Source organism: Acomys minous (assembly GCF_964271855.1).
Source record: "Acomys minous genome assembly, chromosome: 8".
In the NCBI taxonomy this organism is placed as follows: Eukaryota; Metazoa; Chordata; class Mammalia; order Rodentia; family Muridae; genus Acomys; species Acomys minous.
The window spans coordinates 106,393,283-106,513,509 of NC_140489.1; the positions used below are offsets into that span (position 1 = coordinate 106,393,283).

Here is a 120,227-nt window from a genome sequence, read left to right on the forward strand (position 1 = left end):
TGCCAATGGACTCCTCACCCTCGTTGTTACAGCTTGAATGTTGGCATTTGTTCCATTATACGTTTCATCCGCACGCCTTGACAGAGGCTCCAAACAATAATGCTGCTCCGTCTTGTACTTGAACCTCCCAAATTGTTAATTAGAGAAACTGCCCCTGGGATTTCACCATAGTAGCCTGAAGTTGATCGAAACACAGGATATTATTTAGCTCCAGTGCAAATGCCACACTTCCATGGTAAGTTTTTCTTCCTCGGGATTTTCCACTCTCTCAGCTCCCGAGCATCTCCAGACATCGCCATAGCGGACCCAGACTTACTGCTGTAGCTGCATGGGCCATGATTCTCCTCGCGGATTCGGTGAGACTTGGAGCGATACGTGAAGTGGGCTCACCTTCATTTTCATTTCAGAGCACAGCAGAGCAGCTAGTGTATAGCCAGTGCTAAACTCTTGCTGGGAGGGTGGCTCACTACCTGGATGGATGGTTATTGCTTAATAAAACGAATCTCTATGGCTGTTAGAAATGGAAATGTGGACCTAGGGATAGTACAGATGTAGGAAGGAATAGCTAATTTGTAATGAATACTGACAGCATAGAGGGGAAAAATGGGGCAGAAAGACTCTGAGTGTTCTAAAGGTGCTTGGAATTTCAGTGCTTAGGTACCCGGTCCTAAAATGTAAATTGATATATAAAGCAAATAGAGCTACATGTCAGAGTAAAGGATTGTGAAACCAGACAGGTGGGGTAGATGGCCTCCTTGGTCCAGTCTCATCTGTGCCACTTAGCCGTGGGGAGCTGAGAGGCCGTCCTCTTCTCAGCCCACTGTACTGAGGAAGTCACAGCAGCTGGGATGTTATCATCCATCACGCTGTCGTGTATGTCACGTGATCATCCATCACTGTGATATGTACATCAAAGTGAAATGGTAGAAACTGGTCTCACCTGTTTCGAGGCCCGGGCTATCCATGCTCAACTGTTCCTCATTACCCCACACCTCCTGATGCTCAATAGTATGCCTCAGCAGCCATGAGCAGTCTGCTCCTACAGAGTGGAAGTGTGTTTGGTGGGTGTGGGGTTGGGGGTGAGGATGGGGTGGAGGTTGTGTTGGAGATTGAATCCAAGGTCATTCCTCACAACAGCCTAGTGATCTCAAGTTACTGTTTTACGTGTGATTCAGGTGATCAAATAAACTTGTCTGAGAGAGAAAAGAGGGAGAGGGGAAGGGCTTGGGCAGGCTATGGGTGTTTCTGACACCTGAAGAGCTAGTAGTCTTGGTGTCACTGTCCACAAGCTCAGTCTGGCGCAGGTGGAAATCAAGACAAAGAAGTGCCCACCAGGACATCGCCATCTAGGACGTGTGACCTAGTGGGAACACGGGAACATACACATAGGACAGCTCCACATTTGTTGATAGCTCATGCCTCAGGACCATCAGCCTATCAGGGCACCCAACCACGTGCCACTCAGACTCTCAGCGAGGCAGGTCAGATGCAGGAGCATGTCAGAACAAAAATATCTGTATCCCAAGATGAGAACCCTTGGCCTTGCTCCTGTTCACAGAATCCCCACCCCCCCCACCCCCCGGAGAGAAAGCACTTCTACTTCCTCCCATACTGAAAGGGGGATGGAATAGGAAAGAAAGATGTCAAGCTGCAATAGAGGACACAGGACAGTCCTCATGGGTCACACTGGAGCAAGTGGGCCTGCACAATGTCAGCTCCTTTTCTCCTTGCAGTGACACTAAACCCTCCATATGGTTATCCTGGGTGGACCTACTCTACCATGGCCAACTGGTACCCTTGCTGTGCCACTACAGGAGCACTCCTCACCCTGGCCTCATGTCACTGTCCTGATGCCTCCAGTGGACTTGACCACAACTGCCCAAGGAGATCATTTGGTATGGATCATCAAATGGTCTTCACGATTCTCCCTGTTTCCTCCCAGGTTGGAGAAATATCACACACACACACACACACACACACACACACACACACACACACACACACACACGTCTCTCCTTGTCAAGGACAATATACAGCCTCTGGCTTCAAAGGAAACCTCTGTCCAACCTCTCAGATGTTATTCTCAGCTGCTTTATTCCTCTGAGGTGAATGGTAAGCTACGGGAGGCAAATCACTTTCCCACGACTCCCTCCCACGAGACTTTTATGACAATTTGGCCCTTGCTTTTGGGACGAGATATGTCCCCCTTACTGACAGTGCCCAGCTTGGTCCTTCACCTCCTCCCTGAGCTGGCTAAACCAGCTTTCTGTCACCTACCAGCTCTCAGAGTGAAGGCTGAGGAAGGGGAAGCCCATCTGGCTAGCAGATTCATGGCCCTGTTGCAAAAACATGGTGGGCTTGGAGCTGAGAGGCTGTGTTGTAAAGCCTGGCTCTGCCACTGCATGGCTGTGGGGATCTGAACAAGCCAGTTTCCCCTCTGTGAACTCACTTTTTCATCTCAAAAGCAAATGAGTTAAATCAATGATCCCCAAGTTCCTCCCAGCTTTAGGATGCTAAATTGGTCTGGGGGATTATGCAAGGCCAAGACATTGGGAGCTCAAGGGCAGAGATGACATCAGAGTCCCTTTGGGCAGAGGCCTGTCATTTCCACCAGTGTCAATGGCTGTTTTGTTTCAGGTGACAAGATTGTCACAGGGTCTGCCTTCTGACTCAGGGACGTGTCCTGTCTTTTTCCACTTCAGGACAGAGAAGAAAACAAAAGGGCAACTTCCTGGGTCTGGGGGGCATTAGGCCGATCTCAGGCCTCAGCTATTGAAGGAAGCTGTAAGATATGATGAGCAGGCTCATCCGGGAATCCAAAACAGGCAGCATAGGGATCCTTTCCAAGTGCTCCCTCAGCTAAAGATAAAAATATCACGGGTTCGGGGATGTTCCCAGTCATAAGTCAATCAGCCAGAATTATTTCGGATCTAAATCTTTGCCCAGGGTTCCTCCTTACGTCTTCCATCCAGTCCTCTCCACTGTGCCCACTGACCACCTTGCCCCTGGAGTAGGATGAAGTTTACCAGCTTCCCTTACCACATGCTAATATGGGAGGCCTTACCCCACCTACTAGGGAGCAGCCAGGGATTCTGACACCCTCACTAGCCGCCCCCCCCCCCGCGTTCTACGCAGCAAGGGTCCATTCTGATAGGCAGATTGATCTCCCCAAAGCATCTCAGCCTTTGAGGCAGAGGAGCTAGCTGGGTTGTGGTGGGTTTTTGGAGCAAGCCATCGTGAGTAGGTCCCCCTACCCTGTACCCCTGGCACGGCAAGAGGAAGGCTCCTCATTCGTGTGCATACAGGGAGTAGAGTACCTACCCCTTAGGGCCACTTGGAGGATTAAATGATGCTCTGTAGATAAAGCATTAAATTTGGCACATGGCATGTTGCAGATGTTCAAAAAAATCAAGAATTGCCTTCCCCTGCTGGCCTCCCATCTGGCTCTCATCCTCCCACGGCTGACCCACGTCTTGAAAAAGCTCCTTTGAGAAGATTTTTGTCAGCCTGTCAGGTTCAAATCCACTCGGGGAGGCCCTTGAGGATAGCTGATCTACTCCAAGATCCTAAATCAGTATCCTAGTAATAACCACAGATGCCATGCTGCTGGGCCATCTGGAGACTCCTGCCTTATCCTCGGGCTTTTACCGCCCTCTAGAGGTCACAGCACCACACTGCAGGCAATGTTGGCTAGCCCAGAATGACGGAGGGACCAAATACACGCCACAGCAGGTAAAGCAAGAAATCTGATGAAGTCAGCACTTCAGAAGCATGGAGATTTCTAGTTCACAAACTACCTTCTGGGCGAGTTCCCATGAACACTGTCCTTGCCTCAACCTCAGCACACAAGGGAATTCCCAGTCATTCATTACTCATTCGGCGGAACTTTGTGGTAAATCTCAAGTCCTACCTCATAACAGTCCAGAAAATCATCTGAAACCAACCTGTATAGCCCAGTGTATATACAAGCTTGGTATTTAAAGTGTTGTCAACCTCACCTATGCTGTAAACAACAGCATTTCTACAATACACTGAAAGGTGTTTGGGGCATAGTAAAGTGATTACCTAACATTCACAAAGCCCCAGGTTCCATCCCAGCATTCCACAGCTGGGACAAAGTGGCAGGGGTTTGTAACCCTACCAGTTGGGAGGCTGAGGTTATGTTCAGCTACACAGGTTGAAACTAGCCTGGGACACACGAGAGCTTACCCCAAAAAGGGGGAGAGCGGAAGGGAAGAAGCAATATGAAAAGAGAACATGGTGTATGCGTGTGTGTGTGTGTGTGTGTGTGTGTGTGTGTGTGTGTGTGTGTGTGTGTGTGTGCGCGCACGCGCGCGCATGTGTAGATTCTTTCTGGGTGTTCTCTGTGTCTGTGTGCATTTTGTGTGTGTGTGTGCGTGTGTGTGTGTGTGTGTGTGTGATTCCATGTGTGTTCTCTCTCTGTGTGTGTGCATTCTGTGTGTGTGAATGTGTGTGCACACGCTCACACTCAAACCCACACACATTTTAGAAATAATGACTGGCTGCAGTATGGAAGGTGCTAGCATTTGATGTGAGAACCCATAAGCATTTCTCACATGCCAGTCAGTCGTAGTATCAAACATAACCAGTCTGCATTATTTCTGCCTATCCTTCCTCCATGGCTAGACAGGCTTGGGGGTGGGGGGGGGGGCTGTGGTTGAAAGACAGCACCTGACCCAGTCACACTGTCCACCCGGTACAGTGCTGTGCTGGAACCTCCTGCCAGGGCCATGAAAGGGGATGCCTGCCTTTCTCCTTACCAACTGCAAGCACACGGCAGGGGCGGGGGGGACGTGGTCCACACAGGGTTCATTAGGCCCAGACATTGCATAAGAGCAAAGGGGGCCAAGCCTTTGATAGCTGCAGCTCCCTTACGTAACTGGAGTTTTTTTGGGTCATGTATTTATAGACTTGGAGCAGGGGAAGATCTCAGTGATTATTGTGGTCTAACTCTTATTTCCCAATAAAATGAGGCACAGGAAGAAGGGCACACAGATGTCAAACTCAGGCTTTCCCCTTTGGCTCATATTGATTTCAGTGTCAGCATTTCTAGGTGAAAATTAAAGGAACTAAGGAAATTAGGAACTAGGGAATTAAGAAGTAAGGCACATTCTCAAACCAAATATTTTATATATACACAGACAGGGGCGGGGGAATAGGGGAAAGAAGACCCAGTACACTGTAGGCACTCAATAATAGGGACAGGAGTTTTGCATCAGAGGATAATCTTACTTTAATAGGTCAAGAATTTTGGAATTAACCTCAAATTCATTTCATTCTTTATTGTCTTCCATGACCCAAAAGTATTTGGAATTTCTCATCTCTCCCTCCGCTGTTTCTCTGAAAACTATGAGTGTGAGTCTTAGGTTACAGTGTGGTCGTCACTAATTTGGCAGATATAGGCTTTCTGAGGAAGACATGCAGATCTGGAGAACCTCTGGTTTAAGCTTCTGAGGGTGTGAGAGATTCCTGGCTACACTGGCCATTCCGTGAGTATCGACATGACACAAATACTTCCTAAACCCACTTCAAACACGTGATCAAAATGGACTCAAAATTAATTACCCAAGCTGCTTATTTGCCACAGCATTCATTTGCTTATCAATTTTGTTCGCAACTCTTATTTGGATCAAAACCATCTTGGTGCATTCCAATTTCTGGAAAATGCCAGCCCGCTGATTCACAGCTCTCCCCCCGCAGCATGTGGAAATCTGGATGCTACAGTTTGCACGTCCAGGTCCAGGGAAGCCTTGCCGCAGTACAAAACGCCGCTGGGACATGCTCTTCAGACCCTCACGGACCAGGGTTTACAGTTTTCCGATGTTCCCGTGACACACTAGGAAGAAGCCAGAGGATTTTCATTGCCATGCTTTTCCCCCCCATGATGCCCCACCCACTCTGTCCCATACATGCCACAACCAACACCAAGCTAAGACATTTTATAGTCTCAGCCATGGGGAGCACCCCCCCCCCCAGCACAGGGCCCTTTAAGTTGCTAGTGCTTTCTTTATTTCCACTGAGCACTTTCCACTGAGCACTTTCCACGTAGCAGCTAGTCCAGTGGGCTCAAGAGAGATGGTGATAAAGAACACAGCAGCGGTCCCTTTGTTCGTGGCATCCACAACTGACACGTGGAATCGGGTGTCCACGTGAGTCCACTGCAAGGGTTTATACTCACCGGGTTGCTGCATAGAGAAAAGAGTGTGCGTTCCAGACTGGAGGCCTCTGTGGACCTCTTTAAATGACTGGGTTTTGCAACCCGTTCCTTGCACAAAGAAGCTGCCTTTGCAACCGGCCCATAGGTACTACTCTTGTTAAAGATACAGGGCTCGGGTGACCGTCAGCCATGGGTACCATGGTGGAGTCCTGGCTTGCAGGAATGAAGCTGCACAGCAGTGGGAACCACACTGCCTAAGACCTCACGCATGCTCCGCAGCTCTCGCCTCTGAGCTAAAGCTGTCAGGAGACTCAAGAGTGGCTCTGTTTCCTTCACTTTCAGTGTAGAGGTCTGGGTGGCAGCTTTCCTCCCTTGAGGACTCTTCTACCCGTTCCTCGGGCCTAGAATATTTGGGAGCAATAAGTCCTCACTTTACCCACAAGCCCAAAGGCTGTGAAATGTCCAAACCCACCTGTCTGCTAATCCAACAGAGGCCCTGAGTACAGTTAGAGTTCTCTGTGTGTAGCTGCTGTATCCCCCAACTCAGGCTGGGCTGGCGCTGAGATCCCCATGGAGGAGGAAGTGCTCCTAGCATGTTCTGCTTTTGCCTGGCATCATCCACAGAAAGGGAAACAAAGGGACACTACCCAACATGATTGTGAGGGCCCTGAGCGCCTCTGCTGCGGGGGTTCTCAACCTGTGGGTCATGACCCTTTTAAGGGTCACACATCAGACTTCCTGCATGTCGGATATTTACATTGTGATGCATAGCGGTAGCAAAATCACAGGTATGAAGCAGCAACGAAAACCGTTTTATGGCTGGGGATCCCCACAACATAAGGAACTGTATTAAAGGGCCACAGCATCAGGAGAGTAGAGAACCGGTGGCCTACTGTATGCCCCTACAGGGTGGGCATCAGTCACCACATAATGCAGTCATTTGGTGTCCCCGAAGGCTGCGAATTCCTCGAGGGTACCTATGACCCCAGTATCAGGAAGGCAAATGGTAATATTGAAAGAAACGCCATTAGTGCCGTTATTTCCCTTCCCGTCATCTCTCTCCATGAAGGTCCACATGGTGTTTTTAACAGGAGCCCCCCGCCCCCAACCCTGCCAGCAGATAGTGATTAGCAGCAAAGACTGGGCTATTCTGCAGATTTATCCAATCCCTGGAGGCAGCTGGAAAGTGTGAGATCTGTGGAAAATGAATGGCTGTACACCACACATCCCGCCCCCACCGCAAGAAAGCCCCTGAGCAAGCTGCCACTCAAAAGGGGGTGTTCATTATTCTCCCTGCAAGCTCACCTCAGTAAAGGCAGTCCTTGACCCAAGGCTGCCCAGGAGAAGCAGAGCCTGGCATTTCTCCGCTCTGCAGAACTTCCCCCTCAGCCTTGCCCCCTTAGCTCCTCTCCTCCCCAGGGTGGAGTGGGAATTTGTTCAAGTCTCCTACCAGTGTGGTGAACTGGTCCACACAAGCATTTCGGATCTTCTCTGGGGTGGCAGGGCTGTCTAGCCGGAAGAGTTGTTTTGCATTATGACCTCCGTGCTGAGCTCGGGCTGCGCGGATGGCATCCTTGATGGCAAAGAAGATAGAAGAAGCCAGGAAAAGCGGCGGCTCCCCAACAGCCTGAGCGGACAGAACAACAGAACAGGGAGTCAGCCAGAGTGCCTCCAGGCTCCGCAGCATCACACAGACCCAGGAGGCAAGGCTGTGAGCCCTGCCCCATGATGGCCAGGGAAGCTCACAAACAATGCCACCCAGCACAAATGGGACCACACCAAATAAGGCAAAAAGAAGCAGCCAAAACTAATAAACACCTGAGAAACTATTTCTTATATGGCTGAACTTTATACACTTATTTTCAGCTCAAAGTGTGTAATGTTCTCTGATGATACTATAAAATGCACATGAAATAATTATATATTATGCCTTTGAAAGCTATATTAAATAATTATTTTTTATTACTGAGACAAGGCTTGTCTATGAAGCCCTGCCTGGCCTGGCACTCACCATGTAACCCCCAGTCTAAAATTACTGGGATAGAGGTGTGCACCGCCATGGCTGGCTACGGTGATATATATCAGAGCCTTCGTATGAGTTTTAGACATTTCCTCGGTTACCGGTCCAGGGGAATAGTCTATCCGCAGCTCTGACAGCGATGCTAAATATGCACTGTAATTACATGTACAGATCTGCTAGGACAACAGGCACCTCCTGATAGAGGGTGGCCTTTCTTCCCCATGAGGCACAGACAGGGCACTGCCTACATCAGAATCATCAAGGATGCTTATTAAAATGTATGTTTTGAGGCTTTGCTTCCTTGAACTACAGACCCAAAATTTCTGGGGCTATGATCCCCCAGAGATGCATTTTTTTTTCTCGTGAGTCATGGCTTCCCTTCCTTCAGAGACACAGGACTACACTGATGAGCTAAGTTGACTCTCAACCATGTTGTGTGCTTTTGGTGGACAGTACTCCAGGACGCTCTTTGTGCACTGTTCCCCGGGCTTGTTAGTATGGTTTTAAGGTTGGATCTCAACAACTAGAGCAGATGGCAGAATGTGCTGGAATGCCTCTGCAGTGCATTTGCATAATTCTCACAAGAACACAGAGATGCTTAATCTGCAAAATCATCCCTAAAGATCAAGGACCATGATGCATGGCCGAGACCTGAGTCTAGTTCAGGATTTGACCCATAGGATTTGCTTAAGGGATCTCTCGGTGGCTCCCAAAAGGAGCCATCTTCAGTGGATATGCCCAAGACCTGTCCACAGCACAGTCCCTTTGGTTCTCAAGCTTAGCTGCCTAACCATGGCCAGAGTCAATCCTCTTCCGTCTTTAGCAGGAATCCCTTGCAGACCCACCAGGCGGGTGACTGGAAGTCCTTATCACCCACTGTGGTCTCCCATCCTGCTGGTCATAAGGCGGCACATAGCCATGGTACCTTGGATGCATAGATGGCCCTCTTGTTGGGGCAGTCACGGAGCAGGGATACCCTGAACTGAATGGGGATGCTGCCAAATGCAGGGATCTTGTAGGTGCTGGGGCCAAGAGTATGCAGGCTCCCCTCAGGAGAGTAGTGCAGCTCCTCCATAGTGAAGAGACCAAGGCCCTGGACAAATGCCCCTTCTACCTGCAGGACAAAAAAGGTGACCATGGTTACCGCCTCCCATCCAGACCCCAGGACAGATACTGATATCTACAATGGATGCAAAACCTGACCTATAGTGGGGCCTGGAAGGAGGCTAACACAGCCTTCAACGGTCTGGCTGGCTCTTACCTAGGTACCAAGGCATCCCTGGTGGCCTGCCACTGAACTTGGTCTCAGGCAGAACAGGGGTTCAGAGTGTGTCAGCAGAGTGGCAGGTACTCCTTCTCACTAAAACCTGCCACTGTGCAGATGGGGGTGTTTCTGAGGCACCACTGGAAACAAGCTCATAGGAGGGATTTCTTGAGTAGTAAATTCTTTGAAATTTACCTCCAGCCTTGTTGGGCTCCCACTCGTGCTTGTCTTCTGGGACAAAGTGTCCCAGATCTAGGCTACCCTCTGTACTATGCCGGTCCCCACAGGGCACTGCCAATAATCTTTGCATCTATAGTACTTGATGCAATGGATGCCTACAGAGGGCATTCCCCAACCAGTCCAGTGTGTGTGTGTGTGTGTGTGTGTGTGTGTGTGTGTGTGTGTGTGTGTGTGTGTCTGTCTGTCTGTCTGTCTGTCTGTCTGTCTGTCTGGTCTTTGTCTCTCCTTCCCTCCGTCCCTCCCTCCTTCCCTCTCTCCCTCCCTTTCCTTCCTCCCTCCCCCTTTGCTCCCTGTGTCTCTGTGTGTCTATGTCACACATGAGCATCCAGCGCTTCCTCATGCACCACACTGCCCAATCCAAGTTAATCTATATTCACTTGTCTTCTGATTTGGGAGTTGGATGGATGACTCTTTTTCAGAATGAGGTCCTCTAAGTGCCATGCTCTGGCCTACTTAAAAAATGCCAACATGCTGTGTAGCTGCTGGCCTTTAATGAGCAGGGTGAGGGTGGGCACACACTGTCACCACCCTGGTCCCTCATAGACCTTACCTGTCCGATATCAATGGCAGGGTTCAAGCTGGAACCAACATCCATGACGATGTCTGTACGGAGATTCTGTGGATGGAAAGTAGTTTGGGAAGAAAGGAATGCCTGAAGTCCCAGGTGTGTCTTGATAACTCAGATTGTAAGTCCCAGCCCGAACAGCACTTTCTCAAGCACCGAGCCCTGAGCAGCATGCTGAGACAGGGGTTCCCACCACTATCAAAGCTGATGGTTAAGATCTTAGCCACTAAATAAGGGGTGGGCCAAAGCTGATCTTGCCACATATCCATTTATGAGTGGTGAGAAAAAGTTCCAGGGACTAGGGCACTGAACCTGAGTCTGGGCAGACCTCATAAGAAAGCAAGAAACAAATGACATTGTGGCTGAATCCAAATAATAATACATTATTAAATAGCTGAAGGGCTGGAGGTATAATTTAGTTGGTAGAGTTCTGACCTTGGCTTGGTCTATATTCACACACACACACATAAAAAAATTTAAATAAATAAATGATTGAAAAAAATATGTTCTACAATTTAAATGTCAGTGTCCACCAGAATTAGCCATTTATGGAGCACAGTCCTACCCCCTGTGGCTTTGACTAGGGCATTAGTCAAATGGGCGAGGCAGAGACTATGTGGCTCGTTGACTGAGGTATGCACTCTCTGGCCTTCATGGTGCAGTCACCTGCCTCTGAGGTAAGGCCTGTTTCCCAATCAGAGAGTATGCCTCGACCAGCAATTCAGATTGTTCAATTGTTTGGTTTTTGTTGTTTGTTTGTTTCTCTTCTCACTTAGGCTGAAGTATCGCAAATGTCTTACCTTATGATCCCCTGTCAAGCAGTCAATTTCTACTTCAGAGCAGGCCACCCCATAACTGAAATAGTGGAAAGGATTCCCAGAGTTTGTCTCAAAGCTGTAGCCAAGGTTGGGTGTCCTGGAAAAGAGAAAAGACTTATGATTGTGAGGCAAACCACCGCCCTCCAGACACGCGTCTTACCCGAGAAATCTGTACATCCTAAAGGTCTTATTTTTCCATTCAGCCAGCCTCCCCTCAATCCCATGCATTCCAAATACTCTGATCTTTAATGGAAACAAGATATTCTAAGGCATCCGGCTTGTGTTTCATTTCTCCAAAGCCTGTGTCATAAGCATTCTATACAAACTGGCAGCATTTAGCAGAAGCATGTTGGTTTCCACATGGTAGTAACAACAGTGGCAGATGTTCTCAGGCTCATGAAGGATGTGGAATCACTCCCTAAAACAGTGAGCTAGTGAGTGAGTGAGCGAGCGAGCAAGCGAACAAGCGAGAATACAAGGTCCTCAGCACTGTGGCTCTGCATGGGATGGTATTGGACTGTTCTCCCAAGTTCACTTGCTCACCTTTCTCCAGGTGAAAGGTCAGGGTTTCACAGCAACCTGGGTCCATCCCCAAACAGCCCAACCACCACCCCCTGCCATCTTCTGGCCCTTTGGAACATTAACAACTGATTTGAGGAAAATGTTATTAAGAGAAACAGGTGGTATGTTGTGTGTGTGTTTCCTTTTCAGAGTCTGAGTGACCTGTATGATTGTCATAATCTATGAAGCCTATAAATGTGTACTCATACCCCTAGAGGTTAAAGTATGCTGTCCCTATGTTTTGTATATACATATATATATATATATACATGTATATATATATATTATATACTATATAATGTATGTTTATGTGACTATATATAATGCATGCATTTAACACTTATGTACATATAAAATATGCTACAAAGAAATAATGTGAGCTGATATGACCAGAACTCACCCTTGAACCAAACCAAACACAGGGCTGAGGGACAAGACTCAACCCTAGAGAAACTTCACCGTCTTTGGCTTCTGACTTCACCTTGTTTATCTAGGTGCTTGTGTGTTTGAACTCTTGGCCACAGGTAGTGGCACTATTAGGAGGCGTGGCCTTGTTAAAGTGGGTGTGGCCTTGTTGGAAGAAGTGTGTCACTGTGGGGGCAGGCTTTGAGGTCTCCCATACCCAAGCTTTGCCTAGTGTGGAACTAGTCTCCTGCTCCCTGTGGATCAACATGTAGAGCTCTCAGAGCCTCCGGCACCATGTCTGCCTGCACACTGCCATGTTTCCCGTTATGACAATAATGGGCATACATAACCCAGCCCCAATTAAATGTTCTCCTTCATAAGAGTAGCTGTGGTCATGGTGTCTCTTCACAGCCATAAACCCCTAACTAAGATAGTGGGTCCTTCAGAAACCCAACCTGTACTCCCTGCATTTACCCCAACACAGAGGAAGCAGGAGGAAATCTGTATGAGTTTGTATTTGTGTAGGATTGCTCGGGTGACGATCTTCATCATCAACCACCTGACTAGATGCAGAGTTACCAGGGAAACAGAGAGGCTCACCTGAGGCAGAAAGCCCCTCCCTGAGTATGGCAGTGCTAGCCCATGGACTGGAATCCAGGACTAAATATAAAAGTGAGCCGAACACGAGTGTGCGGCTCTCTGCCTCTGGACTTGTCCTGTGATGTGACCAGCTGCCTTACACTCCTGCCATGAGCTTCCTTGCTGTGTAAATCAGACCGAGCCAAAATCAACCCTTCCTTCCTCAACTTGCCTTTTCTACAGCAAAGAGAAAAACAGCATGTGTGTAGTTCACATGCATACATTCATTCAACACATTTTAAAACAAACTTGGAAAGCTTTCCGTTACATTTCCCAGAAACTTACGATGGGCATTTGGTGGTTTTTTTTTCATCGTCAACTTGGTACAATGTGGAATCACCTGGATAAAGCCTCAGTGAGAGACTGTTTAGATCGGTCTAGCCTATGGACATATCAATGAGGGGCTTTCTTGGTTGGGTTCACTGAAGTGAATAAAACCCACTTTGAATGTGAGCATCATCGTGCTGGGCCCGTGCTTATATGAGGAAAGGAAGTAAGATGAGTGTAAGCAAGCATGCATGCACTTCTCTGCCCTTGACTGTGACCCAGTAGCTTGAGTTGCTGCGACTACAACAATGGAATAAACTAGAATTATGAGCTAAACCTTTTCTCCCATGCATTGCTTTCATCAGGGCCTTTTATAATAGCAATAGGACAGTAAATATTATGGTATCTTTTGGTAACTCCTAATTTGGATGGGAGGGGTCTCTAGCTAATCACACTGTGAGACAAGTTTAAGACTGTAGAATGTTTGTGTTCCCTTGTATGTGCCGCTGCACTAATAAAGCTCCACCTTACTCTCCTGTAAGGAGACCACAGACTCTAAATCCTCCTGTTCTCCTGAGGGAAAGTTACCGTGAAGAGACCCAGTGCCTGGCACAGGGAGACACACAGGTTGCCCAAACACCTGTCATGGCACAGCTGAGTGCCATGTCCTGCAGAATGCAGGACAGATTTGTCCTTCTTTTAGGAAACAGCGTGCTCCCCAAGGCCTGGACTGGGCCTGAAGTCTTCTGACACGGCAGTTTCTGCTTTTGTTCCTCCCTCATACATACTTGGTAACTGCACATAACGAAGTACCATTCCAAAACAGCGCGAGTTCCACTGACATGACAAGGGCTTTAGGGCCTGCTTCCTTCTGGCTCTGGGCTAGCCAGCATTCCAGCCTGTAAGTGCCCAGGAGTGAGCAGGAAGAGGATCATACTTACTTATAAAATCCAGCAGCAGACAAACTCACTGCACTCGTGTAGGCAGCCATGACCTGAGGAAGACAGTGGCCGTCAGGAAGGGACGCCTGTGCTTTCTAAAGACCTGACCCACCACTGAGCTTTCGTTGTCCCCGTATCTCAGATGAGAAAACCAAAGCTTAGAGAAAACAGTTTTTGGCCTAGGATTCATTCCAGGCATATAATATAATGCACAGACTGTGCGTTACTTATCAATTTTATCTGCTCATAATGGACACTGGACTATGTGGCCGGTAGCACAGGGCAAAGCCCAGAGCAGCAGGCTGAATGAAAGAAAATCATCATCAAGGCGGTTGTAAAAAATATTACAATGTCCTGACAAACCAATGTGCAAGCTACCAGAATTAAACTAGAAGCAAGCAGTCTTCATGCGTATGGTCCTTCGTTCAGTGAGTGTGGAAAGGCATGTTAAGCTCAGAGGGGCATGAAAAGGAAGTAGCTGTGACACAATAGCTAGTTTCCCCTGCATTTGGTGACATAAGGTCGTGCTATCATATGGTTCATATACAGTCTCATTTTGTTCCCTCCAGTGTGTGTGTGTGTGTGAGTGTGTGTGTGTGTGTCAGTGTGTGTGTGTGTGTGTGAGTGTGTGTGTGTGTGAGTGTGTGTGTGTGTGTGTGTGTGTGTGTGTGTGTTTCACTGCTACAGGTTGAACCTAGAGCCTTGCATATGCCAACTAAGTGTCCTCCCATCAAGTTACATCCACACCCCTTGACTTTTTAGACAGTATCTTCCTACATAGCTCAGGCTGGCCTCTAATCCACAATCCCCCTGCCTCTACCTAGGATTACAGGCAGGCAACACCTCTCAGAATTCTTTGCATGCAGACATCTAGTCTAGAATTCAGACCGCTCGGCTCATTCTTATTGACATTTTCTGCTCTGTCACTCCTAGCATTTGATGGGACACCTAGATCTCTCTCACACACACACAGATGGCATTTCAGTTGCCTCAGACTCAAAGGTTGGGTGAGAGGAGAAGCTGCCAGGGAGGCCCTCAGAGACGTGGAGCTTTAAGGAGACACACCTCATTGGGCCTGCTGAGCATATGTGTGAGCCAAGGCATCATGTGGCAGTGCTTAAGGCAGACACTCTATCCTTTCAGGCTTGGGGAGGCCAGAATCCTAATCTCTACCTACGTCAAGATTCTGGATCAAAAGCATTCCTCGAGTGACTTTTATCAAGAGGCTCAGCAAGCGTGAGCTTGTCCTGCCCTGTGTCTCTGCCACAGCTCCTCCTGCTTGTGTGTGACTAGGTCATCGTCTCCTACACGTGTTCGGTGGGGACAGAAGCCCTGCTGTAGTTGGCGTACTTCCTTTGCAAACAAACAAACAAACAAATGAACACAAACAAAACAAAACAAAAAACAGGTTGAATCATCTCAGACTTACCCAGTCCTCCCAGGAGCCTTCGGGTTTCGCTTTCTTGAAGGGTTCCAGCCTTTTCAGTATGGTCTGACAAGCTTCCTGAAGGAACATCACCAGGCATGTCAGTGTTCTGCCCTCTGTACCAGGTGACAGCAAGCCTCCTTTACAACCTAAGGGCCTGCGGTGCTACCTCCAAGCAACCCAGGTGACCCTGATAGTAGACAACTGTTGGCCCTTGACTGGAGAGCCCTCCTGAGGCCACGCCCAGGCTGACAGGGAGGGAACTTCTGAAGGACTCCCATCATGCTCCTTGTTTGAGCATAACCCTCACGTGAGAAAGAAGCAAATAGCTGGGATCCAGCTGACCCTATAGACAAATATCAATTTTAGCCCATTATCTTGTGGCCAGTTCCAAGCCTGGGTAGCATCCTTTCCCAGAAGCCACTGGTTTCCTTCCAGTCCCCTTCCCATTCTGTATCCAACTATCCCGGCTTTGAGGGAAATGGTTATGCTTGAGTTTCTCTATTAGCTGGGCACATGAAGACTAGCATCCTCCTGGGTAGCAGAGTGAGGTCATGACCACAGCCAAAGAGCTTATTCCAGAACATCAAGGAGCCCTCTAGAGACCCCCAAATGCAGAGTCCAAGCTCAGCTACTCAGGCTCCCCTAGGCTCCTCACTTACATAAACAGCCTGGCCGTTGATGTCAGCACTCGCAGAGGCAGCTGTGGGAGAGGTGTTGGGTACCGTGTTTGTGCTTGTCTCACTGATATAAATCTTGGAGGTGGGGATTTTCAGAGCTCGGCTGGCCACCTGCAACAAAGGAGACATCACCCTCTAGGAAAGAGGTTACCATGGAGCTTGGCTTCTTCCCAGGGCAAAGTTTAGTTCTACTGACAGAGGCAAGAACCAATCTTGTAAGGCCCACTCTATTGAGACTGGAATGTTGTCTCACCTGGCTGAGTTTGAAGGAGTACTTTTTAGTGAGGTCTGGTTGGCTAAGGCATCCATAAACCCATTTTAAGCAAATACTGGGTTCTTGTTGTTGTTTTTTTAAGTCTGGAAAGACCTCAAGATCCAAGCAGATGTCCTGACTGAAACCCAGCACCATTAGCCCAATTCTCCTGTGAGGTCTTGCAGAGTGCAGGAAATGAGCTGTTTGCATCCATAGAGCGAGCTCAGAGCCCAGGACAACAGTAATGGATGTGTCCTTGCATATCATTTAGCACAGATAAGGAAACAAACCAAGAGGGGAGCAGACTTGTCCAAGGTCGTGTGTAAGTGTGCTCTCAGGCCTGTTGCTTCTCCTGATGCACCACACTGCCCATCATCACCACACATCTTCCAGGACAGCAGACATCCCAGACACGGTCCCCAGGCTTCTCACCTGAACCATCTTGGTGTGGAGGCCTTGACCCATCTCTGTACCCCCGTGCGTCAGCAGCACCGAACCATCAGTGTATACATGGATGAGCGCACCTCCCTAAGGAAGGAGGAAAAGGCAGCCATGACATCCGGTAAATTCTGACTCAACTCAAGCTTTGAAAGGGAAGGTACAGAGCCCAAGAAGAAGAAAAGCCATGGCTGTGTTTTATATAAAAACCCAGGCAAAAATTGCACAATATAAACCTTGTTATTTAATTAAGTAGCCGTTCAGGAGTGTGAGGAATGTGTTCGTGTGTGTGTGTGTGTGTGTGTGTGTGTGTGTTTGTAGGTATGTCTTGTCCTAAGAAGGACATAGGTCATTTCTCTCCGTCCCTATGCTATACCTGAAGAAACAGAATGAAGAAGTCGAGTATCGAAGGGCAAGAACCAGAAGCTGCCCCCAGAGCCCCATCCCACTGCTCCCTCACATACTACACCAATAGGGACATGCAAATTTTATTTCACCAGTAGAGAGAGCCCTAGTCAGGCCTGCTGCCAGTGACGAGGGATTCCTCTTATCCAAAATAACCAAAAGCAGTGGAGTTAAGTCTCAGTCATACATGGCAAATCATAGAAAGCAATTACCTGGTTCAAAAAAGGAAGCGTGAAGCTGATTCCAAACTTCGTCGGGATTATGCACAGCCCTCTCTTTTTCCAACAGTTCTCCCTGGGGTACAAAGAACATCCAATGTCTCACCCTGTGGATCTGTTTGGCCTGGAGCTCACAGAGATCTGCCTGCCGTGGCCTCCCAAGTACTGGGATTAAAAGTGAGTGCTCCCAGGCCTGGGCTAAAAAGAGTCTTCTTATAGAATATGTACTTAATTCTAGTTGGTTATATTTCAGCTAACATCTTTGTATTAAATCAGAACAGGACATCCTTGGAGCCACTTACACAGTCACTGTCATACATGAATTTTGCCCCAGCAGGATAGACACAAATGAGAAAGATGGGGAATCTAGGTCCCTGGTCTTGTAGTGCAGGTGGCACAGACTTCAAAGTACTATCAAACTCCTGCCTAGGTGGGATTTGCATTTACACAGTGTGCTACAATGGCCTTCAACTCTCCTTGTCCTCAGGAGGAGGATAATGATGCTTTCTCTATTTGTTTAAAAAATAAATAATTCTGTGAAGAAGAAAGAGCCAATATAAGCACCCCACTCTACAGATGAATTAACTGACTTCAAACCCACTTCAGAGAAATGTAATGACTGCCAAGGTCAGCCGCATTTGCTGATTTCAAAGATAGGCACACAGCTGCGGTGTTTTTGGTTTCCAACCAACGCTCTCAATAATGCGGTACTCTCAGGAAGCATACACGTGGGTGCTGAGGAGCCTCTATTGATGGCCCCAATGTTGAGCGAAAGCTGGAGGTTCCTTGGTCCTGGCCTAAGATCATCACCAGATATTAAGTTGTCCATTAAACTATCAGCTCGTTATCTGGGGATCAGCAGAAAGGCTGGACCACAGCAAAGCGGCGGCGCGTGCTTACCGTGGACTCCCCACCCTGCGCTTACCTGTTGAACTTCTCCACTTCCATCTTGCGAGCGAGATACTGAGAGCTCGCTAGGCACTCATCCCAGCACCTGGGCAAGGTGAAGCCCTCCAGCTTCTGGTTGAAGTGAGTCAGGTCCCCTTCTTTGTACATGTTTTCCCTCCGTACCTTTCCAAGAAGAGAGATGTTAGATCTTGTCAGCTTCTGGGTCCCTGTGTAATGCCTGATTATACACCCTGCCCCAGAGATGCCCCAGGTAAGAGTCACTCTCCACCGCCCCCCCCCAACCCCAGACAAGCTCACCCACTGTTAGGCCAGCTCACCTCCTCTGCAGGCAGCCCACAGGTCACAGCGACCTCGCTCATCCAGTGCTCGGCAATCAGCATTCCCTGAGGACCCCCGAAGCCTCGGAAGGCTGTGTTGGAGGGCAGATTGGTTTTACAAATCCTCCCAGTGCCCCGAATGTTGGGGATCTTGTAGGCGTTGTCCATGTGGAACAGAGCTCGTTCCATTATCTGAGGCAGAGGAAACCAAAAACGCATAGGACAGGGAAATGCATTGATTCCCTTCGCAAGTCAGCACAGGAAGTGTAATCAATCCTGTCTTCCCTAGGGCAGCTGTGGACGTCTCTACTCCCGGCCTGTGCTATTTCTCCCCCAGGACAACTTACCCACATATGAAGGTCCCCAGCCCAGCTCCCCACATGAGAACCCGTCCCAGGATTCTCTAGGGAACTCCAGTTGAAACGGACTGTTTACCTCTTTTAAAAATAACAAGGTGATTTTTTTTCCTTTTTGGTCCTTTGTATATTTGTTTTCCTTTAAAGATATTTTTTGGTGTGTGTGTGTGTGTGTGTGTGTGTGTGTGTGTGTGTGTGTGTCTGTGTCTGTGTGTGTCTATGTGTAACAATATATTTTTAAAGAGGCTATGGATTTGAGAGATAGCGAGAGCGCAAGAGTTTATATGGGAAGGATTGGAGGAAACAAAGAGAAATGATGTATCTATATTTTAATTTTTTTAAAAATCCTGCTTTGTAAATTTACTAATTTCCTGCCATATTTTGAAAGCATTTTGCTTGTATGTTCTAGTACCCCAATACTAAAGAACAATAAACACTTTTCTTTTTTTTTTATTTTCTAAGACAGGGTCTCTCTGTGTTAGCCTTGGCTGTCCTGGACTCACTTTGTAGACCAGGCTGGCCTCGAACTCACAGAGATCCGCCTGCCTCTGCCTCCTGAGTGCTGGGATTAAAGGCGTGCGCCACCATCGCCCCAGCAACACTTTTCAATCTAAAAAGAGCTGTGTTTTCACCTTCCTAAAGACTCTAAAATTCAGTCTCCAGATTTCTAACTTTCAGGATGAGTCTATTTTCCTCTATCTTGCTTGCTCTGCGTGCTCTCTTTTAATCTCAGAATCTATGTCCATTGGCTTGGGTATTTATTTTTCACTTGTTTCTTGATTGCCTTTTTCACTGTTTATTCTTATTCTTTGTTTTCTGAAATGTCAATTACTTGGACCTCCTGGACTGGTCCTCAACTTTTCTTGTGTGTTTTTTTTTTTTTTTCTCCTCCCACAGTGTTTTCCATCAGGTTTCTTTCAACCTCTCTTATAGTTTTAATTCACCAGAGCTCATTCCATCCTGAGCTGTTCTGTGTTACGCATGCTGCTCTCTGTTTATAACATCCAGTCTTCCTGCAAAGGCAAATGCTCCTGCCTCCGTTGCTGTTGCTTGTTGGTTTCACTTTGGTTCAAGTTCCTTTCCCCAAGTGAAGTCCTGCTTTTTCGTAAATAAATTGCTTTTCATGTCCCTCTGTCTCAAGTTCATTTTTGCTCCATTTTACAATTCTATCAACTCCTTCCTTCCTTTATTTTTTCCTTCTTTCCTTCCTCCCTTCCTTCATTCTTCTCTTTCTCTGTTTCTCCTAACTGTTGTGTTTCTTCAGGGCAGAAACAATGCCATAGTCTCTTTGACACTGCCACTAGAGCTAGGTAGGTACTCAAAATATATTTATGGGATTGAATTACATGTTTTTACGACCTTTGGGGATAACTACTGCATGCTTGTCAACCTGATTTACTCCAAAACACCAAAGTATGTTGCACATGGTGAGAATGCTAGGAATGCTTCCTGTTTTGAGCAGTTGTAATAGTAGGTCCAGAATCTAAAGTTTTCTAACTTAACTAATTAGCTTCTAGCAGTGAGGGGGATCCAAAGCAGGAAACTGATTTTTCTGAAATGTTACCTTAAACATTAGGAATCTACACATATATAACTAATCTGGTCATAAAATGTGGATGACAACTTTAAAAAATGACTACCCTATAGCTAAACTGGATACGTCTCACAGATGATTTTTATTTCACCCTATGGCATCTATTCATTTTTTTCTTTTATTCTTTTTAAGTTACATTTGCTGGTTTACTTGAGTGGGTGTGTCACAGCGTGTGCAAACAGGTCAAAGGGCAACTTGGGAGAGTCTCCCCACCATGTGGGTTCCAGGATCAGACTTGAATCACCAGGCTTGGTACCAACCACCTTTGGTCACTGAACTATCTTTATGGCCCTACTAGTTTATTTTATTTTAACATTTAATTATTCTAAGCTCATGTGCCAAAGCTGTACAACAGCGAAGAGTGCACAATGCTGCTGCTGGTCTTATCCTATCCATTTATATGCTTGAAGGAGACTCAGCAGAAGCTAAGTACAAAAATACCCAAGGAGCATGATTGACATTACTCAGAGTTTTACTCTGGGAGACAGATACCCAGCATTGATATACAGTATAAGGACTTCTCCCATTCCAGCAAACTCCAATAAGATGACAGATAGATAGATCATAGATACATACATACATACATACATACATACATAATAAATAGATGATAGATGATAAATATAGATGGATTATAGATAGATGATGATAGAGATAGATAAATGATACATAGATAGATGATAGATAGATGGGTAGATAGATGATAGATTGGTAAATGATAAATATAGATAGATGATGACAGAGAGATAGATAAATGTTATATAGATAAGCAGTTGGGTAGATAGATATATGGTAGATAGAGAGATAGACATAGATAGATAGATGACAGACAGATGATAGATATGTTCTAAGTCAACAACAATACAAAGTATTCTGAAAGGGAACGGAAACTGGCAGGCACACTACAGTCCTCAGGAAGCATGAAATGGTATGGTGAGGAGTTCTAGGGTTTAGAGGTTTGGGGTTTTGTGTGTGTGTGTGTGTGTGTGTGTGTGTGTGTGTGTGTGTGTGTGTGTGTGTTTGTGCCTCCTAGACCTCAAATCTTTATCAAGATCAAGCAATCTAAAAATGTTAATAATTATAGAGACTACATGAGGCTATACAGTGCAGTGTCCCAGCACTCTTGTCAGGGTGGTATCCAAGAAAGCTAGTTCAAATGAAGAAAGAAGAACAGGGTTCGGTTCCCAGTACCTACAAGGCAGCTCACAGCCATCTCTAACTCCAGTTCCAGGAGACCTGAAACCCTCTTCTGGCCTCCACTGGCACCTACACACAGCTGGTACACATGCACTCATGCAAGCACACTTACATACACACACACACACACACACACACCATCATCATCATCATCATTATAATGAAATAGAAATAAACAACAGAGACTAACACAGTACATTTAAAAATATGACCTAACTACGTGTCTTTGAAAAATTCACCTCAAAGGATCTGGGCCTAGGGGGGTCTGCTCAAACTACTGCACTAACCAAGGACAATACAAGCAATAAATGTCGAACCCCTACTTTGATCCAATGGACAGGACATTCTCCACAGTTATGTGGAGAGCAGGGACTGACTCTGACATGAACTCTGGTGCCCCATATTTTACCACCTCCCCTTGGTGGTGAGGCCTGGTGGCACTCAAAGAAAGAATAAGCAGGCTACCAAGATGAGACTTGATAGCCTATGATCACATAATGGGGGAGGAGGTCCCCCTTGGCCTTAGACCTAGGGGAGGGGAATAGGGTGAAAGTGGGAGGGAGGGAGGAATGGGAGGATACAAGTGATGGGATAACAATTTAGATGTAATCTGAATAAATTAATAAAATAAATTTTTAAAATACCAAAAAATAGAAAAATTCACCTCAAAAATAATAATATAGGTGGGTTGAAAACAAAATTATATGTAAATATTAAATAAAAGGAACAAAAGATATTTTAGTAACATCAGAAAAAGGAGACTTTTGAGCAAAATGTTACAAAAAGAGAGATTATACAATGATAACGTGTCAGTTTTCCCCCCAAAGACTTAGAGCACTATTTGGTTTTCATATCAAACAACAGAGATGACAAACACAGGAAATAAAGACCAGTAAAGCTGGAGGAAGACGCAAGAAAAGCCTCACTTACAATAGGAGGATCCAATGCCCCCTTTTCAAAATCAACAGAGAAACTAGACGGAAAACCTGGGAGGAGGTGGAAGAACTCAGCACAGGGTGGCAGCAGCCACGGGACACCTACAGAACACGCTGCTCTCGAGAGAAAGCAAGCCAAGCGCCCCCCCCCCCAAAGATACATTCACCTCCGATTCACGGGGACTACCTTAAATGGCCTCAGGTCCCATAAAGTTAAGGACCCTGAGGGAAGTGGCTTATCCTGGATCATTGGGGTAGACTGGAAACACAATTACCTCTCTCTAAAAGAGAAGGCAGAGATGGGTGGGTACAGAAAGACAAAGATACAGAAGATGGGGCAGATATAGAAACTGGACAAGACAAGGCCCCGCCCACTGGAAAAGACAAACAAAGGATGCTCCCCAGAGCTCCCAGGAGGGTAACCCTACAAACACTTTGACTTTACACTTCTGGCCTCTACAAGTGTGAAAAGATAAATGCCTGCTGTGTGTATTATTAAATACAACTGAATTTTGTCAGAGGTTGCCTCTGTGCTGGAATATAACCCACAACCTAACTGGGTTCCCAAACTGGGTACACTTTACATTTGTAACAAATAGTGCCATGTCATCTAGCCGCTGTCACCACTTACAGGTAGGTAGCTAAGAAATCAAACTACACTCAAATGACGCAGACGCCAAGATGCAACATAGTTGCCATTTCAATACTATTCTTCCCTTTTCTGCCCCACAAATGCCTCCCCCCACCCACATCTCTGAGCCTCAGTTTTTGAGTGCTGACTGATTGGTGAAGTGTCCTTTGCTCATTTAAGGTCTCTGAATTTAATTTGTTCAAAGATTTTATTTTACAAACAAATATTACATGCATTTATCACACACGCACACGCACACATATAAAGATGTAAATATAACATGGCTGGCATGGCAAAGTATCTTGAACAAGAAGGATGGGCTTCTAATCATATATATATGTATATACATATATAACATATAATATATAATATAATATATTATAGATATTATGGTACATTATGTGTGTGTATGTATATACATATATAACATATAATATATAATATAATATATTATAGATCTTATGTTACACTCTGTGTGTGTGTGTGTGTGTGTGTGTGTGTGTGCGTGCGTGCGTGTGAAATATGACCACTCTCTGCTTAGAGATTACAAGGGTGGGACGCTGAAATAAGGAACAAGTAGTTAGGTGCCTATACAAAATGATGTGCAGAGAGGCCAACAGACTGCAGGGCATGCCCTCAGCCTCCCAGTCAACCCTAGCAGTAGGCTGATCCTACTTACACTTCGAGAGAGATCCTCAGTGTTGCCGCCATTGCTGAAATGAGTCACCTCCAGAGCCACTATTTTCCCCGTCTTCATGAAGCCAACCTGATAAAAGGAGGGTCATTCTCAATAGCACCCACACCTGTCCAGCTCTGACCCACCACCCAAGGGAACAAAAACGATCAAGAACCTTGTATTTAGCCAGGAAGGGATGTCTGCCACCAGTTATCAGCATGTCCTCATCACGGTCCAGCATGCAGCGTACAGGGCGGCCTGTCCTGGGGTGGCAGTGGGGGACCAAGAGGGTTAGAAACCTGTGAGCATTCCACAGTCTAGCCCTGTGAGTCTCAAGGGTGCAGTGAGGAGGACTTCCTTTCCGTCTGTGCACTAAGCTTTGCAGTGGAGGTGCTGTGCTGAACGACACATGGGGGATGCCAGGCTGCAAGCCCTCATCTTACTCCAAGGGAGCTTACAAACAGTTCAGGAAAATAAGGCATGGATACAACATGCAAAGAAAATAGTGAAGTTACCCTTGCCCTTATGTCCAAGGGTTTGAAACGCAGAAAACTGAGAAACCAAAGAAGGGACAATTACTTTCAACAGGGGGAGAAACTAGATGGCCTTCCTGATCTAGCTGGCACTATTCTGTCTCCACTGATCTCACTGTGGTAGGAGAGGGGGCCTCGGGACTCACTTGTATGCAGCCAAGGCCACCGCTGTGGACAGCACAGTGCTCCGCGTCTCCTTCCCGCCGAAGCCTCCTCCCATTCTCTTCACTCGGACTAGGATCCGGTTGTCTGGAACGCCCAACATTTTCGCTACAAAGCTCTATGCATAAGGGGGAAAAAAAGTTTTGCCTTGATGCACCCTCTGGTCTTTTTCCAGGCCTGACCTCAACCTGCCCAACATGCCTGAGCCTAAGCACTACTATGAATTCTGGAGTTTCTGGGATGAAGAGTCCCCTCGTTTCCCCATGCTGGCTGGTGCCAGGGTCCAGCAGTCACTGGTCACCACAGACTGAATTCAGGCAACTCAGAGACATGTTTTTAACCAGAAGGCCAAGATAGCAGCATACTTTCAGAAGGAAAAAAAAAAGTCATCTCATATGGCCAGGGCTTTTAGGTCAGAATGGCAGGAGCAGATATTCCTGACAACCAATACGGTGTTACAGGTAGTCGAGAAAAATCTCACTGTGGCTGCTGAGTTAGTGGTCTCTATAGCTATTATTTGGCCCCATGCTTAAAAGATGAAATATTTGGGTGGGATATGCCTTCATATGCTTTGGCCACGTAGCATCACAATGATTTTTAAAAAATGAAGGTTTAATAGATTATAGCACAAGTACTAAAATGCATCGAATTCATGCAATAACACTAGCAAGGAAGAGAAAATTGAAGCAGGAAAAGTTAAGTGACAAGTGCAATGCCACCCTGGTGGCAACAGGGTCTGGTTTCAAGGGTCACGTCCCTTTTAGGATCTGTAGCTCGTATCTACTTCTTCCTTTTTCCTGCCCTGCCCTCTTAACTCCTTCAGCCCTCTTGTCACTGCCACCACTGCTTTGAGCTGACCTGGGTTTTCATGGTGTTCTGCGTGCCCACATAGAGCTCCATCTCGCCTGCCTCTCCTTTTGGTACAGCGATGGTGCAGTTGGTCTCCAGGTAGAAGTGTTCCTGGCCGCCGATATACAGTTCTCCTGGGGAAGCAATGAGAGAGCCCCGATGAGCCCAGATCTGTAAGGGGATATGCCTACACACTGGTGGCTAATCTCGCTTGTCAGCCTGACCCATCTGGGAGGAGGGAACTTTAACCGAACAAATGTCTCCGTCAGATGGTCTTGTAGACGTGTCTGTGGGGCATTTTCCTCGTTGTTAATTGATGGAGGAAGGCCTACCCCTGTGAGCAGTGCCAAGCCTGGGCAGGCAGGCTCTGGGTTTTATAAAGAAGGTAGCTGAGCAAGCCAAAGAAAGCATGCCAGGTAGCAGCATTCCTCCTTGCTCAGTTCCTGCCTCCAAGTTCTCGCCTTGGCTTGGACTAGAGCCAGCAATCCAGATAATCCCTTTCCTCCCAAGATGCTTCTGATCCATGTTTTGTCACAGCAACTGGTGACCGATGGGATATGAAAAGGTCTTAAAGTCCTAGCACTCTGAGTTGCGTCTGCCCCTCCAATCCTCCTCCCATCAAAGAAGCCAGAATAGCGTTAAATACACCTGGCACAGTCTTCTCATTGCAGCCACTGAGCATCTGGGATTTCTAAAATGATCATTGTGAAGTTTTAGAAAAAGTGGAAAAGAAAAGAAAAGAAATTGTCCAACGTGATTGGAAACGTGAGTGCCTTTCAGAATGGAAGCAGTCCTGTTAGAGATTGATTTAGCCTACTAGTGACTTGGCACAGCCCAAGGGTCAACATAGAAAGCTATTCCCAGCGGGCCTGGGCTGGGAGCTGTGGACCTAGTTCATACAGTTAGAGTTCAGGCACAGAAGCTCACAGAAGCATCCTCTGGCATTTGGAGAGAGTGTAAAATTTGTCCCAAAGCTGGACAACATTTGTAGCCATTGTACTGTCTACACAGCCTTCCAAAGGCATAATGTAGGATCACCTAGTTATATCCGACCCAGAGATGGGAGAATGGAGATTAAAATGGGGGACGCCCCATCCCTGCTACTGCCTACAGCTTGATTCCAAACACCACCCTGTCAATCCCGTCCCTTCTCCAGGGCTCCACGTGTATCTCTAGAATGTAATTCACAGGCCCGTGTCCCCACCCCCTCTGCCACATGGTGACACTATACCTGAGACAACGTTGTCTGCTTCAGAAAAGCCTTTCTTGAGATCTCCTTTCTCGATTTTTATCTCAGGGCCATAAAAGGAGTTGTTCTTTATAGCATCCTGAGGGTCAAAAATAGAAGCTTCAGGAACATGGCTTTCCAGGGAGGAAGGTGACTCTGGCCAGGAAGAGAGGGGCTTTCTGAACTGCTGCCTTTCTCTCCTCACAAATGCACCTCTGGGTTCATTCATACCCTAATGGACACTCTACCAGAGCTTGGGGAACCGTACTCTGTTCACTCCCTTGTTGCTGAGACATGGACAGCTCTGAGTATTCCAGGAAAGTAAAGAACCCCAAACAGAACCAATGGCAGCTGAAATGTGGGAAGTGAAGAGCTCGGTTTGGCCACTAGTGGACTGAATCCAGGGTCATGAAAGGTAAAGGCTTTCCAGAGCACAGATTAAACTCTAGGGCTGACAGGAATCATAAAATCCACTTATAGATGCCCTAGAACATGCACAGAAACTTACAATAGGGCTACACTCCAATAAATCTATCATTAATGAAAATACCATTTACTAATGATTCAATGTACCTAACACACTGAGTGAACAGCATAGACTCAAGTAGCTAATCTTAAACTCGGGAAACCTGTATTAGCCTACAGTTGGGCAAAGTCATCGAGCACGAACCCTGTTTCTAAGTGTAATGTTGCATAGTGCATGTGACTTGAGTACGGCACTGAAAGTGAAAAGGCTGGGTGTCCGCAGGCTACGCTTGTGCTTATGCACAATTGTTAATCAAAGTCATTTAAGCAGAACCAAGGGAGGCTGGCTGTCAACAGTAGGCAAATCTCTGTGTGCTGCTCAAAAGGAAGAATGGCTTCTTTAGAGGCTTCTCCAAAGCCCTTGGGGGACAGGAGCTCCCACCTCCCCAGGAGTACCCCATTTCTCAGTTACCTCGATCGTGATGATGGCTGGAAGGTCTTCATAGGCAATCGTTATCTTTTTAGCAGCTCTCTCAGCATGTTCCGGGGTGTCGGCGACCACAGCACCAATGATGTGCCCCACACAAGTGACCTAGGAGTAGAGACCAGCTGCTCAAGACAGTACAGTTCCTCGGGAAGCAAATCTTTATGGACACTCTAAAAAGGACGAGGCAGTCCCCACTCTTTCATCAGGGCACATGTTAAGAAATCTTTCAGGCCTTTCATCTTCTGACCCTACTGAGGCCATGAGCCTCCTTGAGATGAATTTAGTCAGTATAGCAGGAAGAGGCTAGAGAGATCATGGGCACCAGGGTAGGAAGAGGTTTCAGCTCCATGCCCCGTTCTTATATTTTCAATCTGGTGGTCTATTGAGAAGCTGCACAGGGTAGAATGTGGACAAGGATTCTCCTCAGCTGCCCTGAGGCAAACAGGAGGCATGGCCCCAGCAACTGTTTGTCAGTGCCAGAATGTTCCAACACCCTAGGGTGCTGGAGAGATGGCTTAAAGTCCACACTCACGTCTTATAACTTCATCTAGGTCAGCGGTTCTCACCCTGTGAGTCAGTCGTAACCCCTTTGGGGGGCTGCATATCAGATACCCTGTACAGCAGATACTTACATTACAATTAATAACAGTAGCAAAAGTACAGGTATGAATCAAGAAATAATCTTATGGTTGGGACGGTGGGGGGGGGGGGGTTGGAGGGGGACGGTCACCACAACATGAGGAGCTGTATTAAAGGGCCACAGCATTAGGAAGGCTGAGAACCGCTGGTCTACACGCTCCAAAGCTGCAAATCACAAATGCTGGTTGAGATGTGATTACACCTGTTTTTCTATTTATAATGATTGTTGCTTCCTTTTAATAGCCCAGTCCCTTAAAACTGCTATATGTGCTTGTACATGTTCATGTGGATTTGTGTGCACATGCATGAGGAGGTCGGAGGTCGGAGGTCAGCGTCAGGTGTCTTCCTTGGTTGTTCTACACCTTATTTTTGAGACAGGCTCTCTCACTCACTCTGGAGCTGAGTGATTGGCTAAACTGACTGGCCAGTGAGCTTTAGGGATCTGCCTGGCTAGACTGCATATGTGTGCCATGCCGGCTCATAATTTACATGGGTGCTGGAGGTGTGCCGGGTCTTCATGTTTATGCAACAAGCACATCAAAGACTGAGCCATCTTCTATTGAACTCGTAAGGGGTCTCTTTCAGGGATAATTTTAATCGTATGCCCACCAGAAAATAAGTCAAAAATGATTGTACAGCTTATCATATTAAGATGCAAGGTTTCTATCAACACTAGCCAATAATCTGCACGAGAGCCTCTGGAAGTGCTCTCCAAAAGACCAATAAGTATTGACCTAACTGGTTCTGCAGTATTGATCTGCTTACACCTAGTTGACTCTCCCTAACTAATATGCTAGCAACACTCCTGGGGCTGTAGACATTGATAAGGTAATTTGTTCTTCTAGACATTCACAAGGTAATTTGTTCTTCTAATAAACCCTTTACAAATGTCCTCTGTAAATGCCTTTGGTGTCCTTGTGTTTGCAGGGTTTTGCTCTTTGCTTCCCCTTCACATTAATATTTAAAAAGGTGATTAGCCTTTGGCAACACCTACTCGACTCTAATTTGCAACCTTTAATCAGTACTGGAATTATAAAATGACCATCTGGAAACTATGCTGTGGGCGAAGCATAAGAAGTTTTGTGGCCAGCCGGGTGTGGTGGGGCACACCTGTAACCCCAGCACTCCACTCGGGAGGCAGAGGCAGGCGGATCTCTGTGAGTTTGAGGCCAGCCTGGTCTACAAAGTGAGGCCAGGATAGCCAAGGCTACATAGAGAAACCTTGTGCAAAAAAAAAAAAAAAAAAAAAAAAGGACAGTGGCGGGGGGGGGGGGGGGGGACAGTTTCATAGCAACTATCTTCAGGGCTTGGAGACTGTAATTGCAGAGTTTCATACAGTTGAAATCAGCAAATAAACTCTCATAAAAGTGGGCTGTCTACACCTAGGGGTGGGATTATGATCTCATTTCTAGTTAGCTTATTTAATATACTCTTTCCCTTTCAATAAAGGTGTGTAATGCTATATAAAGAGTCCTGGTTGTTAATGCACATACGATCACCAGCCTTTTTCTCCTGCCATTTTGGCGTGGAGTCTCCTAGTATGCAAAAACAGTGGCCATCAATTAAATAACCAAATAACACATTCTGTCCCTTTGTGAATTATACCAAATGCTGGCCAATTACATGATGGCCACATTCTATGCAGGATTAGGAATCTGGAGCAATGAGCACAAATTAAAACCATGATATTTATTCCAGTTATTTCTAATAATGGGTCCAAATATACCTTATCTTTCGCAAAGACCGTCTCATCATTGAAAAGGCCAGTTATGTTGCTGTTAGGAACATCCTCTGCGGTGAGGAAGCAAACAAACCCTGGCACCTTCTTGGCTTCTGAAGTGTCTATGGACCTGGAGAAGGAGCAGAGTGCGGGGCCAGGTCAGCAAGCTGGGTCAGGAGGCACATCGTTTGGCTTGGATAGCCTGGCTCACTTAATGAGACATCTCTATCTTCTTCACAGTTAGATTCTAACTCATTTCCATCCTGTTCCGAGAGTGGTGGTTAGATGCCTTCCACGGAGAAGCCATTGTGTCAAATGCTGCTGTCTCCATGGGTCAGATGCTGGTCCTGGTCTGTCCTCTGAGTACAGGGAGCCAGGTCCAATAACTCTGGGGGGCTCTGGTTAAAATAGATCTCACTGCAACCAGCACTTTAGGACCTTTGCTATGCCATGGATACAGTAGCCTGAACATCTGCTCATAGATCAATTCCTCTCCATACATTAGTAGTGCTGTGCCAATACAGCAGGGCATCCTAGACACAATTAGACAATCTGGACTTAGGAGGAGGATTCTGGAGTTGACCAAGCCTAGCTGACTACAGAGCAAGAGGCAGCTTGAGGAAAGCTCTAGAAAGTACCTTGAAAGAATCATCTTTCAAACAGTTAATCCTCACTTAAAACAAAACAAAACAAAACAAAAAAATGTAAACAATAAAACATAATTACCATTAGCCCAGTGTTACAGTTAAGGAGTCACGTAAGTCAACCAACCAGAAAGCAACATATCTGGGATTGGAGCCAAGGAAAGTGATGACGATCCCAGCCAGAGAAGCTGCCACCACCCTACCAGCCCACTCATTCACACACTGATGCGGAGGAGCTTGCTGGAATGCAGACAGTATGAGTCATGACACTGTTAACCTGGGCTCCAGGCAAGGACCAGGCAAAGATTCACCCCTGGTCCTAGCTAACTGAAACAAACACCTCCCCAGTCCCACTTCCCCCCCCCCCCCCACAAGGCCTAGAAAAGTTGATTACCTTATTAGGCATTTTGTATCTAGTTGGGAGGGGTTGGCGGGGAGACTATCAGGGATTGCCTGGATTAGCCCTGAGGCAGAGCCCTCAGAAAAAGTTATTCCTGGCTTTTTCTGCCCAGCCTCCAGCTCTGTGTCCAGTGCCACCAGAAGATGAAGCTCAGCCTCTGGCTTTAAACATCCAGAGGTGTCATGGCCCAGCTTCAAATGCTACCCTGCCTCAAACACAGTCCCTACCACCTGTCAATCATATCATCGGGGGCAAGCAGCGCCTCCTGCCTATGAGTTAGTTACTCTGCTGCACCTGTGTGTACAGTTGCTGCAAAGAATAAATGAATGAGGCAGCATATGGAAAGTGCGTGAAACTGGGTAGCCAGCACCGAGCACCGCGTTGAGTGTTAAGCACTATGCTCACCACTGCTGTTGCTATAGTGGTGACTCTTACTGTTCTGGCTCTTAGCATCTAACAGGGTGGCTGTTCTCTGCTAGGTGCTGTGTGGACACATTCAGGGACCCTCACGAACACCTAGTTATAGGTAGGGAAACCAAAACTTCAGGGCAGCTACGCCCACCCTGTCACTCTGCCAGGATCCAATGCCAGCTTTGTGGCATTGTCCAGCATTCTGCTGACGTTCTGCATACGCTCAGCTGTGAATGTAAGCCTTCCCTGATCCTGTTGGGAGCCTGCCACCTACACTCAACATTCCCTGCTCAACTTCCGTCCTCTTGCCCTCCTTCTCTCCCACCAAGAGAACTTCAGGCACCGTGCATGGAGCCCGAATCCTTCCTGCTGCTCTCTGATGCATCTGAGAGGACTTGCTGCCTCCACTCAAGGATGGGGAGTCCTTGAGGGACCTCGTTACTTGGCATCTCCAGCTCCTGAGATCATGCTTCTCACTGGCTCCCTGGGAAGCAACACTCACGTGATCTTAGCATGGGCCCGGGTGCTGGTGACCAGCCTGAGAGACAGCTCGTTCTCGTAGCGGGGGATGTCGTCGCAGTACACAGCCTCCCCCGATGCCTGCATGTCTGCAGCCAGGTGAGGCAGGGGCCGGCCCACCATGTCCTCCACAGACTGATCCTTGGGCACCTCCTGAAACAATATGGCCGCCAGTCAGGCTGAGCTTCTGAGGACAGTTCCTCTATAGGGTCAAGGGGCTACTGGGAACTAGGGAGAACCAGATAGCTCTAGGGTAAAGGACACAGAGGGCCACCTAAGAAGTCACTTAATCATAGTGCAAGTATATCAAGAAACAGCCAAAGACCTTAAATATGCATTAGCTTCAACTGTACTGTATTCATACAGTAGAATAGTGTGCAGCCACTAAAACATACTTTTGAAGAATTTAAAGGAGAAGAAAGAATGCTCATATTAAGCATAAAACACTCTATAAACGTGTATATTGACTAATTCTATAGAAAAATAGCAAATGCTACTAATGTCACATATTTATCTGAGATATATATATCCAAATAGAGAAAGTATAAATAAAACAAAAATGCAATGACTTTCTCTTGGAGGTTAGATTTTGGGCGATTTTCATTTTCCTGCTTATACTTTACTATATCTCCCAAAATGTTTTATTAATTCTAGATTCAATTTCTATTTTAGTTGTTTTTCAGAGTAGTAAAGTGTCTAGCAGTTACTAAGCATTTTCATGTGCAGCTGAATTTTATTTTTCAGCACTAGAGATGGACCCAAGGTCTTATACCCTTGCTGGTCCAGTGCTCTAGTTCTGAGTTGCATGCCAAGCAAACACACACTTCAATCCTCCCCCTGTTCTGTAAAACAAGTCCGTCTTTACTTACATGTGCAGGTAGGTCTCATTGACTTGCCCAAGAAGCACAGAGGTGGCTTGCCCAAGGTTACAAAGTAAAGAAAGGGCAAACTTTGGATTCCAATCAGGCAGCCATGGCCTAGGGCTAGCTCATCTGCAGGCTGCCAACTCAGGGCTCAGCACACTGCAGCCAGTGCTTGACTCTATAAACAGTTACTGAACTTAGCACATTTATTTATTTTGCATGTTTTATTTTGTTTTTAGAGACAGAGTCTCCTGTATCCTGGGTTGTATTCGGTTTTCTATGTGGCTGAAGATAGCCTCAAATGCCTCCTGACCCTCCTGTCTCTACCTCCCAAGTGCTGGGGTCACGGGCATGCCCCCTCCATAGCTGTTTTCTGTGTGCTGGGGCCTGAAACCAGGGCTTCGTGCATAAGCAAGCTCCACCAACAGAGCTATATCCCAGCCCTTCATTCAGCTATATGTTTACAGCTGTTTGTGCTACAGCGGCAGGACTTAGACACTGCAGTACACCATATGGTTCACAAAATCTGAAGTCTGGATGGGAAATGTGCCAATCTTTTCCCTAGTGCATCTGCAAAACTTGTGAGAATGATGTGTTTGTGTAATGCACTCATCCACACATGTTATCTTCAAGAAGACTTTTGGATTGACACATTAGGGGTCAGGAAAGACAAAATGGATTTTTTCTTTTCCCTAAGGAACAGATGCGTCTTAACATGCAATCATAAGAGAGTAACAGAGGCCATCAGAACAAGACAGCTGTACTGACGACCCTGTAGCCCTGGGGCTCCTCCTGTATATTTTTGCACAGGGTGAGGGACTTTAAGCATCTGCTTGTCATTCAAGTCAGTCATTTGCTAAAGCTCAGCTTTGAGTCATCACATGGGGCCGTGATACTAAGCATGCCACGTGTACTCACTTGGAAAAGCTGGACATTAGCTGGAGGGTCCTTCTGAAAGAGCAGAGTGGCACTGGCAAAGGTGGGGTCCAGTTTACCACTTACCTGTGGAAGTGAGAAACAGGAGGCTGGATCATGTCCATGTTGCTTTCCTCCTATCCGCAAGTAATAAAGGTAGTGAGTCTTCCCCATCCTCCCACTCCCTCGTCCCCCATTCCCCCATCTCCTATTCTCCCATCCCCTCATCCCCATGCCCTCATCCCTCATCCCCATCCTTTCATCCACCCATCTCCTCATCCACCTATCTGCTCATCCCCATCCCCTCATCCCCTCATCCCCTCATCCCCATCCCCTCATCCCCTCATCCCATCCCCTCATCCCTCATCCCCATCCCCTCATCCTCATCCCCTCATCCTCATCCCCTCATCCTCACCTTCCTTCATCCCCATCCCCTCATCCCCTCATCCCCTCATCCCCATCCCCTCATCCCCTCATCCCCCATCCCCTCATCCCCATCCCCATCATCCCCTCATCCCCATCCCTCATCCTCATCCCCTCATCCTCATCCCCTCATCCTCATCCCCTCATCCCCATCCCCTCATCCCTCATCCCCATCCCCTCATCCTCATCCCCTCATCCCCATCCCCTCATCCCCTCATCCCCTCATCCCCATCCCCTCATCCCCATCCCCTCATCCCCATCCCCTCATCCCCTCATCCCCATCCCTCATCCTCATCCCCTCATCCTCACCCCTCATCCTCATCCCCTCATCCCCATCCCCTCATCCCCTCATCCCTCATCCCCTCATCCTCATCCCCTCATCCCCATCCCCTCATCCCCATCCCTCATCCCCTCATCCCCATCCCCTCATCCCTTCATCCCCTCATCCCCATCCCCTCATCCCCTCATCCCCATCCCCTCATCCCTTCATCCCCATCCCCCTCAGTCCCCTCATCCCCTCATCCCCATCCCCTCATCCCTTCATCCCCATCCCCTCATCCCTCATCCCTTCATCCCCCATCCCTCATCCCCTCATCCCCTCATCCCCATCCCCTCATCCCTTCATCCCCCATCCCCTCATCCCCTCATCCCCTCATCCCCATCCCCTCATCCCTTCATCCCCCATCCCCTCATCCCCTCATCCCTCATCCCCATCCCCTCATCCCTTCATCCCCCATCCCCTCATCCCCTCATCCCTTCATCCCCATCCCCTCATCCCCTCATCCCCTCATCCCCATCCCCTCATCCCCTCATCCCCATCCCCTCATCCCTTCATCCCCCATCCCCTCATCCCCATCCCCTCATCCCCATCCCCTCATCCCCTCATCCCCTCATCCCCATCCCCTCATCCCCTCATCCCCCATCCCCTCATCCCCATCCCCTCATCCCCTCATCCCCATCCCCTCATCCTCATCCCCTCATCCTCATCCCCTCATCCTCATCCCCTCATCCCCATCCCCTCATCCCCTCATCCCCATCCCCTCATCCTCATCCCCTCATCCCCATCCCCTCATCCCCTCATCCCCTCATCCCCATCCCCTCATCCCCTCATCCCCTCATCCCCTCATCCCCTCATCCCCATCCCCTCATCCCCATCCCCTCATCCCCTCATCCCCATCCCCTCATCCTCATCCCCTCATCCTCATCCCCTCATCCTCATCCCTCATCCCCTCATCCCCATCCCCTCATCCTCATCCCCTCATCCCCATCCCCTCATCCCCATCCCCTCATCCCCTCATCCCCATCCCCTCATCCCTTCATCCCCTCATCCCCATCCCCTCATCCCCTCATCCCCATCCCCTCATCCCTTCATCCCCATCCCCTCATCCCCTCATCCCCTCATCCCCATCCCCTCATCCCTTCATCCCCATCCCCTCATCCCCTCATCCCTTCATCCCCCATCCCCTCATCCCCTCATCCCCTCATCCCCATCCCCTCATCCCTTCATCCCCCATCCCCTCATCCCCTCATCCCCTCATCCCCATCCCCTCATCCCCCATCCCCTCATCCCCTCATCCCTTCATCCCCATCCCCTCATCCCCTCATCCCCTCATCCCCATCCCCTCATCCCCTCATCCCCATCCCCTCATCCCTTCATCCCCATCCCCTCATCCCCTCATCCCCTCATCCCCATCCCCTCATCCCCTCATCCCCTCATCCCCATCCCCTCATCCCCTCATCCTCTCATCCCCATCCCCTCATCCATCCCCTCATCACCTCATCCCCATCCCCTCTTCCCCTCATCCCCATCCCCTCATCCCCTCATCCCCCATCCCCTTATCCCCTCACTCTCTCATCCCCTCATCCCCATCCCCTCATCCTCTCATCCCCTCATCCCCATCCCCTCATCCCCTCATCCCCATCCCCTCTTCCCCTCATCACCTCATCCCCATCCCCTCATCCTCTCATCCCCATCCCCTCATCCCCTCATCCCCCATCCCCTCATCCCCCATCCCCTTATCCCCTCACTCTCTCATCCCCTCATCCCCATCCCCTCATCCTCTCATCCCCTCATCCCCATCCCCTCATCCCCTCATCCCCATCCCCTCTTCCCCTCATCACCTCATCCCCATCCCCTCATCCTCTCATCCCCATCCCCTCATTCCCTCATCCCCCATCCCCTCATTCCCTCATGCCCCATCCCCTCATTCCCTCATCCCCATCCCCTCATCCCCTCATCCCCTCATCCCCATCCCCTCTTCCCCTCATCCCCTCATCCCCATCCCCTCTTCCCCTCATCCCCTCATCCCCATCCCCTCATCCTCTCATCCCCATCCCCTCATCCCCTCATCTCCCATCCCCTTATCCCCTCACTCTCTCGTCCCCTCATCCTAGAGTTTTGAGTGTGATGCTGGATCTGTTTCAAAATTCAGATGTGGGCTCTTCAGACTGGATATTCAATAACTACACCAACTGCATTTCCAGCCAATTTGATCCTACACCCTGAATGCTTATTCCTTTCTCTAACACCCATAGCTTTTCCATCCTTCCACATTATGCAAGCTGCTCTCTTTGTAGGAATACAACCATGCCCCAGCCTTTCTTACAGTCTTCCTTTACTCTGGAAATATTTAATGCTATGGAAGACAGTCACAATATAGCCTCAAGGAGAGCAAGCGGGGGTATAAACCACTTTATTCAGCATGACTCCAAATCTGCCTAGAAAGTGATGTGTACAAGCCCAAAGATGGACATTGATAAATGAAGTTTTGGCACCAACCCCAGGCTGTCCTGGCCCCTGCTCCTCCATTCTCAGATGTTGAGAGGGGGAGGGGCAACTTTGCCACCCAGAGCAGCCTCCTGAGTCCCCAGACATGGTGCTGAAGAGCTTCTGTGCCTGCCCCTGCCACACACTCACATCCCGAGAGTCTGCTTTGCCCAGCTTCTGAAGCACTGTCAGGTAGAACTTGAAGAAGAAGCTGAGGGTGAGGGTACGCCGGAACTCCACCATGCCACCAGGGGCATCGGGGGCCAGGTGCAGCTCCTCTGCCAGGGCAGCACACACATCCTGCAGCAACTCCTCATTCCAACTGCAGCAACTCCTCATTCCAAGGCCTGGAAGAAGGCAGAATGTGGGCTTGCTTCCCCCTACCCATCTCCAGTGCGGAGCATAACCCCCAAGGGCTCTGGCTAACAGGCCTGGGTTCAGGCTCTGGCTCACACACCATGAATCACACAACTGTAGGCAGGCTACTTAACCTGCTGGTGCCTTAGTCCCCCAGCTTTAAAAGCACACACCATGTTCTCTATACATCTATAGATAGATAGATAGATAGATAGATAGATAGATAGATAGATTAAATTTTTCTTTTACTTTTTAAATTTTGATATTATACTATAATTACATTTCTTCTTTTCTTTTCCTCTCCAAACCCTGTCAAAAAGCCCTCTCCAATGTCCTTTGAATTCATGACCCCGTTTTAAATTTAAATAATAGGATATATATATATATATATATATATATATATATATATATATATATATATATATATATATCCTATTTAGTTCATATAGCATTACTTGTATATATTTTTAAGTCCTAAAAATAATAGTAACTCTAGGTTCTTATAATGTACTAGGCAATGTCCTAATACCTTATATGAGTTGCTAGTTTTGTAGGGAGAAGTCTGATTCCCATTTTACCACTGAGGAATTTTGGAATAGAGAAACTAAGTAATATGGCTTCTATAACTCATATGGTTGGTGGTGGAGCCAAAAAGCAAAATTCCAAGCTCAGCTCTATCTCTTCTATGTGGTCATTGTAAGGATAACATAAGATAATGCCGTGAATCTCTTGGTACAACTGCTACCTTGTAGTAGTAGTAGTAGTAGTAGTAGTAGTAGTAGTAGTAGTAGTAGTAATAGTAGTAGTAGTAGTAATAGTAGTAGTCGTAGTAGTAATAGTAGTAGTAGTAGTAGTAGCAGGAGTAGTAGTAGTAATAGTAGTAGTAGTAGTAGTAGTAGCAGGAGTAGTAGTAGTAGCAGGAGTAGTAGTAGTAGTAGTAGTAGCAGCAGGAGTATGAATCCAGGCATGGTAGCACACGCCTTTAATCCCAGTACTCAGGGAGGCAGAGGCAGGCAGATCTCTGTGAGTTCAAGGCCAGCCTGGTCTACAAAGCCAGTCCAGGACAGTCAGTCTTACACAGAGAAATCCTGTCTCAAAATAATAGTAGTAGTAATAGTAATAATAGGAGTATGACTAGCAGCAGCAGTGGCAATACTAGTAGTAGTAATAGTAATAGTGGTAATAGAAGGAGTGGTGATACCAGCAGCAGCGGCAGCAGCAGCAGCAACAGACTATTAGTTGTAATACTTTTACATTACTATTCCATTAGTATGACTAAAAGTTGTAATGCTTTTACAATGATATTACAACTATTAGTAAGAGACACTGTGGTAGCCAAAGTCATGGTAACACCAGGCATGGAATCAGTAATAGTAGAAGCAATAGCACCAATAGGAATAACAGAAATACTGCTACTGGGTTGGTAGTAGCAGTAGCAGTAATGCTACTACCGCTAGTAACAGCAGCGGCAGTTGTGACAGCAGTGTGGTAAGAGTAACAGCGACGGCAGAAAGTAGACACAGTAACCATAGCAATATGCTGCTAGCAGCAAGCATCAACAGTGCTCATAGCTTGTGATGGTGCTATCTGCCCTAGGAGCAGTAAGGGGAGGAGCAACAGTAACTCTAATAAGATAAACCATACGAGTGGTGTTACCAGTGGCTGTGTTCCTAGTAACACAATAGCAGCAATAGCAGTAGACTCTACCACAGCAGAGATGCCAGCTGTACAGTGATATTACAATGAATAACAGCAGCTGTGAGACCAGAGGCAGAAGTAGTCATGGCGGCAGGATTAGCCGCATTGCTAGAAGCAGCAGCAGAAGCCGCTGCAGCAACAGTAACACCCCAGCGAAGGCAGCTTCCTGGTGCAGCAGCGCTTACCTGGACAGCTGTCTTGCCGTGGTCTTGAGGGCTGAGATGGTTCTGTTGGCCATCCCTCCATAGCAAAGGGACAGTTCCTGTACCTCAATGCTCCCCGGCTTGAAGAGGACTCTCATCCCGCTTGTCACCTTGGCGATGTCATCTTCTCTCCTGGAGGCTTGCTTGAAGGCTGAGAAAAACTCACCCTAAAAAAATAAAATAAAATAAAAAATAAAAAATAAAAAGTGTTCCCTACAGTTTGAAAGCGTAGCAAATGGCCAACATGAAACATAGGGGCTGTGACTAGAGGGGAGGGAAGGGAAGTGGGGAGAGTGTAACTGAGCCTTGAAAACCAGTGAGGAACTAATCTCAGGTAACAAAGACGAGGCATGTTCTTAGACGACATGTGACATGCTCAGAAGCTGCAGGTCCCACTCCCAGAAGCTGGGAAGGCTCAGGACTTCCCTGCCTGTCAGGTAATTTGGGGATGAGTGGTCTCTACAGAACCAACAGCTGGAAGGAGAAAGATGCCCCTACAAAACCTCCCAGGGACCCATCCTGGAGCCAGTATCAGAATCTGCCAGCCCTTCCAGGGACTGCAATAAAAACCCCTTGGCACGCTGCCTCTCCAGCTGGGACAGGGAGATGTGGTTACAGGCTGTGACAGCACCACACCCCAGATGTCTGTAATTCGTCCCTCCCACCAGTGTTCTGAGAATTGAGACATCCAGTTTCCTGTAAGCCTGTGTCCCGCTATGAGGCAACGGCTGCTTCGCAATAGAAGCACACTTCTCTCCTGGGCCTGAACCAGGTCTGTCTCTATGGAGAGGAAGATAACAATCACTTTCCAGGAAGAAATCATGTGACGTCTGCCCTCCACATTGTGCTGCCCCTCAGGTGTGTGGCTGCATATTTTTGTTAACATCAAAGGCCCTTTGTTCTGAAGGAGCCATGGCGACACTTCCAGGCTTCGTTCCTGGGCGCTGACTTGCTCGGAGCACCTTGCCCATAGCTTGAACTGTTCTAAAGCAGGCTGTGGTTCCAGGTGGTACTTCTAGGACCACACTGGTGCCACCAGCTGTCAGGGGGACAGTGTCCTTTTTTGATAAAACTGCCTGGTTCACAGCATAAAGCCTCCTTTCTTTTATCAAATGATAGTTTTTGGTAAAGGCCATATCTGAAAAAAAAAACAAAAGCTGGTTCGTATGAAGCCTGACTCTCTCCCCTTTCCCCACCTAATTAAAAAAAAATTAGTGATTTGTGAAATTCAAAATTCTGAGACTCATAGCTCAAAATAGTCTATAAACACAATCTGGAAAATCATTAGGAGGGCCACCTCAGGGGCATAATTGCTCAAAATGAATTAGCATTCTCATTATGGAGGTCAAAATCTGCAAGAGCAAACCCTTCTCACACTGCCTAAGCACTTCCTGTAGCTCTCCTGGCAGCTGCTTTGCTGACCTCGCCCAGAACATCTTTGTACTGTGTCTGCTGTGGCCATATTCTCAGTCGGTGACTGCTGAGAGCGGAGAAGTACACCAGGCCAAGCCACCCAGGGCACCCACCGCATCTGCCCAAACAAATCAGAAAAGGTCAGCGAGCCAACACTGACCAAGTCCAAGGTCGGCATGTGAGGGCCTCCTTCATGGCAGCTTCTTCACTCAGTGTGCAGGATCTATACACTTCACCTTGGGGGAATAATGATGCTGGCACGGGGTAGGAATAGCTGATAAACAGGGATGTTCTTGGGACTGTGCTGTGAACTGCTAGTTGATGACCACCACTGGCTTCTGTACGTCTACCAGGATCCTCATGAACTCTGTCCTTCAATCTTCCCTGTAGTCTGTATAGTAGGTAATACTGTGCCTACTTTACAGATAGGACACAGTGGGGGGGGGGGGGGTTGGGGACTCAGGAAGGTGAGACAAGCCTTTCTAGATCCCATGCCTAACTGCTGAGTGCCATGGCCCATGGCCTGTGACTTCTCCTCCGTGTCCAGAAATGATAGGGTTGGTTCATCAAAGGCAGAGTTAGTGTGAATGGACCCATGTTAAAGTTAGAAGATGCTAATATAGTCCTCAGGCCGTCTCTGGCCTTTTTCTTTGGAGTCCAACAGTGGTGTGGTTTGGACAGAGCCTGGAACAACTCCTGCTGTCTTACCTCCCTGCTGTAGGGGATCTCAATGGACAGAAGTATCTCCTCTGGGCTGAGCAGAGTCCTTCTGTAGCCAGGGAAGAAGGTGTGGTCCATTCGAACGGTTCTCCTGGTACCTGTGCAGAGACAAGATTATGGCAGCCACGTGCAGAGGAGGCTAGGCACACCGGGAGCAGAGGACAGTGCATCAGTGGACAAGTTCCCCTCCATGCTCTCTGATGCTGCTGTCAGAGGAAGCAGGTAGAAAAATTAGAACCAAGTTCCCTTCTGGGGTCCTTAAACAGCGTGAGCTGGTCAGTGTCTAATGGTTATCTATTAGGAGAGAAGAAAGACCTGGTCTGTAGTGTGTCATTTTATGGTATAAATACCATAGCCACCATAGCCAAGGTCAAGCAGCCATGCAAAGTCACTGAGTGTAGAGTCAGAGTAAGGGCAAGAAGTATTGTGTCTCTGCCCTGACCACTGTCTTCCGCCAGGACAGCTGACAAACATTGTCTTTGGCTAGCTGGCTGGCATCCAAGTTCAGAAGGATTCCTACCATTTGGTAGTGCAGCATATGTAACTAGCACCCAAGAAATCTTGGGTAGTAAACCTCTAACAAGCTTCTTTGGCAGGCAATATTTCTCTCATGTTGTCACAATTCATTGCTGGGGGAATTGTCATGTATTCTGGCCCCAGCACGTCCAGGTGGCCAGTCCAACTGTGACTCCCCTACAAAGGCTATGGAAATCTGTGTGGTGGTTTCAGAAAAATAAAACTGAAGCTACTATAAGACCAGTGAAGTCCCTTCTGGACAAATACCCAAAGGGACCTACCTCTGAAGACACCGTGTTTATTTCTGCTCTACTTATAACAGCAAGGAAATGGGCTCAGCCTAGATGCCCATCGGCAGTTGAATGGTTAACAAAAATGTGATACATGGAGAAAATGGGATTTAAATTGGCCAAAAAGAAAAATTAAATTATAAAATTTGCAAGAAAAGTGGGTAGAATTGGAAAATACCATATCAAATGAGGTAATCCAGGCTCAGAAGGACAAACACTGCAATGTCTCTCGCATCTGAAGTCCCTAAGCTTCTAGTGTTTTCTATATGTCCTTAGCAGGGGTGAGTGTGGGTATTGGCCAGGAAAGTAGGAAGGGACCCATGGTGGGGGTTAAAGGGCTGTAAGGGGCATGGGTAAAGAGAATCAAAGAAAATAAGTGATATAAAGATGAAGGGAAATACCGGGCTTGAAAGGGCACAGTAAGGACAGGTTAGGGAACAAAAAATAGCTCCAACCAAACCCAGTACATATGACAATGCTGTAAGGAAACTTGTTGGTTTGTACGCTAATTAAAGATCAAATTTTAAAAAAGAGAAAAGAAACAAAAAAAGAAAACCAGCTTTGTGGCACAGGCCTATAATTCCAGCACTCGAGGAGGTAGAGGCAGAGGTAGGTGGATCTCTGTGAGTTCAAGACCAGCCTGGTCTACAAAGTGAGTCCAGGGCAGACAAGGGTACACAGAGAAACCCTGTCTTGAAAAAAAAACTTTTTAAAATTAAAAACAAAAAGAAGAAGAAAAGGAAAAGAAACAAAAACAAAACAAACATAAAATAAAGAAAGAAGACAATGCTTAATTCTCTCAGCCCCCTGGAACTTCTATGAGTCCAAACCATAAAGCATTGGGGATCACTGAACTTGGGGCTTTGTTTCCCTAGAAAATGACCCATGCAGTAAGACTTTCCTCCTCCAAGTCTTCGTGTGGATCTCTGCCTCAGGCAACTTACCTCTAGACACGAGGGTCAGCTTGGCTCCACTGGCCATGAACACGGGGTTGAGGTCAGAGATGGGGCTCGCAGTGATGATGTTCCCTCCGATGGACTAGCAAGGACAAGCAGAGAATGAGTGAGAGCTGCTCAGACCCCTGCATGCAAGGCAGGAGGTGACTCAGCTGTGGCGGGAGGCACCCTGAGGACCGGACTCCCTGAGCAGCCCAGTGAGCCACAGCCATTAGGACTCATGCATGCAATCCTAAAATCAGAACACTTGGGTCAGGTTCTCAGCTCTGAAAGATACCTATATGTCAGTAAACTGAGGCAAGCTCTTTCAAATTGTTCTTCCTCCCCCAATTTTTTTTTGGAAGGGTTGAGGTGAGTTATCACAGAGGCTGTAACGAGTCAATACAAGGAAGCCCGAGATAAAGATCAAGGAAAAAGGACAACTCAGAGATGAATAGTTGGCTCTTTTTGGATCGGAACTTGCTGGCAATTTGACCAAAAAGTAAATGGAACAAGAAGAGATGGAGGTTCTTATTCCAGGAACCAAGGAGGAAAAGCAGTGTGACCTGAGACCAAAGCCTTCTCAGAAGCTCGCTTAGGAGAACTGGGGAACACAGCGGCTCTCTCTGCATTTGTGTTTCTTCGTCTGAAACCACTAGCAGCACGTCCTTGGACAGGGTAGGGGCTGGAAGTGTGCTCTTCTATTTAAACTTTGAAAGCAAAATTCAAAGAATAGCCTGGGAGGGATACACAGTTTCCCAATACGGTAAACCAGGTGAATTCAAATGGAGCAAGGAAGTAAGTATCGACAAACTAGAAATTTCAGGGCTGCTTTGAACACAACAGATTGGTCAACACATGGACCCTTCCCTCCTCTAGAGAGGACTCTGTGCTGTGGTTCTTCCCTGAACTCTAAAGGGACCCATCCCCTCCTGGATCTGGCTTCTCTCTAATCTATTTCTCATTCATTTGTGAGAACCTGGGCTAACTGGAGAAAGAGAGAGGCAGGGCACTGTCTCTCCAATCTTATGGGAGAACTGTGAGAGTGTCTCTGTAGCCCACACCTTCATTAAAAGTATCCGGGGACTTATTAAAAACTGGACCTCTGGGCTCTATTCCTCCATCCCTCCATCCCTCCATCCCTCCATCCCTCCATCCTTCTGTCCGTCCATCCCTCCATCCCTCCATCCCTCCATCCCTCCATCCCTCCATCCCTCCATCCCTCCATCCCTCTATCCTTCTGTCCGTCCATCCCTCCATCCCTCCATCCCTCTATCCTTCTGTCCGTCCATCCCTCCATCCCTCCATCCCTCCATCCCTCCATCCCTCCATCCCTCCATCCTTCCATCCCTCCATCCTTCCATCCCTCCATCCTTCCATCCCTCCATCCCTCCATCCCTCCATCCCTCCATCCTTCCATCCCTCCATCCCTCTATCCCTCAATCCCTCCATCCCTCCATCCCTCCATCCCAAGGACTCACCGCTACAGACTTGACCTGCTTGCCAGCAAACCAGCGCAGCTGCTCCAGCACGCCTCTGAACACCTCTGTCTTTTGTTCTGGAAGTTTAAGGACTGCATCCACCAGGACACTTTCCACCAAGCTAAGGGAGCAAGAGGCTCCAAAGGAGATTCCTGGGGGATACATATGCAGTGCCTGTGAACCCGGAGCCAGGCTGAAGCAAGGCTTCCATCTTTATGCATCCAGAGAAGCAACTTAACCAATGCCTCCTGAGCCAGGACTATGCCCACACCTCTGGATTCTATAATCAACACACTTTCCTATAATCCCATAATTCTCAACAAAAATCAAAACTTCCAGAGGAGAAGTTTTGGTGTAGGGGGTGGGGGCGGGGCACCAAACTCTATCATCCTCATCTCTCAAGTTCCATCTTCACATGATTCCAAGTATCATCCACACCAGAGACATCACCAACGTTCTCGCAGCCTCTTCCTAGCAGTGACCATGGACGCTCGGTGGGGGAAAGGCGATGAGGGCTACCTCCTTCCCGGCTCACCCCTGACTCTGTACTGCCTGGCTCCAGGGGAAGCAAGTAGTGACCTTACCCTCAGGTCCATGCTCCACTGAGTTTAGTTCAGGGATCCAGGCAGGGCAGACAATCAGAGGAAACAATTTGTTCTTAAACTTCATTTCGATGCCTTCAAGAAATATGAAACCTGCGTTAGAGACCTTAGCAGTTTCCCCCCCAATACCACACCCGGCAGGCATGGCATGTTTAGCATCATGATGGGCACCAGGAAGAGGCTCTGGGTTGGGAAACAGAACAGGTGAGGAAGAATTAGGCCAGTCAGAATCTCTGTCTTTATACTGAGTGGTGGCATCAGTGGCATTAGAAATCACGTGACATTAAGGAACGTCTGAAATTCTTCCAAACACTTTATATTTTAACTTACTTGATACTCCTGACAGGCCTGCAGGTGTCTGTTTATAGATGTGAAACCTGAGGTGTAGAAATGCCCAACTTTTAAAAAATGAGTATTTATGTGTATGTGTTCATGTGTGCAGTGCAAGCGTGTGATACTGTGATGTGCATGGAGGAATAAAAGGTCAACTTTCAGGAATTGGTCCTCTTCTTCCATCGTGGGTCCTGGGGATAGAACTCAGGTTATCCGACCAATGTAGCCAGCACCTTTCCCCCACTGAACAGCCTCACTAGCTTCAAATGTTTTGCTCAAATCCACAGCTTAGAACGAGCATGTTGCAGTCTTGGATGCATAGTTAGGGATAGGGTATAACAGCAAAAACATGACACCCTTCAATTCAAACAAAAGAAGAAAATGAGATATGAAACTTTAAATCTGCCCTCCAATCTCTGGCATCTCTGCCTGGGTTCCTCAAGGAGAATGGCTTTGAAGAGCTGCCTCTTTGCCCAGATTTTGTCTCCACCCCAACTAACCAAGTTAGAAGCCTCCACCGCCGATGCTGTGCCTCTGACCCTTGGGCCCAGATGATGCACTGTCTCTCTCAGTCTTGCCAGTTGGGTTGTAGATGGGGAAAGTTGAAAAAGAAACACCAGACTCTCAATCTTGGTGTATAAGGACTTCAAGGGTAACCCATCTCAGGAGTCCATCCCCAAGAGAAGACACAGACTGATGCAATTGAGTCCCATCTTAGTAAGGTTTTTTAATACTCCCCTCACACCCTGCACTGGCTGTAGACAGGTGTTTGCTTTGTGGAAAGTGTGTGCATAAGGAGGAAGGAGAGCAGGTGGATGCAATCTTGAGAAGTCATTTCTAATTATGTGTCTCAGAAGCTCTTATTATAACCCAGGACACTACCTGATTAATGGAGAGGGTCGAATCATCTCCAAAATTCCTTCTAGCTATGCTATCCTTGGTCCCTAAGGCTCTGGTTATATTGACAAAGAGCCTGAGAGCCACAGCCATGTGGACAACAAGAATACCAACCACCATGAATGTTACTGAGCCACAGACGTCAAATTCACACCACAGAGGTATGTCTCATATCCCGAACACAGTGTTTCACAAAGCTACAGATGGGGGGCCTCTGTACCACATTTGCAATTCTGAGGATAGGGCCAGGACTGTGTTCCATCACCGATACAAGCCAGATTCTTCTCTCTGGGCTGAGGGTTCACCCAGAACTTAAGGTACTGAGTTCCTTCAGAAACCAGAGCCAGACTCCAGCAGCTGTTTTGACTTCTCAAGCATGGTGTATCATCCACCTCTCAACACATAGACACCAAACAGAGGTCCTCTGAGCTACCCTTCACTGTGCTATGAGCTTCTTGCATCTCACTAGGCTTTGGATGCAGCAGAACAAATACCAGGCAAGCTACGTTTAGAAGTAGATAGAGATTAGCCAAGACTTGGGCCCTCTGCCCCTGATGCTATCTCATGGAACGCCAGAAATGAGAGTACACAACCTGAGCCTCTCTGGCTTGTTTAGCAATTGTGTGCCTCAGACCCAGATGGTGGCATGGTCCAGCCAACCTAGTCACCCTTGAAAACCTCTCCATTGCCCTATCACATCATGTGTAAGCATGAGTCTCTGGTTTCAAATCCCCAACACTCATGTAAAAGACTAGGGGTGCCTACACACATCCGTAATACTAATGCTGTGTGGGGCTTGCTGAGCTTAGCTCCAGCTTTTTTGAGGATCCAGTTTCAGGGGTGTATGGTAGCAAGTGAAAGAGAAGGACGTTCGCTCTCTTCATTTGACCACCACATAAATACGTGTGCAACACACACATCATCATCATCATCTATAGCTCTCTAGCAAGGGCTTAGGCACTTGGCCAGCATTTTCCCCATCTTTCTTTTTATCAGGAAAGCTGTGAGGGAAGGAACTTTTTCTCTTAGATCTTTGTATCCCCAGCTCCTCTCAGAGATGGGAAGGGTCACAATGGCCCTCTGTGGATGTTCATGAAGAAAATCAGCAAGTGTGAGGATTACACCTGATACCCAAGCAGCCCCATGAGAAGTTATATTACCCATACACAGAATGCGAAGACAAGGAAGGATTGGAGCCCGGTGTCACTGACTCCAAAGCCAATGTCTTGGGAGTCCATAAGCCTTGAGCTTCTCAGTGGGTCCCTGAGCATCCAATAAGGCAGTGAGTAGAGAACGGGCTTTGGGGGAGATGAAGGAGAGAGAAGAGGGTCAGAAAGAGGCCATCAATACCCAAAGGTCCCACGCAGCCTTACCTATCTCTGTGTTTCCCACCACCAGCTTGGCATCAGGGTGCTGAGCTTTGAGGTCGAGCAGTTCCCCCATGGTCGAAGCTTGGATCCAGGTCACACGCTCCCCTTCAAAGTGCAGCGTCTTCCGGGGAGTGTCTTTCAGCCTCTGGGAAGTGTAGTTAGCTTACTGTACTGTCTCCTTCCTACCTCCATCCCCACAAGGAATCACTATTAAGTCTGCAATGGGGTCAGCCTGTTTACTGACTCGTCTAATACCAAATTCAGAAGGAAAAGCTGCACAGGCCGAGGGCAAATGTGAGAGGAATGACATGCAGTGAGGTACCTATTCAGCACATCACAGCACTCTTGAGGAGAGCTTGAGGAGAGAGGCACTCTGAGCCTCACGATTACAGCTCGAGACCAAGGAGGTTATGGTGCCTGCCAAAAGTCACCTGCTATGAGGAGCCCAAAGCAGAAACCGCAAGTTTCTGACACTGCCCCACACTGTGTCCAGGAGACACAGAGGACAAGGAATGGGAAAGGGTTAGAGGTCAGGACAACAGGTGTGCAAATAGGATGCAGAAGAGGGCTGAATCCAGTAGATGAGGGTAACACTGGGGAAGGAAAGAACCCTAAGTATCACATTGGTGGTGTCTTCAAGGGTTCATAGTGCAGAGGAGGTTATGCTAGTGACTCTGACAATCCGTCCTCTGGCCTGTTGAACTTTTGAGGCAGTCTTCAGGAACCTACATCCCCAAGAAACATGAACCACAGAAACACCGGAGGAGGTTTGATTCTTTCTTTGCAATAAATATAAGTCAAAATGAGAAAGTAGGCATGAGGATATATCTCTAATATGAAACCTCAAGCCATGTATGTCCTTTGAATGCAGCTCTATTTTATGTTTCCTTTAAAGAAGTAAGCCACACATAGAGGGGAAAATAAACAGCTCCATGGCCTTACACATACAGAAAGCCAAGGGGGCTGCAAATTGATACAAAGTGCTATTGATACATAGTGTATTACTATAGAGACCAGTCTCTGTTCTTGTGGAACTTAAAGGCCATCAAGAAACATGGACATGGGGCTGCAGAGATGGCTCAGAGGTTAAGAGCACTGGCTAGTCTTCTAAAGGCCCTGAGTTCAATTCCCAGCAAGCACGTGGTGACTCTTAACCATCTATAATGTGATCTCATGCCCTCTTCTGGCCTGCAGGCAGAATACTGTATTTAAAAAAGACATGGAGTCTTTAATGGTTTGACACGTGTAAGGAGAAGCAAAGGATGCTATGGGAGCAAGGAATAGCTAGTCTTTACCTCCTAGAAATGGCATGAAAAGAAAGAGGAGCTAAGCTGAAATCTAAGACCAAACTGTACAATGTTCTCAGAAGCCATGTAGACAAAGTAGAACTCAGGGGTTCATGGAAGAGATACTTTGCTAGACTCCCCAGTATCCCTTACCAGCAACTCAGGAGGAAAGATGGGGTCTTGGGTGGGATCTAAGGGTTTGAAATCCTCTGGTTTGAATAAAGATGGTGAGGGAACAACCTGAGAAGAGAGAGAACAGTAAATATGAGATGCTTGGGCAGATTGACCTTCAGGTGAGCTCACCCCCAGGTAGAGGTAGACAGCTCCTGGGAGAAGAAACAAGGCGCTTTGCCAGAAAAGCCAGAAGTAATGGGCACCATTGCATCTTCTTCGTCTGAGCATCGCGACTTCTCATTGTTCCTTCTTCCAGCATCACTGCTAGGGATGAGGTGTAGTAATCCCCCACCCAAGATCTGAGAGTGACCCCCTAGGCTCCCAGGGAGCCCCATTACCATTTGTTCTTTCGTCTGGTTCATGCAGCAGTTTGGGTTGTTTCCGCCTCCTCCACAGCACCCACCATCCTGTGGAGTTGACACATACTCACGTAAGAATATTTCCAGTTTCACAGAACCTAAGGGAAGTCAATTATTCTTATCTACTGAAGCTTAGCTCTGTCAATCCCAGCCTGCATCAGTGAGAGGGGCGCTGCCTGTCCCATCCGGTCTGCCTCCACTCGGAGAGCCAGGGTCCCTGCTGGATGCTCACTTCAGTAACGGGAATTAAGGAAGTCCTTGGAGCAACAGGGAATTTTATTTTCAAGAAAATTTCTCCATAAAAGCTAGGCTCTACTTTATCAGAACGTATGTTTAGACCCATTTCCTTGTTCACTGTTGCTTCCTGGGGAGCCTCCTAAGAGAAACTTTCCTACAGCTTCTCACAAGACAGGAGAGGTGCTACGTTCAGACCAGCTGAGGTTTATGAAGCTAGGCTGGGAGTCTCTACAGCTGGGGTCTTTGTCAGACCCTGTCACAGATATGCTACATCAGCACCAATCTCAAAGACGCAGCCAGCCAGTGTGCCCAGTGGCCTCTCTTTCTTATTGTGCCTTTTTTCCAGAAAGCTAACTGCTCCACTCTTTGCTGTGACTGTGCTCTGGAGAAAGAGCATGGGTCACCCATTATTATGTGGAAGGGCTTGCTCAGACCTCTCAGGAGGACCGTGGCAGAGCACAGATACAGAAGAGATGGCTGTCTCCCACCACTGAGGTTGGTGACTGAATGTGTGTTTATCTGACAGATCCAACTCAAGAAGTCCAAAATCATGAAGTTAATGCTAACAAACAAACATGAGAGAACCTAGTTTTCTAGGGTACCTGGTCCTGAAAGGAGCAAGCTGGGGACAGACAGCCCTTCTTTGTGTGAGTCAGCAGAGACACCTTTCCATGCTGGCCTTTCTCCAAAGAGCCACAACCCTCTACCTCTGCCTGAAGAAGCTCCCAGAAGGCCTTGGCAGTTGGAGGTGTGGCCTTGGATAACATGTAAGCATGACCAACAGAAACTTTTGCTGGTCCACACCCTGTGTGCAGAGCGCTCTGGCATCTCAGCTGTGTCACTGCACACCAGGCCTGCTCTATTCCAAACACACAGACCTCTCCCATCCTGCCTTCTCTATGCTTAGGCAGGGAGGGTGATCCCTTAACATCTTTCGGCTTTCTTCTTGGACTTCCTGGAAGTGAGAGGAGTTTGCATATAGCAAAACATCACCTTGCTCACCCGGCCTTCTTGAGGAAGGGCATACATTATATGAGCAACTGTTTCCAAACGGTCAATGTATCAGCGTATTACCACTTAGACAGATTTACTTGATAATTCATTGGTATATTTGTGCTATAAATTATTGTGGTGTATAATAATGAGTCACTCAAGGTCTACCGGGGTGGAGGAAGTGACTTTTCTGTCCATACCTTCCCAGGCTCTCTGCTTTATAAGGTAACCAAGAAGAGAGATGGATAAAATAATAAAAACACCAAGAGAGAGAAATCCTACCAACTTAGAATTCTATACTCTCTGAAACTCGTATTTAAAAGTTAGATGCAAGAAGAGAGCACAGCTGCCCACATGTGTAATCTCAGTACTTAGGACACAGAGGCAAGAGAATCAATACAGTCAGAAGCCAAGGGGGAGGCCATAGGTACAACAGGCAAGTCAAGAAAGCAAAACAAAACACAATCTTTGATTTGGAAGTTGGTCATGGTGGCACATGCTTTCATCCTAGTACACAGACAGACAGAGGCAGACAGATCTCTGTGAGTTTAAGGGCAGTTCGGTCTACATAGTGAGTACCAGGACAGCCAGGGCTGCATAGAGAGATCCTGTCTCAAAAACCCATGCCCCAAAACAAAATTTTAAAAGCCTTCATGTGAATGCAGGCAACAGTAGGGCGTCCAAAAAAATCCAAGATAATTTTTAAATGTTTTAAACTGAACAAAATTAAACATAGAAAAGTGCAAGGGCAAATATTTTCAGTGAAGACTGCAATGCTATTCCATCAGAAATGGACAAATGCTGCCAAGATCTCAGATCTCAGAAGGGACGCCCCTGGACAGAGCAGCACCTTCCCATTGCATGTACTCTGAGAACTCTGAAACTGAGAGATAATGCTTGTGCAAAGGTAAGTCACTGCACTTCCTTGACAAGGACTAATCACAGGCTGCATGATTAGTGCATTATTTGTTCTAAAGAAATCGTTGTCCCCATTTAACAAGCATTTGTCTTACTGCCCTATGTACTGTTTGTCGGTAATCTGGAAATCAAACCTCAAATTCAGACTCATATCACAAAGGTTTTAAACCAGGCTGAAGTCTGAGTCAGAAAAGCCTGGAAGGCTACATCTGGTCGGGGGATTTTGTTGCTTTGGTTTGTTTTGTTTTGGGGGGGTGTGCATGCATCTGCATCAAGCATAATAATGAGAGCAGGTGCATTTCTGTCTTCTACTTCAGCAACAGGCAGGGCCAGAGCTATGGAGTAAAGACTACGAGAAAGTGTTGGAGCCAAGCTCATGATGTTAGGATCGCGAAGGCTAAAGGTGCCGTGAAAACGATACATAACGGTCTAACTGATGTGCAGCATTCCTCTTCTGGAGTTCCTAGAAGCATCCATGGCAGGAATGGTCTAGAGATTTTTTTCTAAGTCTCCTTTATTATCCATTCAGTGTTTATTATCCCATAGTCATTGCCTTTTTTTTTTCATTTTGATATGAGTAATCTGTATCATCATTCCTTGGATAGCTTGACTCAAAGCTTATTGCTTTCATTGATTTTTTTTTTAAGAACTAGATTTTGTTTTGTTCATTTTTCCCTGCAGAATTCCTGCATTCGATTTTGTCAACTTTATGCTCTAAATATTGTTTCTTTTCTTCTGCTTCTTTTGGATTTAATTTGCTTTTTTAAAATTTTCCTACGGTGGAAGCCTATTTTATCGATTTTTAGATCCTTTTTTCTCTCCTAGTATTTACATTCCCTGCTATAAATTTTCCCTTAGGCAATTTGGCAAAATATATTTTCAATTTTATTCAGTTCAAAACACGTTTAAATTTATTTGGGGATTTCTTCTTTGCCCCGTGTGTGATTTGGAAGTGTATTGTTTAATCTCACAGAAAGCATTTTTTAGAATTTTTCCAGCTCTCTACTTTCTGTTGTCAGTTTCTAGTTTAATCTGACTCTAGTCTCAAAACAGACACTGTGTAACTGCTATTATATTTTTATTTGTTCTATAGTCCAGAATGTGATCTATCTCTGCGAAGGCTCCGCGTGAGCATGAGAAAAGCGTTGTCTCCGTCATTACTGGTTGTGGTGATATAAAAAAAACTTCAAGTTACATGCAGCCAACTGATGGTGCTGTTGAATTCACCTATGCCCTGCTTGCTTTCTATTTGCAGGATATGGCCATTTCCAATGGAATAGTGATGAGCTACCCACTTAAAACATTAGAATCCTCTGTTTCTCAGTTCTCTAAATTTAAAGTTTATTCAGCTTAAGGAATTTCAAGATTTATCTTAGAATTTCTTTTTGCGGTGCTCTGCTCTTAGTTGCATACATGCTAGGAATCTCTGTGTCTTTGAAGCGTGCACTCGAGAACTCACAGCAGGAGTGGCCCAGATGTGACCCGCACTAGACTGGACCCAGCATCAGTCTCAAAGCCCCTGTTTCCCTGAGGAACTATAGGCAGCTAATGGCTGCTGGGCAAAGGGGAGCCATATTTCTCAGTGGTGCAGCCCTGGTAAGCTGTCTTTGCTTAGTGACCCCGTTCCAACTGATGCTTTTTTAAAAAATGTATGTCTTCTTAAAGCACCAGTCTTTCATTGATCCACTAATTAGAGTCACTATGTAGCCTGGCTTCAAACTTGGAGAGATCCTCCTGCCTCCTGAGCACTGAGATTACAGACGTGAGCCATCGTGCCTTGCTTTCTGCTTTAGTTTTGAAGAACATGTTCCCCCCAGACTCCGGGAGCTTTTTAGCATACCACTCCGTTCTCTTCTTGCTTGTGTGGCTCCTTACAAGGCAAACATGATCCTTAGCCATGTGTCTCTACAGATGAGGTGGTAATGCTGGACTCTTTAAAGGACTGCTTCTTTAATCTTCCTTTTCTGAAGCTTGACTTTAACACATCTTGGAGTGAGTGTTGTGGGGATCAGGTTGTTGCTGGTTTGGGTTGGTTCTTATTGGCTTATTTATCTTATTTTGTTTATCTTGTCAGACTCTTGTTTTTGGCACTGATCCACCTTGGTGTTCTCTGAGATTCCTGGTTCTGAGGTTTGGAGTCTAACATTCACTTGGGGAAATTCCCATCCACAGTTGCTGCTTTCTGCTTCTTCTAGTACCCCTCATATGCATGTTACACTTGTTTGGATCCTGAGCTTTTGGTCTTCTGGCTTTTTATTCCCCCTACTCTTTGTTCATTGGCTCCGGAAGTCTGCATTTGCATATCCTCAGTCTCCAAAATGCTTTCCTGAGCCACATCAGGTTCACAAATAAGCCCACCAAGGACATTCTGCATTTATTACAGGGGCTTTGACTAGTATTTCCCTACCATTCCTTTATGGATTTCCTATCACTCTGCTTACAGTATCTCCCTGTCACTGCACATCTATTTTTCCATTAAGATGTTCAGCATATTAATTATATCATTTTTTAAAACTCATGATTTGACCATTCCAACACTTATGTCATATTAATTCCAGTTCCGCCGTACGGTCAGTCTCTTCACACCACATTTGCCTTTGTTCCTGCCTTGTGATTTTTTTTTTCCGTTGGTAAGCAAGATATGTTGCAGTGAAAAGAAGGACCTCTTGCCAATATGTATTTCACAGTGTCTCGGTGTCAAGGAGAAGCGCCTTTTAGCCCTGGGATTAGTGACTCTGCCTCCACAAGGGCCTTTCTGCAGTCAAAGTGGCTGGAGGAGGCTGAGGTGGAGAAATGGTCATCTTCCTAGGAGCGTCGGCTCTGATATGACACGACCTCAGAAGGAGAGGCTCTGACACAACATTTATATGTTTCTCTTTCTTAAAATAATTTTTTGAGACTATGCTGTAACTATGACATTTTCCCCTTCCCTTTCATATGTTCCTTCTCAGGCCTGTGATTGCTCATCCTGTCCTCCTGTCTTTCCACTAACGTCCTTTCCGTTGTCCAGCTTTCCACAGAGTGAAACATTCTAGGCTCCTCACACACCAGAGAGGGAAGCAGAAATCCCACGTCTGCCTGTCCCAGTGGCCTGCCCCACTCCCTTCCTCTCTGCTAGATGGATGCCATCCTTCTCAATGTCAGCCATGTGCCCAGCTCAGGCAGACTCTGCCAGGGCTTCAGTAGTGATGTGCTGTGTGTGAGAAAATAGGAAAACCCAGCTCACTGCAGCCAGGCACAAAAGGAAACCAGCTCTAATTAAGAACCCTGGGGGCCTCCAGGGAGGAACAAGAAGGCACTTCTGCATGCTTGCTCGGTGTCAGGCTTAGAGCTCTCAGCTCAACCCTGCAAAAGCTGGCTTGAGACGGTAGAGTCCTCCATGGTGCAGTCGTGCACCACCTCAATGAGACCTGGGGAAGGGGAGAGCGGTTGACATCTTCTGACGCACTCTCAGGGCTAGTTAGAGTGTACATCTTTGAGCAGACTCCTAAGAGGGGTCTACGGAGACAAGACAAATAATCCTTGTTTCTCAGAGAAGCCTAGGCAATTAATGAAAACCATATGGCAGATAAGGGGACGAATTTGTCAGCGCTGTCACTTAAAGTACCACTTGTTGAATCCCTAAATTATACTAGGTATTGTCCTAAAAGCTCTGCAAGAGGTACTTAGGTTTTTAAATGTCTGATCATTTGTGTGCTCCTCTTAAAGACTTATTTTTGACCAGTCATTATAGACATAGAAGCTCTCAGCAAGGACAGGCGACCGCTCTCAGCAATCTGTTCCGCGTGTGTGTGTGTGTGCGTGCACGCACACGGGCCCATGCGTGTGTACATGCTTGCGTGCATGCCTGTGTGTGTATGTGTTTTGTTTGTTTGTTTGTTTTTAGTTTTCTTGCAAAACATTAGTATATTCTGCAGCCTCCTCATTTTGCTTAGTAGATTATTTTCTCTGCTCAATACATGGGCATTGTGTTGCAGGACACATGAAATAGCAAGTTGCTGAGTCCTGAGTACTTTGGTTCTGGGCTTCCTTCTTTGTTTAAAGACTATCTACTTGTCCAGGAATACCTCTCTCTCTCTCTCTCTCTCTCTCTCTCTCTCTCTCTCTCTCTCTCTCTCTCATATATACATGTGCACACATGTGCATGCATGCACACACACACACACACATACCCCACATACACAGAACCACAGAACCAAGTTGAGAACACCAGATTGCTATCCACAATGCATCCCTGAACTGTCTTGCACTTCCTCCCTTCAGGTCACTTTGCTCTATAACAAGAATTTCCTTACTCCACGGTAGATACCCTCTGGCAGGACTCAAGACACACCACCTCACAAGGAAGCCTTGTTTGTCATTCCCACCGTTGATCCCCACTGCACAACCCTTCCATTCTTCACCTGGAGCAGCAGCAGCAGCAGCAGCAGCAAGAAGTACTAATTTTGTAAAAATCCCAAGTACTTTTCAGTTTTTAAAAAGTGCTTAATTTTATAGAACACTAGGTGTTATAATTCCAGACTCTGAATCTGTCATCACTATCATTTCTAGTTAATTGCATACCTCTTACTTCATGATCAGTTTCAGTGTGGCGTCCCCTGTCTTTATGAGGCACCATCTCCACCTTCACTCAGCCTTCCCGAGTTAGGTAAACCCCAACGCTTTCTCCTGATGTGCCTGCCCTAAAGGTAAGGGAGTCTCTCCTGCATCTAACTCCCCTGTGGACCCACCATCAAACCATGATGAGAAGGTTTCAGTGAAGCCAGGATTCCCTTAACCCAGTTGAGGAGTCAAGTAAAAACTGGTGCGGATAAGCCAAGAGAAGAGAGGCAAGCACTCTATCCTTACCACACGCTAGGCGTGTGTCTGTGTTTACACCACCAGTGACCACACACCTCAGCTATGGTTTCAGACTAAAGGTTTATGAACTCCGCAGGGGATCACAAACTGTCTGGAGATCTAATTATCGGCTTCACGAGGCCAGCAGAGTGCCAACTGTGACAGCAGCTAAGAGAGAAGGAGGAGGGACAGGAGGCTGAGCCAGGCAGGGATGCTGTTAAAGACCACATCCAGCACCTGTGCAGGCGGAGCCTGCCAATCACCAGGGAAAGTGGCCAAAGCCTGGAGGCACGGTGGGAAGTAGCAGTTGGGTAGTGTGTACCTTCTCAGGAATCTGAGCTGCAAGCCTTCCCAGCAGGAAATCCCACACCAGGGATAAGAAGGCTGCTGCAGCATCTGCTTGCCCTAGCACGTGTCCCTAGTGGGAAGACTCACTCACTGGCATGCCTCACACTTTTCTTCCCTGTAGACCTGAGGCCCTTGGCATCCTTCCCAATTGTGCTCCCCCCAGGTTCCTGCTTTAAGGGCAGGCACTCCTGTTCCTGGGCCCCACTTACCTTGGCGAAGGTCCGGAATCCCTGGAGGATGGGTCTGTAGCCTGTGCAGCGGCAAAGGTTTCCTGCAGGCCAAGGGGAAAGTTGCAATGTCATCGCTCTCTCCCCAGGTGACAAGGAGCTTGTGTCCTTGCTGCATGTGGTTGACCTTTGGCATTCTGTGTCTGCCACCTAAAAGGTCCTGTCCCTGGTTATGGTTTTTGTCCTCAAAACGCCCATCCTGATGTCCTCCCAGAATGCCCAGACCAAGCATATCCAGGCCTTCCCAGGGTCTTGATAGCCTTCTCAGTGAGCTTCTCAATCTATATTACCAGTACCCTTCATCTTCAGAGTGGGGTTCCCTGCAGGAGGGGCCTCCCGTCTTTTATCCCTTATACTTCAGAAACTGCATAACATGGGACTCAAAAGAGGTTTGACGAGGTGACCAACAAAGGTGCTGAATGGATGGGGAACCTTCTGGATTCAGTCCCCTAGAGAATTCCGATCCAGTCACAGGAAGCCAACAACGGCTGTGGCTAAGCATCTAGTCAGCCTTCCTCCTGAGTGGCAATCACCCTGACAACGCCCATTCTGATGAGCACGTGAAAGAAAGTCTTAGGAGACGCTGCACCAGCGGCTGTCAACTGTGGATCGTGACCTCTTTTGAAAAGTCTGTCTCCAAGCATATTTACATTATGATTCATAATCATAACAAAATCACAGTTATGGAGTAGCTACAAAAATAACCTTATGTTGGGCGGGGAGGGGTGCCACTAACAACATGAAAAACTGTACTAAAGGGTTGCAATGTCAGGAAGGTTGAGAACCACTGCTCTAGGCAGTTTCCCAAACACCAGTGCTCCTCTATGCTAGTTGTCCCGGGACAAGGCTGCCCCATGAAGGGTAGGATGTGGACATCCCAGGATGCAGAGACCCACTCAGAAAACCAGGAGAAAAATAACTTCCCAGCAGTTCTTGGCCACAATGTTTCTGTAGCCAGAGCCTTTCCAAAGAGCCACACCCGGCATTCCCAGCCCATTCTTGACTGTCACGTGTTGACTTGTTCAGGACCCATGCACCATCCCACTCCCTGGGCGGTCCCTGAAGGTCCACACCTTGGAAGGCATTCTCAATCTCCTCGATGGTAGGCTCAGGCTGGTTTCGGAGCAGTGTGTACATGCTCATGACAATGCCAGGGGTACAGAACCCACACTGGGAACCATGGCTTCTGGCAATTCTTTCCTTTAAAAAAGACACATAACATATGCTCATGTTATCAGGGAACCGCCCCTCCCCCACTAGCTCCTTCACAATTCACTTAAAGCTGTGGGGTCACCAGTGGGCCAACAAGCCTATCTGAACGCAGGCCCCTCGTCTTCATGACTGGGACCATCCTGCTACTTATAGCTAAGGATTTAAAGAGGAAACTCCTATAAGACTCTTTCTATCTTTTTTTCTTTCTTTATTCCTCCATTTCTTTCTGTTTGTCTACTAGAGGTTGGTCTTGGGCCTTGAACATTTGAGACAGGGTCTCCATCTGCAGACCTTTCCCTAGGGTTTGTTTGTGACGGTGTCTCACTGTTCAGCGCAGGCAGGCCTTGAACTTGATTTCCTTTTACCCTAGCTTCCTAAGTAGCTTGGATTACAGGCACCTTAAACTCCTGACATTCTAGGTAGCGTTCTGTAGACATCTGTCAGTGTCAGCCACTCATGGACAAGTCCCTTCAGAGAACACGACTGTTCTACCTCAGGGAATTTAGGAATGTACCCAGGTTCACGTGTCTTACATAGAAGCACTGTGCTTGTTCCTTTAGCTATACGAGCCTGCAGTGAGCTTCAAGGACCACTCCTGAGGGGCTCCTGTTCCAACCCGCCACCACCACATTCCTGGGTTGTTAAGAGAAGGTACCCTCAAAGCACAGTGAGGGCATGAGAGCTGGGACAGGAGCTAAACTGAGTTTTACCCTATGCACAGGGTGTAACAAAAATCCCACACAAGGTCTCTTTCCTCATCCAAATTCTTTTTATGTGTCTTGGGAATCTCTCTTGGTGCCTAAGTAAAGCTGACAGGATATTAAACATCTTTATCAATGTTATATATTAACTTTGTGAACACAGACTAAGAGCCTAGTATGCACTAGGCATGGAAAGATCCTATAAGTAGAGAAGAGAGATGAGGAGAGATTTCATGAAGCCCACGCTGTCATGGGTGATACCAATAAAAAATGGAATAAGAACAATTCTATGTGGCGGCCAGTGCTGTGTAGAGCACTGGTACAAGATGAGATGCCCCAGAATGCCTGGCATCCGCTTAGCCTCCTCAGAAAAGGCCATTCTAGAAAAGATTTTTGAGTCTGGCTTCAACAGCACAGTTCAGATCAGGGAAAGAAAGCTGTCAGCAAGAAGGCTCAACACAGAGCGAGCTTGGTGTGCCAGAGAGGCTGAGAGAATACAGGCGGAACCTGCTGGTGCTAAACACCTTGGCTGGGAAAACAGCTCCTCACAAGCCAAGACAGGATACAGAACCGTCTCTGTGCACTGGACAGCCTTAGGAGAGTTCCACCAGCAGTGATGTCATTCATGGTGTATATATATTAATCACTCTGGACCACTGGATGGAAATTGCATTCTACAAGCAGAGACATGGGGCTTTGAGATATGGTACAGCCAGCCAAAGAGAGATAATGGCATGGACCAAAAGCAAAATCAGATGGGGGAGGTGTCGTAGAAGAGAGAATATATGAGAGATTCAAAGATTACTCCTACATTCTTATCGTGAAAACTAGATTGTTTTGCCATTGGCTCGGATAGAGCAAAGCCTGGTAGATGTTATGGGGAAAATAGTTTGTTTTAATAAGGTCGTGATTAGCCACTTATGCAGTGATATCAAGCAGGCAGTTCGGAATGAGTCTAACTTCTGAACGGAGACTGAAGCTGAAACGTGTGCACCACTTGCAGGTAATGAGTATTAAACGTACCTAGGCAGAGTGTGAGAACAGAGAAGGGTGGGGCCGAGGCCAAATCCTGGGTACTATAGCAGTCTGTGGCTGAGTCAGCACATGATGCCAGTGGGAGTAAGACAAGGAGAAAGGGGAAGCAAGAAAGCAAGAAAAAAAACAAAGTAGAATCTCTTGTTGCTTATATGAAGATAAAATAAGAACACCAAGGCTAAGAGTTTGTACTGTTGGAAGGAAGGGCACATACCCCTGTGTTCAAACTACTCATTTTTTGTTACACAACAAAGAAAATGGCAGGCTCAAAGTAAGCTCCTGCTTCTCGCAGGTTGGGCAGGTTTAGGGGTGTCCCCTTTTCCTGACTGAGAAATAAAGCTACAGAGATGAAGCAATGCTACCCTCACCCTGTTCTGATGTCACAGACTGGCTTACATGTTCCTTCTCCTATGGAACAAAGCCTGTTTGCTCATCGGGCGGCACCAGTGCCTGGTGTCAGGGAAGGAGACTAACCAAGGAAGGTGTGACCTCCTGAAAGACGTGTCTCCTCGAGTGGTCAACAGAGTAGTAATGCCTGGGTTTTTTTAACTGTCTCTGATTGCAATTTTCCAAAAATCCCTTGCCTCAGTTACCCCAATGGAAAAAAACTGCCACTATTTTCTCTTCCCACTTGTTTCTACATGGCCAAAGAGCATCCAAATTCTCTCTTCAAAACCTGGGGAAGCAGGCTATCTGGATGAGACCTGATAGGCTGTGGCCATACGGTGGGGGAGGAGGTCCCCTTCTGTCAGAGGTCTAGGCAAGGGGAATAGGGTAGAAGAGGGAGGGAGGGTGGGAAAGGGAAGACACAATTGAGGGGATAACATTCTGGATGTAATCTGAATAAATTATAATAAATTAATTTTTTAAAGTATTTGTACATGGTCTCCTCCACTATTCTTTCCTTCCACCCATTGTCAAGAGGTCCAGTTCCACAGGAAGAAAACTCCAGTGAGATATTTATAGCCCTGTATGCCTGTCCCTTAAAATTGCTGTAGCTGTGTATAACTTCTGATTCTCCTGCCTCCTTCCAAGGGCTAGGATTACAAGTGGGCAGAGGGCCATACCTACACCATATGGTGCTGAAGAACCAACCCACAGCTTCATGCATGCTAGGCAAGCACTCCGTCAACTGAGTCATATGCCCAGCCCTCTCTATTCTCTTATCCTTTACTCTCAAGAGGGTAAAGATCTGGCAGTCCATATTTGTGGTGATTAATATTGATTGTAGGTCAATAACGTTAAACTAGGAAACAATCCTCTGGGTGTATCCTGCGAGAAATTATCTAGATTAAGTTTTACTATGGGGGCTTATCTAGATTGTGTCAAGGTGGAGAAATGGCTGAATCCAGGACTGAATAAAAGGGGGAAACGTAGCTGGATGTGAGCACTCCACTGCTCTCTGCTTCCTAACTGTGGATGCAATATGCCTAGCTGCCTCAAGCGTCTATCACTATGACTTCCATACCATGGCAATGAGTCCCCTCAAACTGTGAACTAAAGTAAGTTCTTCCATTCTCGAGTTGCCTCTGTCCGGCATTTTGCAGCAGCTGTGTGAATTGACGAATCAACATTTGTGTTGTCCAAAGATGGGAGGTGAGTGGTGCAACTGGGATTACCCCTTCACACAACAGGAAGTACACAGGCTTATTGTTGGGAGTCATGGACATCTGGAATTGAGGAGACTGTAGATATACTAAAAAACAAGGCATTGTCCTTCTCTGTCTTCCCAGGTCTGGAGAGAGGACGGCCCTGGACACTAGAGTCAGGAGGCCTATGCTGTTGCTGTTCCCCTGGGGACCATGCTTGTCATCCTGGTCCCAATGGTAAGGAAGCTTTGGGTTTGGGTACCTGCTCTCTCTACCTTGAGCATCTAGAAGAGATTTGGGTCAGGGGTAGTGAAGTTTCTCCCAACAATCCAGAACAAAGCTGCGGCCTCGGCCCTGGGCCTCCCTGTAAAATGGTCCAGCTTAACATCCACCGCTCCACTCACCTGTACAGGATGCAGCTTCTTGCTGTTCCCTATGCCTTCCACAGTTGTCACGGCAACATGATGCAGGGAGCAGATGGGGGCCAAGCAGGCATTGACAGAAAAATGACTAGAACCACAGATTAAGGACATTTCATTGAGGCTGAGGCCACCAGAGCAGCACAGGGCTGCCGGATAGGACATTGAGGCTTTCTGGATGTCTCTTTGCTCTGAGCTATGTTTTTGTGTCTGCTACTGTCCTTAGGTGGAGATCTAAGACCCTGAGCCAGGAACAAAAGGGGGCTCTGTTGCACCTGAGACTGAGCCTCCTCTAAGTCTTGGTGGGCCAGCTGCCATTGCACCAGCCTCAAAATTGGAACGGAGGAAAATGGGCCACTTTAAGCTAGCTCTTATCCCAACTCTAGAGGGCATTGAAAAGAACTTTCTAGCAAGCTGCAGCCTTAAAGCAGCATGCTTCTCTATCTGCAGGGCCCTCCTTGCTCCTCAGCACCAGAAACTCTGATTACTTTTTCTTTCATGTGTTCACCCCCCCCCATTCCTCCAACTCCCTGGGATGAAGGCAAAGATGAGACTCTAGCCTCTTACCTGTATCTGTCACTTGATTACTGCTCTTTCATGAAAACAGACAATATAGGCTTCTTAATGCCATGAACATGCCAGCTCTCGTCCAAGGGCTGAAGAAGTCAGGGTGAATAAGATAAAACTCCCTACCTTGCAACAGCCTGTGGTCAGCATGGGAGAATGGAAGTGGGTGTAAAAATCTGACAGCAAGTGATTCAGGAGGCTGTGCAGAGGGCATTAAGAAACCTGCATAGGTAAGAGGGACATAACTCAACCTTGGCAGATCAAGGGCCACTCCTTAGGGGAGATGCAGTATTTCCAGGTAGAAAATTCCTGGGTGAGATAACATGCAGGGCAGACAACAGTTTAGAGCAAGATCAGGAAATGAGTAGGGCCTAAGCCATGAGGTCTTCATATTGTTCAGCTTGAGGAGTACCAGGCCCCTGATGGAAAAGGAAACTGGGGAGGAAGTCAGGGACGAGCTATGGAGAATTGTAGAATGATTTTATGGGCTGCTGTGTTGGCCTCGACTGTAGGATGGTCCATAGTTTTATCAGTAGTTCAGAGCTTGGTCTCCATTCATCAGCCAGGAAAGATCCCCCATAAGACATCATTCTACATTCCTTGCTCACGACTGGAGTCTGCTTATAAACGTACATGCTCACACACTTACTCACAAGATGACCCTGCATCCCTCCCATGGACCACCAAGCAGCAGGCAAAGGATACACGATCTTGTCCTGGAGACAGTCATACTTAGAGATCATCACGGTGCATGCTCCGCAGCCACCTTCTCCACAGCCAAGCTTGGTCCCGCATAGCCCCACTGAGCAGCCACTTGTTAAGGACACAGATCCAGAGAAAGGACTCTCTAGATGGATGGGAGTGCTGGGCAGAGCCTCCCAGGTACAGCTTACACACAGCCCAAGCCTTTGACCTAGGAGGCAGCTGACCTATGGTCTCCTCAAGCCACTGTACACTAGAGACGTGAGAAGAGATGACTTCCACTGCACAGATGAGCCAGCATCTAAGGAACACCATCCAGATACAAATTCCAGGGTCAGGATCTCCCAGGGACTGAGCAAGAGAATCTTGCATCTCAAAGGCTGAGTATACGGGGTGGCTAAGAAAACAGTGAAACTCTTCAGCCAGACAGTGATTATGCTTTAGGACTTGCCAAGCCTTGGAGTTTTTACCCTGAGATTTTCAGGCTTATAAAGTCCCAGAAACCAAAACTAAAGCTGGACCAGGCCTTTGAATATATCGCATTGTATATACAAATGAGAAATAAAAGTTTTAAGGACCAGGAACCAATAATGGACCCAGATCTTATATATACTATGGAAAGTTAATCTATTAACTTCCTAACTAGTAGCCTATTTCAAACCCACGGCAGTCACGTGACCACCTTCCTTGAGTCACATGGGCCTCCTTGCTGAGTTTCTGTCAGTCCCTAAGATCCCATATATCTCTTCTGAGGATGGGAGACACAGAGGATTATTAACAGAGGGCCAAGTCCTCCATTATCAAGATAAAGTCAACAAGAAACAACAGTACTGCATCTTACACTTAAAGCTCTTGATTTTTCATAGCAATTCACCTAGGGAAGAGCTACTGTTTCTCTACACATGAAAATGCAGACCAAAAAACAAGGCCTAAGCTGTGACATGAGCTGCAGAGTGTTGTCTTGTATGTTATACTCCTCTGACTCAGAAGTCTTCTGACTCCAGAGCTGTGTAGTCCACCTCCTCCTCCTGCCAAAGAGGTTTCCTTACATCCTAAAGTTCTTTTGTTTGCTTTTTTTTTGCTCTCATTAAGCGAGGTATATGGACAGAGATGGTATTGTCGCCTAGTCTTTATCTTCCAGCCTTGACATCTTTCTAGGAAGCCTGGAGTTGAACCAAGGCTCAGAACATTTCTCTGGTCCTCACAAATTAACTGCCAACCCAGACTGCAATAAGGAAGCAGACTTTGTACTTTCCATGGCAACTTTCAGTTTTAAATCCCTCTAAGCTTTGGTCTTTAAATCAGTCCACTGTGATATGGAGTTTCTGGGGCCCCTAGGCTTGCAGAACAAAAACTGAAACCAGTAAGGAGTTGAAATGAGCTGTTTTCAGAACACCGAACTTCATCTCAATAACCTCCTAGTGGGGTTGGGCTGGTAATGGTGTCCCCTTTTCCTACTCACTGGACTCTCTGCCACAGAAGATGTACCCGTACTAGGTCATCCTCCATGCTAGTAGGATGGGGGTGACCCAAAGTGAAGGCCAGGATTCCAGGCTCACTTCTGTGAGTAATGAAGAAAAAAAACGGGTCACTTCAAAGGAGCCACAGGCATACCTCAGGTGATGTGGGGAGGAGGACACCATAGATGTCAAAATGAGCATAGTCCTGACAGCAGGCCCCTGGAGAGTTCCCGCCTAGATGAGAAGGGACATTCATGGCTCCAGCTTCCGTCAAGGGTCCATCAGAACTTGCCCAGGATATACTTAGTGAAAAGCAGGTCACTTAAGCGGTGTCAGCCTCATTTCCTCCCAGAGGAATTTCTGTGACAATTATGTGAGATGAGCTCTACAGACTACTTTGAGCTCTGCCTGTTCATAATAAGTGTTCATTAACTGTCAGCACCTATATTTTCTGTTGTTTTTGATCCAGGGTCCCAGAATACTTTGATAACATGAAAGAGCAAATAGTGTGGAGGATTCTACAGAAGCCTTCCCCACAACGGATGAAGAGCATCGAGCAGCCCAGGACACTCTCAGGCAGTGCTTCTCACATCCTAATACTGTGACCCTTTAGTACAGTTCCTCATAGTGTGGTTCCTCATTGCTACTTCACAACTGTAATTTTGCTACAGTTATGAATCATGATGCAAATATTTGATATGTGACTCGCCCCCCCCCCCCCGTGAAAGCATCATCTGACAATCCCCCCTTAAAGGGGTTGCAACCCACAGGTTGAGAACCACTGCTCAAAGACGTCACCTGACTTTCATGTCTCTGAAGCCTACAACCAAGCAGTTGGTGCCTTACACAGTGCGACCCTTGTCTGGGAATGCTCAGTAATAGAAAGTTCACCGACTATATGGAAGGCCATAGGTTCAATGCCCAACAGTGCAAGAAAAAAAAAATAGAAACCCTTTCCCTGGTCTCTCAGGGCCTCTATGGAGACAGAGAGGCTCCTGGGTAGTCTATGTATTAAGCAAACTTCAACTAAGGAAAAGCCCACTACTCCCAAGGTGAACGACCAAGAACTCACAGGGGCTGGAAAGGAAGGGCTTTCATGGACACAAAACCAAATCCTGGAAGAACACCATGAACAGCCTCTCACTTGAGAACTGGGATTACCCATGCATGCTCTCCCAGCTCTTGATTACCACAGCTATCCAGATGCCTTCAAGGCCACCCCCTGGTCACTGGGAAATTCTGTAAGCTTCAGAGAATGGTCCCACAGTCTCCTCTCCCTCACTCCCATTGCAGAGTCAGGATACACTTTCTTCTCAGGTAGACCAGAAGTGTTGTTTCCGGGTCTGCATTTCTCTCCACCACCTACCAAGAAAATAAGACATCAAAGAATCGCCTATCCATTCTTTTACAGTTGATTTATTCCCTTTCATAGCTCATCCCAAAATCTGTAGCATTAATGGGTACATACTGAATAGACCATGGCAATCAAGGTATTTTTTCTCAACAGTCCCATAAAAATGAACATATGAGCTTTAAGGCACGATCAAACCCTCAAGTCCCAGAATTCCACTGGACACCACAGAAGTTCAGGTTCCATGCTGGTGAGAGCATGACGAAGTCTCCTCCAAGTCTGGCATATCACCTCATCCCTCTTGCCTCTTCCCAGCTGTAAATCCCAGAGGTGGAGCTGCCAGCATGCAAACCCTAACTCTATTTCCTTGAGCACGCCTGCGCAGACTCCGTGTGATGTGATGACAGAAAGCCAGCTGGGCATATAGTCCATGCTCACAGCAAAGTGTTGTGTGCCGCAAGCTGCCACAGTGGCAACATGAATGTGCTAGCATGGAGGAGCCATCTTAAGCCAAAAACCCATCCACTAGTTCAGTAAAGCAGGAAAAAACTTATCTATAATGTGAGACGCTCTCCCCGGATGTAAACCTTCAAAGGAGATCCGAGAGGGCCCATTCCCCCACTCCTCATACTTAACAGCTGTGAATTTATGATAAGGGACTCTTTAAGGGAACTGTGCTATAGGGCCTAGAGTTTCTTCAAGTGGAAGAAAGGAAGTATCTACCTCATACCTCAAACTAAGAGAAGGGACACATTATACATAAGTCTACCATTCCTCCATTGTAATATAGTGCCAGGAGTCAGACCAAACCAAGTCTTTCTCACAGGCCCTGATGAAAGAACAAAGGTAACTATACTTCTGTGTTCTTGTCTAGGAGTGGACTCCGCAAGGCTGGAGCCAGTATCCTCAGATGACTTATGATCGCAGCTTCTGGGGCCCTGACTCCTCCCTGTGGGCTGAGGTTATCAGCCTTAGCAGCTGTTTCTGCAGAATTCTGGGTTCTCTTCCCAGCATTTCTGACTTAGCTCTCTGCTGACTTTTGCCAGTTTCCCCCTCTACAAATAGAGCATGTGATAAATTCTTAATAAATTTGCCTCACATGAGTCATCAGCTTGTGCAAGAACTCCTTGTTTCTTGTTTTTCTCGGTTTCTTGTCCCCAGTCCTCCCACTTGATGAATCACCACTCAGGTTCGGGACAGCACATATACCACAACTAAATAATGTTGCTAACTAAAAACTGTGTCTTTAAACTCCTACTTAAGCTTAAATGGAAGAGGTGGCAGTACTGGTGCACATCCCGAGAATTCAGTAGGTCCGAGAATTTTTTTTAGCAGTGGACATACTACGGACCAACCATGGCATAGACTGAGCTGTCTGAGTGTACTTAAGTCACTCTCAGGAAAATTTCCTAGAGGAAGTGATGGGGCCTCTCATAGAAGGGCTCTTTGTACAGTGGAACCTTCTTGTTGGGGGCTGAGGAAAAGCAGATGGCCTAAGAAATGCACATCACTCATGTCATGAGATGCACGAGCAAAAGCTCCCTGCGATGCTCCCTGAAGAAGCCTTGAAGCCATCAAAAGAGTCAGCTCTGAACAGCTCAGAAGCCACCTTAAAACAGCCCTTTAAGTGAGATGGGGTTTGCTTTGGTTTAGTTTGGTTTTTTGTTTGCTTGTTTGTTTATTTTTAGCTGTCTCTTGACATCATTTTACATTGAGACTGAGGAAACTTTACCAGAAAATAAAATTATACATGTGCATGTGTGTGTTGTGTAGTGTGTGGTATATATATGTAGTTCATCTATGTGAGTGTGTGGGTGCATGTACAAAGAGAGAGAGAGAGAGAGAGAGAGAGAGAGAGAGAGAGAGAGAGAGAGAGAGAGAGAGAGAGAACAAAGCAGGACATCAGTTGTCTTCCTCCAGCTCTCTCGGTCTTACTATTTTCAGGCAGGGTCTCTCACTGATCCGGAAGCTTGCTATATAGGCAAGACTGCCTGGCACTTGAGCTCCTGGGGTCTGCCTATCTCCAACCACCAATGCTGACATGTGCAACCACTCCTGGCATTTCATATGGAAGCTGAGGATTCAGACTCAGGCTCTCATGTTTGGAGGGCCAGTGTACAGACACCTGCTGAGTTGTCCCCTCAGCCCCGATAAGAGTATTTTTATATTGACTCCAAATAATACATTTCTGAAACTTGCAGAATTTCCCCTTTAATAACATTTAAAGGAAAGTGGGGCGATACAAAGTATAATTCTTAGAGAAATAGTATATGTTTTCTCTCATTTGGGACCTATAGATTTTTATCTGTACATAGATATACATGTATATGACATGGGAGACACAGGAACTAAGAGGATGGAGGGGGAAGTGGAGGGTGGGCAGTAGATGAGTAATATGATTAACATACAATACATATATGTATAATTTTTTAATTAAAATTTTAAATTAATGGCTTTTCCTTTACGATAAGACCCCCCAGATTCCTGCTTGCTCAGCATCCTCGTTATTGAGTCCACGTATGGCGAAGCTTTTATTTCTCGAAGAAGAAATCATGAATGCAGATTTTAAAAAATGACCCCTAAATTACCTTTATCACCCTCCTGGTGGGTATCAGTGACCTTAGCATGCCGCTTCCCCCCCACGTTGCTCATTCCTCCTTTCTGCTGCATCACACTAGCCCCCCAACACCTGCTGTGGCCACCTACAAATTCAAGGTGAGGTCCTTAGTATCTCTCAAGACCCTTCTAAACAAATCCTTAGTCCTCAGCGTTAGCTGTCCTGCCTCCTACTTCCCTGGCAACCCAATCCGAATGAATTGAAACTCCATCATATCTTCTAGCCCCGTGCCTTGAGCATGTCTCCCTCTTTCTTGAGCATCTTGACAGCATATGCTCCCTTATTCAAGGCTTTTCTACATCATAGGAGCTGTAGCCCACTCTCCCTTGAGCATCTACAAGGAAAAGCCTCAGAGCTTGCCACAGTGTACCCTACAGAACGTTCCCTCAACAGGAAGTCCAGGGGGGGAACACTTGGTAGATGTCACAGTTTGAATCTTAACTATTCCCTACAAGCTCATGTGTGGAACATGTGTTACCCAGCTGATGGGGTGGTTGTGAAACCTTTAGGAGCTGGGATAACTAGTGAAAGTAGGTCATGGGATGGGAGAAGCTTTGGCTCTTCTCTCTCTTTGTCTTCTCATCTGTCCTGCTGTGGATAATGGTCCTCCTCACTCTTTCATTCCTGTGATGGTCTGCTCAAGTGTATAAGGCCCATTCATGGACTGAATTTTCTGAAACCATGAGCCAAAACAATCCTTCCTTCCTTCCTTCCTTCCTTCCTTCCTTCCTTCCTTCCTTAAATTGATTCTTGCAGGTACTGTGGTGATGGCAATACAAAAGTAACTTACACTGAGGGAAGCAGATTTATAAAACTTGGGTTGATGGGCCAGCAGCATGGCTCAGTGTGTAAAGGGGCTACCACCAAGCTTGCTAACCTGACCTGAGTTCCATTCATATCATGTCATATCCTCTCTCTCTCTCTCTCTCTCTCTCTCTCTCTCTCTCTCTCTCTCACATCACACACACACACACACACACACACACGTGCACATAGAGAATAAATACATAAAATATAGTAATGAAATTTTAAAGAAAAAAATGAATGAGTAGATTGCTATGAAAATTTGAACTTTAAAAGACATAGTGATTACTGAGTACAGCAGCGCATGCTTTTAATCACAGCACTCAAGGAACAGAAGGAGGCCAGTCTCTGTGAGTTTGAGGCCACCCTTGTCTTCTTAGTGAGTTCCAGGACAGCCAGAGCTACATAGTGAGACCCTGTCTGAAAGAAAAGAGAAAGAAGGAAGGAAGGAAGGAAGGAAGGAAGGAAGGAAGGAAGGATGAAAGGAAAGAAAAGTCCTAAGGGATGATAAAACACACTATATACAATTAAATCTATAACTAAAATTATGGCTAATCAGTGAATAAGTAAGTAGATGGGGAGAAAGACTGGCTGCCTCTGCCACTAATAAACGTGACTGGCCACCTGGTACCTGACACAATAATTGATCCATCTAATAAATCATGGTGCTGATTAGTGCACGAAAGCTAGATTAACAAGATAGTTACACAACCTCAATGCCCGCTCACAGATGATTAATTACGAAGGTAAAAAGAAGCCTTTGGGGGAAGAGAATTAATGGGCACTGCCTTAGTTCAGAGTTGAAAGTTCAGGTCACTCTGGCAAAGCTGATAGGACATATCCCTTGATAGAATACGCCACAGAGAAAGCCACACATAACTTGTGGGGTAGACTTTCCCAAGCAGCAGACTGGGAACCAAGTTTTAAGACAGCATGAGGAAAACTCAGAATTATTGTCACCCTAAGGAATTGTTGTCCTGTTCTCCTCAGAAATGCTAGTGTCACTAAAGACTAAGGAAACACTGGAGCTGCTGCAAGTTAAAGAAAATGAGATTTTAAAAAGCCATGACAACCATGGTCCAGCTCTGCTGATGGATGATAAATGGCATAAATGGGGGAAATTATAATAAATTCACATGAGATATGTAATGCTTTTATATCACAACTGTATTTTCTGAATTTCATAAAGGGATTGTCAATCTCTAAAAATTTCTTTATTTCTAGGATAAAACTTAAGAAACATGATGTTTGAAACTCTCAATAATCCAGAAAGAGTGTATGCTTTGTATATTTATAGATGGTTGTTAAATATATAAAAATTTTTGTAAACTTACATACATACATTGCATACATATATTCATCTGTGGTTTTATATATGTATAATAAGTATATTTATCCTGGAAGAAAGAGATTGAGGGGCCTAAAAGATGGCTCAGAGGGTCAAGGCACTTGCCACACAATTTGACAAGCTGAGTTTAATCCCAGGAGCCCACGGTGAAAGAAGCAACTGGCTCCTCCGTGTTGTTCTCTGCTTAATTCCTCTGTCTACCGTAACGTACAATCACACACACACACACACACACACACACACACACACACACACACACACACACCCCAGTACATACACAAAATTTAAGACTTTTTCAAAAAGAGAGAGAGAGCATATAAAACAAACATGACCAAATGTTAACAGTTAGCCAATGTGGGAAAATGATTTTTATTTAACATTTCCTTGTATTCTTGAAATTTTTTCCTTAAAATATAAAGTTTAAAAATATTATTTTAGTACAGAGTTTTTTTCAGATCTGTCTGTTTTCTTGGGGCTTTAATAACTACCCATCCACACTCCAGCCACATTAACTGTGCATTTACTATATACAAGAAGATGGTATCTCCTGCTGACAGACTTCCACAAACTCCATTTGGAACACATGACTTTGCCTTATCTTCACTCACTTGTCTACCTAGTCTGTGGATGGTCCAGATTTCCAAGGGAATTCTGATTCCTCCAGTGCTCACTCCAGAGCCTCTGGCAAGCTTGATACACGCTGATCACGAGTGCAGAGCAGCTGCAGTGAACATTCCATGCTGTCCGCCACTTCCTGTAAGGACTTCTCCTGTCTGACTCCAGCTACATCTTATCTGTCAAATCTTCCCAGAATCTTGCAGCAGCCACTAAACCATTTCAACTAAACAGAGTGACCACTCTGAGATTAGAAGAATCCCAACCCCTGAAAGGCACATCACCACAATGATGCTGAAATAAGTACTGGGCAGCTCTCTCCCTTTAAGACTGATTCCAGAAGATGACAAGCCGCCAAGGTTCACGCCACTCCCAGAAGACCCCACAGATGCTTGGTGCCTCATACCTGGACCCCTCTCTAACCCCTACTAGTGCAGACAGAGCCCTGTACAGTGTCACAAACAAGGCGAGCAAGTGGCTCCCAGATGAGACCGAGCCACCATCTTTCTACAGCTTCTTTGGTAATTTCTTTGCACAATATCTGTGGCCCAATGCCTAGAACATCTTGAAAAAGGAACTGACTCCAGAGTTACTCAATCTGCCTCTGCTCACACAGATTACCTCACTGGCTCATGATCATTACCACCCTGGGCCTGGTCCTTTACTCTCTCCCTGTCTCCTCATCCTTCCAGCCGTTTCCCAAGAGCCCACACCTTTCATTCATCATGAGAAGCCTACAGGATCAGAAGCATCCGGAGACAGAAGGGATTGCTATGACACTGCTCTCTAAAACTCAACAACAACAACAACAACAACAACAAAATCACTTCTCTGCAATGCAAATAAAATACAAGGAGAAGCAAGTCTAGCCAAGCTGGTTCACCTCAAAAGCACTCCTTTCTAGACACAGAGGCCATCAGCAAGCCATCCCTTCCGAAGAATGGTGGGTCACACACAAATCAACAGCGTAATACATAGTAAAACCTTAAAGTAAGGCATGACGTTAAGAATCCTTGGAGCCTGCTGCTAACTCACTGAAAAAAAAAAATCATTAATGAAAGCCCCAAAGATGATTTCTTTGTGTACACAGCATTTCTAGGAAGCAAATGTTATGGCTGTTTCTTACATCTCCATGATATAATTGCTGAGCACAAAAGAAGTTTAAAATATTGGGTGCAAAAGACTTATTACCACCAGCTTAGGCATTTCAACCGAGCTCCTGTCTTGGTACCAGTTGCTCAACTCAAAAAAAAAAAAAAAAAAAAGAACGAATCTCACAGAGAGGATCCTGGACCCACGGAAGGGATCACTCACACCGAACCCAACAGGCTTGCAGTCCTGGTGTTGAAATGGCTCCTGAAGTTTCTGTGATAGTTACCCAAACACATCCCAGCAGTTTAAGTGCTTAGGGGTTCTCTGAAGCACATGTTCCTTCTAGTAAATTCCCTCCAAAGTTACTCAGTTTCTTTAAGCAACACAGAAGTAATGAAACAAGTGAAATCTTTCTTCTTTGGGGATCCTTTGGCCTGGTCATGGTTTACACTGTCCATGTAGCCAGTTACAGTGGGGGGGAGTGAAGGCCCCCTCTCCTATGATCTTGTTTATTCAAGTGGGGAGCTGAAGTTCTGTTAATATCTTGAAGGGAGGCAAACAGCGTCAGAGACAGTACACGCCCCTTGCCCCCTTCTTTTCCTGCACTAAATTGAAATTGCAAAGATTCTCAGGCTATGAGGGATTTTTGAGCCCCATACCATCTTCATATACCAGTGACTTTTAAGAGGTTTGTAGTATTTATATATAGAGAGAACTCAGAGATGGTGGAAGGGGATTCCATAATAATAATAATAATAATAATAATAATAATAATAATAATAATAACAATAATAATAATAATAAATGGCTTGCCACAAGGTGTCAGTGTATGTCCCCACACAGTAAATCAGTTCTTGCTGTTAAATCTATGTACAGGATAGATCAGAATCAATGGCTATGTGTGTTTTATGTCCTGGCATTAGCATGAAAACACATTGCTGCTGCTGCTTCTCTTAGTAAAGAGAGCCATCAAACACTAGGCTAGATTTACTTAAACACAGAAATAGAGGAGTGCTGACAGCCCCCCAACTCACCTATGTTCTGTCCCATTTCTATCTCTGAGCCCGTGTGTCCACTCCCACGAAGTGAACATCCTTCTCCCTTCCCCCTCCTTTGTCCTTTGCCCTCTGAATGTCTTGCTCTAAAGTTACCAAACTACAGAAATACCTTTTAAGGGATAAAAATGAGAACCGGAGATCAGAGGGGCCACGTAAGAGAGATGACACAGGACCCTTCCCTCCCAGGCAGCTGCTCCTCCAAATCAAGTCAACTCCTGCTTACCTTTTTGCCATTCACAAAGAAAACCAACTCGTCGGCTGTCATCGCTGCCGCTGCCGGTGGAGTCACTGAGCTCCTGTGAGGCGCTCGCAGATATCACTGCCCTGCAGCTTGAAAGATAACACCTCCCAGCAAAAACGAAACACACTGGGCCAATGGGAAAGAATCAGCTCCAGGCATGGAAAGTTTTTGGCAGGAGTCACAGGCTTGCGCAATCCAGGAAGGACCAAACAAACACACAGCAAACCATACTCTCCACTCCTACCAAAGTACACAGAAGAAAAGTGCCCGCATACATTAGTGAGGCCTGCCTCTCGGCAGCCAATGACTGTGAATTCTGGGCACCTGCCCTTGTAGAACCTGCCCCCTCCTCCCTCCCACTTGCCATACCAGGAAGAGAGGGGGAAGGCACCTTTCGTCAGCCACTGCCAGCAGAGCTGATTCACTCTCTTCCGGTCCACACTTGTTACGCTACCAGCCCGGCTCCCACTAACACAGACTCACCACTGGCATGCTCACCTCGTTCTCTCAGGGCCTGGTAGCATATTCAGATCACAGATATGGAACCCACTGTCCAGACTCAAACCTTGACCTTTGACTATAGCTTATCACTTACCCGCCTGCAGAACTCACTCAGCTTGTTTCATCTCAGGAAGGGACACACACACAAAAAAATGATACCCAAATCAGAAAGCTGAGAAACAAATGGTTTCTTGGATATGCAGTATAAACTTGCAAAGAACAAAAATATTTATCACTTTTGAAGAAGTGTCCTCATCCTTGGAACAATCCTGATAACGTGTCATGTTTGAAACGCTCACAAAAGTTGTCTAGTTACCAGAGAAACACACACACACACACACACACACACACACACACACACACACACAGTTTTAAATATTAAATAAATGAAGCTTATACAACATAATCACAATCTATTAATAGAGCTGAAAACCTTTCCTCCGTCAAGGGCATTCACTGTGCCTATGCACAGTGTCCACCCAGGCAAACACCAATGGGCTCTCGCACCCTGCTCCACCCCTCCCACCACCCCATTCCACCCTACCTTAGCATCAGCCGCCACTCTGTCTGTCTCCAGCCCTGCAGTCACTCAGTCACTCGGCCAGCCTACAAGAGGACACTTCCAGTGCTCCTGGAAGACCACAGAAAAGGAGCCCAAGATCATGAGTCACATATGCCTGGTACAGTCCCATCTTAAAAAACAGGACTCCTAGGACAGTCACAACATCAGCACATTGCCACTCTGACAGCACAGCCCTGACAGAATCAAGAATGAATTCGTTTGTCAGTTGACCAATATCCCAGTTTGTCCCCAAACTATGTAGGGGCTTGTGTACCAAATGCCTGTAAGTTTCCCAGTCCAGGGCAAATGGGGAGGCCATCAGCCATAAAAAAAAATGGTGATTGTTAATTGGAGTGGGATTCTCTACAAAACGGGTCATTTGTCTGTCTGAGATCTTAGTGACATGACTGGTAGAGTTGTTGTTGTTGTTGTTGTTGTCGTCATCATTGGTCTTCGTCATCGTTGTTATTGTTACTTCTGCTGCTTCTCCTGAGACCAGGAAATGGGACTAAACATTCCAGGACAGTCCCTCACAGGAAAGACTTGCCCAGCCTAACATGTCAGTCAAGCAGAGAAATCCTGAACTGAAAGGAAAAGGGCGGGGAGAGGAATTAAGGCTGAGCCTTGGGTGTGTTTTGTAACTCTCCCTGTTCCTCACACTCCTATGATTGACTGCCTCTTCTATTCACTGACTCACCCGTCTTTACATCTCCCTGAGCTCGGCCTTTCCTCCTAGGCTGTGCCACCCCCCCCCAGCCCCCGCCCCCCCCCAGCCCCTGCCCCCCCCCCCCCACTCACAGTCCCAAGGAAAGTTACGTAGGCTGGATCTAGTATTAGCTCCATCACCTTTGCAAATGTTACTGTCTTAGGCTCAGTAGCTTCATTACAGACATGACCTACGATACCTACTCTGTAAAATCAACACTGCTGAAAATTAAAGAAAGAAGCCAATATGTCTGTGGAAGATGCTGGGGCAAGTGCTATATGAGGGGTACAGGAATGTGAAGTTGAGGGGTTTGTAATGCCCACAATCCCCCTGCCATAGTCTGAAGGAACAAGTAAGCTGATCAAGGTACTGCGGAAACAGAATAAACAGAAAGAAGAGAGGAGAGAGCAGCTTTAGCTGACCTCAACCCTTGGGAATTTACCTGCAAAGCACCCCAAAGCCACATCCCCAGAGGAAGGAAAAGGGGCTCTGAAGTTGAGATGTTCGCAGAAAACGTCACGCCAACCCCATGGCTGCTGGTGCCTTGTGGAGCAAGAGGCCCCTTGGAACTACAGGAAGTAAACAAGTAGTGTGGTGAATGGGGTGCAGCCTCAGGTTTCCTCACCCCGAGACACAGAGACTGTGGAGATAGCTGAAATGTGGTGAGGAAACCGGAAGCTGAGAAATTCTTAATGCTGCCTACCCTGGCCACAGCAGAGAGAACCTACATGGCTGACAGGAAGCTTGTGGTAGAGCTTGGTGCAATGCACCAATGGACCAGTAGATACAGGCTTGGGGCTTTCTCCTAAGCAGGAAGAAACATGAACTGAGAACATATTTACTTCAATTTATTGCTCATTTGTGTTCATATTTTTTATTTTTCATTTTTTATATATCTTATTCGGTTTTTAATTTTTTAATTTAATTTGTTTCTTTAAGTATGTATACTTTTGTATTTTTAAATATATATTTTATTAATTTATTCATATTACATCTCAATTGTTTTCACATCCCTTCTATCCTCCTACTCCTCAATCCCTCTCACTTTCCCCCTTACTCCCCTCCCCTATGACTGTGACTGAGGGGACCTCCTCTCCCTGTATATGCTCATAGGTTATCAAGTCTCTTCTTGGTAGCCTGCTATCCTTCCTCTGAGTGCCACCAGGCCTCTCCATCCAGGGGACATGGTCAAATATGAGGCACTAGAGTTTGTGTGAAAGTCAGTCCCCACTCTCCACTCAGTGGTGGAGAATGGCCTGTCCATTGGCTAGATCTGGGTGGAGGTTCAAAGTTTACTGCACATATTGTCCTTGGCTGGTGCCATAGTTTGAGCAGAACCCCTGGGCCCAGATCCGCCTGTCAAAATGTTCTTCTTGTAGGTTTTTAGGCCCTTTGGATCCTTCTATTTCCCCATTCTCCCTTGCTTCTCTCACCTAGATTCCCAACAGGAAGTCTTCCCCTCTGTCCCAATTTCCTGGTAAGTGAAGACTTTCATGGGACATGTCCCTTGGGCTAGTGTCCAGATATAAGTGAGTATATACCATTTGACTCTTCCTGCTTCTGGGTTAACTCACTCATTATGGTCATTTCTAGTTCAATTCATTTGTCCACAAATTTTGGAAATTCCTGGTTTTTAATAGGTAAGTAGTATTCCATAATGTAAAGGTACCACAGTTTCTTTATCTATTCTTCTACTGAGGGAAACTTAGGCTGTTTCCATGTTCTGGCTATTATGAATAAGGCTGCTATGAACATGGTAGAGCAAATATTCTTGTTGTGTCCTGGAGCATCTTCTGGGTATATTCCAAGGAGTGGAATCGCTGGTCTTGAGGAAGCCTTATTCCCTGTTTTCTGAGAAAGTGTCAGATAGATTTCCAAAGTGTTTGTACAAGTTTGCATTCCCACCAGCAATGAAGGAGTGTTCCTCTTTTTCCACATCCTCGCCAGCATGTGGTGTCTCTTGAGTTTTTGATCTTTGCCATTGTGATGGGTATAAAATGGAATCTCAGAGTTGTTTTGATTTGCATTTCCCTGATGACTAAGGATGTTGAGCATTTCTTTAAGTGTTTCCCAGCCATTCCATATTCCTCTGCTGAGAACTCTCTGTTTAGTTCTGAGCTCCATTTCTCAATTGGGTTATTTGGTTTGGTGGTGTTTAATTTCTTGAATTCTTTATATATTTTGGATATTAGACTTTTGTCAGATATAGGTTTGGTGAAGATCTTTTCCCAGTCTGTAGGCTGTCACTTTGTTCTGTTGACAGTGTCTCCTGCCTTACAGAAGCTTCTCAGCCTCATGAGGTCCCATTTATTAATTGTTGGGATTAAGGCCTGGGCTGTTGGTGTTCTGTTAAAGAAGTTGTCTCCTGTGCCAATGTGTTCCAGGCTCTTCTCCACTTTTTCTTTTAACCGATTTAGTGTCTCTGGTTTTATGTTGAGGTCTTTAATCCACTTGGACTTGAGTTTTGTGCATGATGACAAATATGGGTCTAATTACATTTTTTTACACAAAGAACTGGAAATTATCATACTGAGTGAGTTAACCCAGAAGCAGGAAGATTCAAATGGTATATACTCACCTATATCTGGACACTAGCCCAAGAGGCGTGTCCCATGAAAGTCTTCACTTACCAGGAATGTGGGACAGAGGGGAGGACATCCTATTGGGACTCTAGGTGAGAGAAGCATGGGAGAATGGGGAAATAGAAGGATTCAGAGGGTCCTAGAAACCTACAAGAAGAACATTATGACAGGCAGATCTGGGCCCTGAGACCCAAACTGGTCTTGGTGCGTGGTTCAGCCCCTGAGTCGCTAGCTGAGTTCAGTGCGCGATTTGGGTCCAGAGACCCTAACTGGACTCGGTGCGCAATTTGGCACCTGAGACCCTAGCTGAGCTCTGCGTGTGGTTTGAGCCCAGAGACACTTTTGTATTTTAAGTGTTCAGGTCATGTGATGTAACTTGAATCTTGCTGGGGAAATCTCTTATGTCTTTCCTTTTCTCTACTGCCTTTCATATACCTAACCTATATACTTGACTTAGTTCCTACTCTATCCCCTCTTACCCCACTCCCCATACCCCTTCACTTTACTACTTAAATATGTGCTATTCTTCCCCAGCAAGACACCTAGTACCCCTATCTTCAACCCTTATAGGAAATATCAGTCAAGAGCATAGGATTGTAGCAGCTAACATGGGACTTGGGTTGAATCAACACAGTTGTCATCACAGTCAACCTGGGTGATCATAAACCCAAGTGAAAACAAGCCACCAAAAAGAGTTACATAAAAGAAAGGAGACAGAAGCAGTAGGGAAGGAGGAAGAGCTGCAAATTAGAGAACACAGACTCCCCAAGATATGCACAAAGCATAACAAAGAAACATGAAAGACAGGAGACAATATTCCACTATGATAGCACACAGGCTGACATCGTCTTTTAAAAAAGATTGCAGTGGTTTTTGTTGGTTTGTCAGTTAGTTGGTTGGGTTTTGGTTTTCCATGTTTTGTTTTGTTTTGATTTTGTTTTGTTTTGAGACAGGTTTCATTATGTAGCCTTGGCTATTCTGGACTAGCTCTGTAGACCAGGCTGACCTCAAATTCAGCAATCCACCTGCCTCTGCCTCCCAGAGTGCTGGGATTACAGGTGTGCACCACTGCACCCGATGATTGCAGTTTTATCAAAAATTAAATTATTCAGAGGCCAAATAGAGAGCCCAAATAAACAGATAATGAATTGGCTTAAATTATAAAATTGATTCAAGACATAGAAAGAAAGTTGCCAATATGGCATAGCAGTAAGAACCAGTAACTTGGAGGGAAAAAATTCAAATGCTGCAAAAGGAACAAGCAGAATTCTGGAAATGAGAGAATCAATCAAGTAAATAAATAACACAGCAGAAAGCATCATCAACAAACAAGACCAAGCAGAAGAATAAATCTCATGAGTGGGTGATAAGGTTAAGACAATAACGCACACAGGCATATGGGAGGAAAATTGGCCTAGGGAGATTTCTCAGTGGCTAAGATACTTGTGTGAAGTGGAGACTTTGGATCTTCAGAGCCCAGGAAGTGGCAGGTGGTCTTGGAAGCCCGTCTGTAATTCTCACCTGAGGAAGTAGAGGCAGAAAATCTCCAGAGCAAGCTGTCTAGCAAGAGTAGCCGTACTTGAAAGTTCTGAGTCTTAATGAGAAACCAATGGACCTCACCACACATATACAAATACCCAAGAGAGCAATCCAAGACTGCATGGGGTAGAAGGAGAGGAGAGAAAATCAAATGCCTTATACTACCTAGTCAATGAAATTTTAGCCAAGAATTGCCTGCATCTAGAAAGACAGCCATCCAAATAGAGGAAGCCTTCAGAACCCCAAACAGTCATGAACAGAAAAGAATCTCTCCAGGGTGTACCATAGTCAAAGTATCAAAAATGCAAAATAAAGAAACCATAAGAGGAAAATGCCACATACAGAGGACTAGGCATTAGGATAACATCAGATCTGCTGTTAGCACCATAAAAGCCATAAAAACATGAAATGACGTATTTCCACCCTTAAAAGAAAAAATTATTAACCAAAATTCTGTACTCTGAAAATATTTATTAATGAAAAGATGAAAAATAATATTTCAAAACAATGCAGGCACATACATAACCCTAAATAAATCAATCAGATAATTAATAATAGCTAAGCCAACATTAAGAAGAAATTTAAGGGTTATTATACACAAAGGAAGAAGAAAGATACACGGAAGAACACAGGAGAGAATACATTCTATGAAAGCAACAGATAAACAAAGGAGAACTGGGAAAGAGCCAGTTATGTTCAACAACAGCAAATATCTCACACTGCCAGGAAAGAAAGAAAAGAGCTGTCCATCAGCCAGCCAGAACAACAAGCAACAAAACCACAAACAATAGCAAACCTTTCTCAACTACAGCCTTGAATGCAAATGGCCTTAAGACAATAAGTAAAATAAGTAATGGACTACATTTAAAAGCATGATCCAATTATCTGTGGTCTCCAAGAAACTCATACAGCTCATAGCAAAGAAACTGGGAGTCAAAGGTTGGAAAACAAACTATCAAGCAAATAGAAACCACAAACAAGCTGGGAGAGCAATTCCCATATCTGATTATGTATGTCTCAAACCAAAACTACTCAGAAGAGTTCATCAAAAGGATATAACTACCATGGATATTTATGTCCTGAATCTTGAGCCAGGCCCCCAATTTCATGAAACAAACACTACAAGGCATAGAAGGCCACAAAAGTCCAGCTACAATAATAATGGAGGCTTTAGCTCCCCATTGGTATACCAAGATAGGCTTTCCAAACTGATCAGTCAAGGGAGCTCAGAGCAAAACTACATCACAGATCAAATGGACCTAATAAATCCACAGTACATTCCACGTAATAAATCAACAGAACAGTCTTCTTTGCCACACTTGGAAGCATCTCTAAAATTGGCCACATTGTAGGTCACAACACAAGCCTTCATAAGCACAAAAAAAAAAAATCAAACCCCTCATCATATCAAATTACAGTGAAATAAAACTAGAAACCAATAACAAGACTAACCTCAGAAAATATACAAATATCTGGAGATCAAACAATGTTTTTGAGTAGAAAATTGGTCATTGAGGAAATCAGGAGAACTTAAAAAGTCCTAGAAACAAACAAAAATGGCAACAGAGATGACAGCAATCCCTTGGATACAAGCAAGTCAGTCCTGAGAGCTTAAACATTCACATTAAAAATTCAGAGCGTTCTCATTGTATGGAAGATGCTCCATCACACAGCAAGGACATTTGCTCAGCTATGTTCCTAGCAGCTTTATTCATAATAGCCAGAAACAGGAAAAAAATCTAGATGTCCCTCAATTGAAGAATGGATTTTTTAAAAAAAAAACTGTGGTACATTTGCATAGTGAACTACTACTCAGCAACTAAAAACAAGGAAATCGTGATATTTGCAGGCAAATGGATGGAACTAAAAATGATCATCCTGAGTGAGGTAACCCAGACCCAGAAAGACATTCATGGTATATACTGACTTATAATGGGATATTAGCCCAACATAGATGTCATCTGAGAGTCTCCACTCCGCAGCAGATCAGGACAGAAGCTAGGACTTGTGCTGGACTGCAGGTGAGAGTGGTATGGAAAAATGGAGGAATGGAAGGATCCAGAGGGTTCAGGAGCCACATAAGGAGACCATCAAGGCTGACGGATCTGGACCCAGGGGGGCCTACACAAACTGATGCACCAACCAAGGACAATACATACAGTAAACCTAGCCCTCCCTCCTTCAGCTATAGCCAATAGACAGCTCATTCTCCATGGTTGTGGGGAGAGTGGCTACTGCCTCTGACATGAACCCTGGCACCCCCAATTTAATCACTTCCTCCTTGGTGAGGAAGCCCTGCAACACACAGAGGAAGGGGAAGCAGGCTATCCACATGAGACCTGATAGGCTGTGGTCATATGGTGGAGGAGAAGGTCCCCTTCTGTCAGAGGTCTAGGGGAGGGGAATAGGGTGAAAGAGGGATGTAGGGGGTGAACGGGAAGATACAACTGAAGGGATAATAATCAGGATGCAATCTGAATAAATTATAATAAAATGGCTAAAAAGATCAGAGGGATATCAATTAAACAAGCCAACAGGACACTTCAGGACTCCTAGGAAGCAAGAAAAAGTGTATCCCAAATACAAGAGACAGAAAGCTATAATAAAGACAAGGGTATATATTTGTGAATTCAAGACTAAGAGTACAATACATAGAATTAATCAAAGAATTGCTTCTTTGACAGTATTTTAAAAATTGACCAACTTCTAGACAGACTAGCCAAAAGTCACAAATTAATAAAATTAAAGATGAAAAGAGCATTGTTACAAGACTAATGGAATTACGTCATGAAGGACTGCTTTGAAAAATTATATTCTGAAAACTCTAGAAGAAATGGGTAAATGTCTAAACTCATATGTCCTATCAAAATTAAAGCCAGAAGATATAAATAACCTAAACAGGACAATGACAAACAAGAAGAGTAAAGCAAAATTAAAAGGCTCTTCACAAAATCCCAGAGCTAGATCCATGTATTGCTGAATTCTACCTAACTTTCAAGGAAGATCTTATACCAACACTCCTCAAGCTATTCCATAAAATAAAAATAGAAGGAACACTACTACACACATTCTACAAGGGCAGTGTAACGCCAATACCAAGACCAAATAAAAACACAACAACAACAACAACAAAAAATAGAACAATCTCCCTGATGAATACAGATGCAAAAAATACTCAACTACAAAAAGAGAAATTTGAAGAACATCCATGTGTCTAGGGTGGCTGAGTCAATATTACGAAGATGGCTTTACTGCCTTAAGCAATCGACAGATTCCATAATAATCCTCATTAAAATCCCAATGACATTCTTGATATAGTTATAAAAGAAAAATCCTAAAATGAATATGGAAACATAAAGAGCATGATGACCAACGCAACTCTAAGGAGAAATAACATAACCAAAATTATCAAGTTGTTTGACTTCAAACTATAATACAGAGTCGTGGTGTCAAAAACAAAATGGTACTAACACAAAAGCAGATATGTAAACCAATGGAATGTGATAGAAGACCCAGAGGTAACCCCACTCAGCTGTTAACATCTACATTTTTATAAAGATGTAAAAAGGCATGCACTGGGGGAAAAAATAGCCTTTTCCATAAATGGTGTTGACAAAACTGGGTTTCCACTTGCAGAAAAAATAAATTATATCCATATCTTTCACCTTGCACAAAAACCACCTCAGACTGCATCAAATACTTTCATTTGAAAATATTAATCCTGAAATTAATAAGGGGGAAATATTTCAGGATATAGGCATAGATAAGACATTTCTGAACTGAGTCCCAATAGCAAAAGAAATCTCCTCAAGAATTGATAAATTAGATTATATGAGGTTGTAAAGCTTCTGCACAGCAAAAGAAACCGTTAGCAGAGCAAACAGTCTACAGAATTTAGAAAAGTCTTTGCCAACTATATTTCAGAAAAGGGATTAATAGCTAGAATATGCACAAAACTGAAAAAAGTAAACACAAGAACTGCAAATAAATAAATGGGCTGATGAACTGAACAAACAGTTCTCAATTGCCAATAAACATTGTTTTTCAAGTATTAAACATCCCTAACCATCTGGAAAATGCAAATTGAAACTATTTTTAAATAAAATCGAGAACAATAAAGAAAAAGTCAATTAATAGTCCATTTATATCACAAGAATAAACATCCTAGGTTTAATAGATATGATTCTATAGACATATAAGGTAAAGTAGTTAGACAAGGTCTTCAAAAACCTCAGAGACCTACAGAATATGGCATTTAAAGATGTTTTATTATTTCAAAGAATATTTGAAAATAAGACAGGTTAACTCCTGGCAACACTCAGCCTACCTCAAAGAAGATGATGAGCATCAATGAACCTCCTTATGGAGATGACTTCAAACGTGGCAAACAAGCCACTGGAAAAATGTCCATTTTTGCCACAGACAGAATTCTCCCAAAAAATTAGCAAGCTTGGCTGCAGGCAGAATTGACAGCCAAACTCTGCTAAGATAAGATAAGCAAGTCCTCAATAGTTCCTGCCTCACAAATATATCTGTTAGATATACTGAATTAGAAGGCTGAAGAGGATGCTCCAACATTATGGAGAGTTGTGGGTGACTATTCAGGCAGCAAACTGTCTCTGCCATCTTCTCATTTTGGAAGCTGCTAACCTGTACTTCCTGTCTACTCAGATAATTAATTTTATTCCTTCTCAAGCCTCTGATGGGGTTGAAAACCAGATAGTTGGGTTTTACAATTAAGCTTAGTTGTTTAGAGGTTAAGATATATGTAGGTGCAGATAGATGTTTTAAGTTGCTAAAGAGATATGATAGATACTTATTTACATTCAAAATTTTAGTCACCAAGATAGGAAAGATGTTTTCTTCAAGGCTGCCAAATATAAATACCCAAAACACTATGAATGTAACATTTATATAATTTCTGATTGTTTCATGGTTCTTCTTGCTGTAGGCAGTTTATTGTATATATGTTTAATAATACAAATGTATATGTAAAAAAAAGAAAATAATTTTTTTAAAAAGGAAGAAAAAAGAAAGAAATCCAGTGTAATCTCTGACATCCACATGCACAAAACACATATCCAAATACACCACACACATTTTTATATGATCTGTGTTTCTGTGTGCCTGTGTTGTGCATGTAGAGGTCAGAATACAACTGGGAGGAGGCAAGTCCCTCCTCCTACTGTGTTGGTTAAGAGGATAGAACTCAGGTTATTAGACTTAGTGGCAAGTACCTTTAACATCTCAATGACCCTTAAATTTTTAAATAATAAAATGACATGGAATTCCAGTCAGAAAAGCTACCATCACACAAATTACAGCAAATTCTGGGGAGAATGTGGGGTGAGAAGAATTCTCACCCACTGTTGCTGGGGTGCAAACTAGTGCAACCAACCCTATAAATCAGTATATATACTTCTCTAAAAAACTAAAAACAGATCTAACATATGACCCAGCTATCTCACTCTTGAGCAATTACCCAAATGACTCCACATCCTACCACAGGAACGTTTGTTCATCTGTGTATTGCAGGTCTTTTCACAATAATGGGGAAATGGAAAAGGATGTCCATCAATAGATTAATGAGTTGAAAATGCATTACACATTTGTATGTATAAACAATATAGACACAATTGAGTTTTATTCAGTCACAAAGAAAAGTTAACATGTAAAATTTTCAGGAAAATGGATGGGACTAGAAAACATATTAAGCCAGGTAACCTGGGCTCAGAAAGACAAACTGTAAGGAGCCAGCCACGATCGTGCCAGCCGCATCCAATAATGGCGCTGGTCTGTGTGCTGCTACCTGTAAACAATTGCCAGTACGCATGCGTTTGCTAGAGCTATCTCCAGTTGCCCCTCCCGTTAGGGAGACTATGCTAATTGTAACTGCGCTTGTGTAAGCTGTTGACCTATCTGCACTCATATGTTAATTAGGCATTCTGCCTGAACCTGTGAGGTATTAGCAGGCCGCTTTAGATGGTATTTAAGTTCAAGCTCTAGGGGAGTTTGGGGTCCTTCGCTTCAGTTTCAAGGGCGCTCCCAATAAAGCGTGTTTGGGAAGGATCCTGGTGTCGAGCGTCTTTCCTGCTGGCAGGAGGTCGCGTCAACAAACACTATGCGTCTCCTCTTATATTCAGACCTAAGCTTCCAGCTGTTAAATATATGTATCTAGATAGGAGCAAAAGTGGTGTCTTAGTTACTCATTTACTGCTGTGATGAAACCATGACTAAGGCAATTTGTAAAAGAAATCATTGTTTGGGGGGCTTGTTTATAGTTTCAGAGAGTTAGTCCATGACTATCATGACAGGAAACATGGTGGTAAGCAAGCAGGCATGGGGCTGGAGCCGTAGCTGAGAGAGAGAGAGAGAGAGAGAGAGAGAGAGAGAGAGAGAGAGAGAGAGAGAGAGAGAGAGAGAGAAGAAGAAGAAGAAGAAGAAGAAGAAGAAGGAGGAGGAGGAGGAGGAGGAGGAGGAGGAGGGGGAGGAGGAGGAGGAAGGCTGGGGAGAGAGGGAGAAGGAGGGAGGGAGGGAGAGGGAGAGGGAGAGACTGAGCCTAACACACTTCCTCCAACAAGGCCACAATTCCTCCTAATCCTTCCAAGACAGTTCCACTAACTGGCGCCCAAGCATTCAAACATATGAGCCCCCAGGGCCAGTCTCATTCAGACCACCACTATGACCAAAAAAGCAATATGAGACAGAAGAAAAATCACAGGAAAGAAAACAGAACATAAGCAGAATTAAAGTAGAAGGGAGTATACTTGGGGTGAAGGGGAACATTGGGAACAGGAAGAGACGGGAGAGAATAGGAGCAGAGTGGGAGAACCAAGCAAAATGAAGTACATATGAAAATGGTATGAGGGGCCATCTTACCAAAAGCAATTTACAGATTCAGTGCAATCCCTATCAAAATACCTACACGATATTTTAAAGACATTGAAAGATCAATTCTCACTTCATATGGAAAAATAAAAAAGCCCAGAATAGCTAAAACAATCCTAGACAATAAAAGAGCCTCTGGAGAAATCTCTATACCCGATCTCAAACTGTACTATAGAGCAACAATAATTAAAACTGCATTGGTACTGGCACAGCAATAGGCTGGTTGATCAATGAAATCTAATCAAAGACCCAGAAATGAATCCACACACATATTGTCTCTTGATTTTTTGACAAAGAAGACAAATCTATTCAATGGAAAAAATGATAGCATCTTCAACAAATGATGCTGGTCTAACTGGATGTCTACATGTAAAAAAAATGCAATTGGACACATATTTGTCATCATGCACAAAACTCAAGTCCAAGTGGATTAAAGACCTCAACATTAATCGGTTAGAAGAAAAAGTGGGGAAGAGCCTGGAACACATTGGCACAGGAGACACACTTAAAGAAATGCTCAACATCTTAAGTCATCAGAGAAATGCAAATCAAAACAACTCTGAGACTCCATCTTACACCCACCACAATGGCAAAGATAAAAAATTCAAGTGACACCAAAGGCTGGTGAGGATGTGGAGAAAGAGGAACACTCCTTCATTGCTGGTGGGAATGCAAACTAGTACAACCACTTTGGAAATCTATCTGGCACTATCTCAGAAAACTGGAAATAAGGCTTCCTCAAGACCCAGTTATTCCACTCCTTGGAATATACCCAGAAGATGCTCCAGCACACAACAAGGTCATATGCTCAACCATGTTCATAGCAGCCTTATTCATAATAGCCAAAATTTGTGGACAAATGGATTGAACTAGAAATGATCATAATGAGTGAGTTCACCCAGAAGCAGAAAGAGTCAAATGGTATATACTCACTTATATCTGGACACTAGCTCAAGGGGCATATCCCATGAAAGTTTTCACTTACCAGGAAAGTGGGACTGAGGGGAGGACATCCTATTGGGACTCTAGGTGAGAGAAGCATGGGAAAATGGGGAAATAGATGAATCCAGAGAGTCCTAGAAACCTACAAGAAGAACATTATGAAAGGTGGATCTGGGACCAAGGGTTCTGCTCAAACTATGGCACCAGCCAAGGACAATACGTGCAGTAAACTTTGCACCCCTACCCAGATCTAGCCAATGGACAGAACCTTCTCCTGTTGAGTGGAGAGTGGGGACTGACTTTCACACAAATTCTGGTGCCCCATATTTGACCGTGTCCCCTGGATGGGGAGGCCTGGTGGCATTCAGAGGAAGGATAGCAGGCTACCAAGAAGAGACTTGATACCCTAGGATCATTTACCGGGGGAGGAGGTCCCTCTCAGTCACAGTCAGGGTGGAAGCAGGAGGGAGGGAGGAATGGGCAGATACAAGGGATGGGATAACAATTGAGATGTAATATGAATGAATTAAAAAAGATAAGAAAATGTCATGAGGAAACCTGTTACTTTGTAAGCTGATTTAAATAGATTAATAAGTATTTTAAAGGAAAGTTAAGACATAGCTTAACATTATTTATAGTAGATGTTGAAAACAGACCCTTTCTCTGAGCTAGAAGCAAGACTCCACTGTGCACCTGTGGCATACTGAGAGTAAAAGGAAAGAATATTTTAACTATGGGCTTATATTGTCATTTAGAGAATTTATTTCCATAATTACTAGTTGGAAGCTCCAATACTAAAATTTGGCAAACACTTTGACTAATGTGACTAATTCACATTTGGCAAAATATTTGCAACCACTTTTTCTGCGACTTTTGAATTGTTTTAATTGACAAATAAAATTGCATATATATGTTTTGAAATGGGAGCATATTTTTTAATGGCTCACTTGAGCTGGCTAACAAATGCAATAACTCACTGCTAACATTTTTATGGTTTAAACACATCCTCTAATGATTTTCAAAATGCTATGTACTCTTATTAAATACTGTCACTGAATATCTTCCTCTGATCTAACTAAAAATATGGCTTTACAGTTTGGGGTTCTGTGTTTTAGTCTTTCATGTCTTTTCAGTTGATTTTTTAATATGATGTAATATAGAGGTAAAATTTCATTTAAACATGGCTACCAGTTTCTCCAACACCTTTCATTTAAAACTCTGTCATTTCCTCATTGTATAGTTTCAGAATCTTTGCTGCCAACCCTCCACCAAGATGAATTTTTTTTAATACATGTATGGGCTTCACTCTGTTCCAGAGAGCTAGGCAATTTGAGGGTTTTTTTGTTTTTGTTTTTGTTTCTGTTTTTTTGTTTGGGTTTTTTTTTGTTTTTTGTTTTTTGTTTTTTTTGGTTTTGTTGATTTTTTTTCCGGGCTTGTAAACTCTGATTCCCATAGTAGAACAATATACCCTCAAGTCAAGTAGTATGACGGCTCCAGCTTTATGAAGTCTTGTTTTTGCAATCGTTGGCGGCTTTCTTCAGCATTTCTCTGCCTATTTGGATTTCTTGTGATTGTGTGTAAATGTGTTTTTAAGTAATTTGAAAACTGGAGAAATGGCTCAGAGACTGAAAGTCCCTGTTGTTCTTCCAGAGGACCAAAGTTCAGATCCCAGTTGCCACAGTGGGCATCTAACAAGTGTCTATATATAACTCTACTTCTAGGGGTTCTGACACCTTCTTCTGGCCTCTGTGGGCATCTGCACACATATGTGTATATTCTACCTCCCCCCTTTCTCTCTCTCTCTCTCTCTCTCTCTCTCTCTCTCTCTCTCTCTCTCTCTCTCTCTCTCACACACACACACACACACACACACACACACACACACACACACACACACATATATACATAAATTAAAAAGTATTTAAACATGTACTGCCTCAATTTCTCTAGTTTTCACACGACGGTATTTCCCTCTCTAATATTTCTTAGTTTTAAAAAATATATACATAGAATGCATCCTAATCATATTTGGCCCCCATCCCCAATGTATATCCTTCCTGGCTTCAAGCCCTCTTGTTTGTTTGTTTGTTTGTTTTTGTTTGTTTATAACCTACTTAATGCTGCCCATATGCACAAAGCTATAGGGTCATTCACAGGGTTGTGGACAACCTGTCAGTGACCACCTTACCAAACAAAAAGGGACCCATTAACACCCAATATCTCTTCAACTGAAAGCCTGCCTGGCTCCATGCCGGAATTTTTCACTAGCTTGATTTATACAGACCTTATGCAGGTAATCACCATTGCTGTGTGTTCGTGCGTGCCACAGCCATGTCATGTCCAGAGGACATTCACAACTCTCCTCCACAATGCCTTTCTTTGTACTTCCCCTTCCGTGGTGCCCTTGAGACAAACGCCATTTAAATTAGTCCTTCGCATATGTCATTAATGCAAAACAGGCCTGCCACTCAGGAAAACAGCAGTCCCCAAGAGGCTGGTACTGAAACTGCCTGCCCTGTCCAGCAGCCCAGAAGAGCTGCTAACTCATAGGGTATTCTCAGCTGAGAAATGAAACTCCTTGAAATTATTTTAGGTGTAGGAGGCTTTAGATCTTCAAATTCCTGCACATTCTTGAATTAATAGTTAATAGTCCATTAAAAAGACAGACATTATACCTCACATTCATATATATTTTGCATTTGATTTCTGGGTTAATTAATGTTATTGTTTTTGTCAAATGTTTTCTTGTGCCCTTAAGCCACAAACTGAACTGTATCAAATGCTATAAAATCGTTGTATTTCAATCATGCCTGTGATTGCCTAATGTTTAATATAGAACTGCCCTCAAAAAGTCTGTCAAGACTATAAAGAAAAATAGGAAGTTTTTTTTACTGAAGTCCCACAATTCCCTGAAGTCTGGGTTTCTTTGTGAAGCTCTGAATTAACTCTGGCATCAAACTCACAGAGATCTGTCTGTCTCTCCCTCCCAAGTGCTAGAATTCAAGGCCTGTGCCACCACCACCAAGTTCACCTATATTTTTAAAGACTACATATGCATTAACATGTTTTTAGTGGCCAACACTTGCTATTTGCTCATTAATCTCCTTATGGCTCCTTCAGAAGAGCATTTGTCTGCCTTACTGAGTGCTGTTGGATGGATCTGGGGAGATAGCTCAGCGAGTAAGAATGCTTGCCAAGCTAGCATGAAGGCCGGAGTTCATGCCATACTAAATGATCTTTTAATGTAATATTAAATGTAAGAGATTTGGGGCAAGCTGTCTAGTGTTTGCTGTGAGTGAGCTTGCTGCTGATGTCTTTGAATCAGCAAGCTTGACACCTCGGCCAGAGGTGGGTGGGCCCGGTACCCAAGTCCATGGGATAGTGATGCTTATTTGATCAGAAGTGGTAATCTTGAAGGCTGAATCTGTGAGTGTGAGCCTGGGGCCTATTTCCACAAAGGCCAGCCTAAAGCTTGAGTCCACAGAGGCTGAGACAGCGTGAGAGTGTAGTCTGAAACCTTAGACTTCGGGGACTGGTCAAATATAGGGTGCAGCCTGGTACTGTAGGTTCCTCCCGTGGTTTTGACTGCGCCAAGAGGCTCACTCCACAAGTTACAGCCTTGGGGCTATGGAGGATTTCTTGGAAATGAATTTCCTTGACTATATCCAGTGTATAATTCAAGGAAAAGTCTATTGCTCACTTCCCTCTCCTTCTGCCAACTGTTGTCTCTCTCCACACTGAAAGCCTGATATTGGAGGAACTGGAGACAGATAATAAAACCAGCATCATGTGCTTTCCAGTGCCTCAGTCTGTGCTATGCTCAGCTACCGTGAACCTGCACTAGGCTCCCTTAGCTCTCGAGAAGCTCAAGTGACAGCGTATTGTTCACACTGATAATTTTGCAGGAGTATAAACATCAGAGGGTTCTATGCTGTCGACTTGTTAATGTCAGTCCCTCCCCGCCCCCCTCTGTGATTTCTCACAATTTAGAGGCAAACAACATAAACTGAGGACTTTCATCAAACTAGAGGATCTATATGTACTTCCAATGTTATAATGAATCCTGACATTTGAGGTGCATTAATGGAAACTGATGGTCTAAAAATAAGCCAGCTCTAACTTATAGTTCATTGCATTAACTTATCCCACCATCCGAAGTGACATCTTGGCTCATAATACACACCACATCAGCACAAACAGTCCCAAAGTCCACAAGAAACACAGACAAACCCCAACTCCTCCTTGAAACGGGCTCCTTCCCAATTGTAGCATCATTTTCAGGAAACCGAAAGTGATCCGAAATGTCACATGCTGCCAAGAGCACATTCTTGTTTCTGAAAGTGGGATTTCCCTCAAGGCCAAGCACTTCCTGCAGAAAGTTCATTTAGGCAGGACTTTAGACCTTGTCCCAAAATCCAGAGTCGAACCAACAGCAAAAGTTCCCCGTGTTGAGGCTGCAATTCAGGCATATTGGGAATGCTATGAATGCTGGGGTGAATCCTGCGTTGTTACCGAAGTCAAAGAGATGGCTTCTTTATTGCGAAGTTGGTGGCAGCTGTAGAAACTGGAGCTCTCCATTACAAGAGCTGCCAAGTCCATGTTGCTCACCTTCCTTTGCTTTGTCTAGAGAGGGCACATAATAATAAGTTCCCTGTTCACATCACAGGGCTATTAGAAGGATCAAATGAATTCAAGGGATGAGAAAAATGCTCTTCAGGTGTCAAGGACTATTACTAAGGCCAGCTTAATAATATAAATGTCTGGTACTGATGTCCTGAGAACACAGAAAGATTTTTTTTTTTGTCTGAGTGGAGCACATGTAAGAGTGCAATCAGTTTTAGTACAAGATAATTCACAACAATGGAACAGACTGAAAGAAAAGTTTTCTTTTCCTTGCAAGTAAAAATTGTATCAAACAAAGAAAATGAACATGGTTGTTATAGACAGAAAGTACATCAAGATACAGACTCAGAGTATACAGACCACAACAGAGGCTCACATTGCGTCTTGTACAGGGAGCTGGTGACACAGCAAGGACGTGAGCGGCCCAGGCACAAACTCAACACGGGGAACTTTTGCTGTGGGTTCGACTCTGGCTTTTGGGACAAGGTCTAAAGTCCTGCCTGAATGAACTTTCTGCAGGAAGTGCTTGGCCTTGAGGGAAATCACACTTTCAGAAACAAGAATGTGCTCTTGGCAGCATGTGACATTTCGGATCACTTTCGGTTTCCTGAAAATGATGCTACAATTGGGAAGGAGCCCGTTTCAAGGAGGAGTTGGGGTTTGTCTGTGTTTCTTGTGGACTTTGGGACTGTTTGTGCTGATGTGGTGTGTATTATGAGCCAAGATGTCACTTCGGATGGTGGGATAAGTTAATGCAATGAACTATAAGTTAGAGCTGGCTTATTTTTAGACCATCAGTTTCCATTAATGCACCTCAAATGTCAGGATTCATTATAACATTGGAAGTACATATAGATCCTCTAGTTTGATGAAAGTCCTCAGTTTATGTTGTTTGCCTCTAAATTGTGAGAAATCACAGAGGGGGGCGGGGAGGGACTGACATTAACAAGTCGACAGCATAGAACCCTCTGATGTTTATACTCCTGCAAAATTATCAGTGTGAACAATACGCTGTCACTTGAGCTTCTCGAGAGCTAAGGGAGCCTAGTGCAGGTTCACGGTAGCTGAGCATAGCACAGACTGAGGCACTGGAAAGCACATGATGCTGGTTTTATTATCTGTCTCCAGTTCCTCCAATATCAGGCTTTCAGTGTGGAGAGAGACAACAGTTGGCAGAAGGAGAGGGAAGTGAGCAATAGACTTTTCCTTGAATTATACACTGGATATAGTCAAGGAAATTCATTTCCAAGAAATCCTCCATAGCCCCAAGGCTGTAACTTGTGGAGTGAGCCTCTTGGCGCAGTCAAAACCACGGGAGGAACCTACAGTACCAGGCTGCACCCTATATTTGACCAGTCCCCGAAGTCTAAGGTTTCAGACTACACTCTCACGCTGTCTCAGCCTCTGTGGACTCAAGCTTTAGGCTGGCCTTTGTGGAAATAGGCCCCAGACTCACACTCACAGATTCAGCCTTCAAGATTACCACTTCTGATCAAATAAGCATCACTATCCCATGGACTTGGGTACCGGGCCCACCCACCTCTGGCCGAGGTGTCAAGCTTGCTGATTCAAAGACATCAGCAGCAAGCTCACTCACAGCAAACACTAGACAGCTTGCCCCAAATCTCTTACATTTAATATTACATTAAAAGATCATTTAGTATGGCATGAACTCCGGCCTTCATGCTAGCTTGGCAAGCATTCTTACTCGCTGAGCTATCTCCCCAGATCCATCCAACAGCACTCAGTAAGGCAGACAAATGCTCTTCTGAAGGAGCCATAAGGAGATTAATGAGCAAATAGCAAGTGTTGGCCACTAAAAACATGTTAATGCATATGTAGTCTTTAAAAATATAGGTGAACTTGGTGGTGGTGGCACAGGCCTTGAATTCTAGCACTTGGGAGGGAGAGACAGACAGATCTCTGTGAGTTTGATGCCAGAGTTAATTCAGAGCTTCACAAAGAAACCCAGACTTCAGGGAATTGTGGGACTTCAGTAAAAAAAACTTCCTATTTTTCTTTATAGTCTTGACAGACTTTTTGAGGGCAGTTCTATATTAAACATTAGGCAATCACAGGCATGATTGAAATACAACGATTTTATAGCATTTGATACAGTTCAGTTTGTGGCTTAAGGGCACAAGAAAACATTTGACAAAAACAATAACATTAATTAACCCAGAAATCAAATGCAAAATATATATGAATGTGAGGTATAATGTCTGTCTTTTTAATGGACTATTAACTATTAATTCAAGAATGTGCAGGAATTTGAAGATCTAAAGCCTCCTACACCTAAAATAATTTCAAGGAGTTTCATTTCTCAGCTGAGAATACCCTATGAGTTAGCAGCTCTTCTGGGCTGCTGGACAGGGCAGGCAGTTTCAGTACCAGCCTCTTGGGGACTGCTGTTTTCCTGAGTGGCAGGCCTGTTTTGCATTAATGACATATGCGAAGGACTAATTTAAATGGCGTTTGTCTCAAGGGCACCACGGAAGGGGAAGTACAAAGAAAGGCATTGTGGAGGAGAGTTGTGAATGTCCTCTGGACATGACATGGCTGTGGCACGCACGAACACACAGCAATGGTGATTACCTGCATAAGGTCTGTATAAATCAAGCTAGTGAAAAAGTCCAGCATGGAGCCAGGCAGGCTTTCAGTTGAAGAGATATTGGGTGTTAATGGGTTCCTTTTTGTTTGGTAAGGTGGTCACTGACAGGTTGTCCACAACCCTGTGAATGACCCTATAGCTTTGTGCATATGGGCAGCATTAAGTAGGTTATAAACAAACAAAAACAAACAAACAAACAAACAAACAAGAGGGCTTGAAGCCAGGAAGGATATACATTGGGGATGGGGGCCAAATATGATTAGGATGCATTCTATGTATATATTTTTTAAAACTAAGAAATATTAGAGAGGGAAATACCGTCGTGTGAAAACTAGAGAAATTGAGGCAGTACATGTTTAAATACTTTTTAATTTATGTATGTGTGTGTGTGAGAGAGAGAGAGAGAGAGAGAGAGAGAGAGAGAGAGAGAGAGGGAGGGAGGGAGAGAGAGAGAGAGAGAAAGAGAGAGAGAGAGAGAGAGAGAGAGAAAGACTTGATCCTTTGTCAGTCATTGTGTTGAGTAGTCATTAAATCTAGTGCTAAAGGGGCTTAGGAGTGTGTTGTTGTACCTTATTGCATGTTATTGTACCCATGGTGCTCTGGCCCACATGGCAGAAACTGAACACTGAGCTTGCTACCTGTCTTCTAAATATCACCATTCCCCCGGCAAAAATGCCAAGTGCAGATTTACATATTAATATATATAAAATGGCAGTTTCTGAGGGCTCAAAAGGCACTAAATGATCACCTGACATCCCCATTCTGAATGTCTTCATTCTAGACCTCTCCAAGGGAATGCACTGTTCCCAGAGCAAACTAGCCACTTCAGATTTATTAATTCAAGAACCTTCAGTCTTCACAGCACTCAAGAGATGGAGCAGAGCTTGGGCAGGCTTGCCCATCATCTTGTGTGCAGTGCACACACTGATGCTATTGCTCACGTTTAGCTCAACCTGTGTGGAGGCAGCAGGTTGTGGGGGAAGGAGAAATCAGAGTTTTCCTTGCATCCTGTATCACCATTTGAAAGGCATTAGCCCCTTTCGCCAGAGCCTTAAGGACCAACTAGTTGACACTTGGGGCTTGTAGGTTAGGATTTTAGCTATTCGTGAATAATCCTGAAGGTTTATTGGCCATTTTTCTGGAGTATAATTTTTTTCTCATGTGCTTCTGCGATGGATATACTTCTCAGCAATGAGAAGCTGTCGCCCTGGGGGTCCCAAGGGACTAGTTTGGGCTTCTAGCTTTGTTTTGAGCCATTAGGTAAGGCTTTAGACACTGGTACATTCATCTATCTCTTTTCCCGATTTACCAATATCCCCAAAGTATATATTTAGCAAGGTATATATAGCACTTATAACAAATACTATAGCTGAAGACCTCAAGCCCTGAGGTTTGTTTGTGGTCAAGGCAAATCATCTCCACAGTGAGAGGCATTTTAAAGAAGACAACATTTTATGAAGCAGCTAATGTGTATCCCATCCCAAGGTAGGCGTTCCTTGTGCATCTTACTTTTCTTCCCAAAACTCCCTAAGACAGAAATCTAACTTGTACAGATAATGATACTCAGAGGATTAAACTACCCCACAAGGGCATGTGGGTGGCAAGGTGGAGCTAAGACTTGAACCCAAGCCCTGCCCTTCTAGAATCTCCCAACAGCAATAGAGAACTGAGGCTAAGTTTTTCCAGCTAGACTATTGAAAGATGTCTTTTGGCCTTAGCAGGTGAAAAGGTTGAAGAAAGGCTACTCACTGGCAGAGCCACGTGATCACTGAGCTGAAACTAACAGCGAGGGCTTGACTTGGTAATAAAGATGAGGATGGTAGAGAGTAGAATAAAAACACACCAGCACGTATTGTGGTCCCTCAGGGCTATCCTAACAGAAGCATTGTTCATTTCTGTGTCTGCTCCTACAGTCGCTCTAAAGTGCTTTGTGGATGGGACTACCTGGTGATCAGAATTCTGAGAGTTAACTAAAACAACCTCAACAACTTTTGATTTCTGAAATTCTTGTAGAATGTGAGGAAGTTGTAAGGAAAGAAAACCCTTTAGCAGATATCAGTATGACCTTAGCTATCACTCATGTAACTCCTCAGCTCCTTGAGGATACTTAAGAAGAACCAAGATCCCTTGTTTGCTCTCCTGGGAGAAGCAGATGGAATAGAACTTGTGAGCTGCTACCACTTCCTCAGAGGTGCCACCCCCTCCCCCCCCAACAATATGCAAAGAGAACAGAAGAGAAGCATTCTTATGGCATCTGCCCAACACTTGGATTTGCTCCTCATTCTCTCATGAAGACAAGAGGTTCTAAAAAGTAGTTCTCACTGGGGACTTGGAAGTTTCCAGAAACATAAAGAGAACATGAACTTAGACAGGAAAGTTTTTTTTTAATTCTTGAGAATTTCATATGGATATACAATGTCATATGATCATATCTATTCCATTTTCCTCTCCTCCATATGCCTCCTAATACATCCCTTACCCAGCTTCGTGGTCCATTCTTTCTTCCTTTTTGGGATAGCCAACTAAGTCCAACTAGTGCTTCCTATTTGTGCATGGATGTGGGGTCATTCACTGGACCTTGGGAAACCTACCAGTGGCCACACTCTCTCCTCCATGGACAACACCCATGGGTCTGAGTATAGCGAATATTATAGACTTGGAAGTAGGCCTGTAAGAAAGAAGACAAGCAGTAGGGTAATCCCAGTACTCGGGGAGGCAGAGGCAGGGGGATCTCTGTGAGTTTGAGGCCTGCTTGGTATACAAAGCAAGTCTAGGGCAGCCAAGTCTACACAGAGAGACCCTCTCTTGAAAGAAAAAAAGAGAGGCAGACAAGGAGGGAGACTGGCATCCTACAGGAAGGAATGATGAAAGAGCAGTGGGTTTGGGAGATGGTGAGCACAGAATGGCAGCTATGGTTCCCTCAAGGACAGTCCATGGCCTCCTAAGCAAGTTGCCTACCCTAGGGACTCTTGGCTAGCTTCTTTCTCCTGTTGGGTAGCCAGACCTGATTGTTAACTGTCACTACCACTCTGCCAACTGTCATTTCCCAGTCCTGATTACTATCAATATTTTCTCTCTCTCTCTCTCTTAAAACGTCCCCATTCATCATCTCTATCTTTTTATCATCATTATTCTGAGAATCCCATGGTATTAACTGAAGTGATAAGAATCTGGGTGCTGGCTGCCTTGTGAATGTATCACATAGCCCAGCGGTCATATCTACGATTCCAAGGAAGAGGTGTATGTGTGTGTATGTGTGGGGGGGGGGGGGTGTGTGGGTGTGTGTGTAAAAGAATATTTCCACTTTTCCATGTCTTTGCCTGTATGGTGTTTCTCAACTTTCCAAATTCTGTGACCCTTTATTACAGTAGCTCCTCATGTTGTAGTGACCCCCAATAAAAAATTATTCGTTGCTATTTCATAATTAATTTTTTTCACTACTGTTATAGATCATAATGTAAGCATCTTATATGCAGGATATCTGATATATGACCCTCAAAGGAGTCATGACCCACAGGCTGAGAACCACTGGTCCATAACCTTCTCATACCCTCCTGTACATTTAAAATCATTTTCACATTATTTTATAATACTGATTATAATGTAAGTGCCACATGAGTAGCTACATGTCTTGCTAAAGAGATGGTGATAAGAAAAACTGTATTCGTTCAATACAGATTTTTTTCTAAATATTTTCTGTCCAGAGTTTATCGAATCCCCGAGTACAGAGGGCTGACAACTTGTGTTTGATGTGATGGTATGTTTTAATTGTCTGACTGACACAACTTGGAGTCACCCAGAAATAAGAGTCACAATGAAAAATTATCTGGGTTGGACTTTCAGCGTGTCTGGGGAAGGGGTTGTCTTAATGGCCTTAACTGATATGAGACGTCCCAGGCCCAAAATAGGCTATGTCAATCCTTGCTTTGGGGTGCTAGACTGCATAACACTAAGGAAAGCAGCTGAGCAAGGAACATGTATATATTTACTTCTCTTTTTGACTGTGGATATGACTAGCTGCTTCAGGTTCCTGCCTTGACGTTCACACAGTGGTAGATTATAACCTGAAATTGTAAGCAAAAAATAAACTTATCTTCCCTAAGTTGCTGTTTGTCAGCATGTTTTATCATGGAAGCATATTGCAACTGGGACAGAAATAAATACCAAGAATGAGACTGCTGCTGCAGTAGACCTGACATTGTTTTGCAAGGAGGAATGTGGAAGACTCTGGAATTTTGCTCTTGAAAAGCTTACAGCTTAATGGCCCCATTCTAATGGGAATTTGGAAGATAAAAATGCTGAGAGACATGCAGACAGTGGGGGCCCAGCGTGTGAGGTATCAGGAGGACAATGGGGAGCTAGCATGGGAGCCATTGGTGTGGTACTTTGGCCAAGAACCTGGATTTGTTCTGCCTGTGCCCTGAAAAATCTGAGTAATTCTATATTTAAAGATGATGAAACAATTTGCTTGGCAGAAAAAAAATCAGGATGGAAGAGCTTTCGGACTGGTACTAAAGTGAGAGCCATTAGTAAATTTTTTTAATCATCTTCCCCCTCCCACCCCCACTGTAGAGAAGCCTCCTTCTATTACTCGGGGTAATAGGGAAGTGTTTCCTCAGAGTCGGCACACAGAAAGCACTGTCTCTGTGGTCCAAGGAGGCTGGGATACCTCATGCTAACAGCAGAACTTAGCAATGTAAGAGTCATCTACTTAGTATTGGTTTTTATACTCATAAAATACAAAAGACTCAGGTGGTGGGGCAGGGCAGTGCCTGAAGAGCCGTTGAGGGCAAGGCCCCATGAGACAGGGTTGGACTCCCCGAGGAGAGAATGTCAGAAGCTACCGCATAAAACTGTGACTGTAAAGATTAAGCTACAATAAGACCCAGAATACTTGAGATGCCAGACTGTGGACTGTCCACCAAGGAGAACTACAGGTGTGGAGTGGAGCTGGCTTGATCCTCTAAAAGGAAAATTCCACCCAATTTGTAGGTCGAAGAGTTGTAAGGGTGGGGCTTCCCAGGCCCTTTGGATCCCAGAGATTTTGTTGTAAGAGCCCGAGGCTGATCACCAAAGCCCCAAGATTTCTTGTTCTCTCTATTGAATTCTGGTTTTGGTTTGGTGTGATTGCTCACTCTCTACCCCCTGCTCTTTTCTTCTAGGATAACAGTGTTTATTCTGTGCCATTATATGTTGAAAGTAATTAAACTACCTTTATTTGATAGTATTTTCAACAAGAGAACTTAAACTTTTAAAGCGTTAAAACTGTTAAAGACTATGGGAACATGCACTGTCGGGAGGCATTTTATGTTGTGAGATAAGCATGAGGCTTATGAACAGGGAATTAAAGGTTATGACTTAAAGTAATGTGTTTGTGTATCAAATTGGCAAGAGGCAGAGAGTCATGGTGGAGTTGTAATTGTCTATTTGACAATCAAAGGAAAAAATAAGTATTATTATTTCCCAGACTTCAGCCCCGGGCTTGATAGAACCCTATTTGTTTGAAAAGTCTAGTTTCTCTTTTAAAGTGTCTCTATGATGTCTATTCTTCCTCTTCTTCCTCTTCTTCATCTCTCTCTCTCTCTCTCTCTCTCTCTCTCTCTCTCTCTCTCTCTCTCTCTCTCTCTCTCATACAAAGAAATGGGCTTCACTGTGATATTTTCAAGCAAATTACATCATTATACTTTGTTCTTCTAACTGAGTGGCTCACAGAGACACTGGCAACAAACCAGCGCAGAGATCCAAGCAACACTGGATTTGAGCCAATAGGAAGCATTGAGGAAGAAACCCTCAGAGCTGCAAACACAAAGCAGCCACTGCCCACAACAAGAATCCAGGGACACGGAAGTGAGTTCCACTAAAAATAAACTCAGTCACCAGAAGTGCTGGTTTAAGGGAGCAGAGCTTTCCAGAAAGGGGTGGGCCCATGGGTGTTGGTCAGGGACCATGACTCCATCCTAGTGATGATTGGCGGAACATTCCTATAGGCGGTTGGAAATAAGCATCACTAAAAAAAAATGGGTGGGCTAGAAACAGGTGCATACAGTATGGACACAGATGAAAAAGAGACAAACAGAGAAACTGGTCCAGATAGATGGTGAGGAAGGCAACAGATAGGTCCTTGCCTACTTCTGTGGCCTCGTGGTCTCTCGTTGCCTGATGCTATTTTAAGTCTGGACCAATCCACGTGAGTCATTTATGGAAAGAAATGGTCATTGGGAATGATTTCGACCAAGGGCCTGTCTACCCATCTCCACTGAAAGCCCTAGAAAGTAGCGTAATACTTGTCACTTCCCTGCCTGGAGAAGCTGCTGCTCCTGTAACAGAGTGGTCCCTTCCCCCTCCCAAGACCCTCCTGTTTCCCTTTGTTCCTTTATGAAAACAAAAGCTCATTATTAATCCTCCTCAGACAGAGGGTATGAAATCTGTCACTGATTTTTACACTATGTGGGAAGCAGAATGCTCCCTTGGACATTTGTAGAATGAGTTAGTACATCCATGCTCAAGTCCTCCTGGTGAGTCCAGCTTTCCAGGGCCTAAGAACAAGGTAAGAGACTCAGCTATCACTGCCAAGAAGCAGTAACTGGCACATTATAATATAAAGCCTCGTGTTCGCCTGCATAGCACCTTCCCTCTCCTTCGCTCAGGGCCTGGAGCTCTATGTCCTTTAGCTAGCATCCACAGAAGTCAGAAATAGGAAGAGAAAGCAAAGGAAGAGGAGGGAAGGGAAGAGAGGGTTGTATATGGGACAGGAAGACTTTCTGATCTGTGTGTGGGTGCCAGTGAGTACCTTGGCATGCTCCCTAATTAGTATATTCCTGCTGACTTGAGAAAGCCACGATTAATTCTGGAAAGAGCTCTGGTGAGATGGGACTTTCAGCTTGTTTTGCCTCTTCTAAAGCACCCTAGAATTTAGACCAACATTAGGTGATGGCTATGGGTATCTGCGGAGACTCCCTAAGAGGAAGATCTCAGGCCAAGGCATCATCCCGGAATTCCTGCATCAGCCCAAGGCTTGGTCCTGTGGGCGTGGCTTGTAGCTTGGATGATGTATGTCTCTTGCAGCCATGTGTGTCTTGCTTGAGTCTCTCATGGTCACAAAGAAACTATTTTCAAGATCCTTGGGGTGGGGAGTGACCTCTTACTACCAGGCCAATAGGAAGAGCTAACAAGAAAAGGGTCTTAGGATTAGAGTTAGAAAGAAGAGTAATGCAATCTGAGAGGCATGAGCATCCTGTGTGGGGTGAGAAGGTAGAGAGAGGGGTGCAGAAAGCATGGAACTCAAGTGTTTGCAAATTCTACTTCCCACTTATGAACTCTGCTCCCAGAACTCTGTTCTCCATACTCATCCCTATCTGCACAATAGAAATGGTAATGTTTTCCTTAGCTGGAATTATAAGGTGATGTCCATCAGATGCCAGGAACAAGAGATGTTTCTCCAAGCAGAAGTGAAGCTTGGCAGTCATTATATTGTGTTTTTAGTCACTCTCCCAAGAACTCACTGGTTGTGCGCATCTAATGACAAACTAAGGATGTTCACCAGGCATTTCTCAGAAGAAAGTCTCCTCATCCCACGCTGAGACACCAGTGACCACCCAGCTGGGAAGGGGTGTGGGCTCTTCCTGCCAGGGTCTATCTGGGGCCACCCTGCTCAAGTTAGTTCATGGCGCCCATTTGTTTCGGTTGACGGGAAGCAAGCAGAGGTTGAACTAAGTGGCCTATAACAGCAGAGCGTCAGAACCCTTAGAGGGCGAGATGGGCAACCACACCCTTTCCACTGACTCAGAAATATCGAATGCTCTTAGCACTGCGCTGCTGGTTCTTAACTGGCCTGCTGCACCTGCACACAGGGGCACTGACTTCCGACACCCAGAGATACCTGCCTAGGTGAGATGCACATTTTCTTCTGGTAACATGTTGTAGGCCACCTGCAACTTCAACCATCATTTGCCCATAGGTTGGATTCTGCTGTAATTACCAGCCCTCAAAGGTCTTGGTTATTACCTGAAGCATGCCTGAGGGAAGCAGAGAAGCGAGACCATGGCTGACAGGGACTAGGGTAGCAAGGGTGGTAGGCAAATGTCTGAATGTTTGTTCGGTGGTCCCTTAGTGAGAGTAGAGATGGAAACAATAGAACAAAACACCTGTGAGGTAAAGATGAGACGGGATCCAGAGCATCACTGAGGACCTTGGCTTCATGGAGAGGGAGAGGGAACAACTCGTCCCAGAATGGGAGGGAAGGAGAGCTGGGTGGTGATGCCACCGGGTGTTTAGATTTGGTAGTGGGAAGACATGTTTCAATCTCATGCTGGGTCTGGGAGGGAATGCTGTATTTCGTTTGCAATGAATTCAGGGCAATGAAATTAGCTGAGAGGATTATGGGGTGGCGTGAATGAAGTCCAAGAAATGGAGATATGTGGCTGTTTCTTGAGAAGGGCAAAAAAGCTCACCTCAGCCGTGGGGGCAGCTGGCAGGGCCTACCTCCTGCTTAGCGTTGAGAGTCATGAGCCTAAAGTAAGAGCAGCTGTAGTAGAAAAGAAATGTCATTTGATCTCTCCAGCTGGGGAGACTGAACACCTCATCTGTGTGCCTAGGTTTACACAGGACTACATTGCAACAGGGGATGGAAGAAGAAAAGACACAAGAGGGTTGAAGCTGTTTGCAAGGGAGTGATAATAACACGGGAGACTCGTTGGATGATTTGGAGAGTGGAAAAAGAAAGAGGGGAAATAATGTAATTATGTTTTAATTAAAATACATTAAATAAAAATAATTGGCCATAAGCTCTAATCTCAATAAAAAAAAAGACATGAAGTCAAAATTGTTGATATATACAAAAAAAAAGTGAAGTGGTCATTAACATGGGCAGCTTCACACAAACAAGGAGAATGCCATTTGAAAACAAAAGACGTGAATTCAGGGTTAGGACTTGGGGCAATGGCAAATGGATACTCCAAACAGAGTTCTTTAATTTTTTTTAATTTATTAAAAAATTAAATAAATTTATTTATTTTAATTTAATTTATACTATTAAATTCATAAATTGAGTGTATTCTTCATAATTTTGGACAAATGCTTAAAGTACTTAAAAAAATACTTATTCTACCACCACAATTTATGTCATTCTCGAAAGTTCTCTAATGACTCTTTAATCAGTTGTCACTCCCTATCCCCCATAGTTATTGATTAATAACTACTGTTGTCTGAGGATTTCTGTCAACGTAATCAATCAGAATATCTTCTCTTGGATCTTTCACTCGGCTAACAAAATCCACCCATGCTGTTTCTGGCCCTTAGTCATTCATTCTTTTTGTTTTAGCTGTCCAACGGCATTTCATTGGGAAAACGCACGAATCGATTTATCTTTTCTATCATCTTTCTCCACATAATATCCTAGTATACGTTAGATGCAGTCTTAACTTCATAAGGAATGTCTAGGTTATCCTCCGAGATGAGCATCACCTTTTACACTCCAACTATGGATGCTGTGAGAGTCTTAGCTGCTCCGCATCCTGTCCAACATTTAACATTTTCAGCCTTGTTGGTTTTAGTAAGTTAACGGAGAACAACATCTTTGTGGTGTTTTGCACCTTTCATTTTGACCTCCAAGCTGCTGCTAACTTCTGCGGAATTGTCATATGGTCCTCTAGCAGTGCTTATATCGTGTTTCCGGAAGTCTCCATTTGACATGGAAATTCTTGTCTTCTTGACTGAGCTAAGGAGACCCTGCTTACTGGTGTTTGTGCATGGTGTGAGGCAGGGTGAGACCCATAGTCACTTGGCTGGTCCATTAAACCAACTTTCCCAGCTAGGATAGCACTGGCTTCTTTGGGTGACTTAGTTTAAAAGCCAATGGACTCTCCATGTGAGGATCTGTTTCTGGATTCTCCCATGCGTGTCTAGCCTTTTGACATTGTTAATGTCCTGGGTGGTTTTATGTCAGCTTGGCACAAGCTAAAGTCATCTGAGAGAAGGGAACCTCAATTGAGAAAATGCCTGCATAAGACAGGGCTGTAAGCAAGCCTGTAGGGCATTTTCTTAATTAGTGATTGATGAGAAGGTCTCGTCTCATGGTGGGTGGCGCCATCCCTGGGCTGGTGGTCCTGGGTTCTATAAGAAAACAGGCTGAGCAAGTCATGGGTAGCAAGCCAGTAAGCAGCACCACCCCATGGCCTCTGCGTTATCAGCTCCTGCCTCCAGGTTCCTGTCCTGCTTGAGTTCCTGTCCTGACTTTTTTCAATGATGAACAGTGATAAGGAAGTGTAAGCCAAATAAGCCCTGTCCTCTTCTCGTGTTGTGTCATCACAGCAGTGGTACCCTGAACTAGAACAGTCATGTTCTACACAGCTCATGTATGAGAACTACGCAACAGAGTAGCAAAAACAAAGAAACAACAACAAAGCACCTCGTAGTATTTTTTTTTTAAAAAGAGTTTGCAATGTTGTCCTGGGGTGCATGTGGCCAGTGGGCTGCAGGCTGGACACTCCTGATTCTACGTCTACTTGACAGCCTGTGTCCACGCACCGCTGTCTTAATCACTCTTCTTTCGTAAGGCCTATTGCTCAGAAGCAAATGTCTTCTAATATCGCCCTTTCCAAATTTGCTTCAGCTATTCTTGGTCTTTTGTAATATTGTCTGTGTTTAGAGTTCAGCTTATAAATGTCAGCGCAAGTGTCTTGAGATTTGTTTGAGAGTACATTTCTTTAGAACAGTTTAGGAAGGATTGACAGCTAAGCATTTTCTATTTTTGAAGTTAAAATTGACATTACTTTTATATTTTCATTTCCCAGTGCTTCATTGCTACTATAAGGAAATGTTTATGTTCTACAAACGAATTCCTATATATAAATTCTATATGCCAATGTTCTTTACCTTCCGTCTTAGAATAAGAGATGTTAGCTATCTATGTGTGATACTCTTGCCTTTATCTCTTTGTCAGTTTGCTTTATATTGCCTGAATAGATGACCTTGTCATGCCTCTCTTCTTGTTCATAGAAGGAATACACTTATTTTTAGGCCTTTCTTATTTCTCCCCTGAAATGTAAAAAAAAAAAAAAATTAAAAAAAACTTCTGAGTAGGAATCAAAACTTTCTCACAAATGTATTTGTCATTATCCTCAACACAGTAAAAGTCTGACATTTCGGAGACATTTGATAAATACTCGTTGATGTGTTTACTAGGTGAGCTGCAGACAGCAGAAATGCCTTGGGGCTGCTATTTTGATTCTTTGCCACATATCAGCTCTAAAAAATGAAGTGACAGCTCATAAACTGGCAGCCAGCCACTGATGAAAAAAATATCTTTAAAAATGTTAGTAGTTTCATATACTGAGTTTTATGTAAACATTGTGGTAGAATAACAAGGCGTATCCAGAAAGTTCTCTTTGATGTGGTCTGACAGAAGCCGCTTAAAGGAAAGAGGAAGGGCACTGTTCATCACTGTGGAGAAGACAGGGTGGCTGGAGCTTCATCTACCATGACAGAAGCTCGTGTGAACAGCCTGGTTCATTGGTGAATTAGAAAGCAGAGAGCTTGGGGCTGTGGTCACCAGCATCATCTTGCAAGTGCCTCTTCCCCTTTCCCCAGTGGCCTATGTAACCCAGCTATATTCCATATCCCAAAGGTTCCACAACCAAGCAAAACAGTGCCACCAGCTTGGAGGCAAGTGCTCAAACACACAAGCCATGAAGGATAGCACACATCCAAACTATAGCAGTGGCCATTGTGCGCAGGGTACGCAATAACACACAACACATTATTCTAAGTCTGAGTTTCTAGCACACAGAGAACCATTACAAGCAGTGACAGGACACAAGTTCACAGCAGTGAAGGCTAAATATGCAAGATTTTGAGGGGAAAAATAGATTCATCTATTTCCAATACTCATACACAATGTACAGTACTTAGCAATGATAATGTTATTAAGACAATCATGGAGTTCAGTAGCTGTCAATTTAAAGCGTTTTGCAAAATAACAGATAACAATAATCACTCCCAGTTACTGAGAATTTATGCTAACGGCCTCACCTATTGATGTTATATTACCTAGCAGCTGTTAGAGCTAGGCATTGTATCATGCTCTCTTGCTGGGCAGTTAAGGTTAAATTATTGGCCTGAGCCATGTTGCTCCGATGTGTCACAAGTTCAAACCATAAGCTTAAGCAAATGCCTTCAGATTTCATTCTGTGTTGAAGAAGTGTCTCAGTGATCTTCTCGGAGACAGACTAGGTGGTTCACACCTCCAGGGCCATATCTGTATGTCAGCCCTCTAACCGAAATCTACCACAAAACAGGCACTCAGCCAACCCTAAACAAGTAACATAATGGTCCTAATATTTGACTGTTTAAGCTTTCAACAATTAAAAACTGTTTTCATCAAATTTCCATCCTGAGAGTGGCTCTGTCCATTCATCCTAGTAATCCTAGACAGTTTCTTGGTCTTTACTTTCCGACCTTAGAAATATGTTCAAGCTTATTTCTACGGACTTCAACTTTTTAAATGTTGAATAATGACACCACTGCTACTAAAGATGCTTTCTACCATCTATTGTAACTGAATTTTGTATCATTGCCAGATTTCTTTGTGTATTTTATGACTTTCTATCCATTTTACTATTACCTAGCCTTGTCAGTCTTTAAGTTTTAGGCATATCTTTCTTTTTTTTTTTTTAAAAAGGCACATGACATAATTTTATGGTACCATTTTCAAAAGCATTCTATTTTAACTAGCATGTTTGCCCTGTTTGCATTTATTATTAAAATATTTGGGGTTTTCCTACCATTTTACTTTGTGCTTCATTTTTCTATGATCCCCTTTTCTCCTTTCTTTGTCATATTCAGTTCAATGATCTGTATACACTATGTGTTTCTGATTCTGTTTCTTTTTCTTGTCTGGTTTGAAGTTTTTGAACTGTATTCTTTTGTTTGCTTGTTTGTTTTCAAGACAGGGTCTCTCTGTGTAGCCCTGGCTGTCCTGGACTTGCTTTGTACACCAGGCTGGCCTTGAACTCACAGAGATCCACCTGCCTCTACCTCCCGAGTGCTGGGATTAAAGGCGTGTACCACCACCACCTAGCTGACCTGTATTCTTAATGCCTGTCTTTGGATGTTACTATTTACAAATTTTTTTCAAACTTTGCTTTGTTTCATCTTTAAATATTCTTCTCTCATTTAAATAAGCCAAAATGTTTAAACATTCATCTTTCCTAAGAACGATCTGTCAAATACTTGGCAACAAAGGTGACAAAAGAAAGAGAACTGCTCTAAAGCAAAGTGTTTGCAGGTAAGAGATATAAAGTGAATACAGACAGTAAATACTTATGAAATGGAAAATGTCTAGACTGCTAAATTTCATGGTGAAAACAGAAATTTTGATGAGCCAAGAAAAAGCAAAAATTGCTTTAACTTGAAAAAAATGTGATTTTTTAAGGCCAGAAGAAACTTCGTAACTTTTTTTAAAAATATAGTGTGTGTATACATGTGTGTGTATACATGCATGTATACGTGTATGTGTACATGCATGTATATGTGTGTACATGTATGTATATGTGTGTATATGCATGTGTATGTGTATGGGAGTGAAAGGCATGTATTGATGCAGGTATACGCATGCTGTGGTATATACTGGGATGTCAGAGAGTAACTTGAGGGAGTTGTTCTCTCCCAGAGACCCAACTTGAGTTGCCAGGCCTGGATGGGAAGAACTTTTGTGGTCCAACCTAAGTTTCTTGTTTCCAGAGAGAAGACATGATCTGCCCAAATATTGATCTGTGGGCATGAGACATACCATGAAAGAACCTTTTTCAGCAGCCATTCATAGATGGAGGCAGAGAGGAAACGTGAACATGAAATATGGCTGTGAGGGTAAGACAGCTCCTTACATAAGCTTCTTTCTCCAAGCAGAACCAATAGATTCCCTTACCTCAGACAAGGTGGAGGAAAACCTAATCATTCATACATACATACATACATACATACATACATACATACATACATACAATAAAAAGAAAACAGAAAAACCAATTACCTATTATGTAATTACAATTGCTGCCAATTGATTGACTTTCTTTTTTTAAACAAGTCACATGAGTTCAGGCATGCAAATCATGTGTAGGTAGCTAGTGCCTGGATAATAATGTGGTGCCTCCTTCATTTTTTGAAAAAACCCACCCAACCAGTTATTGAGTTGGTGGGTCAGCTCATTTAGAGCTTTTTAAATCTATGGTCTCTATATCAAAGTAGAAAAAATTGACTTTTCATAGTTAATCCAAAGTTCACTAAGAGTATCTACAAGCCTACAAGCAATGAGCATCTCAACCTCATGAAGAAAGCTACCCATTGCGTCACAGACGTCTACTGTATAGATGGCAGCATGGTGTAAAACGGTGCTTTCTAAACTGTTATTTTGCAGAAAGCCCATTCTAACAAGTATCACGTGGTCTCTGTGGGGTGGGGGAATAGTCCTAAGGTTAAATAGACACATGAAATTAAGGATTTTAAAAAATTATTGTGTTGAGGATTCCCTAACTGGTCCAAACAGTAGAGTATCTTCGATAACCCCAGCTTTCAGGATGGACACAGCAGATCCTGAGAGCACTGGCCAGCCAGCCTAGCCAAAATGGTGAGCTTCCGGCTCAGTGAAAGACCCTGTCTCAAGGCAAGAAGGTGGAGTGCAATAGGAGGACACCCAATGGCCTGTTCTGGCCTCTGCTTGTGCATACATAAGCATATACACCCACATATTTCCATGCACACATGTACAACACACATGTATAGCACACACACACACACACACACACACACACAGAGAGAGAGAGAGAGAAAGAGAGAGAGAGAGAGAGAGAGAACAAAATTTGCAGATAACACAATATCTCTCTCACTGCTTTTCGAATCTGTTAAGATACAAATGACATTTAAAAATCTACCATTTGAACCATTTTTTAATATACCATTTCTAGTGACCATAGCGTGTCCAGTCCCAGTTGGCACAACTACAATGCTACCCCTCCACCCAAGGCTCAGGGACCATTGTTGAAGAGAGTGTGAGGACCAGGATGCCTGCTGCTAGACGACAGGGATGCTGCATCCATGAAGTCCCCACATCAGGTAGGCTAAACAAGGCCAGTATGATGCAGCACACCAGTTGACAAGCTGAGGTAGACAGGGGAAACTTTATCAGGTCCCACCCCAGATCGGAGATCAATAGCTACTGGGAGAAGAAGAAGAAGCCTTGTTCAGGGACCAGTCTCCTGGCAGATGTTATCCAATCCCAAGTGGTCAGTGCTAGACACATATACATAAGATGAACGCTATATGGGCTCCATAGACTATATATACGTGTATATGAGTGTACATGTAACACTAGTAATTATAGGAGAGATTGTGAATTTGAGAGGGACTGGGAAGGACTTGGGAGAAGCAGGAAGCATATAAATTAGGTAACTACAGTACACATATGAAATTTTCAAAACTAAAAAAACGTAAATGTTAAGAAGTCCAGTTTAATAGCATTAAATGCATTCAAGGAGTTACACAACCATCATCGCCATCCGTCTCTAGGGTTCTTTACTCCTTAAAAATTGAAACTCCCCAGCCTTTAAATAACAGACTCCATTCCTCCCTTCCTCCGGGCCCTGCAGTCATCATCTGCCTTTCTGTCTCTAGGAAGCTGATGGCTCCAGGTAACTCAGAAGTGGACTCATACAGTATTTGTCATCTTTTACGCCTGGCTGGTTTCCCTTATCATAATGTCCTCCCAGTCCACCTGAAATGCAACTTGTATCCGAGTTCTTTTCCTACGGTAAAATTGTGTCTCTTACCCTATGTATCACATTGGGGCTGATCTGTTGGTGGGTACCTGGCCTTCTTCCACCTCTTGCCTGTTGTAAAAAGGGCTACTATGATTCACTATGCTTTATTTGCTATAAATTTCTATAAATATTTACTGTTTATAATAAATTTCTATTCACGACCCTGGGAAAAATTAGTCCAAAACTCCTTTTTTTCTTTCTTTCTTTCTTTCTTTTTCTTTTTCTCCCTGCCCCACAATATGCTTTCTACTGATTAAAATTTCCTGGTTCTGACTAAGGCACTCAAAAGCCTTATAAAGTCTTGTGTCAAAGTCTTTCACAAGCTATGTTTTTTACTCTTTCAAGCATCTGGCAGCCGCACAGAACCTTCTAGAGAACACTCATAGCTGTCTATTCCTCCTTTTTCACTCAGCTTGCCTGTCTATAATGAATTTCAAACATCCATACACATACACTCTTGGGAGGTGTCCATGGAGAAAACAGAGTGACAGAGTTTAAGGGTCTTTCTCCCCTCCCCAAAGGGGGGAGCTCCCCTCTTAAAGGGAAGCGATTTTCCTCAAGTGTTTAAAGTATTGTGATTGCAGCCTTTGCTGGGATGAAGTTTTATTGCTCTCCATCAAAATGCCTCCAAGATTTAAGAGCAAAGAGGAGGCACCTGGCTTTTACTTAGAGGCAGGGAAGCATGAATTGACATGACCTCAAGCTGTGTTCGTGTGAGGAGAGTAGGCAGATGCTTTTAGGAAGGAGAAATCACACCAGCCAGTCAAACCACAGGAGGTGAGAGGGAGCAGAAGAAAAGCCTCAGCCCCCACCACCGGAAAGGTGTTATTGACACCTTCAAGGAGGACAAGCTGAATACCGAGACAGTGAGACCTCGCTCTCTATAGGGCACATAAAGCTTGCATCCCATTCTCTGGCTCCAGACAGCTTCCTCTGCCTCGCTTAAGCCGACTTCTGACTGCATGGAATTTGCTTCTCCCAAGCCCTCTCCAGCCCACCACATTGCTTTGGCCTTCCAGAGTTAGATACAGGAAGACCTAACTGGATCCTTCGCCTTACAGGCATCTCTGGCTCCCTCAGCTCTAGTTTCTGGAGGATGAGGAACCTCTGTCCTTCCTGGGCATAGATGAATCCAAACCTCCCCGTTTCCCAGGATTCTTGTACGTGGAGCATCTTCACTTCCGAGTCTCATTTCCTCTCCGCTTCGCTTTAGTTTATACCTGGAGCCCAGTCACTTCCTTAAGCTCTCAGAGCATCACTCACTCAAACAAGTATGAAGGGTAGGTTTTACAAAGATCCCAGAATGCTAAACAAGAAGGTTCCAGGCCTGACAAGCTCTCCAAAACTGGATACAGAAGTTCTTACCTGCCTCCACTTCTCTGTTCTGTCTTGCTAGGTCATCTCTCAGACATATCTCTGGTTATGGAAGGAAGACAGAGAGGTAGAGAAGACTATTTCCCTTGGTCGCTCTGGAAGTACCCATCAAAACTGTGCTTTTATTATGCCTTCTCCAGTTGATGCCAGCCAACCCAAGAAATCCTCCAATGACCATTCTTTAATGTCAAAAACCAAATAGTACATTGAGATACTTCGCTGCCTCCCCTTCCCTAAGAGGCAGAAAAATCCTTACTCACCAAATCCAAACCCACTCTTTCTGCCCAGCTCTAACCTTCACTTGGGTGCTACACCCCTTTTTAAGGATTGTGAGAGTCAGCCACAAATCAAGGCAAAGTCCTTTGCAAGAATAAACTCGGCAAGATGAGCCTCTCATTGGCAGGACGCCTCCAAAGGGTGAGATCTAGGGCTATGTGACACTTCCTCCCCTGCCCTCCTGCTCTTCCGGTTTGGATCAGAAAGGAAGTTGGTCCACGGGCAACCATTGAGCTTGGAGAGTCAGAGACACTGTTGGAGAGTTCATCCAAGTGCTCTTCAGGAAAAATGACAACCTGGAACCCTTCATTAGTTCCATGGCCCTTCCTTTGTTTCCTGTGGCCCACTCCCTGAACAGCCATGAAAAATGTGAGTTCTGTGATAGACCACAAATAGAGACGTGCTGGTCAGGCTGGTACTCGCATTTGGTCATCTTGGCAGTGCGTCCCTCACTGTAAATTATTAACCTAGCATTTTAGTTTCATAAATTCTTTTCTTAAAAGGCTTATTAGTATGAGTCAGCACTTCAGCTGCACCAGCCTTAATCCAGGGTCTAAACAAGGCCTGGGGCAGTCACCAAAGTAAACGCCACACGGCATTGAGGCTCTTTTGTGACTAGTCAGCTAGTCCTTTACAGACAACTCCCCTCCTCCAGTTCCCCCAAGTCCTATTGTTCAGGCCAAGGAAATAGAAAATATCTTTAAAAACTCAAGCAGGAAGGGATCTAATTCCAAGAATTGGATCTTTTGAAGTTCATCAAAAGGGCTTAAGGATCAGGTTCCAAATTGGCCATTCTGAAAAATCCCTAGAGAAATAAACTGGGTCCCTTGTGAGAACCACTCCCCTAGACCATAACAATATATGGTCTTGAAGCAGAAATCCACCACCCTGTCAACTGCCGCCCACACCTAGAGAACCAGAGAGCAGACACTGCAGTCTGTAAATAAGATTCAAAGTTAGAGCAAGAAGCTGGTGGCAGCGTCAATTCTTCTCTGCTTCCAGGAAAATGGAGATGAGCTCTGAAACTATCTGTAGGATTCTCACGTGTTTCAACAACCATTTTTTTTTTTTCAGGGAGATAGGATGGAGGAATGGCCTTCAATTTACTTCTAACTTTAAATACACACACACACACACACACACACACACACACACACACGACTGTCAAAGCCAAATTACATCCTCAACTCGGGCTATGGGGAGCCTGAGAAATGTAGTTTGTATTCCAATCTCCCCAATGAGAAGGAAGCTGAGATGAAATTGGGGTGACCTTCTCAGAGGATCCAGCAGAGATTCTGTCACCCCTACTTTACAGACAAATGCTTCAGGACTCAGAGGACAGGTAAGCCATACCTTGAAAAGGAGAGGGCCTTTGAAAGCACATCCCGCTCATACATGGTTTATTCTGTTGTTCTGAGATTTGTGAGTGAGTTGTTTTCACACAAAGCCTTATTCCTTGGAACTGAGGTAACTGCTGCAGCTCAGTTACAGCCTTCTGTGGAGTCTCGCTTCTTCCTATGCCACTACACGTGTGTGGGATTCAAAAATATTTTTTAAAAAATGAGAAATGGATTTGGCTCCAAGCATGCTGAGCCTCTTCCATGGACCCACTCATATGTGCTTAATCCAACAGGTATATTATCTTTGATTTCTCTACTTGGTTTCTACTCTGTCTCCCTTTTTGTGTCTCATCCCCTAGAACAGAGGTTCTCAACCTTCCTAATGCCATGACCTAATACACTTCCTCATGCTCTGGTGACACCCCCCCCCCAGCCACAAAATTATTTTCATTGCTACTTCATAACTGTAATTTTGCTGCTGTTATGAATCATCACGTAAGTATCTGTGTTTTCCAGTGGTCTTAGGCAACCCCTGTTAATGGATAGTTCAACACCCCCCTCAGAGGGTTCATGACCCACAGGTTGAAACCACTGCCTTAGAAAGTGTCCTCAGGCATGGCATCCCCTACTTGGCCCTTCTGGCTTTCATGGAACTTACAAGCTAATTTCAGCCTAAGCCTCTGCACCTGTGTTAATCACGTCCACCTTGGAATTAGTGACCTCCCATCCTTGTAAGAACATACTTGACCCCTGTTCATCCCCAACTGAAGGCCACCTTAAATACTACTTGGATATCTGAAAATTAAGGTCAGAAAGAGGAAAGGGTCAGATCTACTGGTCCTGGAGAATCTGGTGTGGAGTTTGCATTTTATTCTAAATGTGACAGACAAATCATTAGAATATATGTTAATCACACAGCATCTCACATGTTAAAAGATCATTCTGGCTGCTGTGTGGGATAAACCACAGGACTTTACATACATGTGTGCATGCATGCATGCATGCATGTATTTGTTTAAGGGGATAGAAAAAGAGAAACATGAAGATCTGCTAAGAAATTCTTCTGGTGAGAAATTTGGATGTTAGGTTGAAAGATAGCTGCCTCCAAATGATATGTCTCTATCATAACTCTAAGAACCTATAAATATAAAGTGTTTGAAACGGGGGTCTTTAAAGATGCAATTAGGCTGACGATACCAAGACAATATCACACTGGGTCACCAAAATGCCTGGTGAGAGGGCACAGCTTCCGGCACTGGGGCCTTGTGCGGCTAAACTGGATCCTACACTCTTGTTTTGTTTGTTTTAGACAGTGTATCTAAATGTGTCCCATGCTGGCCTTGAGTTTGTTATGTAGCCAAGGATATCCTTGAATTGTGATTCTCCGGCCTTCACCTCCCATGTGTTAGCATTGTAGGCATTTGCCACCATGCACGGGGGGTATACATGCCCAGTTTATATAGTGCCAGGGCTCAATCCCAGCACTTTCTACATGCAAACAAACACTCAACCAAGCTGCAAACACTACATAGAGCCAAGGCACTTGACCTCGAGGTGACCCCTGAGATGAGGCTATGCTCCTATCCCTATTTACCATGCAATCAGCATAGCAGTGGGGCCAAAGGTCAAAGGTCTCCCCCTGCCTCCTGTTCAGTGCTTATTCCAGGAAACTCCTTGGACTCACTAATCTACTGGGGAAGGCTGAGCTAAGCTATCAAGACATCACTGCAGCCAAACAGCAAATAGCTCAGCAGCCACTGGCAAGCTCAGAGTTGCTCATGACCCCCAACCCCATCAAACCCACAGCCACTGACAAGAGCTCTGCCATGTGCTTTGGTTGCCATTGAGTTCCCATGGTCAAGATCCCTCTATTCATTCTCCTAAGACAATGTTGCTTGTCTTTTTCCAAACACCATGTGCAGGGATGTTGCAACATGGGGAAGACAGAAATAATCTTGCCTTTTCTGGAGTCTCTGTTATGAAAGATATGGGTTAAAGAACTCACCTTATAAGTACTTTAATCACACTGTTAAGAAAACAATAAAGGTACAAAGTACAAAGCACCCATCTAGGTTGGATCCTGACCAGAGGGACATTTAATCTGAGACTTGTTTTTTGTTTTTGTTTTTGTTTTTTAATTTTTTTATTTAATTTATTCAGATTACAACTCAATTGTTATCCTATCACTTGTATCCTCCCGTTCCTCCCTTCCTCCCGCTTTCACCCTATTTGCCTCCCCTAGGTCTATGACCAAGGGGGACCTCCTCCCCCACTATATGGTCATAGGCTATCAAGTCTTATCTTGGTAGCCTGCTTATTCTTTCTCTGAGTGCCACCAGGCCTCCCCATCAAGGGGGGGTGGTAAAATATGGGGCATCAGAGTTCATGTCAGAGTCGTCCCCACTCTCCACATAACTGTGGAGAATGTCTTGTCCATTGGGTAGATCAGAGTAGGGGTTCAATGCTTACTACTTGTATGGTCCTTGGTTAGTGCAATAGTTTGAGCAGACCCCCCTGGGCCCCAATCAATGCATCATGATGTTCTTCTTGTAGGTTTCTAGGACCCTTTGGATCCTTCTATTTCCCCATCTCCTATATTTCTCTTACCTAGAGTCCCAGTAGGATGTCCTCACATCTATCCCAATTTCCTGGTAAGTGAAGACTTTTATGGGACATTTGTGAGACACATTGAAAGCGGTGCTAAAAGGAAAATTCATAGCACTAAGTGCCTTTATAAAGAAATTGGAAACACCCCACATAAGCCACTTAATGACACATCTGGAACCCCTAGGGAAAAAAAAGAAGCAGAAACACCCTAGAGGAGTAGACATCTGGAAATAATCAAAGTCAGGGCTGAAATAAATAAATTAGAAACAAAGAGAACAATTCAAAGAATCAACAAAACCAGAAGCTGGTTCTATAAGAAAATCAACAAGATAGACAAACTGTTAGCCAAACTAACTAAAAGGCAGAAAGACACTATCCAAATCAACAAAATCAGAAATGAAAAGGGAGACATAACAACAGACACTGAAGAAATACAAAGAATCATAAGATCCTACTTTAAAGGCATATATACCACAAAATTTGAAAATCGAAGGGAAATGGACAATTTTCTTGATTGAGTCCACTTGCCAAAATTGAATCAAGATCAGATAAACAAATTAAATAATCCTATTTCTCCTATAGAAATAGAACCAATCATTGATAGTCTTCCAACCAAAAAAAAAGCCCAGGGCCAGATGTTTTCAGCACAGAATTCTACCAGACCTTCAAAGAAGAGCTAATACTCTTGAAGCTACTCCAAAAGATAGAAATGGATGGAGCATTACCAAATTCATTCTTTGAGGCCACAGTCACATTGATACCTAAACCCCACAAAGATCCAACAAAAAAAAGAGAATTTTCAACCAATTTCTCTTACGAACATTGACACAAAAATACTCAATAAAATACTTGGAAAATGAATACAAGAACATATCAAAGATATCATTCACCATGACCAGGTAGCTTCATTCCAGGCATGCAGTGATGGTTTAATGTATGGAAATCCATCAATGTAATCCATCATATAAACAAACTGAAGGAAAAAAAACCCACATGATCATCTCCTTAGATGCAGAAAAAGCATTTGATAAAATCCAACACCCATTCATGTTTAAAGTTTTGGAGAGATCAGGGATACAAGGCACTTTCCTCAACATAATAAAGGCTATATACAGCAAGCCAATAGCCAACATCAACTTAAATGGAGAGATACTCAAGGAAATTCCTCTAAAATCAGAGACCAGACAAGGCGGCCCGCTTCCTCCATATCTCTTCAATATAGTTCTTGAAGTTCTAGCCAGAACAATAAGACAACAAAGGGAGATCAAGGGGATCCAAATGGAAAAGGAGGAAGTCAAATTATCCCTATTTGCAGATGATATGATAGTGTATATAAGTGACCCCCCAAAATTCCACCAGAGAAATCCTACAGCTGATAAATACCTTTAGCAAATTGGCTAGATACAAAATTAATTCAAAAAGTCAGTAGCCTTCCTATATACAAATGGCAATCATGCAGAGGAAGAAATTATGAAAACTACACCCTTCACAATAACCACAAGCAATATAAGATCTAGGAGTACCTCTGACCAAGCAAGTGAAGGACTTGTTTGAAAAAAACTTCAAATCTCTGAAGAAAGAAATTGAAGATGACATCAGAAGATGGAAGGATCTCCCTTGTTCATGGATCAGGAGAATTAACATAGTAAAAATGGCCAACTTACCAAAAGCAATTTACAGATTCAATGCAATTCCTATCAAAATACCTACACAATTTTTTAAAGATATTGAAAGATCAATTCTCAACTTCATATGGAAAAACAAAAAACCCAGAATAGCTAAAACAATCCTATACAATAAAAGATCCTCTGGAGGAATCTCCATACCCGATCTCAAGCTGTACTATAGAGCAATAGTAATTAAAACAGCATGGTACTGAGACTTGTTTTAGCAAAGAGGAAATTGGAGAGAATTCTAGAGAATGGAATGGCGTGTCAAAAGACTCGGGGATAGATGGAAACTTCATATGTGTGAAACTGTGAAGAGACCAACAGGACAGGAGCATAATAAAAAAGCCACAGATGGTAAAGTGAAGCTGCGGGCGATGGGGGTGCTTTTTCTTACAGCATTTAGGTGGATGTGAAAGGGATTTATGTATTTCCTGGGCAGCGGATGGTTTCAGTAGGATACTAATAAATCCCATGCTCTCTTCAAGGAACCCAAAGGCTCACAAAAAAAAAAAATGAATGCACCCCACACTCCCTCAGCTCAGGACCTTGAGCATGGTAGCCATGCTCTACCAACTGAGCCACATCCCAGCCTAGGGTATCAAATGTTAGCACAGAAGAATTCTGTGGGAAGAGAAGGTGCAGATGCTATGAGGACTTCAATGTGCACTCACTTGTGTAGCCACACCCTTATCTTATTGACTCATTTCCATTATTCATATTCCTCACAATAATGGGCTCTAAGCACCAAGCACTGATGGACTTCTTCCTTCGTCAATACAGCCCCGTTAAGGCAAGCAAGTACAGTCTGTTACCAGAAAGAGATTGAAGCAGCTAAGCACATATTTAGAGTCCCACTTAGTCAACTCAGCTTTCCTCCTCCTCCTCCTCCTCCTCCTCCTCCTCTTCTTCTCCTCCTCTTCCTTCTCCTCCTCCTCCTCCTCCCCCTTCTCCTCCTCCTCTTCTTCTTCCTTCATCCTGACCTCCATATCTTTATTTTGTCTGAGAATTTAATGGGCTGGGGCATTGTGTATTGCTACTATGCCCTTAACAAAAACACTAACAAATTAGATATTTAAATTTAATTTCTTAACCAAGATGTTCTGTGCTCTGGACTTTGGCAAACCTCTGGTGGGAATGGCAAGTGGGTGTTGTTATAGAAACACAAGACCACATGCTTGGAATGTAGACATCAGGCTCTTGATTGCAGAACCAGGAAAGGAGTGGGTGGCCTTGTGTTGGCCATTGACCACATTCTTCACATATAAACATTTCTGTTGTGTAGAAACAGAAAACAAGAATGCTCTCAATTTTTCCTTGAAGTCATTAAAGTGCAGAGTCCCTGATGGGACATGGGACCGCAGAGTGATAATGGGATTGGACTTTGTCATCAGATATTAGATATGTTCCAAATTACCGATTAGAAATGGGTGCTGAGAGCATATATTCAAAAGAGGCCACAACCTACTGCTAAGTCTGCAAGGTTCCCCAACATAGATGACTCTGGTTAAACTAAATGGATCACAGACTTAAGCCAATGTCATGAATCTGGGAAAGGAAATGGTAAAAATGGGGGTGTCAAGGGTTTGGTAGGGATAGGAGAGAGGTAAGAGATGGTAAGGGGCGAGAGTTGTCACTGTGCCTTATATACAGTGTATGAAATTGTCAGATAGAACACATTTTTGCCCAGCCTTATTAAAGATACATAAATTCAAGTCTTATTCAAGGGGATATTATGTTCAATGACCATAAAAGTGCTAACTCCTTTTATTCCAAGAAAGTAAAAAAATTATATATAAGAGTAAATGCAAGAACCTCTTTCTTGGTTGATATTGTAGCTTGTAGAACTGACTAGAAGTAACCTGGACAAATGTAAGACAATGCTGTACTATGCCACACGTAAGTATGTTACTCAGACTCATTGAGCAAGAAGCCCAGAAAGATGGCAAGTGTACAAACTAAGGGTAAGACAAGACTACAATTAGCCCAATTAGTGAAAATGGCTCAACCACTTGGGCCTTATAATTTAGAAGATCCAGCAACGTTCCTGTGTCTGTGGCAGATAATGACACTAATAGTGTATTTAGCAAATAGTGGGAGTCTAGACATCACCCCCACGCAAAGCCACGTCCTCCTCTCCAAATAACTATTCTCCTTTGAGACAACCTTTGATGTATTGTTGAGCCCTAAAGGGGGCTGAATATATGGCCATGAGAATTGGGCACAGCCTTTGTT

General features: G+C 44.8%; 1 protein-coding gene across 2 annotated transcripts; it reads right to left on the reverse strand.

Moving 5' to 3' along the window:
- Window positions 1–5,229: 5,229 nt before the first annotated feature.
- Window positions 5,230–75,088, reverse strand: XDH (xanthine dehydrogenase). 2 transcript variants are annotated; one of them, XM_084793634.1, is made up of 37 exons: window positions 75,011–75,088; window positions 73,948–74,205; window positions 66,144–66,201; window positions 63,383–63,479; window positions 62,096–62,201; window positions 58,228–58,354; window positions 57,137–57,198; window positions 49,572–49,640; window positions 49,213–49,299; window positions 47,777–47,918; window positions 45,156–45,248; window positions 44,572–44,723; window positions 43,100–43,193; window positions 41,338–41,447; window positions 39,205–39,383; window positions 37,109–37,289; window positions 33,772–33,855; window positions 31,974–32,143; window positions 30,023–30,146; window positions 27,643–27,762; window positions 26,709–26,805; window positions 25,487–25,611; window positions 24,613–24,746; window positions 24,109–24,196; window positions 23,937–24,023; window positions 18,545–18,736; window positions 18,244–18,389; window positions 17,313–17,394; window positions 16,690–16,785; window positions 15,987–16,115; window positions 15,328–15,402; window positions 13,899–13,951; window positions 11,068–11,182; window positions 10,253–10,318; window positions 9,124–9,312; window positions 7,629–7,805; window positions 5,230–5,857 (listed from the first exon to the last, which is right to left on the reverse strand). In XM_084793634.1, the coding sequence occupies exons 2-37, from the start codon at window positions 73,987–73,989 to the stop codon at window positions 5,807–5,809; spliced, it is 3,999 nt and encodes a 1,332-aa protein (XP_084649760.1). In that variant the 5' UTR covers window positions 73,990–74,205; window positions 75,011–75,088; the 3' UTR covers window positions 5,230–5,806. The 2 variants fall into 2 exon arrangements, with proteins under 2 accessions (XP_084649760.1, XP_084649761.1); XM_084793635.1 differs by lacking the exon at window positions 75,011–75,088 and having other exon boundaries at window positions 73,948–74,219.
- Window positions 75,089–120,227: the final 45,139 nt, after the last annotated feature.

Excerpts from the sequence above, each read along its gene's own strand:
- XDH (XM_084793634.1), bottom strand. The coding sequence starts at position 73,989 with ATGACAGCCGACGAGTTGGTTTTCTTTGTGAATGGCAAAAAG. Across the intron at positions 49,300-49,571 it reads ACCAGACGAAAGAACAAATG|GTTGTTCCCTCACCATCTTT; the intron begins GTAATGGGGCTC and ends CTCTCTTCTCAG. Across the intron at positions 47,919-49,212 it reads TCTTTCCTCCTGAGTTGCTG|AGGCTGAAAGACACTCCCCG; the intron begins GTAAGGGATACT and ends TACACTTCCCAG.